General features: G+C 36.3%; 2 protein-coding genes across 3 annotated transcripts; one reads left to right on the forward strand and one right to left on the reverse strand.

The window, feature by feature from the left end:
* Positions 1-14294: 14294 nt before the first annotated feature.
* Positions 14295-50945, reverse strand: NDC80 (NDC80 kinetochore complex component; the record flags this gene model as incomplete). The annotated part of the gene is made up of 16 exons (XM_084252887.1): positions 14295-14432; positions 16938-17040; positions 18829-18959; positions 20395-20487; positions 23929-24018; positions 24558-24710; positions 31658-31863; positions 35171-35315; positions 35966-36072; positions 37585-37678; positions 39125-39214; positions 41738-41840; positions 42470-42642; positions 42737-42860; positions 49862-49939; positions 50845-50945. The coding sequence occupies 16 exons, from the start codon at positions 50943-50945 to the stop codon at positions 14295-14297; spliced, it is 1929 nt and encodes a 642-aa protein (XP_084109013.1).
* A 3570-nt stretch (positions 50946-54515) lies between these two features.
* METTL4 (methyltransferase 4, N6-adenosine) lies at positions 54516-74812 on the forward strand (the record flags this gene model as incomplete). 2 transcript variants are annotated; one of them, XM_084252372.1, is made up of 8 exons in its annotated part: positions 54516-55199; positions 55929-55991; positions 59532-59895; positions 62206-62275; positions 65135-65309; positions 68918-69024; positions 69717-69808; positions 74667-74812. In XM_084252372.1, exons 1-8 carry the CDS (start codon positions 54807-54809, stop codon positions 74810-74812), a joined length of 1410 nt encoding a protein of 469 aa, XP_084108498.1. In that variant the 5' UTR covers positions 54516-54806. The 2 variants fall into 2 exon arrangements, with proteins under 2 accessions (XP_084108498.1, XP_084108499.1); XM_084252373.1 differs by lacking the exon at positions 69717-69808 and having other exon boundaries at positions 74667-74745.
* Positions 74813-144179: the final 69367 nt, after the last annotated feature.

Consider the following 144179-nt stretch of genomic DNA (forward strand, 5'->3'; position numbering starts at 1 on the left):
AACTCAGGTATATGAGACCACACAGCATTTAGGTCAATAACTTCCAACCTTTGACTCAGGCTCCAAATAAGATGTTAGTTTAGAAGACATTGAAGTACTTAATTGGAAGCCTCAGGTTTCATCTGGTAACAAATAGGAGAATAGGCATTTCTAGACTTCTCTCAGAAGAGTCAAAGTCTACAGGAAATCACTATTTCCTGCGTTACAAATAGTCTCCACAGTTGGCAAGAGAAGAATTTGTACACAGATTTTAGAATAGCTAGACTCTGAAGCTCTCATCTTTCCTTTGGGAATGAATCTCTTTCTGTTGCTGCCACCAACAATGGTCTCTAAGATTTATCGTTTTGATGACTATAGATCCCCTCCTAAACCCCTATTGCACAGTTAAGATCTTACTGCAGTGTTCAGACTATAGAACGCATAAAAATAACCCATAAGGGATGTTTGATGTATAGATTTTCTAGGTTACATGTCCAAAAATATTTAATCAGTCAAGTACTGAACTAGAAATTTTAACTTCCAAGTGATCTTGGCAGAGTGCTCCAAATGCCACATTCTGAGAAACACAGCACTTAGGTGGACAAACAGGGTGATAACACAGAAAAGAATATATAGATATTATGATTTATAAAATATAGCTGACTCATTTGCCTTCAAATGTGCAGAAATCATTTCCCCCTAACTACAGGAAGTCCCTGAAACATGCTTACCTTATTCTAAATATAGTCCTAAAACATAATCCAGAAACACAAGTTCCCCATGGACTAAATTTCCACTTGCTATCTAGGTTTCATTTTCTTGTAAGTGACCTAGGCATTTCCCTGAAAACTGGATGCTACATACCCTCCCTTACTGGGCAGTTAATTCATTAAAGTGTGAGAATGCAGCTAACAAGAAAACCCCAAGAGATACAGAGCTATTACAGCAAGTAACTTACAATTTATATAACCATATAAATTATGAAGTTTGTATTTTTCACATTCTTCAAAGTCTACATATTTTTTAGTTATAAGTACACCCATCAATACTTCAAGCTGACCTCTGCTAAGCCCCGGCTATCTCCTCCAGGTGGAGGTGAACATTATACGTATAACTGCCCTCTTGCTGTTTTGAGGAGCTTAGCTACTAATCACTTCTGAAATGTGATCTAGAAAAGAAATACTCTCCAAAGGAAATGATGAGTTTGCAGAGATAAAACTGTAGGCAAATCATGCTGGATATATTGCACAAAGAAAGTCATGCGCCCCCCCTCCCATCTGGCACCCCCTCAATTCCCAATCACACATATATGAAATGGGCTTTTTCAAGAAAGTTGGTTGAAACTCTCACAGAGAGTTTCAATTTTCATGTTTTTGTCCTTTAGCTTTATAGTAGATGTTTCCTGCTTCTACAGCTGTTGGGTGTGTCCCTCCGCTTGTTCCTGTGATATAAACCTAGAAAAGGTTCCACAAAAAAGAAGAAACAAGTACATCAAAGTCTCAAGTACACACACCCACGATGCTTTACAGGGTCCAACTAAATGTTTTAGATGTTTAGATTCATAGTATTCCAACTTAGAACTAGAGAATGTTTTTGGCCTTAAATGTGAAAAATAAAATTTGTCCAATCCTATTGCTTTTTCAGAACGAAAGAGAGTTTATATGGAATATATATTGACTCCAATTTTATGAGCCTAAGAGAAAAATTGTGTACAACTCAAAGCAAAATTCCTCAAGACATTCTAATGAAAAGCAAATCACAAAACTAAAGGGAAGTACATGTATCATACATAACATGATCTTGTTGTCCTCTCCCGGTGTGCCTGAGCCTTCTCACAGCGTGACGTATGCATGAAAGTGCAGGAGCAACTTCTGGGTATACCAGGTAAGGGACATTTTATATATTTCAGCAACTGCTGAACAACCTCCTACTGCCACACGAGACTTTCCCCACGTTTCTCTGCGTTAGTGAAATTTTCCTGGATTGCTGTTCCTGAGCCACAGCATGACTGAGACTTTTTTAAAAAAAGATTTATTTATTTATGCGTACAAGAACTGGGGTACAGGGCAGAGGTGGGGAGGGGATGAGAGGATTCACCAGACAGAATGGGGAACAGCAGGCAGACTGATATTTTGAAATACACTGCTGAGGGGAGGAGCAGGCAAGACAGGAGAGTTCTGCTGCACCGTGTGGGCAGTTCCCCAGCGGGCCAGGGATGGAACTCATGCTACAGTGGCTGCAGATAGCTGCATAGTGCTGTGCTTAAACCCTTGCACCACCAGGGAGGCCCATGACTGAGACTTTTGCATGGCCTTCTAGTCAGCCAAATTGCTTTGACCAGCCAGGACCTTTAACTCCAATTGGGTTTTAGAAGATAGAAAGCAACTCTCTGAGCTATAAGACAGTGACAAAATGTTTTCCACAGGACACAGACAGTCCAACAGAACAATGTTTCTAACCAAACTTGGATCTTTACCCTCCAGGTGCCTAGAAAACAAGTCTCTCAAATAGACTACGTTAATTTTCCCTACTCCAAAGCTGTCAGATATCTAGGCTATCCATTTCCCAAGTACTCCATTCCCCTCCCAGCATATTAATGAGGGGCGTGCATTCGCCATTTTTTTTTTCTTAAAGATTTATTTATTTGTACAAGCACTGGGTACAGTCAGAAGAGTGGGAGAGTGAGGAAATTCACCAGAGCCAGAGAGGGGAGCAGAGCAGCCAGACTGACGAAGTACACTGCTGAGGGGAGCAGCGGGTAGCAGGAGAGATCTGTGCGCCATGTGGGACCCTCCCAGTGGCCGGGGATCGAACTGGCGCTGCAGAGGCTGCGGGTAGCTTTGATGCCCAGCGCTCAGCCGCTGCGCCAGTGGGGAGGCTCTGCAGTCTCTGTTCTTGTGGGCAAAGTATATAAGGTACCTCTCCTGTAACCAGTATATTTTTCACAGAGACTAAGATTTAGTTTTTTCTATCTTTACCACTTTGTTTTCTTTATTTATTTATTTCCCACAAGTAAGTGAAACCATCTGGTACTTATCTTTTTCTGACTTATGTTGCTTAACAGGATCACCTCAAAATGCAGCCATTTTGTCCCCAAAATGTCCCTCTCTCTTAAAATGAATAGACTCCACCCACAACATAGAGGAATAAAGAGGCTGGACTTATACTCATCCTTGAAAATAACTAGAAAAAAAAGCAGATATGTTCTCTTTAGAAAAATCCAGTTGAGGGCCTCCCCAGTGGCGTAGCGGTTGAGCGCTGGGTTGCGAAGCTGCCCGCGGCCTCTGTAGCGCCAATTCGATCCCCGGCTTCTCCCCGGCCAACGGAGGAGGGTCCCACATGGCGCGCAGACCTCTCCTGCCACCCGCTGCTCCCCTCAGCAGTGTACTTCGGTCCTTCTGCCTGCTCTGCTCTCCGCTCTGGCTCTGATGAATTCTCTCACCCTCCCGCGCTTCTGACTGTACCCAGGGCTTGTATAAATAACAAACAAATAAATAAATAAATCTTTTTTTTAATTAATAAATTTTATTTTTATATTCCCCATACAATTGCTATCCCCCCATTCTGACCCCAATCCCTCCCCTCCCGCCCCCCACCCCCCAAAAATTGTCTCTGGTTCATAGTTTTTGTTGATTTTGATTTTCACTTTCTTATAGTTATTCATTTTCCTGGTCCCTTATTTAAGTACTCTAGATTCCTGCTATGAGTGAGACCATCCGGTATTTTTCTTTTTCTTTTTGGCTTATTTCACTGAGCATGATCCCTTCCAGCGCCATCCATGTTGCTGCAAATTGCATGTGTTTATCTTTTTTGAATGCTGAGTAATATTCCATGGTATATATGTACCACATCTTCTTGATCCAGTCATCTATTTTTGGGCATTTGGGCTGTTTCCAAAGCTTAGCTATTGTAAATAGTGCTGCTATAAACATAGGGGTGCAGGTGTTCTTTGGAATTGATGTTTCTGTGTTCTTTGGGTAAATACCTAGGAGTGGAATTGCTGGATCATATGGAAGCTCTATGTTTAGTAGGTCCAGAAATCTCCACACAGCTCTCCATAGTGGTTGGACCAGTTTGCACTCCCACCAACAGTGCAGAAGAGTTCCTTTTTCTCCACACCCTCGCCAACATTTGTTGTTGCTAGTTTTTTTAATATGTGCCATTCTCACTGGTGTAAGATGGTAGCTCATGGTAGTTTTGATTTGCATTTCCCTGATTACAAGTGATGTTGAACATTTTAATCCAGTTGCTTCAAGCCAGTTACACAGTTCCAGGACATCCCCAATGAGTTCAAGAACTAAGGTTGGTGGCCACTGAGGGGAAAAACAGGAAGAGGTAAGGTGGAACATGTGTGGTCTGGGGTGGAGGGTGGTGGGTGTCAAGTTCCCAAGCTACTTTGAAGGAAACTTACTGGAAATTTACAGAGTTTTTCATCCTAAAAGTAATGAATACACTTTCTTCTCCAGTGTACATGGAACATTTTTAAGAATAGATCATTTACTAGGACATAAGACAAGTGTCAGGAAATATATGAAAATAGAAATTATATCCAGTATCTTTACAGACCACAATGCTAGAAAGCTAAAAATTAACTACAAAGGGAATTCTGGAACAAACCAAAATATGTGTAGATGAAATAGAATGTTATTGAAATGCTGGATCAACAAAAAATCAAAGAAGAGATAAAAAAAAAAATCTAGAGACTATGAAAATGGAGAAACAAGATACCAAACATTATAGGATGCTTTAAAAGCATTACTGCCTAGGAAATTCATAGCAAGATAGGCCCACATAAAAAAGCCAGAGTGATTCCCAATTTAACAATCCAGTGCCTCAGTTGAAGAAATTAGAAAAAGAACAACAAAAGTACACCAAAACCAGTAGAAGGCAAGAAATAGAATTAGAGCAGAAATAAATGAAATAGAAAACAAACTAAAAAATTCTTAACATAAAAATTAGAGGAGAAATGGGTCCTCCCTGGTAGCACAAGGGGTTGGGCACCACACGATGAGGCAGTCCACAGCCTCTGCAGCACAAGTTTGATCCCTGGGTGGCTAGGGAGCAACCCACATGGCAAGGCAGACCTCTCCTTTCTCACCCGCTGCTCCCCTAAGAAGTGTGTTTCAGTCAGTCTGCCTGTTCTGTTCCCCACTCTGTCTCTGGTGAATCCTCTCACCCCCTGACCCCTCATCTCTGGCCTGTACCCCAGCTCTTGTATGCATAAATAAATAAATAAATCTTTAAAAAAATTAGAGGAGAAATGACTGAAATAGAATACTACAGAAATGAACAGGATCATAAGAACTTACTATAAAAGTCTCCATTCAAACAAATTGGACAACCTAAAAAAATGGACAAATATTTAGACTCATATAATCTCCCAATTTTGAACCAGGATGAAACAGGCAGCTTACACAGTCCAATCACAAGTGCAGAAATTGAAAGTGTAATAAAATACCTCCCAAGAACAAAAGCCCAGGATTAGATGTCTTCACCAGTGAATTCTACTGAGCCTATAAAGAAAGATTTATGCCTGTCTTACACATATTCTTCAAAAAAAGTGAAGACAGTACAAAAAAAAGAAAATCATAGAATAATGTCTTTGATGAACATAGAGCCAAATATTCTAAACAAAATCCTAGCAAACTGAATATAGCAATATGTCAAGAGAATCATTCACCATGACCAAGTAGGCTTCAGCCCAGGAGTACAAGGCTGTTTCAATGTATGTAATTCAATCAATGTTTTCCATCAGATCAACAAAGTGGAAGAAAAAAAATCACATGATCATCTCAATAGATGCTCAAAAAGCATTTGATGAGATCCTATATCCATTTTTGATAAAGCCCTCCAAAAAGGGAATACATTTAACTTATCAGAATGTCATAAAAGCCATATATGACAAACCTACAGACAATATCATACTCAAAGGTGAAAAAATGAAAGCATTTCCACTATGATTGGGATCAAGACAGGATTGCACACTATCACCATTATTATTCAGCATAGTCCTGGAAGTCCTAGCTGAAGCAATTAAGCAAGAAAAAGGTAAAAGGAATCGAAATTGGAAAAGAAGTGAAATCGTCACTATTCACAGATGACATGCTAATATACTTAGGGAATCAAAAGATTCTACAAAAATCTTCTAGAAATAATAAATGACTATAGTAAGGCGACAGGATACAAAATCAATACACAAAAATCAGTTACATTTCTATATACAAACAATGTATCAGAAGAAAGGGATATTAAGAAATACAGTTCCATTTCTGATCATGACAAAAAGAATGAAATACCTGAGAATAAACCTAATGAAGGAGGTGAAGGATTTGTATAATGAAAACTATAAAACTCTACTAAAGGCAATAAAAGCAGACTCAAAGAGATGGAAAGATATCCTGTGCTCATGAGTAGGAAGAATTATAATTAAAATGACCTTATTACTCAAAGCAATTTACAGGTTTAATGCAATACCTATCAAAATATCAATGATTTTGGGCCTCCCCAGTGGCGCAGCGGTTAAGCACTGGGTTGTGAAGCTGCCTGCAGCCTCTGTAGCGCCGGTTTGAACCCCGGCTGCTCCCCGGCCACCAGAGGAGGGTCCCACATGGCACGCAGACCTCTCCTGCCACCCGCTGCTCCCCTCAGCAGTGTACTTCGGTCCTTCTGCCTGCTCTGCTCCCCGCTCTGGCTCTGGCGAATTCTCTCACCCTCCCGTGCCTCTGACTGTACCCAGTGCTTGTATAAATAAATAAATAAATAAATAAATAAATAAATAAATAAATAAATCATTTAAAAAAAAAAGGAATTATCTAAAAGACAAACATCTTAAAAAAAAATCAATGATTTTTTTGAAAGGAAACAGAACAATTATGAAATTTATATGGAAAAACAAAAGGCCTCAAATAGCTAAAACAATTCTGAGAGAAAAGAAAAATAGATGCATCACACTTTCTGACTTCAAACAATATTGCACAGCAACAGTAAGCAAAGCAGTTTGGTACTGGAAGAAAAACAGAAACTCAGACCAATGCAACAGAGTTGAAAGCCCAAAGACAAATTCATATAAATGGATTTTTTATAATCCATGTAATGGACAGTTAATTTTTGACAAAGGAATTAAGACCACACAGTGGAGAAAAAAATAGCCTTTTTTAATAAATGGTGCTGGGAAACATGGATAGCCACATGCAATAAGAATAAATCAAGGCTCATATTTAATATCAAACATCAAATTTCACTCAAAATGGATTAAAGCCTTGGACATAAGAACTGAAGCCATTAACTATTTGAAAGAAAATATAGGGGACACACTATAAGACATCTACCACAAAAAATGTATTCAGGAATACAACTCCAGCAGCAAGAGAAAAAGCGAAACAAACTAGTGGGACTATATCAAACTTAAAAGCTTTTGTATCTCAACTGAAACCATCACAAAAAACAAACAAAAAGCAACCTACAGATTGGAAAAAATATTTGCATAGCAAATTTACAAAGTACTTACATAATCCAACAACAAGGAAATTAATGACCCAATTAAAAAAATGGATAAGGGGCCTCAATAGATACATCTCTAAAAAAAGAATTCAGATGGCCTATAGAAATATGAAAAAATGTTCAAAAGCACTTATTATAAGAGAAATGCAAGTTAAAACCACACTCTGATACCATCTCACCCTTTTGAGAAAAGGCTGATATAAAAAGAATGCAATTTAACAAATGTTGGCAAGGTTGCAGTGAAAAAGGAACTGTCATCCACTGTTGGTGGGATTGCAAGCTAGGACAGTCCTTGTGGAAAGTGGTATGGAGATGTCCCAAGAAAATAAAAATGTGGGGTGGGGAGGTGCTTCCCTAGTGGCCTAGGAGTTAAGGCTCAGTGCTACTACTGTGAAGGCCCACTGCAAGTGTCTCAGTCAGGGAGCTAACCCACATATGGCACAGCAGACCTTTCCTATCTTGTCTGCTGTTCCCCTTAGCAGTGCATTTCTATAGATTCACCTGTTCTGCTCCCCACTTTGTCTCTGGTGAATCCTCTCACCCCCCGCACCTTTGGCCTATACCCCAGTACTTATATGCATAAATAAATAAAAATAAATCTTTAAAAAAAAAGATGTATTTTATTAACTCATTGCGCCACCAGTGAGGCCCCTAAAAATAAATCTTTAAAATAACTATTTAAAAAAAATGAAAAGAAAAATGGAAATCCTATTTGACCCAGCTATACCACCATTAGTTATCTATCCAAATAGCATGAAAAATTTAACACAAAAAAGATTTATCTACACCTATGTACACAGCAGCACTGTTTACAATTGCCAACTCATGGGACCAAGCCCAGTGCCCTCAACAGATGAATGAGTAGAGAAACTGTGGAGCATATACTCAATGGAATATTACACAGGTTTGAAGAAGGATGAAAAGGTGGGATCTGGGACAAAATAGATGGAACTTAGGGTGATTATGTTGAGTGAAATCAGTCAAAAAAGTGAAAGATAGTATTTCGATGGCTTTACTCATCTGCAAAATATAAGTACCAAAAAAACCCAAAAAACCCAAACACAATTACACACAAACAATAGAAGACCTTAACACTACCCTTCACTGATATTGCTGAAATCAACTTTGGATATCAGGTATGTGAAACTAATTCTCTCTCCTGCATCCACCTCACTGACCCCTTCACCTAACTTAGCAAATCAAATTAGACTTAGTAGTACTGCTGCAAGAAGTACTAAACGGAGGATTTATATAGTCACAAAGAGGGTGAGACAAAGTTTTTCATAAAAGAAATGAAAAATTATTTCAGTTAAAGCCATCCTCCCTCAGGGCCTTCCCTGGTGGCACATGCAGTTGAGCATTGCGCTGTGAAGCTTCTGCAGCCTCTGCAGCGCCAGTTCCATCTTTGCAGGCCAGAGATGGTCCCACATGGCGCAGCAGACCTCTCCTGTCTCGCCCGCTGCTCCTCTCAGCAGTGTATTTTGTCAGTCTGCCTGTTCTGTTCCCCGCTCTGTCTCTGGTGAATCCTCTCACCCGCCCTCAAATCTGGCCTGTACCCTGGTTCTTGTATAAATAAATAAATCTTTAAAAACAAACAAACAAACAAACAAACAAACAAGCCATCCTCCCTCAGAGGAAGGCAGAGGGGTCTTATCATGCAGATTACATCACTAGTGCTGATCAAGAAACTCCAGATTGGGCCTCCCTGGTGGCGCAGCGGTTGAGCGCTGGCTTGCAAAGCTGCCCGCGGCCTCTGCGGCGCTGGTTCGATCCCCGGCTGCTCCCCGGCCACCAGAGGAGGGTCCCACATGGCGCGCAGACCTCTCCTGCCGCCCGCTGTTCCCCTCAGCAGTGTACTTCGGTCCTTCTGCCTGCTCTGCTCCCCACTCTGGCTCTGGTGAATTCTCTCACCCTCCCGAGCTTCTGACTGTATCCAGTGCTTGTATAAATAAATAAATAAATAAATAAATCTTTGAAAAAAAAAAAAAAAAAAGAAACTCCAGATTGATTGGTTTAAGATTTTTGGGAGAGGTTGAACTTAGACAAGGTATTAAGTCTGGGTGGCAGGAACAACTTCATTTTGGTATGTTTTTTAATTTTATTTTTAACAAGTCCCAGATTTTGATCAGATTCTCAGCCTAATTGAGAGATTTGATCAACATTTAAGACATTGGCTCTATTCCCAGCTGTGCTCTCAGTTTTACTGTGTGGTATTTATAGTTCATTTGAATGTAAACTTTGGGTTCACATTATTAATTAATTAATTAATTAATTAACTTATGCATTCAAGGACTGGGGTGTAGGCCACAGGTGTGGGGCATGAGAGGATTCACCAGAGACAGAGTGGGGAGCAGAACAGGCAGATTTACTGAAATATGCTGCTGAGGGGAGAAGTGGGCCAGACAGGAGAGGTCTGCTGTGCCATGTAGGTTAACTCCCTGGCTGGGGGATCGAACTCATGTCATGGTGGCTGGGATAGCTTGATAGTACTGAGACTTAACCCCTGAGCCACCAGGGAGGCCCAGGTTCCCATTGTTTAAGCTGGTCTTTCTCCTTGCTTCTTCTCTGAGGGTTTAGTCTCAGAGAGATCTTTTGTTTGGTGTTAGTGGTTGCAAAAATCCATTTAAAGCTTTTGAAATACTATAACATGTCAGGATGATTATTTTATTATTATTTTATTAGTTCAACTATAAACAGGACAATTCTCAATGTTTGGAGAGCACTTCCAAAAAAGGGTCTACAAGAGCCAAACTAAGGAAAGTGATAAAAAAAAAAAAAAAGAATCGCCATAAAAGTGGGAGGAGCAACACAACACAGAAAGTGAGCACCATTTTCCCACCATCACTTACATGTAGCTGTCTTGGATTACAAGTCCCAGTGTTAGGGGGAAAGGATGTCCTGAGCAAACTCCATACAGGTTTTGCCGACTTCACTCCCACTCCAGACCAAAGCCATCAAGACACTGGAAATGACAAATCCCATCATCACCAAAGGGAGGGTGGCTGGGACCTGAGGGTGGGGTTAAGCAGCCGGGTTTGGTATGAAACCAGACACGTGGGCTTTCGGTCGCACTCTTGGCCTCACGGCTCTTGGCTCTTTGCCAGCTCTCAGTGTGCCATTGGGATTCCAGGTCAGCAGAACAGGTAGGACGCATTCATGAGTTTATCTCCCTTTTTTTCTCCCTGAGTTATTCATTTCTTGACCTTCCCTTTCTTTTGTAAATAAACCTTTTATTTATTTATTTATTTATTTATTTATTTATTTATTTATGCAGCTGAGTATTAATAAGTTCCTTTTAAGTGCGCAGGTGAGGACCCACATTCAGGCAACCAAACGGGGTTGCTCTGTAACACCAGTATGGCATCAACCAGACTTCCTGAGCTGGCGAGCTGCTAGAAATTAGGTGTGGAGCTGGTGAACATGTATAACGTAAAAGAAAGATTGGCCCTTCTTCTTCTTGTTTCTGTGGCCTGACTTGCACTCTAGTACTGCTGGGGAGAATATTTGGAGACAGAAAATGGAGGAGAGACACATATGGACTTGGAAGAGACGTGTGGGTAAGAAACATCACAAAAAGAAAATATGGTTTCCTATCAATTGCTCATGAACACCTAGTGAAAACTATAAGGCCACAGAGAAAAATCACAGCAAAGTACAAACTACAACTAGTAAAGATAACATTCTCTTATCGCAATGCAATACAAATTGATATTTATAAAAATTAGGGGTACAAAACACCTCATATCAGAAAATTTAAAACTGTTTAGAAAAATTCCTAGGGCAAAGAGAAAACACCAGTTGGAGTGAAGGTATGGGAAAGAGTGATGCTTCCTGCCCTTCTAAGTTCTTCTAGACAGGCAAACAATGAAATCCACATAAAATAGATTGACAAGAGAAAAAACCCAATTAATTATGTATATATGGTGAATCAACGCATGTATGAAAGATACCAAAGAAGGTTCGACAAAACAGAGGTTTATGTGTTATTCTAAAATAAGAAGTCGGATTGGAAATTCAAATGGGAGACAATTTATAGGAAGAGAACAGTGGAACTGAGGAATCTTAACTAAATTCAGGATAATATTTAACTAACGGTGACTCTGTTTACGTCACGCATTTCAAATTTTAATGTAATATTAGCAACTTGGGGTTATTTTAAAATTGCAAATTTGGATAATGATATTTATTCAGTAGACAAAAATATAATGCGTATAGAATAAAACAGGTGAAACATCAGGTGGCATTGACAAAAATTTCTTGGGTTTGGTTGAGTTTTAATACTACACATAATACAGAAAGTGAAAAAGGCAATGAAATGGTTTTCATCAAAATTAAAATCTTTTGTTTTTCAAAACGTACTGTTAAGAAAATGAAAAGTCAAGACAGATTGGGAGAAAATATTTACAAAACACATCAGATGAAAGACTTGCATTTAAAATAACAAAAACTTTTGCAAATCAGTAATAAGAAACAATCCAGTAAAAATGTGGGCAAATATTTGAAAAGATACTTCACTAAGAAGATTTATGGGTGATAAATAAGCACATGGAAAGATGTTTAACATTGTTTGTCATTAGAGAAATGCAATTTAATATCATGAGATAGAACTACACATACTTTACGGTGGCTAAAATTAAAAACTCATAAGTGAGGATAAGGATGTGCAAAACCTGGAATTTTCATTCACTACAGGTCGGAATGTATGGTATAACACAGAGATAGAAGTTTCTAAGTCTTTTCAAAGTGAAATATGCCATTTCACTCCTAGTTGTTCACTCCATACAAAAAATCCCCCATATATCCTTACAAATATTCATGACTTTATTTGTAAGAAAGTAGAGCCAACACTAAACCTATCAACAAGTGAATCGATAAACAAGCTCATTTATGTAATATGGCTCAGCAATAAAAATGAACTATGTGTATTTAGTATAGCTGGATCTTACAATCAAAATAACTATTCTGAATAAATCATATGCATGTATTTATGTGATTCTATTTATACAAAATTCTAGAAAAATGTATATTTATCTATAGTAACAGAAAGGAGGTCAGTGCTTATGTGACATGGATGTGGGGTAAGTGTCAGGTATGGGCAAAAGAAAGGATTTCCAAGGGTCCAGGGGAAATTTTCAGTGATGATGGATATATATTCATTAGCTTAATTGTGATGATTTTGCAGGTGTATGTCAAAACTTGTAAGTTAAAATGTCAGTAAACTATAAAAAGTGTATTTTATTCAATAAATTTGGGGTGGGGCCAAGATCTGCATTGTGAATGAGCATCCAGGTAACGCCACTGCTTTCTCCCTCATACACATCTATATATGGGATTACATATGACATTTTTTGTTATGTATGTCATTTGAGTGCACAAACGATACATATGGCTGGTATCTTACTGTTTAGTGCAGATAGAATATTTCCACCACTAAAGAAAACTATGAACCTGTCTTCTTCCCACTCTCAGGCTAAATGCCCTTCCTCATAAAGTTTAGTTGGGATTCCATTCTGTTTTTACATTGTCTTTATTGCTTACATTCCATTTTATTGTTTTTCATTGTGACTTGCATTAGAGCTTGAAAGAACAAAGTTTGAATGGAGGCAGGTAGCAGTTTAATTTAAGAAGCTTCCTAAAAATAAACCTGCTTAAAACCTCAATTCTAACATGCCATCCTTACCACCCAGCATTCATACTTTATGGCACCTGTGGCTTTTACTCAGTTGTGCACCAGTTTAAGTAAGTTCCAGTGCAGCCACTATCACTAAAATGTGACCTGAGGTAAATCAGAACTTCTGGGGGAGTAAATGAGAGGTTGAACTACATTATTTATGATTTGCACATTCTACAATATGCTCCAACTTATTTCAAAGCAAAGACTGCATGAAGTGAAAAGAACATTAGCTACTTGGGTCTGGGTCAGGAGTGGGTTGCACTGTATATGTCCAGTCACTAGGAAAGTTTTTTAGTTACCACCCATCTTTGTGGAGTTTATATTAGGGATTGGCAAACATTTTCTGTCAAAGGCTAGATATTATACATTTTTGGCTTTGTGGGCCATATGGTCTGACACATAGAGTAAACTCTGCTATTGCAGAGTGAAAGCAGTAATAGACAATATATTAATGAATGGGCATGACTGGATTTAGCCCATAGTAAGTTTATTGATTCCTGATTTTTGGATTTTTTTTTTAAGATTTATTTATGCATACAAGAGTTGGGGTACAGGCCAGAGGGGTGTGTGTGTGTGTGGGGTGAGAGGATTCACTAGAGACAGAGTAGGGAGCAGAACAGGCAGACTGACAGAAGCACACTGCTGAGGGGAGGACCGGGGAGAGTCAGGAGAGGTCTGCTGCGCCATGTGGGTTGCTCCCTGGCTGACCAGGAATTGAATTCGTGCTGCAGTGGCTGCGGACAGCTTCATAGGTTGTGTCTTAACCCGTGTACCACCAGGGAGGCCCGGTTTTTGGATGTTAATACCTATTCTCTAATCATCTTAAGTTAGGTAGAGAAATCAGGGAAAAAATACATTTTACCATGCAATTTTATTAACTGCACACATAATATAACTGGTCTTTCATATCTAAAGATAAAAATTCAACAAGTTATCATAATTTCAGGCAATATATATTTTTAGCTAATGAACAGATTTATAAAAAAATATAAAAACATTACACGGGTTTGGGAAGACGTGGCTATGAGACTTGATTTTAAGGAAGGGTACAGGATATGATAGATTTTTTTAAGCCTACAAAGAAAGCATATTTCAAAATTTACACATTCAATAAAGTTCTTGCTTAATCAACATTTAATCTTCATTCATCAGAAGGCTTAAGTAGAGCAGCTTTCTTCTTATATTTGTCTCCAATTTCTCTTATATTTTCCAACAGATCTTCAGACATGTACTCTTCATATTCTCTATCAACTTTAGCAATATGTTCCTCAAGATGTTTCTAGTGGAAATAATTAGCAACTGTTAATGTAAAATTATTACTTCTTAAAAAAGTATGAAATTTATAAATAAGGATGCAACAATTATAAAAATAGCAATAAAAGGAAAACCCCTATCTAGCACCAAGGCCCCTTTTGTGCCCCTTCCTAATCATCTCTCTTCTCCCCCAGGGACAACCATATTCCTGAATGGTTGTTTTACTTTTACTACATACACACAAACACATACATCCACACAAATACAGACACGTCTCTCTTAACAATATACTACTTTAGTGGTACCTGATTTTAACTTTCATATTTACAGAATGATACTAAATGCAATGCTCTATGACATTTTACCCATTAGATTTATTTGTTAATATACAGTTACAGTTATTCAGCATTACTATATATAGTATTCTATTAAATGAATATATCAGAATTTACTTATCCATTTTATTGTAAGAATTTGTGTTTGTTCCTAGGTGTGGTAGGCTGAAAACAGCCTGCCCAAAGATATCCATGTCCTAATCACCAGAACTTGGAATGTTATATGGTAAAAGGAACTTTGCAGATGTGACCCTGAGGGCCTCCCCTGGTGGCGCAGGAGGTTGAGCACAGTGCTGTAAGCGTCTGCAGTCTCTGCAGCATGGGTTCAATCCCAGCCAGCTGGCGAGATACACACATGGCATGGCAGACCTCTCCTGTCTTGCCCACTGCTCCCCTCAGCAGTGTATTTCAGTCTGCCTGTTCGGTTCCCTGCTCTGTCTCTGGTGAATCCTCTCACTCTCCCACACATCTCGACTGTATCCCGGTTCTTGTATGCATGAATAAAATAAATCTTAAAAAAAAAAAAAAAGATAAGAATCTTAAGAAAAGGAGACTATTTTGCACACTCTGCTGGGACCAATGTAATCACATGGCTTCTTGCAAAAGGGAATAAGCAGTGTGGTAGAGAAGAGATTAAGGACAAAAGAGAGGTCTATGCCATATGCGTTGAAGATGAAGGAAGAGTCCACAAGCCAGGGGCTATAGTTGGCCTCTGGAAAGTGGAAAAGGCAGAGCAATGGATTCCAACCTAGAGTCTCTGAAAGGATTACAGCCCTTGGACCCATTTTACATTTCTGATCTCCAGAAATACAAGAAAATAAATTTGTGTTGCTTTACACCATTAAATTAGTGGCAATTTGTTATAGCAGCAATAGGAAATAGCAGGTTATTTAGTTATTACAAATATTATACCATAACTAATTACAATAAACTTAATGGTTTAAAACAACAGAGTTCTGGAGGATAGAAAGCTGAAATCAAGATTCTGGGAGGGACATGCTTTCTGAAGACTCTAGGGAAAAATCCTGCTTTGCTTCTTCCCAACATGTAGCAATTCCCAGTAATTCTTGGTACTCCATAGCTTGTAGCTATGTCACTGTGATTTCTGCACTTCCACCTTCACATGACCTGCTATAAGAATATCAGCAACTGGATTCAGGGGCTTAACTAATAATATCTGCAAAAACCATATTTCCAAATAAGGTGGTAATTGGAGATTCCAGACAGGCATGAATTTTGGGATATACTATTCAACACTGTATAATATACTAGCACACATTATTAAAATTTCTTTAATCAAACACCTCAAGTGGAACAGCATAACTTTTAAGGAATTGTAAAATTATTTTCTAAAATTTACAACTCCAGCAGGATAAATAATTCCCATATCTCCACATTTTTGTTCACATTAACAAACTTTAATTTTTTGCCACTATTTTAAGAGTGGAAATGTATCTTTTTTCTTTTATTTTTAATGTGTTGAGTAGACATTAAATTTTCTGAGTTGAAACATGAAACTTACAGATTTGCTTTTATTCCTTTCTTAGTAGATTATGAGTTTGATTAATTTTCCTTAAAAATTTGTATTTTTGTTATCTTTCTTTATATTTTACCTCAATTTTTTTTTTTTGAAGATTTATTTATTTATGCAAGAACCGGGCTACAGGCCAGAGGTATGGGAAGGCGAGAGGATTCACCAGAGACAGAGTGGGGAACAGAACAAGCAGACTGAATGAAATACACTGCTGAGGGAAGCGGCAGGAGAGGTCTCCCACGCCATGTGGGTATCTCTCTGGCTGGCCAGGAATCGAACCTGCACTGCAGAGGCTTTGGACATAATGACCTCCTATGTAGACCAAAAAAAAAAAAAAAAAAAAAAAAAAAGATTATTTTGTGACCCTTAGGGAGATAGAAATCCAAAAGAGGAGGCAGCAACTTTTTCTGTGAAGATTTAAATATTTCAGACATACTGCTCTTAATGTATAAATATCATTGTATGTTGCTTATGTAACAAAACAGATTACTTTATAAAAGATACAAGTGTCCTCTTACCATACTGCTATACAGGATTCTTCTAGTAAATTTTTACTACATATTTTCCACAGAAATAATATTATTTCTGTAGAAATAAAACACAAATATATCAACATTTCAAAAGTTTTCTTAGACTGCAGGAAACACCTTCACACGCTTACCTCTACAGACCCGACATGTGTAGCGACCATTTCTAAAAGACGCTGCAAGTTATTTCCCACTTTTCGCCTTTCCTCAGTTGTGATCTGTACAACTAGTTGGTATCTGCAGAATAAAAACTCTTGTTTAAGATGTCCAGGAAAAATTCTAATATAACAGGTCTCACTGCCTTATTTCTTTTCACATTCAATAAAAGCAGGCTATGATTCATATGTGCTATTTGCTCTATGTATAATTCATAGAAGCCCAGGTCTCTCTTTTTCTTTCTTTCTTTCTTTTTTTTTTTTTAAACCTAAAACAACAGGAATTTATTGTCTCACAGTTCTGGAACCCAGAAACCCAAAATCAAATTTCAGGCAGGTGACAATCCCTCTGAGGGAGTTTCTTTTGTCTCCTGTTTCATTTGTCTCTCCTAACTTCTCTTAGCCTCAGCCCTTTCTTGATGTTTAAATTCACCATTTCAATCCTCTATTTTCATAAGACACTCTCCCTATGTGTTAGTGTCTTCACATAGCCACTGTCCTATTAGGAAACCAGCCATATTGGATTAATTCCACCTTGGAGTATATTTTAATATAAATGTACGCAGAGCCTATGAATTAATTGTTCACTATACAGATCGACTACAAAGAGATTTATATATACAGATAACAGAATATTCTTTAAGGAAGGACTGTCACCATTATTCAGTTACTACAAATCGCGGCTAGAATTTTCCCTATTGTAAATTTTAAAATTTTATGGAAAACCAGTAAGGAAAACTTGATAATGTATAATTTGATAGCAAGCACCTTAAGTGTCCACAAGCTCCCCCAGTTCCTGATATACGTGATGAACCATATGCACCCACATCTGATGAAACACTTTTCATCCAATTTCAAATAAATCCTTCCTTTACCTCTTTGCAGTAACCCACAAACCACAAGATGGTGAATGTCCATTTCCCTAAGCAAATTTTAGGTCTTTTTAGACTAAAGTATCTTATTTACACAGCATTTATGTATTTCTTAACTTTTTTAAGATGTGTACAACTTTGCCAACATTTTTATTAGGTCTCCAACTTTAGCTTATGTGTGTCACTGAAGGATTTTTTGATTGTTGTATACCAAATTTCAATTTAGCCATAAATTTTGTGATTTTTATTGCATGATTTTGCATAGTGTGATGATTATGAAGGTATGTATTGTGTTACCGATAACTCACTGTTATAGATAACTACAGCATAACTATAGTTTATTATCTAATATACAAAATTTCTAGGAAATGTATCTTAAAAACAGTTTAGTACAGTTTATCAAAACAGTTGAAGCCTCGGGCCTCCCCGGTAGCGCAGCAGTTGAGAGCTGGGCTGTGAAGCTGCCTGCAGCCTCTGCAGCGCCGGTTAGATCCCCAGCCACCAGCGAGGGTCCCACATGGTGCGCAGACCTCTCCTGCCACGCCTGCTGCTCCCCTCAGCAGTGTACTTTGTCAGTCTGCCTGTTCTGCTTCCTGCTCTTGCTCTGGTGAATTCTTTCACCCTCCCGTGCTTCTGACTATAGTCAGTGCTTGTATAAATAAATAAATCTTTAAAAAAAAAAACCAAACAGTTGAAGCCTACTAAAATTTACTAACAAATAGTTATTTGAATTGATTTACAATTTTGCATTGTGTTCATAGATTAAAAGCTACTAATTATTTCTTGGGGGGAGGTGCAAAACCTGTATTACTAACAGAATGTACTTGTCTACGAAAGCATCTTAAATTATAAACTGTCCTGCTTAGTTCTGTGCATCATTCCCTGTCCCCCTCCAGAGCTCTATAACATCAATTAAAAGCAAGTAAATATAGATGTCGTTTTATAGTAATGTTAAATAGTCTGAAAACAAACATAAATTTTGGTGAGATTCAACTTACTCCCGCTGAATAACATCTAATTCATTCATAGCTTCACTGAGGCCCTCATTGACAGCACTCTCCAGGAGGTGCTTGTGTTTCTCCAAGGACTCCAGTTCATTGGCACATTTTTTGTCCTCTTCCTCAGCTTCCTATCGGGATAAAAGTTATTGTTTTTTGATGTGACATATTGTCCAGACGTATTAAAAAAAATCTACATAAAGCATTAAAAATAATCATTAAATAATAATCATTTGTTCTCTCAAGATGTTACCGTTTTACTTGTAAAATGCTCCTTTGTGAATTTCACACTGCAAACATAAATGTGACCTTTTCAACAGGCCTGTATATTTTCAAGCTTGAACTTTTGGAAATTTTAAAATATACTGATTTAATTTCTTTTATGAGTATCAAAGCGGCTTTTTATATAGGTAAAAATATCCATATAGGTGGATGATTCTCATACTAATGTATTTCACATAGGTATCAATTATTGACAGGCAAAATAGCCAAAATCCATCAATTCTTAAGTTTCTCAAGATGAAAAAGGATTAGGGAATAAGCCTTTGAATTAAGTGTGTTAGAAAATAATCAGGCATTATCATGGAGGTCCTATGAAGAAACAAAAATAATTACCAAATGACTCTTTTTACATTATTCTAGAATATTTTATAATAATTTTATACTACTTAAAAAAATACATGGGCCCTAAATATATCACAGGTCAAGGAAAAAGTTTTATAATTCCTGATACTTTGTAACTAAGTAAAAAATATTGGTTAAAATTTTCACATAAATTGTCAAAGTGGTAGTGAACAGTAACCTGAATAAATCCTAAGCAAAATGCTGATCAGAAGGTAGGGTAGAGGTGGTGGGGGATTAATCTTATTTTACTCATTTTAGATTTCAGCATAAATGGGTCACTGGAATTTGAGCAGGATAGTCAATTTGCAGTGGCTCTTTATAGTCAATCACATACACAAAAGGCCTTTTTGGGGTTCAAGTTTTAGGAGTACTTAACACTAAACATTTAAAAAAGGTAGAAGAGATTACACTTAAAACAAAACTTTGAAACTGCAAAGATAATGAATCATTCACAAATTCATGAAACAGTAAACATATTCAAGGTGAAACAGCCTTAATCAAGGAAAAAAAGTCTTTTAAGAAATAAAATAGCTTTGGGGCCTTCCTGGTGGCTCAAAGGGTTAAGTCTCAGTGCTGTGAAGCTATAAGCAGCCACTGCAGCATGAGTTTGATCCTTAGTCAGCTAGGGAGCTACACACACGGCACAGCAGACCTCTCCTGTCTTGCTGGTTGCTCCCCTTAGCAGTGTATTTCAGTCAATCTGCCTGTTCTGTTCCCCACTCAGTCTCTGGTGGATCCTCTTACCCTCCACATCTCTTGCCTGTACCCTACTTCTTGTATGCATAAATAACTAAATCTTAAAAAAAAAAAAAAAAAAAAAAAAACTCCTTATATTAACATTGGAAAAGAATACAGGATATAACTTAAAGATATTAGTTTGATGTCAAATAGGTTACTAAATCCATAGCTTTGGCTAACTTTTCAAACTGGGAAAATTCTTACCTTCATTTTCTGTTGGTAAAGATCTTCCAGCTTTTGAACTTCTTCTTTCAGAGTTCTTACACTTCTCTTGCTTTCTGTTATCATTGTATTTAACTTGGGGAATAAAATTTTGTTGAGAAATCATGACTATATATCAACTTTTATATATTATCAACTAATTGAACCATATTATTTCTTCTAGTCTTTCTGAATGCTCACCTATCATTTGTCCTAAAATTAATTTTTACCTACCATGACTTAATTCCAAGGCAATTTAAATTTTTTTAAAGCAGAATGCTTTAGTAGGGCACTAGTTAGGAATCAAAATGGGTTAATTGTCAGTCAAATAAGGATACTAATGTCCATTTTGCCACTAGAGGCTGTGTGCTGCTTAAGTAATCATGTATATTTTACAGTTATATACTACATATCCTATTAAGAGTTATATTAACATTAATAAACAAATGTTTTTTGCCATTTAGTTTGTTGTTTAGCTTCATTTAGCTCTTTCCTCAGTTAGCTGCCTAGCTTTCCATTTGGGTGCCTACTATTTATACATGTACATACATAAAGAACTATTTATATCAATTTTATTGGGAAATGTTTGCTCATTGGTCACAATCGTGCATTTTTCCAAACAGTAGTAAAATAACCACACTTAATTATGGTAAAACCGAGCTTTAAGATCTATTGAAACCAAAACTGAAGGAAAAAAATGTTTCCTAAATTCATTTCCTGTTGACAAGTGCTGACACCAGTTGATACCGGTAATTAATGCAAAAGATTTTTCAACTAGACCAAACGTTTAAACTATTTCCTGCATGAAACAGAAAATAGCAAAATGTGCAAATAAGCTGACAACTTTCTTTAAAAGGATAATTCTACATATATGCATAAAATTAAAAAAATTATATATGTGCTTTGGTTAGAACTCAGTGAAGATGGGATGGTAAAATGACTACACTTAAAGAAACTTGCAAATATTTCTCATTTAATTACCACAAGTAAAGGACACTGCTTTACTATTTCACAAATGAGAAGAATGGGCTGGAAAGAATACTATGTGTTCAGGATCACACAACATATGCCCAGAACTCAAAACTAGGTGCTCCAATTTCAAGGACCTGCATTTAAAATTATTAAAAAAAATGGAGTTATTGAAGCTATAAACTTTGCTTCCAATCTAGAGATATTTGGGTACTTCGAAAGTCACCTGCAATGAGACCACAAGACACCCAAGAAGCCAGAAGTTCCAGTAGACACTTGTGGTCAAAATCATGTTTAATTATTTGAGTACTTGTATATTCCCTGTCAGCTTTACTAAAGTTTCATCTATTAACTATACATTTCCCCCCAATTATAAAAATATATTTCCATTGTGATAAATGGGGAAAAATTAAAAAATATACCAATTGCCCATAATTCGGCAGCTAAAAAGAACCACTATTCCTTCTTGGCATACTTTGTGCAGTCTCCTCTTCCTCCCCCCTCTTTCCCCTAACTTCCTTCTTTCCTTCCACTTTTAGTTAAGATTGCTCCAGTTGCTTGTAAGAAAAAAATGCGATTAATTAGATGATTTTTTCTTGTATTATTTAGAAAACAGAACCTAATAGATTAGAAATGTATCACTTCTTGACTCTAACCAACCAAAATATTTGGATGAGACTTTTCTTTCCTTCTTCCTTCTAGTCAGTTTAAGATATAGGACTCCCATTTTCTTCATGAAGAAAAGTAACCCCTCCAGGTCTTCTCTGGAAGCCATGATTTCCTATTTCTTCATGGACCACAGTCAATTCATTAATTTATTTTGCTACTCACTTAAAAAAACTTGTACCCTCTTGCCCTTGAAATCCTTCTCTAGTCTACAAAACCAAATTACCCTCTCAACTATTAAAAAAAAAAGAAAACCTCACAAAACACAAAAAAATGTTCCCATACACTTCTCATACACCAGTTTAACCAGAATACCCTACTATCAATATCTGATCAAAATTCCCTTTTTCTACCATGTTCCAGGTGACTCTGATGATGATGGCAGATTGGTTTAGCCAGAGTGACCTGTTACCCCTGATGTTCCTTAGCTATTAAATTTCCATTTTTTGTTGTTATATTCAAAGTTGAGTCCAATCTCTCTAACTTACTACAAAATCCCACTATAATAGCCTTTATCTCATTGCAGGAGAATTGTCATGAACAATTTTTCGTTAACATCATATACCACATGCAAACAACTGTATATTCTTAATTTCTCTCTCATCTTTAATCTTCATGTCCAAATAGACGACAAAACTGTGTTGTTTCAATCTTTTTTCTATCTCTACTGCAACAGTCTTGCTCAAGATGCTGTTAGGTCTCTTAACTGTATCTCCAGCCTCAAGTACCTCTAAGTCCATTCTTCAAAATGTCAACACTACAAGCTTATTAAAGTACACAGGCATTATTTCCTTATAAAATCCTCAAAAGTCCCTCTGCGTAAGCAAGAAGAAGTCAACCAGTAAGCAAGAACAACTAATAAGTCCCTTCATAATTAGGTTTTTGTTTTCTAGGCTTCTCTCTTATCCTACTTAATACACACACGGCAATTCTTTCACACTATGCTCTTTGGTCTGTGTCTTTTGGGCAGAGGTTTATGTTTCTGTGTATCCCCTGGCTAACTCATACTTGTAATTCACAACACAATTTAGCTATCACTTTCTTCAGAGAGAACCCTGTGCTCACATGTTAGGTATATTTTAGAATTCAAAGCATACCATATTTGCATTAGAAAAGTATTATGATGAAAGTAATTGCTTTCATGTTCACCTTTACAATCATAATAAAATAATTACAGTCCTATAACAGGATCTCAAAAAATATCTGGTTAACAAATTGTAGTTGCTAACAGTTAAACTTCACATTTATATTAAAAAGTATGACTGGCTTAATTTTCTTTTGTGATGTCTTTGTCAGGTTGTAATATGAGGGCTACTTAAAGGAAAATTTTAAAAGGTTTCTTATTTACCCTATATTACTTCACAAATCAAATTCAAATAATTTCCCTCTATCTTTATATTAGATTCGTTTCTCATTTTGGATTTTCCTGATATTTTATTTCTTGCAATGATATTTTATTCAATTGAAGTAACAGCATTACATTTGGTAAGTTTCAGGTGTGCATCACTGTAAATCAATGTTTGCAGATACTACATTAAAGTTCACTTAAGTCTAATTTTATCCTTTATCATACAATTGATCGCTTTCACCTGATTCACATATCCTCCCCACTTTTCTTGCTTACTCTGAAGATTCAGTCCTCAGCCAATTTCTCTACTTTAAAACGTAGCCACCTCAAATCTTTTAGTAGACAAAGGCACAATATAAATTATCCCAAGTTGAAGGAAGCAATTTTCTTTTAAAAATGGCAAATATATACTCAGTTTCATACCACATCATTAGCAATGATATATGAAACCCAGGATGTGTAAGTTAGTTAAAAAATTATTTTATGTGTTTCTAAATTAAGGTTTAAGTTTTAAAAATCTTATTTTTGCTTGTAATGACTATTTTGCTACTTACTTGTTCTAAAGTGTCCTCTAACCCCATTTTTTTATTTAGCGCTTTATTAATTTCTTCTTCAGTTTGGTTTAAGAGTTCCTTGAGTGGTACCTATAAAATACATAGGAATATGGGTTACATATGACATTTGTAATTACAAAATTGCTCTCATGAGGCAGCCACACATTAAAATAGGAGAAGCCACTTTTGGAACAAAAAACACAAAACACTGAAGCCATGATGATTACCTAAATTAATATATCATCAATTAGTAACTTGCTTTTAGTTTTGAGTATTTACAAAATTCTAGACTTGGTAATCTATTCTGGAAATTCACTATTACACATTTTATAAATACTTTCAGTTTAATGCAGCATCTTTCTTGAAAACAACTTATATGTATATTGTACCTATTCACTGCAATGCTATTGTAATAGCAAAAGACTGGGAACAGAGTCATTGTCCATTATCAGTAAGGTATAACAGAGACAAGATTTCTACTATGAAGAAAAAAAAATGAAGTTTCAGTGTTTTATTTTTATGTTTAGTCTTGAGTAGACATGCTGAAGTTTAAATTTTTACTTATAAATATACGAACCAGATACCAATCATACCATTAAAAACCCTTTGAGGTACTCATGATTACTTACATAAACTTGAGCTCTGTATTTGACAAGGCAGTTGGCACCAGCTTCAGGATTAAACTTAATTTCAAAGTCATAACCTTTGGAATTCTCAGCACCTTTAGGGATAAGCTTTAATTTTCTAGCCAACTTGTGATACTCTGTTAATTGTGTTTCAATCTATAAGGAGAGAGCACAATAAGAAACATTAAAAAACTGTACCATTCCATTTGGCTTTCCATGGGCATTTCTGTAATTTTATAACGTATCTTTTTTTTGGTAGTTAAATAAAATGGTAGTTTTTAGTAAGAAGGGTAGCAATTTAAAAAAATACAAAGAATTGCCTTTATTGTATTTATTCACACTAACTTTATAGAGTAATAAGAATATAGCTGATTAGTAAGCAATATACTACTGATCTTCTATATGCAAGAAAAAGTTTGCAATGAGTCCATATTTAGTAATTGATTAAAATTTGCTTCTTGAAGTGTCAGATAAATTAAGAAAATGAAGTTTGGTTAGTGTACAAAAAAAATTACCATTTATCTAAAATAAGTGAAATGCAATCATTTAAGTCTGAAAATGTTATTTTAACTGTTTGGATAAAAATATTTTTAGCAACAAATTCCATATTTTCTGGTCTTTTTCTCTTTCTTCAGGGTTTTGTTTAAATGATATCATCAGAAAGGCTTTTTCTCTAATCTAGCCCTTCCATCCTCTTACTTTGTCCTATTCAGAGGTTAGACAATTTATTTTCGATTTGTTCCATTTAATACACATCTAGTTTCTTGTTGCTGTTACCATTCATAAAAATTAATACTTTGAGTGAAAGAATGCAATAGCAAGAACACCAACAGGAACTACTTGCTTAAATAATCTGCAGTTTTCAAAAATTTATCAGCTCTCAAAAGCAATACTACTGAGATTTAAAATTTATGAATGAATCAGGAAATCATTTTAGCTATCTGATTATAATGTAGTAACTCTCTAGGGACTACTAAGGTATATAGGTCTATTTCTCTTTATACTAAATGGTCTGGGGGTAGTTGTGTTTTTTTTTTTTTTTTTTTTTAGTTTATCTAATGAAAACTTTCACAAGCCTGCATTCTTTATCATGTGTAACCATTGGGAGAGCAAATATATGACACACATGTCTCTACTTTCTCTTTCCCACAGTCAATTCAGACATTGACAACTGATCAGATTCTTTCCGTAGGAGTACATATGCACCCTCAATGTTTAGTTCAAAAGAGTTCCAGAGGCTACTACCTGTCGGGATTAATTATGTGGGATATAAATTAATCCAGAAAAAGAAATGGATGAACATGTTTATGCTGTACTTTTGCATTGTCACCATTCATTAATATCTCTCTTATCCAGTAACTTAAGGCTTTCTTTACATGAACCAGGACCCTACTATGGCCTCTTAGTTGGCCATTACTTATTTACCTCCCAGACAATTTTCTTCTTCAGCCTGGTCTATCCTCTGATCAAAAATAGTATTCTTTTTAGTATATCTAATTTTAGCTATTTAAATTTAGAGTTTACCTTGCCCAGATACTCATAACTTTCTCTTTCCCATATAATGCTTGAGAGAGAAGATAGACTGATTAAATCTGAAGATTATATTCATTAATATCTAGAGATATCTAGAGGTATTAATGAATCATTTCAGATTCATTCATCTATTCTAATTAAACATCATTTATACATTAGGAAACTGAGGCTATGAGGTTAGACACGCTGAAGTCACAAAGATGAGTGGTGGAAATCCAGGGACAGATCATAGGCTCACCAAAATCTAGGTTCAAAGACTTCTCAGATCACCACCACAGGCTATTTCTTATGAATGTATATTTTTCTCCTTAATACATGGGGACAGACATTACCCAAAGAGTCAAGAGGATGAGGCAGCTCAGATGGTTAAGGTAAAGCAAAAGTACGGTAAAACATGGTAAAAAAAAGGTATTATTATCGCTCATAGTGAATTGTTTATTCCACATTATGTATGTGAATTTGTAAAATACAGACTCTGAATAAATAACACAAAGTTTAATAATGCAAAACAGTTAACATTTGATTAAGAAACAATTTGCATTATGCCTATAATGTACTTCATAATGTGACCAGCGTTAAAAACCACCATTTTTCTTTAGGCAAACAAGCTGCTTTCTTTGAACTATTTTTTTTTCAACTTAACAATGGTAATAAAAATACAGTTATACCTCATGACATGTTTTGGTAATTCTTGCAATATTTCAAACTTTTTCATTATTATTGTATCTGTTATGGTAATCTGTGATCAGTGATCTTTGTGATGGTACTATTATAATTGTTTTCGGGCACCATACCCATATAATACAGTGATCTTAACCATTAAATGCATGTTTTCTGATTGTTCCATCAATTGGCTGATTGTCCCCCATCTCTCTCCCTCTTGGACCTATTTCCTGAGACACAATATTGAAATTATTAGCCCTACAATGGCCTCTTAAGTCTGTACGAGAATGGTAGCATTGCATATCTCTCACTTTAAATCAAAAACTAGAAATGATTAATCTTAGTAAGTGAAGGCATGTTAAAAGCTGAGACAGGCCAAGAGCCAGGCTTCTTGTGCCAAATATTTAGCCAAGTGTAACTACAAAGGAAAAGTCCTTGAAAGAAATTAAAATGCCACTCCAGTGAATGCATGCATAGTAAAAAAGAGAAACACCCTTAATGCTGATAAAGTTTTAGTGATGTGAACAGAAGATCAAACCAGCCACAGTAATCCTTTAAGCCAAAGCCTAATCTGGAGCAAGGCCCTAACTCTAATTCTATAAAGGTTGAGTGAGGTGAAGAACCTGCTGAAGAAAAGTTTGAAGCTAGCAGAGATTGGTAATATCCATAACACAAAAATATAAGGTGAAGGAGTAAGTTCTGATGTAAAAATTGCATCAAGATCCAGAAGATCCAGCTAAAATAATTGTGAAAATGGCTACATGGAACAACAGATTTTTCTATGCAGATGAAACATTCTTCTATTGAAAGAAGGTGCCATATAGGCTTTCATAGCTAGAGAGGAGAAATCAAAGCTTGGCTCTACGTTATAAAAGACAGGCTGTCTTGTTAGGGGCTAATGCAGCCAAGATCCATTTACTATTCCTAAAATCCCAGAATTATGCTAAATACACTCTGCCTATACTCTTATAATTGGAATAACAAAGTATGGATAACAGCATATCTGTTAACAACATGGTTTACTTGCTATTTTAAGCCCACTCTTGAGACCTACTACTCAGAATAAAAAATTCCTTTCTAATACTATACATTGATAATGTATCTGTCATCCAAGTAAGAGGTCTGATGGAGATGTACAATGTGATTAGTATTGTTCTCATATCTGCTAACACAATAACCATTTTGCAGCCCATGAATGAAAGAGTTGCTTTGACTTTGAAGTCATTTTATTTAAGAAATACATTTCATAAGTTTATTATGGCCATAGCCATTGCTCTGACAGAGCTAGGCAAAGTGAACTGAAAATCTTCCGGAAAGAGTCACCATTCTAGATGCCATTAAGAACACTCATGATTCATGGGAAGAGATAAAAATATCAACATTAACAGAAATTTGGGAGTTGTTTCTAATTCCAATGGATGACTTAGAGGGGCAGTGGTGGAAGTAACTGAAGATGTGGTGAAAATAGCAAGAGCACTAGAATTAGAAGTGGAGCTTGAAGATGGTGACTGCTACTATCTCGTAATACTTTAGTGAATAAAGAAAGTGGTTTCTTGAAATGGAATCTACTCCTGGTGAAGATGCTATGAATTTGTTGAAGATAAAACTGGATTTAGAAAATGACATAAACTTAACTGACAAAACAGTAACAGTGTTTGAGAGGAATGAATACAATTTTAAAAGGTTCACTTTGGGGCCTCCCTGGTGGTGCAAGGGGTTAAGCACTGCACTGTGAAGCAATCCGTAGCCTCTGCAGCACAAGTTCAATCCCGGGCTGGCCAGGGAGCAAAACACATGGCAAAGCAGACCTCTCCTGTCTTGCCCACTGCTCCCCTCAGCAGTGTACTTCAGTCAGTCTACCTCTTTTGTTCCCTGCTCTGTCTCTGGTGGATCCTCTCACCCTCTGCATCTCTGGCCTGTACTCCAGCTCTTGTATGCATAAATAAATAAATCTTTAAAAAAAAAAAAAAAAGGTTAACTTTGAGCAAAACGCTATCAAAGAGCATTGTATGCTCCACAGAAGTCTGTTGTGAAATAAAATTCATTATCCACTGTAGCAAACTTTACTGTTCTCTCATTTTAAGAAAATGTCAGTCACTCCAACCTTCAGCAAGCACTACCTGATCAGTCAGCAGTTATAAACATTGAGGCAAGACTACCAGCAAAAAGATGATTTGCTAAAGGCTCAGAGGAATTTAACATTTTTATTTATATATATTTTAAGATTTATTTATTTATACAAGAACTGGGGTACAAGTCAGAGGCGCGGGAGGGTGAGAGAATTCACCAGAGACAGAACAGGGAGCAGAACAGGCAGACAGACCAAAGACACTGCTGAGGGGAGCAGCGGGCAAGGCAGGAGAGGTCTGCTGCGCCATGTGGCTGGCTGGGAATCGAAACTGTGCTGCTGAGGCTGCGGACAGGGAATCGAAACTGTGCTGCTGAGGCTGTGGACAGCTTCACAGCGTGGCGCTCAACCTGTTGCGCCACCAGGAGGCTGGAATTTAACATTTTTAATGTAAAGTAAGTAACACTGCTTTTTTGGACATAATGCTGTTGCAGAATTAATAAGCTATCACATAGTGCAAACATAACTTTCGTAGGCACTGGAAAACCAAAAAATATCAGTAACTTCTTTGTGATAGTCACTTTAATGTGGTAGTCTGGAACTGAACCTATAATATCTCCAAGGTGTACCTGCATATAAAAAAATATTGTACTAAGGAAAGAAGTGAAAGTATTATTGTTAGAGACTAAATTTTCTGTGAGGTTTAACTTTGGAATTATATCTACCAATAAAAAAAATTATAATTGAAAATACCAGGATGAAAAACTTCAACCCAAAATTAAAATCTGAAACTCTTCAGTCTTTTAAAAAAAGGGCTCTTTAAAAGATTTCTTTCCTTTTCTTAGGAACTCTTCTGCACTGTTGGTGGGAGTGCAAACTGGTCCAACCACTATGGAGAGCTGTGTGGAGATTTCTGGACCTACTAAACATAGAGCTTCCATATGATCCAGCAATTCCACTCCTAGGTATTTACCCAAAGGACACAGAAACATCAATTCCAAAGAGCACCTGCACCCCTATGTTTATAGCAGCACTGTTTACAATAGCTAAGCTTTGGAAACAACCCAAATGCCCAAAAATAGATGACTGGATCAAGAAGATGTGGTACATATATACCATGGAATATTACTCAGCACTCAAAAAAGATAAACACATGCAATTTGCAGCAACATGGATGGCGCTGGAAGGGATCATGCTCAGCGAAATAAGCCAAAAAGAAAAAGAAAAATACCGGATGGTCTCACTCATAGCAGGAATCTAGAGAACTTAAATAAGGGACCAGGAAAATGAATATAAGAAAGTGGAAATCAAAATCAACAGAAAACTATGAACCAGAGACACTTTTTGGGGGGTGGCGGGCGGGAGGGGAAGGATTGGGGTCAGAATGGGGCGTTTGCAATTGTATGGGGGAATATAAAAATAAAATTTATTATTAAAAAAAAGATTTCTTTCCTTTTCTTAGAAAAAGTCTTAACTTTTATTTTTTCTTAGGAATGCAAATTGCATATATAACAATAAAGTTTGCTGTTCAATTATTTGATAGGAAAATTGTCTCTAAAACAGCCTGTTAACTTAAATTCATGCACATTGAGCCATCTTAAAAGTAAGAGTAAACAGTACACAGTATAGTTAAGTAGAACAACATAGTAAATCTACACTGCAAACCCAGATTTTTTTTGTTGAGATCCACATCCATTTATACAATAGTATATCAGATATCTTTATTTGGATGTACCATGGGCATAACAAATCTAGCACACCATTCTCATTCCTGACTGGCAACTTCTTAGTTCAATTCCAAAGTAGTGGTACTTTGGCTTGTCCAAATCCCAAGTCAGACACCATTACTACTACCTCTTCTTTAACCAAGTCTTATTCACTATACTTCCTTAGTAGTAAAAATCCATTCATTTCTTTGAATCTCCACTAGCACTTCAGCTTATAATTTCTCATCACACTCCTGTCATAGTTCCATATGAATTCATTTGTCCCACTACTAAAAACGTGATCTTTCTGAAATGTGATCATATCTGTTTAAAATTCTTGGAGCTTTCAGGATAAAGATCAAAATTCTAAATATTAAATGATCTTTAACCACCTTTTCTATGCTTATTTTGAGTAACATGCCCACCTTGCCCCTTGCTATTAAGCTCTATTTATATTAAAAGTTTATAATACCAGAGTGTATCTCATGCTACTACTTCTTTCATTTTTTCCTCCTGACTCTCCTACCCTTACTATGCTAACCCTTCCATATACTTTCCAATTCAGTTCAGGTGTTACCTCTTCAAGGCAGTTTTCTAAAAGTCACCTCATCTATCTTCCCACATTAAATTTGGGTTAGGTGTATTGTATGCTTCCTCAGTACCCTGTGCACACATTTATGAAGGATCTAATCTCATAGTAGGAACACATCAGTTAGACTGGAAGTTTCTCGAGGGTAGAATATGTCTTTTTTATCTTTATTTCCTCTATGCCCAGTATAGTAAATCACACAGCTATTAAATAAATGTTTGATTAGTGAATCGTTAATAGAAGAGGTGATTCATATCCTCTTCTAGAATAAAAAGGCTTTTATGAAAATTTTCATGACCTTAGAGACTTTATTAGTTATTTCTTGGTTCACTGTTAGAAAATACATACTACCTTAAATTTGAGTGAGAGAAATAGAGATGTTATAAATTGACATAAAGGGAAGTTTTAGTAAAATGTCATTGCTAATTTTTCTTTTTAACCTCTTTAGCAAATTTGTTTCACCCATTGAGGTCCTCATAATTGGGATGAATCTTTACAAAGGTCAGCTCTGATGGGCTGCCATTTTGGAAATGGTATCACATACCGCCTCTTTGCCTCTGGCATACTTTAGCTCTTCATTCCACAGCTGCTGTTGTTCAGCCTCCAGGTCCTTGGATAATTTATTAATGGTCTGCTGCAATTCATTTCTTTCATGATTTATTCTCTCAATGTCTGCAACTGAGTACTTCTGATTATCAACAATATTCTGTAGTCTTGTATTCTCCTGTTTTATTGTTTCACATTCTAGTTCTGCATTGGGAAAAAAATTGTTAAATTCCTACAAAAAAATTGATGTCATTATTTAACAAGAGTTGATAAAGATTTCTAAATTTCCAAGTATATGCATCTTTGTCTTCTTTTTTAGATAATTTTGATTCTACTTTGTTTTTTAAAATGTTTATTGAGGTAATGTTAATTTACAACACTGTAAATTTTAGAGGTATAGGTTCATACCTCAACAAATGTGTATTATCAGACTACACTGAGCTTAATACTACACCTATCACCAAAGTCCCAGTAATCCTCCACCACAGCCCATTGGATTCTCTCCTCATTTTGCTACCATCCTGCCATCCCCTTTCTGTTATTCTCAGTTCTGCAGTCAGATTTTAATGGATTATTTTTGTCTGTTTCTTTGTTTTGTTTCTTTATATTCTTGAAAGACAATGCAATTAAGGTTTTATTTTAAATTTTACATACTGGTTTGCTATGGTTTTCAGAAAGCGCTGTATAAAAAAAGACCCAGTGGGGCCTCCCCTGGTGGCGCAGCGATTGAGCACTGGGCTGTGAAGCTGCCCGCAGCCTCTGCAGCGCAGGTTCGATCCCCAGCCTCCAGCGAGGGTCCCACATGGCGGGACAGACCTCTCCTGCTGTGCCCGCTGCTCCTCTCAGCAGTGTACTTCGTCACTCTGCCTGTTCTGCTCTCCTCTCTGTCTCTGGTGAATTCTCTCACCCTCCCGCACTTCTGACTGTACCCAGTGCTTGTATAAATAAATAAATAAATAAATCTTAAAAAAAAAAAAAAAAACAAAAAAAAACAAAAAAAACAAAACGGCCCAGTGCCTTATGCATAATGAGTATGATTAAAATTTAATACACTTGAGAGGGACAGTCTGCCAAATTTCAGTTCAAATTCTTTTGAAATTCCTTTATGACTTGCTGCAAAAATGAGAAAACTGATCTTTTCCCAAACATAAAAATATTTGTATTAAAATATGGGCCTTCTGGTGGCACATGGTTTAAGTCTCAGCACTATCAAGCTATCACCAGCCACCACGGCATGAGTTTGATCTCCAGCCAGGGAGCTTATCCACATAGCACAGCTGACCTCTCCTGTCTCACCCGCTGTCCCCACAGCAGTGTATTGCAGTAGAGCAGTCTCTTCTGCTCCCCAACCTGTCTCTGGTTAATTCTCTCACCCCCTGTACCTCTGGCCTATACCCCAATTCTTGTATGCATAAATAAATACAATAAATCTTAAAAAAAAATTGTATTAAAATACCTCAGTTTATTCTTATTTCACTGTGAAAACATGTCTGATGTCATGGTGTGAACATTTCATCTAGGTTGAGAGTTTCCTAAGGGGAGAGTATGTATTTTTATATTTATTTTCTCTTTGTCCAGTATGGTGAGTGACACATAACAGATATTAAATATCTGACATTTTCAGTGGTTTCATCAGATACTAAGTAACAACAGTGGGTAGGCTCTTCCTTTGTCTGTTTACCAAAATTTGTAATCAAAATGACTACATTATATCATGAAACTCTGGTACCTACAAATAGCATGCTCATGCAGAGGGAAAAAGCATTATCAAACTCATAGCTTATAAAGAATATGATAATATTTTTAAGTGGGCAAGGATAAATGGATGAGAGCACTTATGACCAAAGAGGCCAAGAGAATCTTCCTGAGGACTGTAAGGATGAAGATGTTGGCTTTGTTATAATCCGCTTGGAGCAATGTAGTTGGGGAAGCTCCATCCCTGAGCCCAAAATAAATTAATGGTTGGTAAGTACAGCTTTATACTGCAGGAATGTGCACCAAAAAAATCCACAAAATATAGTACTTATAATTTTAAATATGTTTCATTCATTTTCGGTCATGAATAGCTTTAAATACTCAAGAAAGTTAAAATACTCCAATTAAAAACATCTTATGTATAAAGTACTGATTCAATGGCACTACAAACATTGCTATAGTAAGAAATTATTCTATAGTTCCATGTCATTATGGAGAGCATTAGGGGATAGGTGTAAACTCTTTAAAGAGCTGGCTTAGAGCAAATCTAATATATGTAATCAGAAAAAATAAAACTGGCTAAGCAAATATTCCAAATAATTATTGATCTTGACTTGACAGATGATCAGTAGTCTATAGACAAAGACTTAAATCAAATATCCTAAGGATAGCCTAAGGATCATCTGTACAACATCTATGTGGGACAGAGTCTATAAAAATTCCGAGAGAATAAAATCAAAGTTACTAAAGACCTGGGAAAATTGTATTGTAAGGTCCATATAGTTATGTTTTGTGAAGTGCCATTTAATGGCTCTACAGTTTATAGACATTTCCCTTTGCTGTCCTGGTATCACAGAGCATCAATTCATGTGTAACAGAATTTCAGAGTTTAATGATTAAGATCAATTTGTATTTATGAAAAAAAGTTTAGGAAGGCACAGGATGTTTACAAGTTTTTTTCAATCAGGCTTTTGCTTCCAAAAAATAATGGTATTTTTTTTTATCTTATTTTCAATCTATTTTAAGCTGTTGAGTAATTTAGGAAGTAGTGATGAAGGATAAGACAATTATAGAAGACTGAGGTCAGCAGAGATTTGTGAATCTGGTTTATTAATTATAAGGTAGAATAGTATATTTATATTTATTGAGCTTATGTTTTTAGGTTAGGTAACTCCTGGCTACAAATAGTCAGGTGTTTGAAAACATAATAGAAGATATAGTAGGTTGAATAATGGCTAGCCAAAGATATGAAGTACTAATTCCTGGAATTTGTGAACATTATTTGGAAAAGAAGTTCCTGCACACAAGATAAAGTGCTTTGAGATAAGATTACTCTGAATTCTCTAACTGGGTCCTAAATCTCATCAATGTCCTTAAAAGAGAGGCAGAGAAAAATGAACACACAGAAGAGGAGAGACAAACACAGGGAAGGCAATATGAGGAAGGAGGTAGAGAACACAGTATCATGGCTACCAGCTCAGGAATGCCATCCGACAGTAGAAGCTGGAAGAACCAAGGAATGGATTCTCTCCCAGAATCTATGGAGGAAATGTGGCCCTACTGGATTCTGGAGTTCTAGTCGCTAGAAATATAACAGAATAAATTCCTGTTGTTTTAAACCACCAAGTTTATGGTAATTTGTTTCCATAATCTCAGGAAACTAATATAGAAGACACTGAAAACTTGGGAGCCCTATATAGGCATTTACCTTAATGGTAATGTTTGTTATATATTACAAAGATGTCTTTTTATATGTGATAAACCATACCAACTTCCCATCCCAGTATGAATGAATTCTTTTAGCAGTTTTACTTACCTATTCTAGAAATATTTTCATCAAGACCATTCAATTTTTGATCAAGAATGGCTGAATGAGATTCCAAGTTGCTCATATATGCCTGATATTTTTGAACATCTGCTTGTAAAGAAGCTTTCAGTTTTCTTAATGACTCTAGGCGGTTCTTTAAAAGAAAAAAGTTATTTTCATTAAGTAAAGCAGTATTATTTAAGTTCATATCAGAGAAAGGTAAATTAGTTTTCCTTCCACTTTTAGAGGGAGTCAACAGAACTAAAGGGGACTTTACTGTTAGAAAAAGTACAAACATTTAAAAATCTAGGCTGTTCACAGATAGCCTAGATGCTTCAGTAATACACATAATGAAATTAGAAATCTGGATATTATCACTTAACTTTTAAAAAGTCCTGAGACTACATTTTAAAAGTTCATTTAATAACACTCCCTTTCCACTAAATGCAAAACTCAGAGCCTCTTCTAAGTAGTGTTCCCCAGAGGTATATAACACAGGGAACTTGTTCAAAAGATTATTTTGGTCTAACGTAAATAAGTAAGACTCTTTCATCATATTCTGAACACCACTAGTTCAAGAGACAGATCACAAGGGAAAACAAAGCTCCAGAGATACCAAACATGTTTTCATTGGGAGTTCTATTCCATGTTAAAATAAAAATTGTTTTTTAAGAAGCTTATTTTGTTAATCTATCTTATATTCTGATAAGGAAATAACTGGTATTTTCTAAGAAGACTCGAGTCTAAAAGATAAAAGAGTTAAGTAAGTATATAAGCCTACTGAAGATAAAAACATTTACTAACCGGTTCTTTTTCTCTTTCTTGCTCCAATCTTGCAATTTGTTCATTTAGTGCTTTGTTTTTTGCTGCTAATGATTCCAGCTTGGAAGTGTCTACATTAAATAAATCCTCTGGAGACAAAACCCAAAAGCTTAATAAGATCTCAAATCTGCCTAGAACATTCTTTCCTAGGTTTTCACTATTGCTCTCTCCCTTGCTTCCTTCTGGTCTCTCCTCAAACAGGTGTCAGTGCAAGACATCCCTCCCAATATAAAACTGCAAGTTCTTCCCTTTCTTCCACTATACTCTCTACCTCCTTACCCAGCTCTGTTATTATCATTAGCATGTATAACCATTTAACTTATAGTTGTTCATTTGATTGTCTCTAATGGAATGTAAATGCTCATAAGGTTTTTTAGCTCTTATTAATTACTATATTCTTGTGCTTAAATGGTGGCTGGCACACAGTAGGCATACAATAAATAAATGTTGAATAAATACATTTATATGCTTGCTTAATTATAAACAGAAATATCAAAGAACCTACTAGCTGCTTTCTGTATTAAATTATGATGAATTTTCCTCTTTCAAAATGAAAATCATTCATAGTGCTCTTTTTCTCATGTGGACAAACTGAAATTGTCCTAGTTATTTTTTTTTTAAATGGGTTTTTAAAAATAATTAATTTTTCACTGAGGTAATTATTATCACCACACAGCAGCCACCACCAACTCACCCATATTCCACTACCATAGACCATTGTGTTCTTCTGTGTTCTTCCTCCTTCCCCAGTGCTGTAGTCAGCTATCAAGAGTCAGATGACTCTCGTTAGCTTGTCTTTCTCTGACTATTAACTTAGATACTGGATGGTGTCACTAATATGTCCTGGTTATTCTTAAGGAAGGTATATACAATGAGAACTGAAGGGAATACGGCTATCTTTTTGCTAACAGTGGCAAAGTGATATTTTCTTGTTTTGAGTGATCCCATTATCTCTGCAAGAACACACCTTAGATTTATTTATTTTACTTACCACTTTGGCACGTTATATACAAGACTATTTCAACAGAAAGTAAAATAATGCAAAATAATGTTTTTGGGGCACTTTAGCCAATAAATATCTAATGTAATTTAGACTATAGTTAAGTGAAAAAAATAAAGAATTTCTTTCTTTGGAAATATAATGCCCCATTAATTTTTTTCCCACAAAATTTGAAAGAAATATTAAATTTTTTTGACTAACTAGTACTTTAACATCTCAAACAGTAAAGAAAGGATATCATAGGGATATTATTCCCCAAGAGGAATAATATTTGCTGACTATCTGCTCTGCTTCTGGTAGTGTGAATTATTTTACATATACTGCTACCTAATCTCATAAAACTTCATTAGACAGGTCATGTATTTTGTAAAAGTTTACATAGCCAATAAAAAAACTATGCCTCAAGTCTGACTCCAACACCAGTATTCCTTCTGCTTAGCTATTATTTCTCTCCACCAAAGAAACTATGATGATAAAAATCAATAAGCATCTAAAGGGAGTAGTTCACATAAACATTGGGTAAGGTAAGATATGCTGAAACTCCATGAGCAATGTTAACTAAATGACGAAACGCAAACACACTAGGAATAAGAATACTTACTCAACTTTGACTGCAATTCTGCATTCATCTCTTCAAAGCTGTCAGCACCAGTCATGAAACTCTCATAGCATTTTATGGTATAGTCCAAAAATAACTGATTGGATTAAACAGATTTGAAAAATAAAACCATGATTTCCTATTTAGTTTGCTTCAATTTTCTAAGTGGAAATTAAAATTTGAATTAAAATAATAAAGGATAGGAATACTAGAGATCTCAAACTATAGTATGCCATTGATAATGCTATAGAACTCAGTCGCTACTTCTAATGTGTGAGGATAAAAAGAACTTAAAATTCCGATAAAGATGATACATAGTTAACAGCAAAAATAACCATACCTTCAGAATTTTGAGAAGGTCAAACAAGGAAGCTTATTAGCAAATATAATTAAACGTAAAATGTACAATTATCTTTAAGGATAATCTACCGTATGAAAACTATAAATGTAATGCTGATTATCTAAGCTCAATTAAACTGACAAGATCTAGTTGTGAAAACCAGAATGTAATTAATGATGGCTCTAATTACATTGTAACTTCAGACTACAAAATGGTATAACTAGTAGAGATGTAAACAGTAGAACACTAGACTTATTAATAATTGTCTGAGAAAGCAACATTGTTTTTTGTAGTTATGAGGTGTTTTGATCAGTGAGGATGCACATTTCATTAGGAGGCAAGAATGGCTGTAAATAATTTTCCATAGTCTAGATGAAATAAATTATCCCTCAAGACAAACCAATTACCTTTGTGCTGATTCTCTGCTTACTAACCAACCTTCTTATTACTTGGTAGATATGGAAGATAAACTCTGAATAGGAAGTATGAATATTCTTGTGACTGAAAAGATGACCTAAACCTTTGTCAATTAAACTAAAATTGAGATTAAAATGAGCTTCTGGAACCACAAAGCTAAAGATCAGAATCTGGTGAAGCTGGATGCTGTATGCTAGAAGATGTTAATGCATAATCTCAAAATTGTAAATGTATTCCTTGAAATTGGTATTTGTTCCATTTGGAGATATGTGTATTTTAGTAAATAGTGTGAGGTTAGTTATATAATTTAGGCTCCAATAAAGTATAATGTGGGAACTAATTTGGACCATTTATTTACTTTTAATCATTTCTGAATCTGAGTGGCAATATAACTGACTGAAAAGGTCAATACAAAACAAACTAAAATATAATATTTAAAACCCAATCTATTATGCTTTGTATTGACAAAGAATTATATGAAAGTAACTTTGCCAGTATTGACATCTTCATTATAAAGATGGGGAAGAAAAAAAATGTTGCATTTATAACATAATAATAACATGTTATGACTTAATTCCAATTTCTTTGTATTTGTTACTTAGTAAACATTTTCAAATTTCTCAGTAGTTTATTTTAGAAAATTATAATATGACTCCAAGAGTAGGTCTAGACATTAAAAAAATCAATTTCTGAAGATTTTTAGAAATTCAAATATATATTAATTTCAATCCTGACACATTTAAATAATAGAAAGATAATTTTAACATTTATGGTAATATAAGATACCTTATTATGCATAATTCCATCTTCGGTTTCTTCTCCCCAAGGCTGTCCATCATCAAATAAAGGTGAGCTTTCTTTCATGGCATTATGTAACTAATTAGTACACACGGAACAGATGAAGTTGATTAAGTTGATGTGAGTCAGATGACTCTCGTTAGCTTGTCTTTCTCTAATATTAACTTAGATACTGGATGGTGTCACTAATACATCCTGGTTATTCTTAAGGAAGGTATATACCATGAGAACTGAAGGGAATACGGCTATCTTTTTGCTAACAGTGGCAAAGTGATATTTTCTTGTTTTGAGTGATCCCATTGGCCTCATGTTTTATCAAATTCCTTTTTAGTGTCATTTTAAGAAGTATTTACATTAGTACACATATTAAAACTTACTAAGAGGTTAATTTATTGACCCCTAAAATATCTATTTGATATTACAATGACTAAATCTCTTTAGATTAGGGAAGGATGGTGTAGGGTAAAGAAAATATCAGGCTTTTCTGCCCTTCCGCCATCAGGATAGATGATGGATCCTTGTCCTGAATGCATGCCTGATGGCGGGCACCTGGAATAGGGTGTGGGCATAGGTAGATGGGATTCAGCTGAGCTAAGACTGTGCTTTTTAAGGGCGGTGTCACGGGGACGCCAGCAGCAGCAGCAGAAGCAGCAGCAGCAGTAGAAGCCGAAGCCGAAGCCGAGAAGCAGCAGAACGAACGCTAGAGAGCCCAGATAGAGTGAAGACTTGCTGGGGGCCTGGGAGGCCTACCAGCCTCCCAGCCCCCCAGCCAGCACCCTTGCCTGCCATATGCCTGGTGAACCCCAAATAAAAAACCTGCAAAACTACTGAGGACTCTGACTCCTCCTTTACCCGGTCTGCATGGGATCAGAAAACCTGCACTGTGCCCAGTCTGGCCCTTACAGATGGGCTCTGTATTCAGTTTTGTTCTACAGAGGAAAAATACGCTGATCCTTATGGTGCTATCAGTCTATTGAGAGCACATATATAGAGTCCAGTGGAACTCTGAGAATCCAAAACAGGGTTACTCCATAGAAGGTGAATCAATAAATGTTATTTATTGATTATTCTCATATGACCTCAATTTCACTGCTCAAATGTTATTTACTAACTCAATGTATAAATATGTATTTTAGACCTGACTCTTTCAGTATGTAATATGAACTTTAGATTTTACTTGATACAAAATCTTCAAAAACACAATTACTTCAACTTAAAAGTTAAATAACATGATGTATTATGACAGATAATATAACAGATATTTTAGCAAAATATTCACGTTTATAATTGATAAGCTAAAAGGAAAATGTGTAAAGGTTTTTTAAGGGACAGAAAGTCCATTTTGGAACATCTTTTTATAACTTAAAAATGTAACTGTTCAACATGAAAAAATTCAGAAAATTTAAATGAAACTGCTATAAAATGTAAAATATAAATGTATTAGTATAACAAATAGTAGGCTTCTATCAAAAGACTAGACATTAGGAGAAAATAAAAGGAGAATATGGTTTTCATTTAAAAGATTTCCTTAGATTTTCCTTATTGTAGGATGCATATATGGACTTTTGAGTGGGAAACGGTGCTCAGCCCAGAGTTGCTTGCATTATCTACCTCTTTCCTATTCTAAAAACACTCATAAGACAATGTAGGACTAGAGTGGATGCTGGCAAACTGTGTCAACTTGTTTTCTATCTTTTCTTCCTTTGATAAGATCTCAAGTGCCAAAGAGATTTAATCAAGTCTGAAAGACACACAATGCAGAACCCAAGAGGAAGAATAGCATCTAATACCTTGTCATCAGGGTAGATAAACAGAGTTTCCGTTGCCTTAGAAAAGGTCCCTGTGAAAACTCTTGCTACTCTGCAAGGTCCAAGGTCCAAGGTCCTATAAATATGTATATTTATAGATACTGGGGAATAACAGATCCCCAGGAGCTATAGGAAAGACTCTCCTGCAAGGACTAAAAAATTTTCTAATCTGAGGAGATTTGATTAAAACAGTTTCAACCTGAAATTGTATACAGATAAGCAGATGTATGAACTTAGTTATCTTTTTTTAGCTATAATTGGTATCTTCTAATATAAGATTACTTCTCATTATTGTGGAATATAAAAGAGTAGAAGAGAACTCAGAGGGATCTGAGATGAGTAAGGCTCTAGTCCATTCTGATCATTAACTAAAAAGGCTATGATGTTGCTCTCAGTATATGCACCCTCTCATTCCTGCTCTCCAGAAAAGGAGACAAGGTAACCGGCAAAGAACCTATTACTCAAACACTATAACAAACACCTATAACATGCCATGCTCCAAGAAGAATAGTGATATGTACATCAATGGAGTACTATTTGGTCATAGAAAAGGAATTCCTGCTATGTGCAACAAAATAGATGGACCTTGAGGGTTTATGCTCCTATTCTAAGAGACGTAAGTCAGACAGAAAAAGACAAAATTCAAAATTGTCTATAAGTCAGACAGAGAAAGACAAAAAAACTGATGTAGACTTTGAGAAAACAGGCAAAAGTAAGACTGGAGGAGAAACAAAATATCTTGGGGGGGGGGATGTTTCCTATGTATATATTTAAAAAACAACAAATCAAATACCTTGATGCAATCTATTAGCCAAACCAAGGCTGCCACTATGTGAGGCCATGTATGAGGGGCCCCCACTGTATACATGGAGCTTTTGGATAGTGCAAAAGGATACCTATGAAAAATTAGAATAAATAATTATCTTAAAGTACATGGATAAATTAAGCAAAAGTTACATTAAAAAATTCACATATCAATCAACAGTCTTACTTACGTAGAAGTTACTGCTGAGATTCTGTCTTAGTCATCTTATTCTATAGTGATTTGTTATTTTTGGTTTCTTCTCTGAAAATTAGTTTGTATATATACTCCATAGATGAATTTGATTTACAACCAGTATGCTAGATTTCTCTAAAAGATCTTGCTTTAAATTCAATGTATCCCAAATAAATAACATATATGTAATCATTTTCCCCTATGCAGTCCTTTTCAACTTTCTCTCACCCCATTTTTAACCAGGCTCCCAATCCTATCTTTTTTGCTTTTATAAAATTTATGTTACCCAGTTCATCCTTTCTATTCTTTGTCACTGTAGCAGCTCAGGGCCTTATAATCTATCATCTGTAGTTTGGTAATAACCTCCAAAAATCAAATTTTTAGACTTTTCAATTTGCCCTAATTATGTTGCACATAATGACCATCTTTAAATATCTCTCTGTAAGACAGTCCTTACAAATTTAATTAACCTAATTATTCTCTGCTTCAACAATATCTCTAGGCTAATGAGAAATATAACATACAAACCCAAGCTCTTTAAAGATTCTTGGAACCTCTTCTTCAAATTTTGTGTCAGGAAGTTCATAGGAAGGGCACAGGAAGCCATAAAGAAAACTGAAGATCTTTAGGAAATCTTTAACAGATGGAGCTTGTAGAGATTTCATGGACACACTATATGCATAACCATTTTCTGTAAGAAACTAAATTTTTGAAATGTCATTTAATAATAGAAAAAATATTGGAAAACACTTAAAAGAACTCCTACAATTTAGACTATTTAAAATAATAAAATACCTCACAAAGTTGTCGAATACACTGCTGAATGAATGCTTTGTCATTAAGAGGTCTTGGGTCCTTGATTTTTTCAGAACTGGAAAATATACCAAGTTGACTATTCCGGGATCCATGTCCACTGGTTCTAGAAATACATTTTTAAAAAGTTAGTCAAAACTATTTCTTTAACTATTTCAAGGTGAGTTTATATTTTAATGCCAGCACAGAACATTAAAATTTAATTCTTTTTTATTTAATTAGTCAGAATTCTTATTCAAAGCAGAGACATGAGCATACATAAAATGAAGAGTAAACTATAAAATGACTATCTAATAAAAATACACATTGGTTCTTGGCATTACTAAGACATACAACATCCTCTAAGTTGTGTATTTTGAGTCCACTAGATCTTCTTAACAACCACTGAGTCTATTCAATAACCGAAGTCCTCTTGCCATCTTCTCTACCTCTCCATTATTGCTCCTTCATGTTTAACGCCTTGCTTTACTGTTATTTCTTGTGGGAAAATGGCCTTTGAGATGTTAAAGTAGGTAGTGCATGCTTTTTCTCATACACATTTTTGTGTCATGCTATATTGTGCATTAGATTGTCATTTGCCATAATTATATGTTGCTACTTTTTAGTCATTAATGGCTACAGCATATACGCTTCATTCCCAGCCCCTGCCCCTGAAATAAAACCTTAATTAAATCTCTATAATAGTTATTTCAGCTGACCTATGAGTTCATCTAAGGTAACCACTGCAGTTTCTTAAATTCCTTGGAACAATAATTTTACTTATTGGACAGATATCACAAAACTGTGTTAACAAACCTTACTATCATATCTGAACTCTAGTTACCAAAATTTCATTTCTCTCTGCAAGTTTGCTTGTTGCTTTCAAGTTCTTTCCTGTCAGGCTTGAAAAATTCCTTAAACTGGACTCTCTCACTCTACTGTCCCAATTAGCAAATTAGCTATTTTTTTCCCTGAGTATTTGATAATTTGAGAACCACTTTTCTACATACTGTTATTGCTTAAACTCTATTTTTTTATCAAATACAAAAAAGAATACAAGTATATACTTAGCTCAGATAAAAGTACACTGACACCTTTTTAAATTACAAGAGAATTTCTGAACAATCATTCAACTTATAGTTTATGAGTATAGGAACTAGAACCAGAATGTGTGGTTTCATTTATTTCTGTATGCTACCTGTTGTATGACTTTGGATAAATTAATTAACCCCTTGTTCTTCCATTTCCTTATCTAATGGAGATAATAGCATTTACTCATCGGGTAGCTCAGATGATTGATGAATTAAGACAGATAAGGCATTTATAACTGGCTTATAAAATTACTCATCAGAAGTAGAATTTTATAATCATTATCATCATCTCTGAAGTTCAGCTCTGTGATAAAAGTTATATGACAAAAATATCTTAATTTTTCATCAAATGAAACAAGTACCAGAAACAATTTAACTTGATTTCATGGCAAAGAGTTTCATTAGGTAACAAATACTTCATCTCTAAATATTTTCAAAACAATTGAACAAACAGGTCTATACAAAATAAAAACTTGTATTTTCTTTTTGTAAGTTAAAAGAGCAGTCTATTTTGTCATTTTTGGGGCTGAACATTTCTTAAAAAATCAACTTTACTAAGGATGGAAAACAATTCTACAAGCAAATGGACCAAAAAAGAAGGCAGGAACTGCTATACTCATATCAGATAAAACAGATTTCAAACTTAAAAAGATAAAAAGAGACCCCAGTGGTCATTACATTATGATCAAGGGGACAATACTTCAAGAAGAAATAACACTCATTAACATATATTCACCAAACGAAGGAGCACCAAAACATATCAGACAACTATTGGCATCTCTGAAAACAGACATCAGAGAAAACACATACGTAGTGGGAGACTTCAACACACCACTATCAACAATGGATAGATCAACAAGACAAAAAATAAGTAAAGACACTAAAGCTCTAAATAAGGATCTAGAGTGCTTGGGCTTAACAGACATATATAGAACACTAACCCCAAAAAAATCTGAGTACACATTTTTCTCAAGCGCACACGGATCATTCTCTAGGATCGATCATATACTGGGGCACAAGACAAACATCAACAGATACACCAAGATTGAAATCATACCAACCATCTTTTCTGACCATGAAGGCATCAAACTAGAAATAAACCATAAAAAGAAGGCAAGGTACTCTCCTACCTCGTGGAGATTGAAACCCACACTACTGGAAGTCCACTGGACTAACGAGGAGATCAAAGAAGAAATTAAAAAATTCTTTGAATTGAATGACAAGGAGGACACCAATTTCCTAAATGTATGGGATGCAGCAAAAGCAGTAATAAGAGGAAAATATATAGCAATAGATGCTCACATCAAGAAACAAGAAAGAACTCAAAGAAACAACCTAATCTCGAAGCTCAAAGATCTAGAAAAAGAACAACAAAAAAACCCCAAAACCAGTAGAAGAAAAGAAATAATAAAAACCAAAGCAGAAATAAATGAAATCGAAACTAAAAAAACAATCCAAAAGATCAATGAAACCAAGAGCTGTTCTTCGAAAAAATAAATAAAATAGATAAACCCCTAGCCAGGCTCACAAGGGCAAAAAGGGAGAAAGCACAAATAAATAGGATCATAAATGAAAGAGGAGAAATCACAACGGACACAGCAGAAATCAAAAGAATAATTAATAACTACTATGAACAGTTATATGGAAACAAGTTCAACAATCTAGAGGAGATGGACAAATTCCTACAACTCTACAATCACCCAAAGCCAGATAAAGAAGAAATAGAACACCTAAACAGACCAATTACAATTAGCGAAATTGAAATGGTAATCAAAAACCTCCCCAAAAACAAAAGCCCAGGACCTGATGGATTTACAAATGAATTCTACCAAACATTCAGAGATGAATTGGTGCCTATCCTTCACAAACTCTTCCAAAAAATTGAGAAGGAAGGTATAATACCTAACGCATTCTATGAAGCCAACATTACACTAATACCAAAACCGAACAAGGACAACACAAAAAAAGAAAACTATAGGCCAATCTCCCTAATGAACACTGATGCAAAAATCCTCAATAAAATTTTAGCTATCAGAATCCAACAGTGTATCCATAAGGTAATTCACCACGACCAAGTAGAATTCATTACAGGGACACAAGGATGGTTTAACATCCGAAAATCAATCGTTATCCAACACATCAACAAAAAGAAATATAAAAACCATATGATAATATCAATAGATGCCAAGAAAGCTTTCGACAAAGTGCAACACCCATTCATGATAAAAGCCCTTGAAATTCTTGGGATACAAGGAACATACCTCAACATCATAAAGTCCATATATGACAAGCCAACAGCCAGTATCATTCTCAATGGTGAAAAGCTGAAAGCATTTCCATTAAGATCTGGAACAAGACAAGGATGCCCACTCTCACCACTGCTTTTCAATATAATACTGGAAGTCCTAGCCAGAGCAATAAGACAAGAGAAAGACATACAAGGAATCCAAATAGGAAAAGAAGTCAAACTATCACTCTTTGCAGATGATATGATAATATACATAGAGAACCCCAAAAACTCCATAGAAAAACTAATTGAACTCATCAATCAGTTCAGCAAAGTGGCAGGATACAAAATCAACATGCAAAAGTCAGAAGCCTTCCTATACACTAACAATAAATCTGAAGAAGAAGAAATGAAAAAAACCATCCCCTTTATTATCGAAACAAAAAAAATCAAATACTTGGGAATAAATCTAACAAAAGAGGTAAAGGACCTTTACAAAGAAAACTATAAAACACTGTTAAAAGAAATAGAAGAAGATACAAAGAAATGGAAAGACATCCCCTGCTCATGGATTGGAAGAATAAACATTATTAAAATTGCCATCCTACCAAAAGCAATATACAGATTCAATGCTATTCCAATCAAAATCTCAATGTCATTCTTCAAAGAAATAGAACAATTATTGATGAAATTCATATGGAATCACAAAAAACCCCGAATAGCCAAAGCTCTCCTGAAAAAAAAAAAGAAGGGAATGGAGGCATCACACTCCCAGACTTCAAACTATACTACAAAGCCATAATCATCAAAACTGCATGGTATTGGAACAAGAACAGACACACAGACCAATGGAACTGAACAGAAAATCCAGAAATAAACCCACAGATTTATGGTCAAATAATCGTTGACAAGGAGCAAAGAATATGCATTGGAGCAAAGAAAGTTTGTTCAATAAATGGTGCTGGGAAAAGTGGGTCACTACATGCAAAAGAATGAAGCTTGACCACTACCTCACACCATACACAAAAATCAACTCAAAATGGATTAAAGAACTAGACATAAGACCTGAAACCATAAAATACATAGAAGGAAATATAGGCAAAACACTACGTGATTTGCACATCAAAGACATCTTTACAGACACATCACCCAAAGCAGTGATAGTGAAGGCAAAGATAAACAGCTGGGACTACATCAAATTAAAGAGTTTCTGCACAGCAAAAGAGACAATAACAAAAACAAAGAGAAACCCCACCGACTGGGAGAACATTTTTGCACCCAACACTAATGATAAAGGACTGATCACAAAAATCTGCAAAGAGCTCATGAGACTCAACAACAACAAAGAAAATAATCCAGTCAAAAAATGGGCAGAAGAGCTAAAAAGAAACTTCTCTGAAGAGGAAATGCAAATGGCCAACAGGCAGATGAAAAAATGTTCAACATCACTTGTCATCAGGGAAATGCAAATCAAAACTACCATGAGATACCATCTTACACCAGTGACAATGGCACATATTAAAAAAACTAGCAACAACAAATGTTGGCGAGGGTGTGGAGAAAAAGGAACTCTTCTGCATTGTTGGTGGGAGTGCAAACTGGTCCAACCACTATGGAGAGCTGTGTGGAGATTTCTGGACCTACTAAACATAGAGCTTCCATATGATCCAGCAATTCCACTCCTAGGTATTTACCCAAAGGACACAGAAACATCAATTCCAAAGAACACCTGCACCCCTATGTTTATAAGCAGCACTATTTACAATAGCTAAGCTTTGGAAACAGCCCAAATGCCCAAAAATAGATGACTGGATCAAGAAGATGTGGTACATATATACCATGGAATATTACTCAGCATTCAAAAAAGATAAACACATGTAATTTGCAGCAACATGGATGGTGCTGGAAGGGATCATGCTCAGCGAAATAAGCCAAAAAGAAAAAGAAAAATACCGGATGGTCTCACTCATAGCAGGAATCTAGAAAACCTAAATAAGGGACCAGGAAAATGAATAACTATAAGAAAGTGAAAATCAGAATCAACAAAAAACTATGAAACAGAGACACTTTTTGGGGGGTGGGGGGCGGGAGGGGAGGGATTGGGGTCACAATGGGGGGGTTGCAATTGTATGGGGAATATAAAAATAAAATTTATTATTTTTTAAAAAAAAGGGCAGTGAAAATACTCTGTATAATAGTATACTGATGGATTTGTATCATTATGTATGCAAAACATCAAGAGTGAACCCTGATGTGTGATTGTGATGTGCAATGTAGGTTTATCCATTGTAAACAGCTCTCTGGTAGGGGATACTGATAATGAATGTGGGTATGCAGATATGAAATCAGGGGATATATGGGAATCTTTTTACCTTCTTGTCAATTATGTGACTTTCAAAAGATAAAGTGTTAAATAACTAAACAAATAAACAAACAAAAAAAAAAGTAAAAAAAAAAAAATCAACTTTACTTAGGTCTAAATTGTACACTGGTGTAACTTAAACCCCTTAATAGTCAGCCCTTGCCTTACCTCCAGCCCAGCAACCACTGATTTACTCTAGACTATGGTTCTCTAAGTGTGATAATCTAGGGGATCTAAGAATTATTTCCATAATAAAATTAAGAGGTTACCTGCTCCTTTCATTTTCATTCTCTCGAGTATAGAGTGGAGCTTTCCAGAGACTGGCCACATAATATGTAATATGTAACCAATAATACATATTATAACACTACATAATATGTGATATGTAACATGCAACACATCTAGCAGTCTTCTATTAAGCCAGATATTTATTGTTATTTTCAAATGAATTTATTGTTTATTGTTATTTTCAAATGAATTAACATAAAATGTTTTAATGTCTAACAAGATTAATTATCAATGCATATAGTACACAAAATAAAAGGTCTTGGAGGTCCTGAACGTTAAAAGTATGGGCCCTCCCTGGGTTGAGCACGACACTGTGAAGCTGTCTGCTGCCTCTGCAGTGTGGGTTTGATCCCGGTGGGCCAGGGAGATACCGACATGGCGCAGCAGACCTCTCATGTCTTGCCTGCTCCTCCCTTCAGCAGTGTATTTCAGTGTCTGCCTGTTCTGGTGCCCCACTCTGTCTCCGGTGAATCCTCTCACCCTCCCACGCCTCTGACTTGTACCCCAGTTCTTGTATAAATAAATAAATCTTTAAAGAAAAAAAAACATTCAGAGGATGAAAAAATCTTGGACTAAAATGCTGCATAGGTGATGATGTTCTTCCTAATTTTAAAATGCTATGATTCCATTAATTATCTGAAAGTTAACTGACTGAATTTTCAATCAACTATTCATTTATAGCAATGAAATAGTGCTCTAACTGCGCTAATACATCTCTTATCACCATCTAAAACATAGGTAACCATTTTATTCACTTAAAAAGAAAAGCTAAATAGTTACAACTTTCTCTTAAAAGAGGTTATACCATCTAAACTTTTTTTTAAAGATTTATTTATTCATGCATATAAGATATGGGGTACAGGCCAGAGATGTGGGGGTGAGAGAACTCACCAGAGACAGTGGGGAACAGAACAAGCAGACCAACTAAAATACACTGCTGAGGGGAGAAGGAGGAGAGATAGGAGCGGTGTGCCTCACTATGTGGTTTTCTCCCTGGCAGGCAGGGATCGAACTCGTGCTGCAGAGGATGCAGACTGCTTCACAGTGCAGTGATTAACCTCTTGAGCCACCAGGGAGGCCCTCTAATCTTTTGTTGTCTGAGAGTACCTAGCTTAATGCATGGTACTGAATCCCTTCATTAGAAGAAAAAATATCATTACCTTTTACCAAATACAGAAACTTTTCTTTCAGATGTGGGTTTGTTTATATTCAACTTTCCAAAGGAGGGTTTCTCTTTGCTTTAAGAAAAGGAGAAATACAAATTCTTAAGTAAACACAAATATTAGTTCAAGAAACTTTTGAAAATGTTAGAACCAATACCTCCTCCCCACTACTTATAAAAATAATTCAAGACCATGAAAATTTTTAGCAGCTATTATAAATGGGAGAGTTTAAGTTATAACAACATAGTTTAAGTTATAATTCTAAAATGTTAAGAAGAAAGCAGAACAAAAACCACATCTACATTATGATCTCAACTATTTTAAAATATGTACACTATGGATAACAACTGTTAAGAAAAAGACAATATAAATATTTCAAATTTCTAGAAATAGCAGAGGCTCGTAGTATGCAAAAATAATTAAAGTACCTTGGTATTAAGAGAAAGAGTGATAAAGAAAACAAATAGTTTTCTTCCAACTGGAAGAAAATCACTTGTAAGAAAAAGCTAGTTTATGACAGGGTGTTTTGGACACCTTTTCCCAGTGAATCTTGAAAAACAGTTTGGGGAAGTCTCTACAGGCGTCTTCTAAACTGTAGCTTATTGTCAGAACAAATAATATCTTTTATAAAACTTTGCTAGTTTTGAAAGCACCTCAAAAATTATAAGTGATAGCAAGGAATCTGCTCAAACAAGCAGATGTAGGACAAAGGAGGAAAGTAAGAGCGAGCTGAAGGGGAAGTAATAAATGGCTTTTTTAGGGATTGCTGGGCAAAGGATGTGGCTGTGAGAATTTAAGGATCAAATCTTAGATAAAACACAACACCTTGAAGAACATGCCTAATTTTGAAATTTAGTCACTCAAAATTAGTTACCACTGGGAACAGAGAAGATTAATCATGACATCACTTATTTTACATCTGTGATTTAGCCATCTTTACAGATTTCTTTGCCCAAGGTGGTAAGGCATGAGGTACTTACGTTTGAGGGGTATAGAGGCATTGTTTATTGAGGTCCTGAGATCTCAACTCTTGCATAGAGAGGCGACCAGCACCGCCAGTGGAAACTGAACTGCGCTTCATGCTTATGGCCTAGATACATGAACTCAGTATTAAAAAAAATCTTTTCAGACATTAATGAAATATCAAACACCAACTATTACCTTCCCCTCATACAGAAAGGTAGTCAAATCTCAGTCTTTCTTCAACAATCTTCTCCCAGGCTCTCTTGTCACATATTTGCAGAGTATCTGTTTAACTTAATTTAAAAATACTCAACACACATAATCACTTACCTACCATATACAAGTGAGTATGCAAGGAAATGCAAAAGGTATGATTCTCGCAATCACAAGGGTGTCTTGTGATAAAGCCCTGAATTGTAACCCAGACATCACAGCTGGTGGCTGTGCCTATTTCAATGGTAAGTGAGAGGCTGCCTGCCAAGAACCATCTTGGGATATTTCCTTTTCTTTGGTCTCTAAAAATGGAGCTTTTTTTTTTTTTTCTCCCTAATGTCCATCTCTCCTGCTCTCCCCTTAATCTACTTTTTTCCTTTTTATACTTTTCAATTGTTGCTCCTCTTTCTTCAACTTGTGCTGCAGGAGGCCTTGTTGCTCCAGCCAGATAGGATACTGACAAGCAGCAAAGAGAAAAGGCCTCACACCATGGGGCTGAAGATCTGGCATCCCTTTGCTTTTTGTTCTTGGTCATAGAGAGAGAAAAATTTATCAGAAAGTATATTAGGCAATAAATTATATGTATCAGCATATTGTAAGTAAATAGCACAGAAAATTGTTTGTTTAAAAATTAGTTGTTGGGCAGTTTGGCCCACTTGACAATGGGAGATGGTTTGTTGAACATGCCTGACAAGCATTACAATTCAATAATTACAGTGGGTCCTTCTTTTGCCTTCTCTTGAAGTTTCTTGGGAAAGTTTTTAAAATGAAGCTATTTGAGTTAAGGAGTTTCTAGGTAAAGGAAGTTCTGATAGCTGAGTAGCAGCTGGCCTCTGGTGTGAAGGCCAAGAGAATAAGAAAAGTTCTTTCTTTGCTTAGGCTTTAGCTGATGGGAATGTTCTGGTGGCTATCAATTGTGTTGGGCTATTGTTTAGCTGAAACAATGAATTTTAGTGTAAGACTTAGTTTTTTTATTAACCTTGAAGGTTGCCTTTTTGCTGAGAGCACGGAAAAGGAGATGCACTAATTGTTTCTGCTTTGTTTCTATGCACATGATAATGTAATCCTACTGCTTGCAAAAAATGTATAAATAAAGAACCTGCTGAGCCTTTCGGGCAGAAGATACTAACACCTCACAAAGTGTTGGTGTCTCCTCATTCCCTTCCCCTCAGTCCCTAAGTTTCAGTCCTTTCGTTTTCGCTGACGGGACCCCTGACACGACATTTTGCCAGAGGCTGGTCCCCCGCAAACCTGCTCAACAAGAACAATCTGGTCCACAAAAGAGTCTACAGGCTGATCCATTTTTTTCTCATCACTTTGTCTCATTTCCGAGTCATCTACTGACACCCTCACCTCCTAAGATACTCATGATCCCATCTAATCTCTATGGCATTCGCCACTGTATACCCAGTCTTCTCAGACCCTGCTGCGGCTTCCAGAAAAGAGGTCGTTTATTGTTATTCTTTTACTTCTCTAGGATCTCCTTACTTGTAAAAACCATTTCTACTCTCCTCTTCTTGATTTTCGCCGCCTACTTCTCCTTCCCTACATGCTTCTGCATCTATTCAGTTTTCCCATTAGTCCACTCCCAATCTCTGCACAAGATGTATAAGATTAAGAGTTCTAGATGTACCTCTAACATGGCAACAGGAGGTTACACTAGTGTCTTAAACACAAAACACCGAATAGTTCCTCAGTTGTCCTTATCTCTGTTCCCATCAATTCTCTTCCTTTTCCCAGCTGTTGTTCTCCCCATCAGTTCCAGCTGACTTTTGGGAAACGAGCCAGTAAAAGTGTACTGGCCCCGGCAAACCCGCGCCTCGCACAGAGTCAGCCCACAGGCCTCTCCACACAGCAGGAACTAAACAAACACTTTCCCTGTAAGAGCGCCACAGCTAAGCTGCTGGCGCCATAGCTTTCTCCTCCAGAGCAGTATCAAAGGCACGAAATTAACTCAAAGTCTTTACTTACCCTTCTTTTAGTTTCCTGGCACAACCCAGGCACCGAATTTCTGTAAACCGTGTAACTGGGCGTTGAACATTTGAGCAGCCGCCAAAACAACAACTCCTCCTCCCACCCGCCCGCGCCGTTCGAATTTTAAATTCTGCGCCGGTGATGACATCATCACGCACGGCGCTCACGGGCGTGCGTAACTCTCACGTGTCACTCGTCGCCGGAACTAGCGTATTGTTCGCGCTGCGCAACGGGTCTCACTGGCGTCTCCCGGCCAGCGTAAGTGTCCCCTGCGAACTGCGGGCCGCTCTCCAAGTTTAGCTCTGAAGACCCGAGTGTTCTGCGCGGCTGAGAAGCGGCAGAACGCGCCAAGTCTTCCTGGACACACCGTTTCCGTACAACAATATGGCCGCGCCCATGACTCTTAGAAAGGGAGCTATTTCCCCCAACCCTCCGCCGGTTCCCTGAAAGAGCGTCTTTTATGACCACTTTGTAGATTGCTGTTGTTTTCCTGATGTGAGTGTGGGGAGGCGGCGTGCACTTTCCTGACAAGGAAAGCGGTGAGGTAGGATAGAATGATTGGTGACCGTGGGTTCGCGGGCTCGGGAAGGCTCAGCCTTTGCTCGCTGGCGCGTCCTGGTCCTCTAGCGGTGCTACGCGGGGAGCGCGAAGGGAGCCTGAGGGCGGGGGGTTGGGGTGTCAGTGGGTGTGAAGCAGAGAAGGGGGAGCAAGTTGGAGAGGTGCCCCTCGCACCGTAGATTGCTTTGTTAAAAAATGAATTCCCCGCTCCTTGGGTTTGAATTCTGATGCAAATAGCGCTTAATGCTTAGAGAGGAGCTTAGACCTAAAGTCGGAATATCGGGGTTTTGTAGGAGTTGTGCTGTTACGACAAGAGTTGTAGTTTTGGGGCCTCCTTGGTGGTGGAAGGGGTTGAGTACCGCCCTGTGAGGCAATCCGCAGCCTCTGCAGCAGCAGGAGTTCTATCGTCGGCTGGCTAGGGAGAAGCCCACATGGCGAGCAGACCTCTCCTGCCGTGCCCGCAGCTCCTCTCATCAGTGTACTTCGTCAGTCTGCCTGTACTGTTCCCTGCTCTGTTTCTGGTGAATCCTCTCACCCACCCCCTGGCCCCCGTATCTCTGGCCTGTATCCCAGCTCTTCTATGCATAAATAAATAAATATTAAAAAAAAAAGAGTTGTAGTTTTGGACAAGTCAACAGAGATCTGGAATTTAAACCTTGCAATTTTGTTCGGATTTAGTGCTATTAATATTGCGTTATTGTCTAAGTCAGAAGGACTGACTTATTTTTGCAAATGTAGTTTGAAAAAACAAGAGTTGACTTGCAAATATTCTCAAAAATATGGACCCTCTCTAGGGTTCCATCTCATTAAAAGGATGAATTCATATAGGTAATGTAGCATTCTTTGCGCTCATACAGTAATCTTACCTTTGTTTACTGTCCTAACTTGGAGAATGTAAATCTCGTGATTAGATCCTGAGACCAAGCAGAAGTTATGTGGCGGTCTGAGGAAAGAAGGGATTCCAGAAATAAGAAGACATTAGCCTCTTTGGCCAAACTGGCTGAAAAAAATTGAATTTCCAGGGTTGAATAATGAATTGAAAATTCATATTAAAACATTACATAACATTTGCTTAGTCTTGCTATAAGGACATCTTGAATGTTAAATTCTCTTCTGTGTACATGTCAAGTATATGTTTGCATATCAAATCTGCCTGTGTGCGTAATATAGTTTTATTGAAATTTTATTTCTCGTTTATAATTTCCGGAGTTGTTTTTTTTTTTTAAGGAAGAGAATGTCTGTGGTGCACCAACTGTCACCAGGATGGTTACTGGATCATCTTTCTTTCATTAACAAGAGTAACTATCAACTTCACAAGCTTTGTGAACCTTGTTACTGTAAAAATGAGCCCATGTCTGTCCACCTTGATTCTCTACACATGGATTCTGTGTCCTCTTTTGGAACTTCTGCTACATTTACTGCTTCTGACTCTACCACAAAACTACCAAACGATGATGGAGGAAATTGTGAAAAACTCAGACAGAAATATGTTTTTCGATCTGAACTGTTTGATGTCACTAAACCTTATATAACTTCACCTACTGACAAAGACTGCCAACAGACTACTGGAAAGGAAGATCTAATGGATGGTGTTAAAAAAGAAATCTCCAGTTCCACAATTCGGAAGGTAGAAAGTTTTAAGAAATTTTAATCGTAAAGAGTTATTAAAAGTACATCGGATTTTATTTTTTGATGACAGTATGTTGATAATTCTTCTCAGAAATGTAAGTTCAGAATATTTATAGTATGTAGCTCAGTTGATAGGTGGCTCTAGTGACTTTATACAGTTGGACAATTGTATTCTATAGATGTCAGTGTCAGTTCTAACTAGGAGCACATAAGGCTGATGTGACTTCTTATCGCCCATTAACTTTATTTATTTATTTTTAAAAAAGATTTATTTTTATTTATTTATACAAGCACTGGGTACAGTCAGACGCGCAGGAGGGTGAGAGAATTCACCAGAGCCAGAGTGGGGAGCAGAGCAGGCAGAAGGACCGAAGTACACTGCTGAGGGGAGCAGCGGATGGCAGGAGAGGTCTGCGCGCCATGTGGGACCCTCCTCCAGTGGCTGGGGAGCAGCCGGGGATCAAACTGGTGCTGCAGAGGCTGCGGGCAGCTTCGCAACCCAGTGCTCAACTGCTGCGCCACCTGGGAGGCCCTCTCCCATTAACTTTAGAGTAGTAGTTGGGAAATAATTATTTGTTTACTTGACCTCAATAGTTAATTATTTGCTCTTAAAGACATGTCTGATACACAAAATATGAAAAATGTGATAAAGAAGAATAATAGAATTCAAAATACCAATACTGTAGTAGTTTGAAATATAAATTTCTCCCTGTAATTTATTCTTTAGAAGCGTAAAAGATGTGTTGTTTTCAATCAAGGTGAATTGGATGCTATGGAATATCATAAAAAGGTAAGATGTACATTGATGACACTGGAAGAGTAATTGTGAAGTTGTGTAGATAAATGGACACCATAAATAATGATGTTCTTAAAAGTCAAGCAATCATTTTGATCAAGGTTAGAATTTAATAGTAGAGTGATTGTTACTTTTATAGTAGTGAGTAGTTAAACTGATTTTTATTGACTTCATATATGTTTATTAGTTTTATATATTTAACAACAGTAGACATTAAGTTTAGAAATGTTATGTTATGAAGACGTATTGTCCATAGAAAAGCAACTTATTAAGATTGTAGCAGAAGAAAGCCTGAATAATGTGATGTATTTATTTCTAGAGCTTCAGATAAAGGAAATCTAGGAGGCAAGGAAATGAGAGGAAACTAAAGGAAGTTTTGAAATGGGAAAATTGGGGTGAGAATTTGGCTTAGGAGAGATGTTAGTACAGTTTTGATTATGTTGAATTAATGTGATGGTAGAACATTAGATTTTTTCTTTTTGTGATAAAAATATAGATAGCATAAAATTTACTATCTTAAGACAATTTGTAACAATTCAGTGGCATTAAGTACATTCACAGTATTGTGCCATCATCACCACTATCCATTTCCAGAACTTTTTCATCATTCCAAAAAGAACCTGTACCCATTAAATAATATGTTGCTGTTTCCCCAACTCTTGGAAACCTCTGTTCAACTTTCTATCATTGTGAATATCCTTATTCTAGGTATGTCATATATATGTCACCATACAATTTATTTCCCTTAGCATATTGTCTTCAAGTTCATACATATTGCAGTGTATATCAGAATTTCATCCTCTTAAGGTTGAATAATACTGTACACATCTACTGCATTTCATTTATCCATTCATTTGTGGACATTTGGGTTGTTTCTACCTTTTAGCTATTGTGAATAATGCTGCTATGAATATTTGTGTACAAGTATGTATTTGAATTCCTACTCTTGGTTCTTTTAGATATGTACCCAGAAGTAGAATTGCTGGGTCATGTAGTAAATTTATGTTAAAGTTTTTGAGAAACTGCCAGATGTTTCCATAGCTGTTGCTTCATTTTACATTTTTATGAGCAATGCACAAGGATTCCAATTTTTGTATATCCTCACTAACTTTTTTTAAAACTAATAACAGTCCTAATGGGTATGAAGTAGTTTCTCATCATGGTTTTCATTAATCAATTTACTTTTAAATGTATTGAAGATAGCTGAATATACAAATGCTGTATCCTTTAATACCAGAAATGTTATTTTGTTGATTTTGGAAATATATCTATTGCCTAGCAATGCCACTTACAAGATTAAACTGCAGAAATATGCACAAATACAGGGTCTGGTATTATACAATAAAGATTAGTAATTTTACTTTGATATTAAATGAAATTAGAGTGTAGAGTTTCTTGAATTCATGTATATTCAGTTTGTTAAATATTTGGGACTGTTAATGATAACTATAAATTATGAAACATTTTGCTTGTGCACTGTGGAGTGCAAAAGAGATTGGTTAGAGATGAAACTGGGGTGATAGGAAGTAACGATTATGTAAGCATTTATACATGCTTTTATTATGAAAGACATTCAGACAATTTGAAGGGTAGCGGGAAACTGTTGAAAGCAGATGAATTGATCGATTTGCTTTTTATTCATTCTTATTTATATTTGGATAGCTAATACATTAATATTGTAAGGATTGACATGCACAAAAAGTGTATGAAGTCTTTCTCTAATTCTGTCTCTGTCACCTGCTTCCTCCTCCCCATGTTTCTGTCCATTGGTGATTTTCATATACAAAAAGGGACATGTATTATAGTTCCTGTTTTCATATTTCACACTTTTGCAACTTGCTTTTCCCCCTTCACCTTAACATATCTTACAAATTGTTTTATATCCCATTTGTTCTTTTGTGCTTTTATGTACTTTGTCTTTAATGCTGACATGTTAGGTATATTATGTACATGCCATTTCTATGTGTATATGTGTATTTGCAGGAGAAATTTCAGGAAGTTGAATTACTGGGTCTGAGGGTTTGAACATTTTGATAAATGATGCCATGTTGCCACTATAGAGATTGTTTCATTTTATTAACATGCCAGAAATTTATAATTTTGCCTGTTTCTACCCATCCATACTGACATGGTATGTTACTGTTTTTGATCTTTGTTAATCTGATCGGTGAAAAATAGTATTGCAATATAGTTTTCATTTGAATGTCTCTTATGAAAGTGTAGTTAAACATTTTTACATATTTAAAAACCATTTGTATTTCTTTTTATGTCAACTTTTGCCTTTGCACATTTAAAAACTGGGCTGTTTTCTTATTGATTTATAGGAGTCTATAGGAGCTTTTTGTATGTGAGGGAAATGAGCTCTTTGTTTATGATAAATAGCAAATACATTTTCCAAATTTGTCATTTTAACTTTAATTATTTTTTTTGTTATTATGCTATGCAGGCAATATTATGGCTTTTTAAAATTAATTACTATAGTTTTAGGATTACATTTTTACTTCTTTATTTGTGCACGTTTCACTTCTCCTCCACCAGACCTCCCATGACAGTGCCCTTTCTAAAACTTTCCTCCCACACCCCCTCTTCCATCCACCCTCTTCACTGTGGTAATCAGTAAACTTTTTCACTAAGTCCTAGATTTGTTCTCATTGTATTTTGCCAGTGTACATCTTTTTTTAAGTTTATATGCCACAGGTAATTGAAATTATCTTATATTTGTCTTTCATTTTCTGACTTTTTTCCACAGCATACATGAGGTCCCAAAAGACACTATTTCACCTTTTTAAATAGCTATATAATATTTCATTGCATTTATATTCCACATTTCTTTATCCATTTGTCTGTTGATGAAAATTGGTTTCATTGTGTTTTTATTTACTTGACTTTATTCAGTTTTTTCTTTATGCCTCCTGAATATTTGAGTAATAATTAGAAAGGTGTTCCTTCTGCAAGACTTTAAAAGGAAATTTCCTTTTTCTTCTAGAGTATGGTATTATCTCACATTTGTATCTTTAATCCTTTTAGATTTCTTCTTGTATAAAGTTTATGAACTATAATTCCGACTTTGTTTTTGTCTAGATGGGTACCTTATTTCTTTTTTTTCAACTCAGTCCGTATTTGATAAAATCAAAGTTATGTTTATTTTAATGCTAAACCATGAGGAAGTTTTTAAGATTAAATGTTGTGATTTAAACTTAATTCTTTTTATAGATTAGAAATTGCATTATCTTATAGAAATGTTCATATTATCACATACAGCTTCTACATTTTCAAGATTTTTTTAATATATACTGTTTGCTTCTTTAATTGTCAGTGAATCTAAGGTTTGTGTATACAATTAAGAAACAGCATTTCAAAGGTACACTATATTCTTACCTTTCCATATTAATATGAAATTATTCTACTGTAAGCATTAAGCATTTTATTTCAATTTCTCAGTTCAAATATTCAAAACATTGTAGAGATTTCTTATGTAGGAAATTGTTTTAATGTCTGTGATGTTTTAATGTACTTAAAAAAATTCTCTTACAGATCAGGAGACTGATTTTGGATGGCTCTTCACAGTTAATCCAAGAAGGTCTCAAAAGTGGCTTTCTTCATCCACTTTCTGAAAAACGGGACAGTGAGCCCATTGCTTTACCACTTGATACCTGCAATTTGTCAGAATTATGTGAAATGGCAAAGCTTTTGCCTTCTCTGAATGAAATGGAACTTCAGACGTTACAATTGATGGAAGATAATATGTCTGTTACAGAGCAGGATTTATTTTCACGGGTTGTTGAAAACAACTCTAGCTTTACAAAACTGATTACTTTAATGGGACAGAAATACCTGTTACCACCAAAAACCAGTTTTCTTTTGTCTGATATTTCTTGTATGCATCCACTTCTGAATTGTAAGTAATTGTTATATATATTATTAGAAAAATAAGTTTTCTGTGGCCTCAAAAGTCAAGAGATAATCTGATGTTGAATGAAGGTCAACATTTTAAGATAGGGAAGACACTTAATTTTCTTAGTGTAGTTTTTCTTTTAATATTCAGTTTCAAAATGCTGTCTTTTGCTTCTTGAAAAATTTGATTTTTTTTTAAATGAAAAAGGGTTAAAACTAGTCTCCAAAAGAGTAAATATAGTTACTGTTGTGTACTTAGAAATTCAAGATACAATTGGGTTTGACTAAATAGTAGTACTTTCTTTATACAAAGTGAACTATTTCAGGGCCTCCCCTGTGGCGCAGCGGTTGAGCACTGGGTTGCGAAGCTGCCCGTGGCCTCTGCAGCACTGGTTCGATTCCCGGCTGCTCTCCGGCCACCGGAGGAGGGTCCCACATGGCGCGCAGACCTCTCCTGCCGCCCGCTGCTCCCCTCAGCAGTGTACTTCGGTCCTTCTGCCTGCTCTGCTCCCCGCTCTGGCTCTGGTGAATTCTCTCACCCTCCCGTGCTTCTGACTGTACCCAGTGCATGTATAAACAAAACAAACAAACAAACAAACAAACAAATAAATAAAACATGCCTCTAAAAAAGAAAAAAAAAGAATTTAAAAAAAAAAGAATGTTCTAAAAAAAAAAAGAAAGTGAACTATTTCAGATACGAATATTAATTCCCAAAACATTCCAAGCCTTTTAGCTACATTTTAATATTCAAGTTTATTATATAAAATTTCTTGAAATACTTTCCTGTATAAAATTAAAATTTTTAAATATTAAATTCCATGGTCATACAGACTTAAGTTTGATTTCCGTTCTGAAGCTTAATTTTGAGACTATAGGCTATGCACTTCACAAAACACAAAACTGAGTCTCATTTTCCCAGGCTATAAAGTGGATATACTTCTGAAGACCATTTTGAGGATTAAATGAGATAATCTGCAAAGGGTGCTCAGCTCAGTGATTTATATATTTTTAATAATTATAGTTGCTGGAATATTCCTTGGGATGAGGAATTTAGGAGAAATTGATCAAGTTGAATTTAATCTGCTATTGTTATTTGGACATTTTTATAGCAGAATTTTAAGTTATTAAAATAGATATAGCTTATTAATGAAAAACATCTTTCTTTGCTATCAACCCATTCCACAGTGTCATAAATTCTTCTGGGTAAATGACAGAATAACATGTTAATGTGAAGATTATGCTATATTTTAACATTTTCTTTCATTCTTATAGCTATTTATTACTGTAATTATTTAAACACTGTTACTTCTTCTAATTCTGTTGATTATCTATGAGATTGTAGATTTATAAAAATATATTTGTGTCTGTAAAAGGAGAAGAGAGAGCTCTTCCTTTTAGTAAAATTGTGATTAATAAATGTAGGTAGAATGATGGACCTAGAAGATTTTCATTTATCAGATGCCATAGTATCTGTAATTAGATGTTAAATTGGTGGGTGAAAAGATGAAAGACAATATCTGCACGCTCTTAAAATCTGCGCCCACAAAGTACTTACTAATTACAAAGCAAGAACTAGAGAAGCCTGACAGATAACCCTTTAACCAAGTGATCAAAGTTAGTATCAGCATGAGACATTTGACATCCTGTACTTTCTAATGTATTGCTATGATAAAGGCATGGCATTACCTCAGTGGTTCTTTTTCCAGAAATAAATAACCCAAATATAATTCTGAAGAAAGACCACGCCCCAGTTGAGGAACATATGAATTGACCAATAGCTTTCATAAATGTCAAAAGAAAAGCTGAAGAATTTACCCAGATTAGAGGAGATTTAAGACATATGGCAACTAAATCCAACGTGTGATCCTGGTTTGGATCCTAGGGCAGTAGTAGACAATTAGAGAAATTTTATCATGGTCAACATTTCAGTTATAAGCCTGAAATTAGTTTAAAATAATACAAAAAAAAGTAAAGCCAAAAGGCCACAGAACCCATGTAAGTTCGAAGGGACCATATTAATATGACTGCCAAGACTTACAGGCATTTACCACTCACTGGTGGCCAGTTCATTATCTGTGGTAGTTTCTGCAAAAATAGGTGAAATTATATTAAAGTCCCAGCAGTACTAAATTATTAGGGTAAGCTCTCAATTTTTTTTTTTTTGCTAAATCATTTGAATAAGTCACAAATCCTTTTGTTGCATTCTATTATATTTGTGTCTGTAGTGAGTGCAGTTCAGTTTTGAAGAACATATTATTTTTAAAGCGGTCACATACAGAAGGTATTCACTCTAATTATGTCTTTTTTTTTTCAGGTAGAAAAACATATGATGTAATTGTGATAGATCCACCATGGCAGAACAAATCAGTTAAAAGGAGTAATAGGTAAGTGCCTATCTATTAGATATGCTTTCTTAAAGTAATTGTTGTTTTTCCATTCCAGTTACATCTTTTGAAAGCCTCACTTTGTGGTTTAGTTTGTCTGAAACTACTAAAACACTTTAATTTTAAAATTTTAATTACCTCAGTTCATTTGAGCTAAAACTATAATTAGGTATAAGAATGGCAAAATTAATATATTTATTAATGACTGAGGTTACCGACGGAACCAGTTCAGGAACTTTTCCTGTAACACAAAAGGGTAACTTTTTGGCCTTCTTTTATACCAAACTCTAAAGTTTAAAAATATGTGGCCAAGCATTTTTCTAAATAATCTTTTATTTAGGAACTTCTCTAACTCACCCTTAAATGTTTGAATTCATGTCACCATTAGCCAAGGAAAGCAGGCAGCCTCTGGAAGCTGGAAAAGACAAGAAAACAGATTTTCCTATAGAGCCTCTGAAAGGGAATGTAATCCTACCCTCACCTTGATTTTAACCTAGTGAGACCCCTGTGAGACCTCTTACAGAACTGTAAGATAATAAAGTTATATTGTTTAAGGCACCAAATATGAAGTAATTTGTTATGATGATAATAGAAAACAAATACAGCATCAATAGATGATTTTTGACTAAATTAGTTATTGTGGTGATTGCCAAATGGTGACTATGTAATACCGTCTTTTATGCTCTCTACTTTGAGAAAGAGTTACAGGAATTTTGAACAATATTTCATGGGTTGATGAACACATTGATGTTTTATTAACCACTCCATCTTCTTTAGCTGTGAAAATAATTGGTAAATTTAAAGGCAGAACAGAAAGCGGATTCAGGGTGGGTAGGTTTGATTGTGAATTCAGAGGTTAAGGGTAGGTTGCAGCAATAATAAAGATGAGGAAAGACTATAAGAATCTTGTTTGGCAATTAACTGTAAATTTCCTTTACCTTTCCGAGTCATTCTTGTGAGTCCTACTGAAATTCCAGACCTTCAGACAAATGTGCTGACTTCCTGATATTTCATAAATTTTCATTTTTTAGTCACAAGGATGAGTGGTCTATTTTATTGGATTGTGAATATTAAATTATAAACTTCTTGAGAGAAGGATGCTGTTATGTATTTTTAAAATTGAGATAAAATTCACTGGTTTAACCACTTTAAAGTGGTTCAGTGGTTTAATGTATTAACAATGTTGTACAAATATCAGCATATCTAATTCTAGACTATTTCCATTATCCCACAAAGAATCCCCATACTTTTCAGTTATCTCCTTTGCCCATTCCCTGGCAATCACTAATCTACTTTCTGTCTCTGTGAACCTGCCTTTTGTGGACACTAATCTTTCTGTCTCTGTGAACCTGCCTTTTGTGGACACTAATCATATAAATAGAATAATACAATGTGTGGTCTTTGTGATAGGCTTCTATCGTTTGACATATGTTTTCAAGGTTACAGATATAGTATGTATCAATACTTCATTCCTTTCTATGAATAATGAAATTCCATTGCATGTATATATACTACTTTAATTTGTGCATTAGATTATTAAAATTTTCTGTGAGTATGTATATTAAAGAATTTGGCTTTGCCCAAAGAGAAGTCTGGGCTTTGCCCAAAGAGAAGTCTGACCTTTGCCTTCAACTTCTGGGAGGTGATCTATGTCATACCAGATAGAATTGTCCTTGTTTATTTTATGTGGTAGAAGGGACTTGGTGGGGAGCTTGGGAGACTGGCCTCATCAGCAATCTCAGGGTGGGGACTGGCCACACCAGAAAGACCAACTATACGATTTAGGGTAGAGCTGTTTTTTCCTCCCAAATAAGATTTTATTTATTTACCATTGATTTCAAATACTATATAAATTTTGAGGGCACATTTTCACCTCTATGTGCATAGATAAGCCTCACCTCACCTGAAGTGGGGGATTTGAAGCACAGTGCTTTCTGTCCACCCTGGAGACTGAGTTTAACCACATGGGCAGTCAGTCACTTATGCCCACATCATGAAACTCCAATAAAAACTCTTGATGCGGAAGTTCTGTATTATTATATGTTGCTGCCAGGAGAGTAACATGACTTGACTCTATGGAGAGGACAGTGGAAACTGTTTGGAATCATCTTCCTTTGACTGATTTTAATCTGTAATAAACCCTAATAACATTTACATAATAAATTGTAATAAACTTTTCCTTGCAATAAACTGTAGCTGTGAGTATACCAGAATGTTACACCTCTCAAAGGGAACAGAAGTTTATGCACAGTGGGTGGTCAGTTATAGCCTGGAAGCAGCAAGGGGAGCTGGGAGAATGCTGACACATCTCTCTCTGTTGTGTGTGTTGGGTGTTAGAAAATGGACCACATTCACTTGACTGGGAAGAGGAACTAGATTTTATACTATGGATGACCAGGAGGATTGTGTGGATCACACACGATGAAAGCATAAGGGTTTCAGACAGCCCAGTGGAATTGATTGGGAAGGAAGAAAGAAGAATAATAGATGTGAGGTTGAAAATGTTGTGGGATATTGAAACAGTAGTCTCAAGACTTACTTTAGTGAGGTCCCTATGTAATGTAAAGATTATTGGACGAAAGCATTAATATTTTGAATAGGAAGAATGAATATTATACATATTAGTAAAATTACTGAAATGTAATACATTTAGAAGTGATAAAAGAAATACAGCTTGACAGTTTTAAACTCACTTGCATGTAACAATATGTCCACTGGGTGTCACCATGACTTCATATTTAGTAATACAAATAAATAGCTATAGCAGCTTTTAGTTTGTGGAGTCAGTGTTATGCAGGTCTCCTGATTTTTTTTTTTTTCATTTATAGTGAATTTTGCAATTTTTTTTTTCTGTTTTAGGTATAATTATTTATCACCACTGCAAATAAAGCAACTGCCTATCCCTAAACTGGCTGCTCCAAACTGTCTTATTGTTACTTGGGTAACCAATAAGCAGAAGAACCTACGTTTTGTAAAGGAAGAACTTTATCCTTCTTGGTCTGTGGATATAGTTGCTGAGTGGCACTGGGTAAAAGTAAGTTCAAAAGTTAACTTCTTTATTCATCTAATATGACATATAAGTGTTGTCTACTTCTTAGTATTTGACATGTCACTGCTATAATCCTCCTCCATAGTCTAAGTAAAATTTTTACTTTGTTGCTAAATACCTTTATACCTTTATTTTCTTATTCTCAGGACTTTTTACCTGTTCTATGTCTTTTTGTAGTAGGGTCCCAAACTTTTAGGAAATCATTTCTTGATTGAAAATCATTCAGGAAGATATCAGGATAACTTTTTTTTTCTTTTAGTGGATTGCAATTTTATTTATTTATTAATTTTTAATTGAGGTGATATTTGGATCAGGTATTACCACTGTAGTGCTCGCACTACCAATTCACTCACAGTCCACCCCCAATGTACTTCCTTCCCTCTTTGTTCTCCCCCTCCCCTCCTTGGTGTTTAAGTTCTATAGTCAGCTATCAAGGGTCAGTTTTTAAGCTATCTTTATCTGACTCTTAATTTAGTTACTTTATATCGCACATATTAGTAATATCTTTTTTTTGGCTTTATTTAAAACTTTATTTTTTATTATAAATTTTTTTATTTTTTACATCATTGTTCATTTTTAAACAATATTTGCTTCCCCCCCACCCCCGCCCCGTCAGTTGTAGTCCCCATAGAGTTTCCTTCACCACTGCACCTGTGCTCCATCACCGCAGTCCCCTGTGCTCCTCCTTCCCTCCCTCTGATCCCTCTCCCTCCTCCTTCCCTGAAGTATGTCTCTGATTTATAATTGTCCGTTTTTGCTTCGCTGTGTATTGTACTGTTATTATTTTTTTACACTGATGTCTTATTTGATTTCCCTATATTCCTGCTATAAGTGAAACCACCTGATATTTTTCTTTTTCCTTCTGGCTTATTTCACTGAGCATAATTCCTTCTAGCTCCATCCAGGTTGCTGCGAATGGCATGAGTTTATCTTTTTTTGACTGCTGAATAATGTTCCATTGTGTGTATGTACCACATCTTCTTGATCCAGTCATCTATTTTTGGGCATTTGGGTTGTTTCCAAGTTTTACCTATTGTAAATAGTGCTGTAATAAACATATGTATACAGGTGTTCTTTTGAATCAATGTTTTTGTGTCCTTTGGGTAGATCCCTAGCAGTGGAATTGCCGGGTTGTATGGTAGTTCCATTTTTAGTGGACTGAGAAACCTCCAGACAGCTTTCCATAGTGGTTGGACCTTATTTGGTATTTATACAGCTTTAAAGTCTGTTTGAAAAACAACTAAAACTTTGGGGAATCTGTCCATCACTGATTATAGAAATAATCTTATCCTTCATCTTCTTCCTCTTTACAAACCCTCAATTTCAGTCAAGCTTTGTTACTTCTTTTTTTTTTCTCCTTATGTTTCCAGGGTTGGGAGGGAGAACAGCAAAGTGTGGAAGAGATGGGCAGATGCTGGAACCAAGAACCTCTTATACTTAAATAAATCTTATCTTTTATTCTCAGTGCCTCAGTAGAACTTTTGAAAGAAATGATGTGCCTACTTTTGAAAGAAATGATGCCAACTCTTGGATTGGTTGAATTATCTTTATTTCTGTTTGCTGTAGAATGCCAAAAAGTACAGAAAAATAAAGCATGAGTTCATAAATTATTGGCCATCCATTGTTTAAAGATATATTGTCTACTTAGGTGCATTCTACCAAACCCTCCTGAATTTTAAAAAGATAAGCCAAGCATTATTTTTTGATAGTGTTTAGTATTTAATGATTAATATTTATATAGTTGGTATATTCATTTTAGTCATAGACTTCTATTTTCATGTGCTTTGTATGTACTTTGTAGCCTATTGAAATATCTTCTAAAAGCTGTATGCATAAATTTGTATCTGTTTAAGGGAGTTGGCAAACAGACATTTACATTTATGTTTATGTTGTTTTTGCAGTTGTTTTTATGATGTACTTTCCATCTTAGCTCTGGCTGCTTTTGTAAAGGACCATGCCAGAAATATAACACCCCATTCCAACCTGTCTATTGTGCTAGCTCTTTTACAGTCAGACTGGAGCCAAAGACAGCAAGAGGTCAACTTCTGAAATCAAAATCAGTAAAATGTTAATACATTAAAATGAAACTCTTCATCTGTTGTATAGTAATTAGTTCTAAGAGATGGTATAAGTCCATATATATAAGACAATATAACACATTGTATAAGACAATATAACAAATACGTTATATTATATGAAATACTTTATTTGTTAATTAAACATATTGTAATAGCAGAAAGAATAACCTGCACTGACTCAAAAGAATAGCCAAAGAATAGAAGTTGCCTTTTGAACACATTCTGGTCAAAAGGTACAAATTTCCAGTTACAAGATAAGTAAGTCCTGGGAATGTAATGTACAGCATGATAGCTGTAATTATTAGTACTTTATTGTAGATTTGAAAGTTGCTGAGAGAGTCCTAAAAGTTCTCATCACAAGAAAAAAATTGTAATTATGTGAGGCTATAGATGTTTACTGGCAATCATTTCATAGTATATACTTACATCAAATCATTATCTTGTACACCTTGGACTAATGTTATATGTCAGTTATATCTCTATAAAATTTGGGGGAAAAAAAAGAATAAGAATTTGCCAGTGTTTATATAAAACTGTGTAGAAGAGAAGCTCTTTCATGGCCCCTAGAGGTGATAAAAGAATGTTATTTTTTTTTTAGTCACCTTAATTATAGGGACAAGGATTCCCAAATATAACAGTTATAAATATTCTGACACTGAAAAAATATATCTACATGGTTAATTAATGAATTGACATTCTTGTTATGTATTGTATTTTGATTTTGACTTGTTTAAGTGAGTCTTTGAAAGTCTGAAGTGTAAAATTGAATTCCTGGATTTATAATGCCAAGGGAGTGGACCAAATATTGTCTCGCTTATTATTTGTCACCTTCCTCTCATTAATTCTAGTTTGACAGTATTTATTGCCACTATTTCCCTATAAGTGAAAAGAAAATACTTTTATTATCATCTGCTTAGTCATGTTGATAGTAATCAGTAAATGTTAATGAAGGCATCACTTCCATGAATAAATTTTAATAAAAAGTAGGGATTTTTGTGTGTAAAATGATAAAGGTGGTATTTAAAATATTTTTTAATACCTTAGAATTACAGTGTTTAGAATGGTAGTCACTGACCATATGTAACTCTTCAGCACTTGAAATGTGGCTAGTCCATGTTGAGCTATGGTGTTAACTGTAAAATATGCATCAAATTTCAGAGACTTAGTATGAAAAAAAGAATGTAATGTACCTCAATAGCTTTTTTGAATTGATCAAACATTGAAATGATAATATTTTGATATCATTTGAAATGATAATGTTAAATTAAATATATAGTTAGAATTAATTTTACCACATTTTATTTTTTTTAATGTTACTACTAGAAAACTTAAATTATATATGTGGTTTGCATTCTACTTTTATTGGACAATACTAGCTTAGAAGTTTAATAGTATCTTTTTCTTTGGTGGAAATTGTATAGACTGTTTAGTGATGGGGGAAAAACCCTTTCCTGGATATTTACAGATGTGTGATTTTTTTTTTTATTATTATATTTTAAAACTCTTTCCTATCAGATTACCAGTTCAGGAGAGTTTGTGTTTCCACTAGATTCTCCACACAAAAAGCCTTATGAAGTTCTTATACTGGGGAGAGTTCGAGAAAAAACTGATTTATCATTAAGGTAGGAAAGGTAACTTTTCTAAAATTGTGTAAATGTATTAGTTTTTTGGCTTTAAAAGTTACTAATATAATGATCATTGATTTGCCTTAATTTTTACATTTTTGAAAATTGAAAATGGCCCAGAGCAGAAAAGCGTGAATGATATATTTACATGAAATTTTATTTTACCTTTTGTTTATCTAGTGTGCAGTGGTTATTATTATAAAAAAGGAGGTTATAAAAGATGCCTCAATATTATATATTTATAAAATTATTAAAATTGTTTCTATTTTTATTTCTATTTATTTATTTATTTTTAATATTTATTTAGTCATACATACAAGAACTGGGGTACAGGCCAGACGTGCAGGAGGGTGAGAAGATTCACCAGAGACAGAGCAGGGAGCAGAACAGGCAGATCTAATGAAATAAACTGCTGAGGGGAGCAGCGGGGGAGACAGGAGAGGTCTGCCATGCCATGTGGGTATCTTCGCCTCCAGCCTGGATCGAACCCACACTGCAGAGGGTTTGGACAGCTTCATAGCACTGTGTTCAACAGCTTGCACCACCAGGGAGGCCCTATTATTTCTATTTTTAACATTTATTTTAAATTCACATAAAATTTGAATGGTGAAAAAATCAAGCTAACTGTGATCTTTACATATAAAAAAATGTCCTTTAGAATATTATTTATTTTGTTCTTTTTTAATTAGGAATGCAGATGTAAAAGTGCTCTCCATTCCAGACCACAAGTTAATTGTCAGTGTGCCCTGTACTCTTCACTCACATAAGCCACCTCTTGCTGGTATGTTTTATGAAATAGAATTGTTATGTCTTCTGTGAGATTGAAAAAAAATGGATTTAGTATTTGAATACTCTAAGGATTTGGAAATTAAATCAGATATTTGGTTTTTTTTTTTGATTACTGTTCTAAATTTTATAGCAGAATTTTTGGAATAGAGAATAGTTTCAGAATACCTCTGGGTGTAGGCCAGAGGTTCAGGGGGTAAGAGGGTTCATCAGAGATAGAGTGGGGAGCACAGCACTCTGTCACCAGAGGCAGAGTGGGGATTGACTGAAATACACTGCTGAGGGGAGCAGGGGGTGAGAGAGGAGAGGTCTGCTGCACCATGTGGGTTAGCTCCCATGTGGGTTAGGGCCAGGGATTGAACTCAGGCCATAACATGATAATATTGACTTAACCCCTGCACCATCAGGGAGGCCCCCTCAGCCATTCTTCTTATACCACTTTTTAAGGTTTCCCTTATTTATCGACTGAAGGGGCATCTGAGTATTATAATTCAGCTTGGAGTTTTTACTACCAGGGCTCTATCTTTTGCTTGCTAAAAACCAGGAACTCAAAATAGCAGTCCAGGATATGGTTCAAATTACTTCCATATTTCATATAAGCTCTCAGTTTATGTTAAAGGTAATGTTTTTCTGAACTGTTGGAAAGGAAGTTGAAACAGCTTTCAATTATTAGTAGACTAATATGTTAGAGTATAGTGGAAAGTTTTGGCTTTGGAGTTTGAACCCTGGCACTGCTTCTTGAGTGAATTACTCTATAATCATTTCACTTTTTCGAAGTTGTGAGGAATTGTTATATTTGAAAATCTGTAGCTGAAGTACAATATGCTAAATGTTTCAAATGACCTGTTTAAAAAAAAATAAGGAATGTAAATCATTGAGAGATACTGATTTTTGATATTCAGGGTTTATTATTTCAAAACTTTCATCAGGAATGCATATTTTATTAATTTGGTGGTTCTTGTTTAAAAAAAACAAAATTTTAAAACTGCCAGTGAAGAAAACTACAGCTGCCTGTCATATCACTTTGCAGAATATATCATATTCTTAAACTAGGATATGAAGGAAAGCGAATACAAATTCCTGAGCATATTTATTGATATACTTTAAGATATCTATTACCTTAAGTTGCTTATGCAGAAGAGTCCTTATTACTGTTATTTCATTTGAGCAATATTAGACTGTCAACCTGATGATCCATTCTCTGATAGAAGGGGTCTCAGTGAATAATTGCCAAAATTTAAGTGTTAGTGTCCTATATTCTTTAATGCATTAAATATGACTTAAATGAAAAAGTGAGATTATATTATTATTTGAGAAAAAAAAATTATCTTTAGAACCAGTTATGCTTGATATAGGAAATCTAATTTCTGTTCTTCCACTTGAATTTTCTTTATTATTCAGCGAATAGTATTTGTCTTAGGACTTAATTTTTACATTAAAAAATCGAATTTTTAAAATTTTTGCTTAAGAATTTTTTACTTTAAGGAATCCAATGGGTAAGACTCACAAACCTTTCATTCTCAAATAATAATAAATAATTACTGACAAATAATATTCATTAATTTCATTTAAACAGAATAAAATTATGTTTAAAGATTAATTTTAGAAGATAAGATTTTAAAATTATAAAAGAATTAGTCTTGTTCTAAAGTATTAGAGCCAGTTCTGCCCTATTTCCAGTAGAGAGCAGCATGAACACATTTTTAGGACGGAGAGCATTTATTTAAAAACAAAAGTTAGATTTGGGGGGAAAAAATCTATATAACTCAATATATATCCTTTTGTTTTGGTTAAATAATGCTAGACTAGAAATATTTGTAATCTTTTATTTTTGTTAATGTATAGTAAGTACTTATGTTTTAGGTACAGATTGTACAAGTTAAAGTTACCAGAAAGCAGCTTTCAGATTTCTACAGTATATTTTAATCTGAAATCATAAATCTAGAGGAAAGTTTTGATTTTGGAGATTCACTAAGATGAATTTGAATCCTGGCACTACTACATGAGTGAGTTACTCTAATCAATGTGCTCACTTAAAGAGGGAATAATGATATTTAATCTTATAAATTGTGAGATTTGGGATAATATGTGTTTTATTTATAATGCTTAAAACTTTTACATGTAAATGTTCTTAAACTGTTTCATATAAATTCATAAAATGAAATGTCTTCTTGGCTTCTTGAAATACCAAGATTAAAAAAATGTTTATGCCTTTGGAAAACAGGCTTAGTGTTGAGAAACAAATCCACATTCTCTCATTAAAAATAAGTTTAGTGCTATTTCTACGGCCCCCCCAAAAAAAAAAAAAGTAATTGGCAGCTATTCCATTTCAGAATATATACACTATTTTTTTTAATGGTTTTTTTTTTTTTAAAGATTTATTTATTTATTTATACAAGCACTGGGTACAGTCAGAAGCACGGGAGGGTGAGAGAATCCACCAGAGCCAGAGCGGGGAGCAGAGCAGGCAGAAGGACCGAAGTACACTGCTGAGGGGAGCAGCGGGCGGCAGGAGAGGTCTGCGCGCCATGTGGGACCCTCCTCTGGTGGCCGGGGAGCAGCCGGGGAGCAGCCGGGGATGGAACCGGCGCTGCAGAGGCTGCGGGCAGCTTCGCAACCCAGCGTTCAACCGCTGCGCCACCGGGGAGGCCCTATTTACACTATTTTTATGTTTTCAAGTTTCCTCCTGTAGATTAAAAGATAAGTCATCAATAGCTATGGCATATAAGCTAATATTATAAACATGTATTCTTAAGTTGAAGGTTTGATATAGGGAAATTATGAAATTTAAAAATTTTAAAATTATAAATTTTACTTTTCATATTTTACTTTTTCTTACTAACTACTGCTTTACTTACTTGCAATTTCTATCTGCAAAGTAAAACATAGTTTGATAAGTATACTGGTGTTTGAGCCACTTCTTCCTCAGGCTTGCCCCTTGCTCCCAGAGTGAAAGGGGAATGACTGGCTATGCATGAACTGTTTCCTCCCCCTTAGTTAGAAGTATATTTTTCTAATGCCAAATGTTAATTTAATTACACAAGTGTACATATATGGTAAATTTATGCATTTATATTAACTTTTTTATGAGACATAATTCATATAGTCTTTTCAGGTGTATGATGTGAAGATTTGAGATATATCTATATTGCAAAATGGTTACCATACTGAGTCGAGTTAACATCCATCACTAGACAGTTACAAGATTTTTTGTGTGTGATGAGAAATTATAAGATCTTGCATTTACTTTTAAATTTATATTTAAAATTAGTAAGATATTTATATTTAAAATTAGTAAGAATAATACAGGTCCATTAATTTGCTTTTATGGTTAACAGAATCATTATACCTTGAATTTCTATTTTTCTCAATTAGGAAAAAAAGCTATGTAGAAATGTTTTACACTGAGAAAAGTAGGAGGTGGCAGATGGGTTTCGGTTCAGTATATTTTGCCACTCCAAGTACCTGACTATCTTTTTCTTTTGATTGTGAACACTTAAGAAACAAGAATATTCCATTTCTTTATAAAATCCCATATCACTGACTATAGTGGGTGCTCAGGATAGAAAACATTTTTGACAGTTTAAATTCTAAAATAGAGTGCTAACATTGTTGTCCTTAAAACTAAACAAACAAACAAAAACAAATCAATAAAATCTTGCTTCCCTAGAACCTTATCCCACATTAAAGTGAATTGAATAAGGCATTGAATTCATGGGGGAGAAATGGAAATGTGATGTAATGTTGTTGTCCTCTAAGGATTGGGGGAAATCTTTCTCTTTCAAATTTTATGGCATTTAATTATATACCTAAGAAAGGACTAGAAGTCTTCACTTGAGTTCAGTTGAGTTATAGACAATGCTATAGTCAAATGATTATTTTGTGGTAGGAGCAATTGAAGAAAATTGTGAAATATTTAAAAGTTTTTGATATATTATTTTTTAAATCTTATGTCAAGTATTTCTAAGAAATCCTAAAGGGAATTTGATAGATTTCTAGCAAAATCAGTCTTTTAGAGCAATTACAAACTGTTTTATTTATTTTTGTGTCCTTTTATCCCTGAATTGTTATTTCACACTCAATTTCTGTGATGTAGATAATACAACCAATCAGCAAACATGTTCAAAGTTAAATTGATTTAAATATTTTTCATATAATATGAGCATGTACTTTAAAAAAAGTTTTTTTCCCCCCTGTTAATGTAGATTACAGTTATTTAGCCAACATATGTTTGAGGTGCCTTTTTTTCAATAAGATATAATTTTAAATAGTTATTACTATTTTGAATGAGGAATGCTTAACTATGGAAATAATATGGTGAGATTTTAGGTAAATAAAATCTATAATTTGAAAGTGAAAGAATGTTCTTAGTACTACCAAGTTTATAACTGCAGAGGCTATATTTGCCTTGAGTATTTCTGTGTCCAATTCCATTTTTATGTTCTAACACTAAAATATACATCTGCAGAGAATCAGATTTTAGCTTAACTTTTAAAGTAGGTTTTTTTGTATTGTTTCTATAGATTCATGTATGGATTACATTTATTAAAAAATAAATTAAGGTAGTACTTAGGAGATATGTCATCAGTATTAGAAACTGAAAAGTCATCTGTGTGGGTATTAAAATCCTCATTTCTCATCTACAAATGAAAACCCATAAATCAAGACTACTGAAATTTCTGATGGTAGTGTTACCAATCTCCAAGGTGCTCATTTTAAACAACTGTCTAATTATTAATAGTAAAGCCTGTGATGAAACCCTTGCAATTAATTTGTTTTTTTCCTACTCTTAACAGCTAAAAGGAAATTGATTAATTTCTTAGTGATAATTTTTTTTTCTATTTTTTGGACAGAGGTTCTAAAAGACTATATCAAGCCAAATGGGGAATGTTTGGAATTGTTTGCTCGAAACTTACAACCAGGCTGGACTAGTTGGGGCAATGAAGTTCTCAAATTTCAGCATGTGGATTATTTTATTGCTCTGGAATCTGGAAGCTGACTGATCTTAATGTAGTAATTTTCTTCTCCCTTCATTATAACTGCTTTTTCCTTTTATTACCAGCCAGTATATGTAGATATTTAAATAGGACATTTTTTTAGCAGAATGACCAGAAGTGACTAGCCTTCTTCTTGTTTTGAGATTGATTTTACTTTAGTTGCACTTGTATTCCATATTATTCTATTTAGACTTAATACAAATAAAGAGAAATTGGCAAGATTGTATTAATGAAGAAATTCAGAAGGCATCCTGCCTATGGATTTTGGTTTTTGGTCTATAGTGGTTGTATGAAAGAAATTTTGAACCATCATTCTAAAAAAATTAGGAAATTCACGTATAAGTCCAGATTTCTATTTTACTTTAAATATCAGGGCTCTGGCTACATTGTAGCCTATGTTCTTTCCTGACATCAAATTGCAGTTCTTTGGGATGGAGTTCACTTGGGAATGACTTTGCTCTCCAGTTTACCGTAGTACCTTTTGTTTCATGCCACTTACATTCTGGAAAAGTATTCAAAGATTTTTCCAAGTACTTTATTACTGTACGGAATCAATGAAAACATTTTTGAAGGGTTTTAAATTGTGGTTAGGGAAACTTGTCAAGTACTTCCTCATTTTTGTTTTTCTGGAAGAAAACTTAAAAGCCATTTCTTATAAAATGTCAGAAAATAAATATTTTGTGTTTGTGAAAATATTATTTATATTATTTACATGTTTTATGCAAATAAATATTTGTTTTCTAAGTAAAATATATTGAGTGAAATGATTCTATAAAAGTATGCTGCTTGTATATAACCTAATTTTTTAATATTTTATTTCATATAATTCTTACATCATTTTTCATTTTGCACAATGTATGCATTTTCATTTTGGTTATATTCCCCATACAATTGCACCCCCCCCTTATTTTGACCCTAATCCTTCCTCTCCTTGGGCCCTCCCCCCCCTAGTGTGTCTCTGGTTTATAGTTGCTTGTTGATTTTGATTTTTACTTTGTATTAATTAGTCTTTTTCCTGGTCCCTAGTTTAGGTTTTCTAAATTCCTGCTATGAGTGAGACCATCTGGTATTTTTCTTTTTCTTTCTGACTTATTTCGCTGAGCATGATCCCTTCTAGCTCCATCCATGTTGCTGCAAACTGCATGTGCTTATCTTTTTTGATTGCTGAGTAATATTCCATTGTATATATTTACCACATGTGGTATATAACCTTTTAAGAAATTTTGGAGGCAGTCTTTCATGTATTAAAGTTATTTGACTTTGGGTTAGTTTTGAAAATGTTTATATATTTGTCTGTATACCACATAATCATGATATAGAACATTTTCTTCACCCCCAGAACTTCTCATGTGTCCTTTCATATTCTCCCCTCTCTGGCTCTTGGTAAAAAGTGATTTCCTTTCTATCATTAGTTTTAATTTTAGAATTTCATAAATGAAATCATATAGTATGTAATCTGTTGTGTCTGCTTCTTTCAGTTATATTTTAAGAAAAATATTTATAATATTTATACTATTTATAGTACAAACATTTATCTACTAAGTAAAATTAGATTGAAATGATTTTTTTGTAAAGCCTACTAATTTATTACTGATTTGCCAAAGAAAAACATTTTATTTTTAAAGTTTGTTCATTCTTTGAGTGTGTGAGCTTAGTATCAAAAGCTTAACTTGGTATTTATAGAGGTATTCTAACTTGTTATTTAAAAGGAAATTACATTAAACTGAAGTGAACTAATAATGTTGTTTGAAACTTTTTAGCTTCTTGAGGTATTCATAGATTTTGTATAGTTTGTGGATGCATTTTATTCTCACCAAGTTTTTAGACTTTTGCTTTGCATATACTGAACAGCAGACAAAAAGATTTTTTGTTTAGTAAGTCTGATCTTCAAATCATGGGAGTCTTAGCTTTGCTCCTAAGTTGCACAGTCTCTGTATTTTTAATACTTACTTAGTTGTTGGGCTGTATTTTGAACAAAGGGTGATTCTGCAAAATAAAATGTGACACACCTTCCTAGTGCAAAGAGGTCAGAGTAAGAGAACTGAACTTTAACTTAATTACCACTGAGTTTTATCCAACTGACCCAATGAACATTAATTTTATATCATATTTTCATTCAGAGATTTTTATATTACCTTATAATTTGTAAGAATGTTTTCTTTTCCTCCTGCTGTATTATTTTGTAGGCATAAGGACTTTTAGTACTCTTGGAAATGCTTGGGCAAAGAGATGGAACTAGTATTTGTTGACTTTGCTATGCTTTTTATGTATTTTATTGTATTTAATCTTTGTACCAGCCTGAGAGATTATCTCCATTTAATAGTCAAGAAAAGTGGGCCCAAGACTATTTTGACCAAAAACATAAGTATTGAAGCTAGAATTAGCTTACATAACTCCATGATTCCAAACGCCGCTCTCTTTTCCATATAAGAACACGAAAAACCAGGCAATTGCTAAGAATTTCTATAGTGATATCACTGCAGTCTAGCCTATTCTCTCTAGCCTTGGAGTTTGGTTTCATTTGAACTTACCCAGAGGCCATGCAACCCCAATTGGCATTCTAGCAGCCCATACAAAAAGTCTCCTAGCCATCTCACTTTTACATGGTTAACAACTGATACCACTCAAGAAACTTTGAGGGTCTTCTAAGGTTATATTCTGAGACTTTATGGACTTTATTTTGACATTTCTCACATTCATTTAGAAACTTAAATGATTGTCTCAAGGTAGAGCATGGTACATGGAACTGGCTGAACTTAGACCCTTACCAGTGTCTTCTTTGCTGTAGTAGGGGTTGGGGAAAAGGAGTTTGCCCCTCTGACTGCTATGGCCATCCCAAAGTCCCAAAGCTAAACTCTGCCCCCCACCCCCCAAGGCCAAACTCCTCACCCTAGTAGCTCTCTAGTAGAGTGCTAAAAAGGGAGAAATCGTCACTGGAGTACTCAATTTTCTTCCAAATTTTTCACCTCCTTAGCATAATTGCCAAGTGATTGCCTGCTGCACCTATTCAGATCTGGGAAGGGGGTGAGTTCAGCATCCATTTTTTTCCTTAATGCTACTTTAGAACCTTTGTTCCCTTTTTCATCTTGGTCCTCTTTTGGGACTAATACCATCTGTCTAGAATACCATTTGCACCATTCTAATTGTGATAGTGTGTGATCAAGGGGTCCCCAGAGACCCCAGACTTTTATGGAGTATACACTCTAAAAGGAATTTGGCCATCTGCATGCACACAAAAGCAACAAAGCAGACTCTTATGTGAAAGATTTTTAATAGAAAGTGGTGTTTGTAGAGAGAGAAGAAAGGATTTCAAACAATTTCCAGTAGAGCTCCCCAAATTACCATCCCCTTGTGGGCAAATGCTCAGTCATACAGGCTTGACCTGAGTGGAACCATTGAAGTCTGAGAACTTGCCATAAGTCTAAGGTAACTACTGTTGGGAAACCAAGGAAGGGAATGAGGCAGGTCTCAGAGAGATGACAGAAGAAAGACTCAAAATTCAAAATATACCACATCAGGATAACACTGACATTGTCTCTGCCAAGGACCAGGAGTAGCCTCTCCATATGTTCCTCACCCATGTGTCTCTTCAAATATCTCTGCCAAGTGTCTCTATATGTCTCTCATCCATAAGTTTCCTCCAAGCATTACAAGGGTGCAAGTCAGCTGAAACATCAAGAGATTGAGCTGCCTTCTGTGTTATATAAGTCCGCCTGGCCACTCAACTCCACCTCTGGTTTCCAGTAGCTCCCCAGTTAAAGAAGTCCTGTTCATGGCATACTGGAACTTGTAGTCCAAGGTAGCTGCCTATAAATGGGAGTGCAGAAAATGGCACCTCCTCTTCACAGAGGTGTATCTTTAATAATTGGATTTTTTATCGACCTACCTCTCCTCCACACTTGTTAAAAATATCTTCACAGTTCCCTACCTGCTCACTGCTGCAGGTTCTGCCTTTTCCCTGAATAGTGATTCTAATATATTTATATACTGATCCTCAAACACCAAGACTTACAATTAAAGTTGGTCTTACAGTTGACTATAGTATGAATTCACCTCCATTTTATTCTGTAAATATAGTGTGTTAAACTGAGTTTATAATTTATTCCTTCCAAACCTGCCACTATTCCTGAATTCTTAGTTTATAGTTACCTATCTTCCAAGTTTACCAAGTCAGAAATCAGAATTATTCTGAATCCATTCCTTTTCTGAGTATTCCTTACATAATCTTGTTACTGTAGATACCACTTCCTTAAAATTTCTTTAGACTTTCATGTTTATATTTGGCTTACCATTGCCTTAGTACAATTTTAATTTCCTTTCATGTGGATAACTGTCATCTATTTCTAACTGCTTTCTATTTTTAAAATGTAATTTTTTGAATCTATCCCCACATGCCAAAGTAATCTTCCTAAAACAAATCTGATCATCTCATTCCACTGATGAAATCCTTTTGTGACCCTACTAGCTCTCAGAATAGAAATCAGATTCATCCCATTAATATAAAGGACTGTCCTTGTTATGACCTTGACTATTTCTATAATTCAGCTACTATATTCACTGTAAGGTCTATTTTGCTGTAGAAATTGAGTTCTCTAGGTTGGTCTTTTACTCTATTTCTTTTCCATGCTCATTCCTATTAATATTTTGAAACCCATTTGAGTATTGACTTTGTATTTGTAAGTATATAATATCTTGATATTTAAAAAATGGGTTTTTGATCCAAGTTAGGGAAATCAGAGTCCTTGAGACTTTTCTTCTGGAAGAACTTACCTTAATTTTGAATTTAATAATATGGCTGTGAATGCAGATATCTATATTAAATAACTCTAAGTTGTCTTACTTAGTTTTATATTTTCTCTTGATAAGAGTTTTCTTTAAGGAAGTGATACTACGATAGTAAAATAGATGTAAGATGAAACTGTTAGAACAATACATTAAAAATACATAACTTATATCATTAGGAGTTTACCATGTAAAACAAAAAGAGTCCATAGATTTAAATGTGCATTTTGATCTATTCATCCCAAGAGCTTGCCAATATTCTCATGCTAAAAAAAGTTTATTGTATAAGATTAAAAAGCATATTTAGTTTTGATGATGTGTCTAAGTAAAAGCAGACTTACTTTTCCCAATTTAAGATACCTCCCATTTGCCTTTAGGTGTTTTTTACACCCACCACCCACCCACACACCCCCCCCCCCCCCACACACACACATGCACGAACACATGTAACAGATATGTGTCTAGCCTTGCTTTAGGGACTGAGAGGGTTACATCTGGAATTTGCAATTTTATCACTGAGACAGGCAAGGCAGAAAAATTTAATAAACTTGCAGAGGGTATGTCATTCAGTGGTAACCTGAATAGTAATAGCAATAAGTACTTAATTTAAGATGAGAAATAAATGAAAAGTTTTTCAAAAGATGTGAAATGAGGAAGACTTGATTTTTTTCTGTGTGTTTTAATACCCTGTGGTAGGTTTTTAGTAGCATGTTTTTCATAGATTCAAATTGGAAGCAAGTTCCCTAGGTGACAAACTTTTATTTTCATAATCCTTTGTATTGTTTTAAAATTTTCATATTGAAGGGGGTGGTGGAAAATGAGATTTTTCAAAGGTTTCCAAGTTTAAAGTGCATAAGTTGCAGTGTTTTGAATTTGGATTGAGTTTTGTTTATTCTTACTTCATGCTCTCAAAATAGTAGGGAGTGTGAAGTTGTTAGAGATGTTTTGGCTCCTGATAGGGAGGACTGGTATAGTGATGGGTCTCAGATCCAGTGAGTATTTGGATAATATTTAAGTCTTTTAACCTGTGGACTCTCATGAGTTTTTTAGCAAGTAGTTGGATACTGTGGCTTTCTCTAGAAATTTTCAGTGGTCTATACTAATTTGTCTTACCTCTACTTGGGTAGGTTAATAACCTGAGGTGTCTACATCATTTGTGAGGTATATTCCAAGTAACAAATAACAAGCTTTTCCTACACTCTAGACTTTATCCCACAAAGATGGCACAGTCAGACATTACAATTCTAAAGTTGAAGAGAGAGGGGTGAAATGTGGTGAAAAGTAGCCCGTATCTAACAACATAGGTTTTTTTTTTTGTGTTTGGAGGGGATGTGTCTTAAAACTTAAATGGAAACATCATTTGTCATGTGTGTCTTGGTGGAAAAAAGGATACAAGACAGTTGTTCCTGTGTAAGGACAGAGCTGTTTCTCTCTGGTCTCATCTTTTTGGGAAAGGAAGTTTTTTTTTTTTTTTTTTTCATCTGGATCTCAAAACCACTTTTTGATAGTTGGTAAAAATTGCTTCCTTTTCAGCCACTTGAACATCAATTCAATTAGATCCTCTCTCCTCAGGGCACCTAACCCTTATTATAAAAAATCACCTAAGATGCCTTCAATGTTTAATAGCACCACCCAATTCTAATAACTTGTTATTTTTGTTTTTTTCTCCTGAAGTTCTCCAGCTTTTCTCCAGTTCTTTGTGACTTTATTTTGGCTCATCTGAGAATCAACTTCTGGTCCATTGTCTCAAATAAATATTAGTGTATCTACCAATTAATTACATTTCTATCCCTCGGGCCTCAGGCAACTTGGGATTTCTTGAATCTCTTTTGATTTTAGGAAAAAATTTTTTTTTTTAAATGTTCCACAGCAATTATTTAATGATTCAACATTCTCAGAAACTTAAACTTCAGAGGAGCAAATAGTCTCAACATAAGTCTAATTAAGCTTCATGTTACCCTAGTGAAGCAGGGAGAATAAGTAAGCAGGGAGGCTGCAATCATTTCCTCTGAAGCCTGATTAAAAACAAAGTTTTAAAATGTTAAACCATTGCTAATCTGCATGACTGCTTCAGGTTTCATTTGAGGAAGAATTGTGGCTGCTAATATTATCACTAAAATATGTGAATCTATTTCCATAATCAGAGCCCTATGGGATAGAGCATAGATTTAATGTGGCTTTGGTGCTTACATGTTTTCTAGTACACTGATTAATACTGTCCTCTCAAGTGGAACCCAGTCAGGGGTAACTTGTCAGAGGACTATTTTCTATAAATTTCAGCTGAACTAGTATCTGTGGAAATCATAAGACTAAAGAAAAGTTGATTAATATACCACAATTAAACTTGCCTTGTGAATTGAAGAATGGTGCGAAGGATAATGAACACACTGAAATGGTTCCACATGTTTTATGCATGACACATTTGTAATTAAAACAGATCCTGAAGGTAAGTTTGTATATACTAATATAATGACTTCAAAAAAACAGAACGTGTTTATTAAATATCTACAGGGCATATTTCCCAAGTGGAGAATGTGAAAATTTGGCTTGTTTTGCTTCCTCAATAGTTGTTTATCAGAAGCTAGAGATTGCTTATACCCATAAACCAAGTTTGTTAGGAAATTTATTTACATTGATCAAATATGTGCATAGTGCATATCATATTAATCTATCAGTTCATTCTTAGTAGAAAATTTCCTAAATAATTTTTTATAAATAACTAATTTCAAATCACTTGACTAAACATTAGCATAAATTCTTCAGTATTCTAAGTATCTTATGAGACCTTTAACGATTCAGCAATTATTATTTATAGCAGCTCAAGATGGCATGACTATTATAGTCAGGACCTTCTTAGGATTTCATAATTATACTTCATATTTTTAAAATATATAAGCCTCCTTATAGTTTATAAAATATTATTACAACCTTTTTTATCATTTGATTCTCAAAATAGTTGTGAAGTACAATTAGAAATTGTTACTTTATATAAATTAGGAAAACAGGCAAATAACATGTAACAATTAGACTTTCATTTTTAGACTATAAGGGCTAGTTACCAATAATCTATTACATGAAATATTAAATTTGACTTTCATAAAGGAAAATTAGCAAGTAACCAGTGGGCTCTAATTTAGTATATTTGTTACTAAAGAATTTAACTATTATATAGTCCTTGGCTAATTTGGAAAACTATTGTACTTATTTCCATGTACGTAGTTGCTGTTCACACAATAACAAAGAGAAACACTTGGCTCTCTCTATCCATGTAGTCTCGAGTATGGCATTGTTTTTACTTGGTACATTTGTGCTTTGTAATTATAAATTGCTCTTAGAGTATTATGAGTTGTTCAGTTAACCTTACAGCATAGAGTTTTGTGTATTTGCAATAACGATATTCTTGGTCCTTACTTTCCCAACCTCACCCCTGTCCCTTGTTCCTTTCCTTCTCCCTCCCTCTTAACCTCAGTGTCCTCAAAATGTGTGTTATGTCTAGTAATTTTTGAAAGTGTGCTATGTAGTCAAATCGTATGTTATATAATTGTCCAATATTTGTTTTGCTGCCTATAATTTCTTTAAATTTCATTTTTATTGAAAATGGCTGCATTTTTGGACTTCTTTGTGGCTGTGTAATATTCCATGACATGTCTGTATCACATATATATTTTTTTAAGATTATGAGGATTCACCAGAGACAGAGCGGGGAGCAGAACAGGTGGATCTACTGAAATACATTGCTGAGGGGAGCAATAGGTGAGACAGGAGAGGTCTGCTGTGCCATGTAGGTTAGCTCCCTGGCTGGGGATCAAATTCAAGCCAGTCATTGGTGATAGCTTGATAGCGCTGAGACTTTAACACCTGCGCCACCAGGGAGGCCCCCTGTGTTACATCTTCTTGATCCATTTGTCCAGTGAGATTTAGGCTGCTTCTGTGTCCTAGCTATTGTAAATAATGCTTCTGTGTGGTTACTTATCATCATAACTTGACTTTAAGGTAAATTCATATATACTACTATACATGTATATACTTACATTATATATATATATATTAGGTACATATATCTAATATTTGCCAACTACTAACCATTAAGTCGTGCATGTACCACTAAATTGTGTATATGCACAAATATAAACCAGAATGTTTCTATATGGAATGAAGTGAATATACAATATGGTGAGAATGGGTGGATGGAAACACCTTGGAGTCTTCAGCATTCCTTAAGTGGGCTTCATTAAAAAGTAAGAACCTTTATTATACTTAGTCTTTTTCCTGGTCCCTTATTTAGGTTTTCTAAATTCCTGCTATGAGTGAGGCAATCCGGGATTTTTCTTTTTCTTTCTGACTTATTTCACTGAGCATGATCCTTTCCAGCTCCATCCATGTTGCTGCAAATTGCACGAGTTCATATTTCTTGATTGCTGAGTAATAGTCCATGGTGTATATGTACCACATCTTCTTGATCCAGTCATCTATTTTTGGGCATTTGTGTTGTTTCCATAGCTTAGCTATTATAAATAGTGCTGCTATAAACATAGCGGTGCAGGTGCCCTTTTCAATTAATGTTTCTGTGTCCTTTGGGTAAATACCTAGGAATGGAATTGCTGGATCATATGGAAGCTCCATTTTTAGCAGACTGAGGAACCTCCACATAGCTTTGCATAGTGGTTGGACTAGTTTGCACTCCCACCAGCAGTGCAGGAGAGTGCCTTTTTCTCCACATCCTTTCCAACATTTGTTGTTGCTGATTTTTTAGTATATGTCATTCTCATAGGTGTAAGATGGTATCTCATTGTAGTTTTGATTTGCATGTCCCTGATTACAAGTGATGGTGCACATTTTTTCATATGCCTGTTGGCCATTTGCATTTCCTCCTAGGAGAAGTTTCTTTTTAGCTTTTCCGTCCATTTTTTGACTGGGTTATTTACTTTGTTTTTGTTGAGTCTCATCAGCTCTTTGTGATTTTTGTGATCTGACTAATTATAATAAAGTAAAAATCAAAATCAACAAGCAACTATAAACCAGAGACACACTACAGGGGGTGGGAGGGAAAGGGAGTAGGATCAAAACAAGGGGGTGGGAATTGTATGGGGGCTATAACCAACATGAAAATGCATATTGTACAAAAACAAAAAATGATGTAAAAATATATAAAATAAAATTAAAAAAAATAGTCCAAAGGTTTTTTTAAAAATAATTTCTCCCAAGTATATGCCAATTGATTAATATATAAGAATTATTACCCCAAAAATCTTTGTAATACTATGTTCTGTTACTCATACTTCAGTTTATATGGACTACTCTTGGAAGTAAATTTCATTTCTTAAAAAAAAAATAAGAACCACCTATTTTTAGGAGTTCCTGAGTTGGAGACTGTCGGGTACCTGTCTCCTTGGCATGTAGTTGCAGGGACTCTACATGTATTCTTCAGTTTCCTTAAAGACTATGTTGATGTCATGTATTTGTAAGGCTGGAGTGAGACTGCGTAGAATTCAGGCTTGTGCCAAACTATTATGACGAAATGAATCACATTTTTGTTGGCCAAAACCACCATTAAACTCTATATGTGAAATGCATAAAAATATTCTACTTTTTCTCTGAAGCTATATTCTTACATATGTCTCAAACTCTATAATTAAAGAGAACCTTAGTGATTTGCCAATTCAACCTCCTTACTTTTTGAAGGGAAAAATGAGCCACAGGGAAGTGAGGTGATTTGTTTGAGACTAAGTGTCTGAGATAGAAGCAGTGATCAGAACTCTTGTCCTCAGTTTTGGGGGGTCTTTCTTTTTTTAATCTAAATTTTATGTTCAGTATAAAATATTTAAATATTTAAAAATCACAAAAGGATTATGCTGAAAATCTCCCTTCCATTCCAGTCCTCAGCCATTCCCTTCCTTTCTTTGGAAGTAAACAATGCTATCTGTTTTGTAAATACATTCCCAGGTTTTTTTTTAGTGCATGTGCAAGTAAATATATATATTTCTCTCCTCTCTTTTCATACTCTTCATATGGTTTTGCACCTATTTTTTTTTTTTTTTATTGTTTCCTTCCTTCTACGGACTTTTGGTTTCATTTTTTCTTTTTCTGTTTCCTTCCAATGTAAGGATAGATTGTTTATTTGAGTCTTTTCTTATTTATTTTTGTGAGTCTGTATTGCTGTGAAACACCCTTTATTTATTTATTTATTTATTTTAGAGAATTAACTTTATTTATTTTTTATTATAAATTTTATTTTTATATTCCCCATACAATTGTGACCCCCTTATTTTGACCCCAATCCCTCCCCTCCCCACCCCTACACCCAATAGAGTGTCTCTGGTTCATAGTTGTTTGTTGATTTTGATTTTTACTTTCTTATAGTTATTCTTTTTCCTGGTCCCTTATTTAAGTTTTTAGATTCCTGCTATGAGTGAGACCATCCGGTATTTTTCTTTTTCTTTCTGGCTTATTTCGCTGAGCATGATCCCTTCCAGTGCCATCCATGTTGCAGCAAATTGCATGTGTTTATCTTTTTTGAATGCTGAGTAATATTCCATGGTATATATGTACCACATCTTCTTGATCCAGTCATCTATTTTTGGGCATTTGGGTTGTTTCCAAAGCTTAGCTACTGTAAATAGTGCTGCTATAAACATAGGGGTGCAGGTGCTCTTTTGGAATTGATGTTTCTGTGTCCTTTGGGTAAATACCTAGGAGTGGAATTGCTGGATCATATGGAAGCTCTATATTTAGTTGGTCAAGAAATCTCCACACAGCTCTCCATAATGGTTGGACCAGTTTGCACCAACAGTGCAGGAGAGTTCCTTTTTCTCCACATCCTCGCCAACATTTGTTGTTGCAAGTTTTTTAATATGTGCCATTCTCACTGGTGTGAGATGGTATCTCATGGTAGTTTTGATTTGCATTTCCCTGATGACAAGTGATGTTGAACATTTTTCGTATGCCTTTTGGCCATTTGCATTTCCTCTTCAGAGAAGTTTCTTTTTTTTTTTTTATTGTTATATTCCCCATACAATTGCAGCCCCCCCATTCTGACCCCAGTCCCTCCGCTCCCGACCCCGCCCCCCTAAAAGTGTCTCTGGTTCATAGTTTTTTGTTGATTTTGATTTTCACTTTCTTATATTCATTTTCCTGGTCCCTTATTTAAGTTTTCTAGATTCCTGCTATGAGTGAGACCATCCGGTATTTTTCTTTTTCTTTCTGGCTTATTTCGCTGAGCATGATCCCTTCCAGCGCCATCCATGTTGCTGCAAATTGCATGTGTTTATCTTTTTTGAATGCTGAGTAATATTCCATGGTGTATATATATACCACATCTTCTTGATCCAGTCATCTATTTTTGGGCATTTGGGTTGTTTCCAAAGCTTAGCTATTGTAAACAGTGCTGCTATAAACATAGGGGTGCAGGTGTTCTTTGGAATTGATGTTTCTGTGTCCTTTGGGTAAATACCTAGGAGTGGAATTGCTGGATCATATGGAAGCTCTATGTTTAGTAGGTCCAGAAATCTCCACACAGCTTTCCACAGTGGTTGGACCAGTTTGCACTCCCACCAACAGTGCAGAAGAGTTCCTTTTTCTCCACACCCTCGCCAACATTTGTTGTTGCTAGTTTTTTTAATATGTGCCATTCTCACTGGTGTAAGATGGTATCTCATGGTAGTTTTGATTTGCATTTCCCTGATGACAAGTGATGTTGAACATTTTTTCATATGCCTGTTGGCCATGTGCATTTCCTCTTCAGAGAAGTTTCTTTTTAGCTCTTCTGCCCATTTTTTGACTGGATTATTTTCTTTGTTGTTGTTGAGTCTCATCAGCTCTTTGCAGATTTTTGTGATCAGTCCTTTATCATTAGTGTTGGGTGCAAAAATGTTCTCCCAGTTGGTGGGGTTTCTCTTTGTTTTTGTTATTGTCTCTTTTGCTGTGCAAAAGCTCTTTAATTTGATGTAGTCCCAGCTGTTTATCTTTGCCTTCACTATCACTGCTTTGGGTGATGTGTCTGTAAAGATGTCTTTGATGTGCAAATCACGTAGTGTTTTGCCTATATTTCCTTCTATATATTTTATGGTTTCAGGTCTTATGTCTAGTTCTTTAATCTATTTTGAGTTGATTTTTGTGTATGGTGTGAGGTAGTGATCAAGCTTCATTCTTTTGCATGTAGCGACCCAGTTTTCCCAGCACCATTTATTGAACAAACTTTCTTTGCTCCAATGCATATTCTTTGCTCCTTTGTCAAAGATTAGTTGACCATAAATCTGTGGGTTTATTTCTGGATTTTCTATTCTATTCCATTGGTCTGTATGTCTGTTCTTGTTCCAATACCATGCAGTTTTGATGATTATGGCTTTGTAGTATAGTTTGAAGTCTGTATGTGTAATGCCTCCATTCCCTTCTTTTTTTTTCAGGAGAGCTTTGGCTATTCGGGGTTTTTGGTGATTCCATATGAATTTCATCAATAATTGTTCTATTTCTTTGAAGAATGACATTGAAATTTTGATTGGAATAGCATTGAATCTGTATATTGCTTTTGGAAGGATGGCAATTTTAATAATGTTTATTCTTCCAATCCATGAGCAAGGGATGTCTCTCCATTTCTTTGTGTCTTCTTCTATTTCTTTTAACAGTGTTTTATAGTTTTCTTTGTATAGGTCCTTTACCTCTTTTGTTAGATTTATTCCCAAATATTTGATTTTTTTTTGTTTCAATAACAAAAGGGATGGTTTTTTTGATTCCTTCTTCTTCAGATTTATTGTTTGTATATAGGAAGGCTACTGACTTTTGCGTGTTGATTTTGTATCCTGCCACTTTACTGAACTGATTGATGAGTTGAATTAGCTTTTCTGTGGAGTTTTTGGGGTTCTCTATATATAATATCATATCGTCTGCAAATAGTGATAGTTTGACTTCTTTTCCTATTTGGATTCCTTGGATGTCTTTCTCTTGTCTTATTGCCCTGGCTAGGACTTCCAGTATTATATTGAAAAGCAGTGGTGAGAGTGGACATCCTTGTCTTGTTCCAGATCTTAATGGAATTGCTTTCAGCTTTTCACCATTGAGAATGATACTGGCTGTTGGCTTGTCATAGATGGCCTTTATGATGTTGAGGTATGTTCCTTGTATCCCAAGAATCTCAAGGGCTTTTATCATGAATGGGTGTTGCACTTTGTCGAAAGCTTTCTCAGCATCTATTGATATTATCATATGGTTTTTATATTTCTTTTTGTTGATGTGTTGCATAACGTTGATTGATTTTCAGATGTTAAACCATCCTTGTGTCCCTGGAATGAATCCTACTTGGTCGTGGTGAATTATCTTATGGATACATTGTTGGATTCTGATAGCTAAAATTTTATTGAGGATTTTTGCATCAGTGTTCATTAAGGAGATTGGCCTGTAGTTTTCCTTTTTTGTGTTGTCCTTGTTCGGTTTTGGTATTAGTGTAATGTTGGCTTCATAAAACGTGTTTGGTATTGTCCCTTCCTTCTCAATTATTTGGAAGAGTTTGTGAAGGCTAGGCACTAATTCGTCTCTGAATGTTTGGTAGAATTCATTTGTAAATCCATCAGGTCCTGGGCTTTTGTTTTTGGGGAGGTTTTTGATTACCATTTCAATTTCGCTAATTGTAATTGGTCTGTTTAGGTGTTCTATTTCTTCTTTATCTAGCTTTGGGTGATTGTAGAGTTGTAGGAATTTGTCCATCTCCTCTAGATTGTTAAACTTGTTTCCATATAACTGTTCATAGTAGTTACTGATTATTCTTTTGATTTCTGCTGTGTCCGTTGTGATTTCTCCTCTTTCATTGATGATCCTGTTTATTTGTGCTTTCTCCCTTTTTTCCTTTGTGAGCCTGGCTAGGGGTTTGTCTATTTTATTGATTTTTTCAAAGAACCAGCTCTTGGTTTCATTGATCTTTTGGATTGATTTTTAGTTTTGATTTCATTCATTTCTGCTTTGGTTTTTATTATTTCTTTTCTTCTACTGGTTTTGGGGTTTTTTGTTGTTCTTTTTCTAGATCTTTGAGCTTCGAGATTAGGTTGTTTCTTTGCGTTCTTTCTTGTTTCTTGATGTGAGCTTCTATTGCTATATATTTTCCTCTTATTACTGCTTTTGCTGCATCCCATACATTTAGGATATTGGTGTCCTCCTTGTCGTTCAATTCAAAAAATTTTTTAATTTCTTCTTTGATCTCCTCATTAGTCCAATGGTCTTCCGGTACTGTGGTTTTTAATCTCCATGAGGTAGGAATGTTCCTTGCCTTCTTTTTATGGTTTATTTCTAGTTTGATGCCTTCATGGTCAGAAAAGATGGTTGATATGATTTCAATCTTGGTGTATCTGTTAATGTTTGTCTTGTGCCCCAGTATGTGATCGATCCTGGAGAATGATCCGTGTGTGCTTGAGAAAAATGTGTACTCCGTTTTTTTGGGGGTTTAGTGTTCTATAGATGTCTGTTAAGCCCAATTGCTCTAGGTCCTTATTTAGAGCTTTGGTTTCTTTACTTATTTTTTGTCTTGTTGATCTATCCATTGTTGATAGTGGTGTGTTGAAGTCTCCCACTACGTATGTGTTTTCTCTGATATCTGTTTTCAGAGAGGACAACAGTTGTCTGATATATTTTGGTGCTCCTTCGTTTGGTGAGTATATGTTAATGAGTGTTATTTCTTCTTGAAGTATTGTCCCCTTGATCATAATGTAGTGACCATTGGGGTCTCTTTTTATCTTTTTGAGTTTGAAATCTGTTTTATCTGATATAAGTATAGTTGTTCCTGCTTTCTTTTTTGGTCCATTTGCTTGTAGGATTGTTTTCCATCCTTTAACTTTGAGCCTATTTTTATCTTTTGTAGCTAAATGTGTTTCCTGGAGACAGCAAAAGGTTGGGTTTTGTTTCTTAATCCAGGCTGCAACTCTGTGTCTTTTTATTGAAGAGTTTAGTCCATTTACATTAGAGTTAATATTGATATGTTAACATCTGTATTTGCCATTGTGTTTGTCTTTCCTTTGATTTTATTTATTTATTCTTTTAATAACTTTTTTTTTTTTTTGGCCTTCTTTCATTGTTATTCGTCCCTCTGAGGTTCTGGCTTTAGGACTCCTTGTAGTATTTTTTGGAGTGGGGGTTTAGTTGCAATGAAATTCCGGAGTTTCTGTTTGTCTGGGAAGGTCCATATTCTTTCTTCAAAGAGGAAGGAGAGCTTTGCGGGATAGAGTATTCTTGGTTGGCATCTGTTTTCTTGGAGTCTGTTGACTATGTCCCTCCACTCTCTCCTTGCCCGTAGTGTTTCTTCGGAGAAGTCTGATGTCAGCCTGATTGGTTTTCCTTTGACTGTTATCTGTTTCTTCCCTCTTGCCAGCTTCATTATTTTTTCCTTGTCCTGGATTCTTGGGAGCTTTACTATTATGTGTCTTGCTGTGTTTTTCCTTTCGTCGTGGAAGTTTGGTGTTCTTCTTGCTTCTTGTATATCAATTTTCAGCTCCTTCTTCACATTTGGGAATTTCTCTCAATTATCTCTTTGAATATTTTCTCTGTTCCTACATCTCTCTCCTCTCCTTCTGGTATTCCTATAACTCTTATATTTCCTTTCCTCATGGAGTCAGATAGTTCCCGAAGTCTTTCCTCATTCTTTTTCCTTCGTACTTCTCTTTCCTTTTCTGTTTTGGTTCTTTTTATTTCTGTGTCTTCAAGATTACTTATTCGTTCTTCCATTTCATCTATTCTGCTTTCATTGCTTTTCCCAGAATTCTTTAGTTCTTCCATTAATTCTTTGATCTCCTGCATTTCTTTTACTTCCCTCTTTAGGGACTCAATTTCTTTCTTCTGACCATTGTTTTCCCTCTCTAGGGACTCAATTGCATTCTTCTGATCGTTGATTATTTTTCCCTTATCATTGTTTTCCTTTATGACTTCTGTCAGTTTTTTAATCACGGCAATTTTAAATTCTCTTTCTGGAAGGCTCAGAAATTCTTCCAAGTTATTGTCGTTGCAATCTGGGGGCTGGTTTTCTTTTTGTGGTGTGCTTTTTCTCTGGAGAGTTGCTAGGTTGCGTGTGGTTCTTCTCCTCCCTACTGTCTGTTTTCTAATTTGCCGTATGCGTTGGGACACTGTGTTGTTGGGACTGGCCGGCATCTTGGGTGGGCTTCTCTGCTCCCCTCTGGTTCCTCCAGGAGTCATTTGTCAGTTTCAAGCAGTCTTTACTGGAGAAAGGTCCCTGTTCTAAAATGCTGATGTGGGGACACACTCCCCTGTGCGCCTGGTCTGCCCCGGTGGTGGGTTCCTGCTCCCCCTCTGGGCTTGGACTGCAGGCCAGTGGGGGTCTGGCGTGGGCGAACTTCCCCCGCTCACCTCTGGCTCCTGAGGAAGCCTTCTGCAGGTAGTCTTTACTGAAGAAATGTCCCTGTTCTAAAATGGTGATGTGGGACACACTCCCTGCATGTCTGGTCTCAGGCACACTCTTCTGCGCGCCTGGTCTGCCCCGGCTGTGGGTGCTCGCTCTCCCTGTGGGCTCAGACTACTTGTTCGGAAGGGGCCCGGTGTGGGCTAACTCCCCAGCTGGCCACTAGCTCCTTCAGGAGCCTCTTCTGGCTTCAAGTCGCTAGGTGGCGCCAGAGATATCTCCTAGAGCCCTTGGGGAGCTGATTTTCCACCCCGTGGGACAGGGAGCAGAGCGGGGATGGTAGGGTACACCTCAACGGCTTTGGGGTGCTGTGTCTGCCTTGTGCCCCACCGTCGTGGGGAACCCACGCCCCTAATTTCGTGCCCCGGGTCTCAGTTCCAAAGCCCTCAGTTCCAGGACGCGGGCTGTAGCCCAGATCAGTGGCGCGGGAATGGCGCCTTTTGAATCTCGCTTCCCTGCCTGGGCGCCTGGTTCCTGCTCACTCAGGGAGGGCCTCCGTGGTCTCCCCGAAGCCTAGGTAGCAGGTGCGGGGACCTGGGCAGCTGCGATCCGATCCGGATCAGCGCGCCGCTTTCTGCGCAAGCTTACCGGGCGGCCGGGGCTGTGTGCTGGTGCTGGCCTCCTCCTGGGGGGCGGGGCTCTCTTTAATGGCGCCTGGAGCTCACCTCCGCGGCGGGTCCTGCAGGGTTCTCCACAGCTCCCGTTCACGGTGTGTGGTGGCTGAAATAGTTCCTTTCCACTCACAGTCCCACTTGCTGTGTCCGTTTTTCTTGTTGGCCGTTTTGGTTTGTTGTTTCCCTCCTCTCTGCTGGTCGGAGAGTGCCGACTTTGTGGGCGGGGGAGGGGAGCAGGTTTCTGCGCTTCCCTCCCTTCTGGTCCTCTTTTATGGCAACTTTCTTCTTTGGGCAGTTTGCTGGAGTCGTCCGTTTATCTTCCGTGTCCCAGTTCTCACTGGGACCTGCCGCTTTTCCTCCCTATTAACTTTTTTTAATGGGAGATCTTACTCGCAGCGTCTCCTCGCCGCCATGTTGCTCCGCCCCTCCTCCTTTGCACCTATTTTTTACTCAACATTTGCAATAATTTTATAGCTGTACAAAAAGTACATCCTCATTTGTGTTTATGGTTGCAGAGTATTTCATCAATGGGTGTATCATTATTTACTGGTTACTTAATAAACATGTAGGTTATTTCCAGTCTCTTGAGATTTCAAACAAAGTGACAGTGAAATATCTTGTATACTTGTCATTTTCATATGTTTGAATAAACCTATAAGATGTATTTCTAGAAAAGCAATTGTACTTCAGAGGTTGAATCAATTTACATTCCCACAAGCAACATATAGTATTGCCAATTTCCCAAACATTTATCAACAGTGTGCTATTAAACTTTTTGATCATTGTTTACCTAATAGTTGAAAAATGGTGGCTGAATATTGTTTTAATTTATACTTTTCTTATTTTGAACAGTGATTTCATATGCTCCAGACTCATCTGTTTTTCCTTTTCTTTAAACTGTTCATATAGTTGCCATTTTCCTACTAGTTTGCTGGTCTTTTCCTTAGCACTGTTTTGAAGTTTTTTTTATGAATTAGTGAACTTGATAGTCTGATTTTTTTCTCATTTAATTCTATTATGTGACTAGCATTGGATTAGGACATGGTCTTTATGTTTGGGATAGTAGAAACTTAGTTTTGAATTTAGGAATTTGTTTTCCTTGGCTATATCTGAAAACGTTGAGGAATCATCCAATGGAAATCTATGTAATATAGCACACTGTAGTAAGATCATGTATCTGGTTGATTTGTTGATTGAAGCTGCAGTGGGTCCACATCAGAAGCCTTTGGTTATGCTACAATGAATGGGGAAAAAAGAATGCTGAAAAGTCTGCAGTATTATGTAAAAAAAATCTCTTCTTGAAAACTGCAAATTTCTTAAATACCCTTATAAAAGCATTTAGTTTGGGAGGGTTCATATTGTTTAATTAAATATTATGATTTTGACCATTGTGTTGATAATATGACATGCTTTTCTAATAAAAGAGTAATAGATGAGCCTATGAAGAGAAAACAAAATTACAATTTGGGGTTTTTCTATATTCTGTGTTATATCTTTATCTGAAACAATGATCTCTCCTCTATTAACATTAAGCCCTTTTCATTTGTTAGGAATATAAAGTAGGCATTACTTTTCCACTGAACAGATGAGGAAAGCAAGACTTGGAGAAGGTAAATAAAACAAAAACTAAAAAATGTGTCATTCTGTAGTGTATAGATCTAATATATTTAGGTTTTAATAAAAGATTATTAGAAAATAAGCTATCAATAGTTAATCCTTATGTTCAGTTTTTTTTTTTTAAACTAACTGTTAAACTCTGTAGTTATAGACTACAGTGGTAAATAGCTGAAATGAGATCAACAAGGTCCTCCCTGGTGGCATGGGTGGTTGAGTGCAGCACTGTGAAGCTGTCTGCAGCCTCTGCAGTGCGGGTTCCATCCCAGCCGGTGGCGGAGACACCCACATGGTGTGGCAGACCTCTCCTGTCTTTCCTGCTACTCCCCTCAGCATTGTATTTCAGTCAGTCTGCCTGTTTTGTTCCCCACTCTGTCTCTGGTGGATCTTCTCACCTCTCGCACATCTGGCCTATTCCCAGTTTCTTGTATGTATAAATTAATAAAAATCTTAAAAAAAATGAGAACAAGATTTTTTTTTAATATTTTATATAATTCTTACATTATTTTTCATTTTTGCACAATGTATGCATTTTCATTTTGGTTATATTCCCCATACAATTACACCCCCCCCCTTATTTTGACCTTAATCCTTTCTCTACCCCCACTACCCCACCGGTAGTGTGTCTCTGGTTTATAGTTGCTTGTTGATTTTGATTTTTGCTTTGTATTAATTAGTCTTTTTCCTGGTCACTTATTTAGGTTTTCTAAATTCCTTCTATGAGTGAAACCACCCGGTACTTTTCTTTTTCTTTCTGACTTATTTTGCTGAGCATGAGCCCTTCTAGCTCCATCCATGTTGCTGCAAACTGCATGTGTTTATCTTTTTTGATTGCTGAGTAATATTCCACTGTATGTATGTACCACATATTCCAACAGTGCACCAACTCTTCTGCACTGTTTGTGGGAGTGCAAACTGGTCCAACCACTATGGAGAGCTGTGTGGAGATTTCTGGACCTACTAAACATAGAGCTTCCACACCCTCGTCAACATTTGTTGTTGCTAGTTTTTTTAATATGTGCCATTCTCACTGGTGTAAGATGGTATCTCATGGTAGTTTTGATTTGCATTTCCCTGATTACAAGTGATGTTGAACATTTTTTCATATGCCTGTTGGCCATTTGCATTTCCTCTTCAGAGAAGTTTCTTTTTAGCTCTTCTGCCCATTTTTTGACTGGGTTATTTTCTTTTGTTGCTGAGTCTCATCAGCTCTTTGCAGATTTTTGTGATCAGTCCTTTATCATTAGTGTTGGGTGCAAAAATGTTCTCCCAGTTGGTGGGGTTTCTCTTTGTTTTTGTTATTGTCTCTTTTGCTGTGCAGAAGCTCTTTAATTTGATGTAGTCCCAGCTGTTGATCTTTGCCTTCACTATCACTGCTTTGGGTGATGTGTCTGTAAAGATGTCTTTGATGTGCAAATCATGTAGTGTTTCACCTATGTTTCCTTCTATGTATTTTATGCTTTCAGGTCTAATGTCTAGTTCTTTAATCCATTTTGATTTGGTTTTTGTGCATGATGTGAGGTAGTAGTCAAGCTTCCTTCTTTTGCATGTAGCGACCCAGTTTTCCTAGCACCATTTATTGAACAAACTTTCTTTGCTCCAGTGCATATTCTTTGCTCCTTTGTCAAAGACTAGTTAACCATAAATCTGTGGGTTTATTTCTGGATTTTCTATTTTTTGGTTCCATTGGTCCATGTGTCTGTTCTTGTTCCAATATCATGCAGTTTTGATGATTATGGCTTTGTAGTATACTTTGAAGTCTGAGAGTGTGATGCCTCCATTCCATTTTTTTTTTTTTTTTTAGGAGAGCTTTGGCTATTCAGGGTTTTTGGTAATTCCTCATGAATTTCATCAATAATTTTTGTATTTCTTAGAAGAATGTCATTGAAATTTTGATTGGAATAGCATTGAATCTGTAAATTGCTTTTGGTAGGATGGCCATTTTAATAAAAAATTAATTCTTCCAATCCATGAGCAGTGGATGTCTTTCCATTTCTTTGTGTCTTCTTCTATTTCTTTTAACAGTGTTTTACAGTTTTCTTTATATAGGTCCTTTACCTGTTTTGTTAGGTTTATTCCCAAGTATTTGATTTTTTTGTTTCAATAATAAAAGGAATGGCTTTTTTTATTTCTTCTTCAGATTTATTGTTTGTGTATAGGAAGGCTACTAACTGTTGCGTGTTGATTTTGTATTCTGCTACTTTACTGAACTGATTGTTTAGTTGAATTAGTTTTTCTGTGGAGTTTTTGGGGTTCTCTATATATATTGTCATATCATCTGCGAATAATGATGGTTTAACTTCTTCCTTCCCTATTTGGATTCCTTGTATGTCTTTTTCTTGTCTTATTGCTCTGGCTAGGACTTCCAGTATTATATTGAAAAGCAGCGGTAAGAGTGGATATCCTTGTCTTTTTCCAGATTTTAATGGAAATGCTTTCAGCTTTTCACCATTGAGAATGATACTGGCTATAGGCTTGTCAAATATAGCCTTTATGATGTTGAGGTATGAAGAACAACAGGATTATCTGATGGTACCTCAAACGGAACATAATAAAAGCATATGTAAGCAGGAAATTAAATTTGGTATTTCAGTATTAGTTGAAATATACTACAATGAGAAAAAGACCAATTATTATCATTGTCTAAGAGGTATTAATAAAAATATTATTCAAACTGTTACTGAAAGAGTACATCTTCCTAGAGTTAACAAAGCACATATTAAGTATAGTTAGTTAATAGTTAATAGTTTATATAAGAAATAGTTAGTTAATAGTTTATATAAGAAAAAGCGCAGAACTTCTTTAGTATCAGTTAAAGTTATGATTTAGTTGTCAAAGAGGGAAGGAAACTCTCTTTTTGACAAGTGGTGGAAGGTCATTGAGGAATTGGAACAATCAGTGCATCAACATGTCCACACATAGTGGCATCAGTGCATTAACATATCAGTACATCCATGGTGCATCCACCCTATCAGTGGAGCACCGATAGCATGAAGGAAAATTTTGAGTTAATCTCTATAAAGTATTTTTATTCACATTGAGGAACACAAAGCATTTACTTTGTCAGTTAATATGGTCAATGAAACTTATTTCAGTTTCTCAAAGAATGTATCTTGCTTTCTTGCTTCTAGGTCTTTGGATCTTTTAGCTTTTCTGCCTTAAATCTCCATCTCTGTCTTCTCCCATGTTTGACCAACCCCATCCTCATTTCACAAGTCTCAACTTAATTGCCTCTTCTTCCTGGAAGTTTCTGTGACCACCTTGCTCTTCCCCTAGTTTGGGTAACTGCTTCTCATAGGCACAGCTAAAGCATGTTTGACCTCCCTATAATGACACACAGTGATCTGTGTTCTAATCGTCTCCTGTGTGCATGTTTTCCTGACTAGAGTGCAAGTTCCCAGAAATTGGAATCCATTTCTCTTTCATGTACTTTCTTTTTTATCTTCAGGCACATAACAGTCTTCAAGAAATATTTATTGACTGAGTAAATGTGTGGACACATCCTTTTAAGTCATAATTACTCTAAATAGTATGTTATGATTTGGTGAAAAAAAACATGGTGTAAGTTATAGATGAAATAATATTTAAATGAAGATGTTATATAGCCAAATTCCTGCACTTCATTATCTACTAATGTATTTGTGAAACACTGGGAAGAATCAAATTATTATTTATGCTCATTATGTTATTTGCAGGTATTGACTAATATTGTCAGTGTGACTGAGAATAGTCATTGTATTCAGTAGTTTCTAGAATATGCTCTTATTATGTTGGTTTCGTCCAGTACTATGTTTCTGTAATAAAATATTAAAATGTTATATTACAGATTTGATGATGAAAATTAAAATATGGTTTGGTATCTATGGTGTCAGCAGTATAATACTCAGTAATGTAGAAAAATCCAATACTCCTGATACAGTATATCAGCCTGGTTCCTCTCGTGTTATTGGGCTTTTACAGAATTTACCATCTAGTAGGTGGGTAGAACCACAATAGAGGGTTGATTAATCTGGTCAGTCAAGGTCATTTTACTATTTTATACAGTTACTCTGTTCTGATATGGCTCCTTGGAGAGGTTGTTGAATAACTTTGCTGATGAATAAAAGATTTGAAGAAAGGACATTATTTTGGGGGAACAAAGTACAATGCTATTACCATATGATATAAAACAAGTAAAATATATATATATATTTTTAGTTATCAGAACATGGTTCTTAGCTGGGCAAGAATACAGTCATCATTTATTCTTTTAAAATGGTGTCTTGAGAGTACTTTATTGCCTTTAAATTAGTTTATTGTATTGGTAAAATTGTGAATTTTGTTTTCCTTCCTCATTCAGAGCTTTAGTCAAGGGCATGTTGGTTTTTTTTTTTTCCCCAGTAACATCATTACAGGGCCAAAGCCAAATGAATATCAGGAAAAACAGAACTTCAATAAACGGAATTTCTAGAATCTTGTATGAAGGAGTAACCAGATGAATTTTTAAACAAAATATGAGTCTATGATATTGAGTCAAAGAAGGGTGTATGGATGGGGAGAGGGTGAACTGAAAACATGGAAGAATAGAATGAGTATAAAGTTCTTTTTTTTATTTTCTTCTTCTGGACTATAGTCAGAATTTGATTCTCACTTCTCTTTTCTGGTCATTGACTCTTGCAACTGAAGAGAGGGAGATCATTAGTGAGACAGAATTTTACATGGTGTTTAACCAAAAGTATGCCTTTATCTAAGACTGAGAACAGAATCTTAGACAAGAAGTTGTGGGTTTATAGCCTTAGGCATCTCTGAGCATGTAGCCTTACAGCACTGCCGCTCAAGAAGAGGGAGAATCCTCTATCATGGATTCAGTTAGAAAATTCCAGGTAAGAATGGGAACCTGGTGAGGGCCATATGTCCATTTCCTTAGAACAGTCATTTAGACCAGGTAGTGTGGTGACTCACCATAAGGCCTCTGCTCTTGGAGGTGAGGCAAGCAGAGTTGTTAACAGAGGAGTGGTATAGTACAGGCATGTGGAGTCTGTATTGAGGATCTGCCAGGGACTCAGGAAAGCCTGACTGTGTATGAGTTACAAATCAAATAGAGAGAGCTGAAGATCTCCCCGCTCAGGTTTTTGTCACAGGTTTCTGCTTCCATCAGCAACCTTTGGAAGACTTCTGAGGAAATTCTCTCACCTCTTTTACTATTGAAGACACAGCAAGAAGGCACAGACTATGAGCCAGGAAGAGGACCCACACCATGTTTCATCTCAGACTTCCAGCCTTGGGAACTGTGAGAAATAAATTTCTGTTATTTATAAGCCTCATAGTCTGTGGTATTTTGTTATAGCAGCCCAAATGGACTAAGGCAATACTCTCTGAGGATATTGCTCTTGAAATGACTAACACAAATTCTTCAGCACTCTGGAAGAAAGATTCTGGCTGGAGGGTCCATGACATCTGGATTCTTAACCACATCTCTGAGGTTGGTCATCTCCTTGGCATTTCTCACAGAGATCCAATCCTAAAGTCATAGCTAAAGGAAACTCAAACTACTAAAATTTCACAAAAAAAGTAATGTGTCGCCTTCAAGACAGTATAGAAGAATTGGAAGCAGAATTGTAAATGTAAACACTTAGGCTAATTATGAACTTACTCATGAAAAGCAAGCCATGTTCTTCAGGTACTAACATTTTTTTTTCATTTATAGGGATATCCTAATAGCAAGCAGGTCAGATATCATATTCAAGGAAAGCTTTCTAAAGTTACACCTTCAAAAATCTTTAGGAACAAAATTGAGTGGACTGAATTAAAAAGTGACATTTATATTGTTATTCAAACAGATGTGAATTAAATTTTGATTTCTGGAAATTTAGTGTTACATGGGCAATAAAACCAGATAACAGATCCTATCTAGATGCCCTAGTAGTTTTATTAATGGGTTGTGTCTATGAATTAGTGAAGGAAAACAAGCCAGAAAGACTCAGAGGAAAGAAGTAAAATTTTTTCAGCAATGACACAGACTAGAAATAAAAACTATGATTTATAAATGACAATCTATCCTAGCCTCAGCATTTTATTTGAACAATGGGTAGTACCTGGTACATAGATTGTTTTAAGAGTAAATTGTTTTGTAAAGTGCTTACCCATTTTAAGCACTCTAGTAGTAACTGCTGATCTCAGTACGAGCTGAAATATTCATAGAAGAGGGACGTTCAGCTAAAGTTTGGTGAAGGCTAGATTTGAGGTATCTTTACAGAATTAAATAGATAGAACCCTACAGGGACAATCTCATTTGGGGTGCAGGTAGGGATAAAGAAGTTGGACTTGATATGAGTTGTTGGAATCACCATCTTTTAAACAAGTAATTCATGTTAGGGCATAGAGAGAAAGTTGCAAGGGATTGGGAAGCAGATAGGGGAGGTTTAACTCCCTTCTTTACCAATATAAAGCAGACACCCAATTTTCTTAACAGTAGGGGCCAGCCAGATTTAGACTTTTAAATGTCCTAGACTTCAAAAACATTGTGGTGTACCATCCTCCAAACCCCATGTAGTTCAAAATAAATACTAAACTGCACTTACAATACTAACTTGTAAAATAAGTGTATCAAAGTCCAATAACTTTTTCTCATGAAGAAAAAAACAACTATGCCTTGTATATACATAGAGTGTTGTCCATTTCTTTTTGAAATGAAGAATCCCAAAATTCTGAAAATGTAAAATTTACTTAGAGAAAAAAAGGAATTCTTATATTTCTCCTGCTATTAAAAAGATTTGCAATAAAATCATTGCTTCCAAATGTACTTTCTTTTGAAGATACTATTTTTATTTTGAAATTCAGGTCTTTAGCATTTTTTGGTTTCTTCAATTATTCTTAGAAATAATGTGTGTAAGTGGCAGTCATGATAACCTACTATGTGAATCAGTAAAGACATGATGAGGACTAATGCCTACATTTTCCTACCTGCTGGGTGGTTAGGTGAACCACTACTGTTGCTGAACCACTACTCTGACTTTACAGAGACATTTAATGTGATCTTTAAAAAGGAAGCTCACAAAAAATGGCCCAAAAGTTGAAAATGAATGAACCGTACACATTATCGATTGTTTATTGTAATATACGAGCATTTTCATTAGTCAAAACACTGAGGGATCAGACAACTAACTTTTCTGAATTGTTCTAGAGCTTTTAAATTTGGGGAGATAAACAGAGCTGTGTACTGTTAGAGACAGAACACCAACCTAATCATACTTTGCCTTACTCAGTAGGCATCTTCCCAAAGAACCGTGTCTAAGTTGAATCACAAAAATGCTAAATTTAGTTCATTACAAGTATTGGATACATAAGTGTTTGTTATATTATTTTCAGTACTTTCCTGAACTTTAAAATATTTCAAACTAAAAAAGGGAAAACTCCAAGGAACTCACTGTTTAATAGTTATTTCTTAAGCAAAAATTACTTAATTTTTACTTTATGAATTAGCATGTTAATCCAGGTCTTCCCCAAACTAGATACTAAAATGGGATTAATTGTGTTGGGCTTTCACAAGAAAGTAGGAAACAAGGGAAGACTGGAAGAACTGTCAGGTTATGATGGAAGTGTATTCTGCACAAATTTTTAAGAAAATCTGGTCTAATCATCTTGAAGGTGAGGGTCACATTGAAGAGGTCAAGCTGAGATCATTTTGGCTCTTTAAGTTGTTTTTGCTATCTGATGGCTAATTCAGAAGTGACTTAGGTCACACAGTAGAAGACTGCCCAGCTAGCCCATGAAATTCTGAGAAATAGTAAGTCGTTGTTTTAAGCCACAGAGTTCTAGGTGCCTGTTATGCTGTGGTAGATAACCAGTGCACAGAGTCAGGGTGAGATGAACAAGAGTTTTGTTTTTGCCCTTTGAGGGTCCTGGCTTGATGTGAAGGTCTCAGTTTTGACATCTTGCCTTGTCCTAGCCAAGTCTTACTCTGTCTCCATAAGGTCATTAAAACTTGTGATCTTAAATTTACTGAGAGATACAGTTCCACTCCAGAGTAGATAGAACTTTACTGCACTTGAATGCCTTGATATTTTTAATTAGGGGATTATTTCGCATTTCTTTTTTTTTTTTCTTAGGAATGCATTTAAGTATTATAGTATCTTGAGGTCAACATTTGTTGTTTTTCAGGTTGATTAGTATACTACTTTGTTAGATAAGGAATTTTCCATCTGGCATTTTAAGTTGAGGGATAGTGTTTTTATTTTTCCCTCCCAAAAGTCACTTGACTGTCCTGGTAGGGGTTTAGAGAAGGAACTTTAAACTTTACCTTGTTATGGAAGGAGTGGGTTATAGCAGAGGGGCTCCATTGCTCTGTTCCACTTTTTAATATACTGGAACTCTATTGGCAATACATATTTGTAAATTACTGTACATGGCAATGTGTGCTTGTAAATGAATGAAATTATGTGTTAGAGTAGCAGTTCAGTTTTGCCTAATAAGCCTACAATGTGGTTTGTAAATTAAATAATTTCAAAATTTAGAGAGACTAGAAATGGTTTTCTGACAAGTGAATGTATGGTCTGTTCTTTAAGTGAAACTTAGAGTGAACACATTTGTAAAATAAAAAAGATTTCCCTAACTAACAGTTTTGTAAGTTTTTAATGTATTCATTAGTGGGTCTGAACATCAACAACAAACATGAAGTGTGGACATATTTGACAGGAAAAAATCCTAATGTGATTTTTATTAGTCTAGAAATTATTTATTCTTGCCAGAGGTGGAAGGGTAGCCAGTTCCCAGAGGTGCCCAGAGGCCGTGGGGAAAGGTGGCTTTGTAGGGGCTGAGGTGCTCAGGCCTCAGTCCACTACCTGTGGTCATTTTCCCCTGCCCCAGCCCCAGAGAGGTTGCCTCTGGTCATGACTTCTGGGAGCCAAAAGGCCTACAAGGCTGCCCTAAACTGAGTGCAGGCCAGGCTGAGCTATCCCCCTTTTTATATCTGGCTCTAGGATTCTAAAATGGACCAATCAGATGTGAACTAAATGGATCAATTAGGATCAAGCTCACTTCATTAGTTAATTATTCAGGTTGAAAAAAATTGGAAGATGAGCTGATTGGTACTAACAGTCCAATCAGACACTTAGGATTGAAAATAGTTAAATCAGGCTCCTAGGATGGAGGACTCTGAGATGGATATAAAGTAGAGCAGCAGACCTCTCCTGTTGCGCCCGCTGCTCCCCTCAGCAGTGTGTTTCGTCAGTCTTCCTGTTCTGTTCCCTGCTGTCTCTGGTGAATCCTCTCACCCCCCACACCCCTGGCCTGTACCCCAGTTCTTGTATGCATAAATAAACAAATCTTAAAAAAAAAAAAAGTAGAGCAAGAGCCAGCTTGAGTCAGTCTGTAGCTCGCCTCCAAAGAGAGAAGATGGATTCGCTAGACCACCTTTGAAGGCAGTCTGCAGCCAGCCCCTGAAGAGGGAAGGCTTCGTTGGACCACTTTGGAAGGATTCTGCTTGCAGCCCCATAAGAGAGAAGGATTGGTTGGAAGAAGCCAGCAGCTGGCCTTAGAAGCAGCATTCATTGGACCACCTTTGAAGAGGAAGAAGGATTCGGCAGACCGGTCTGAAGAGAGCGAACAACCAGCACCAACTTGGACTTCCGCGGACTTCCGGGCTTCCAGAGCGCCACAGACCTGCGCGGAGACTTGGCGGCTGCCCCAGCTCCCAGCCCTGGCTCCGAACTTGACAGCGAAGAGACCCCTTGGGCTCCACCCAGGCTTCGAAGAGCTGACCACACCTCTGGTTCTCCGGCACCACGTCCTGCTGCTGTGAGTCCATTGCTGTCTGGCCCAGCCTTCAGACGACTGGTGCAGTGTCACCTTATCTTCCACCGGCAGTCTTTGTTTGGGACTTCTGGACACTGCGGACACTACCAGGTGAGATAGCTGGTCACCTGTGGCCTTAGAAACTCTTTTTTGCTCCGACCTCCTGTTTGTTGCTGCCTGACCCTGAGCATGAGTGGTTTTGCAATTGTGCATGTGGGTGAGAGCCCACTGACAGTGACCTGTTCCCATTGTGGCCACTGGCCAAGCTATTTGAACACTTTTTAAAAAAATTTTTTTTTGAAGATTGATTTATTTATTTATACAAGCACTGGGTACAGTCAGAAGCATGGGAAGGTGAGAGAATTCACCAGAGCCAGAGCAGGGAGCAGAACAGAGAGACTGACGAAATACACTGCTGAGGGTCAGTGGGCGGCAGGAGAGGTCTGCATGCCATGTGGGACCCTCACAGGTGGCGGGGGATCGAACCGGCGCTGTAGAGGCTACAGGCAGCTTCACAGCCCAGCGCTCAACCTCTGCGCCACCGGGGAGGCCCTGAACACTTTTTTTTTAAAGACTTATTTGATTATGCATACAAGAGCTGGGGTTTAGGAGGGGGGCTGTGGTGGTGGTGGTGGTAGGGGTGAGAGAATTCACCAGAGACAGAGTGGGGAGCAGAACAGGCTGATTGACTGAAATACACTGCTGAGGGGAGCAGCAGGTGACACAGGAGAGGTCTGCTGTGCCATGTGGGTCAGCTCCCTGGCTGGGGATCTAACTCAGGCCACAGTGGCTGGTGATAGCTTGATAATGCTGAGACTTAATCCCTGTGCCACCAGGGAGACCTTGTTTAAACACTTTAATAGTATTTTAGTAGTGTTTCAGTAGCAGTAGTGGTCCTTAAGATTACTTACAAAGAGGGCACAAAAAAAAGCTGTGTTAAGTCATTCTCAGTGACCTTTCAGTTGAATTTAGTTGTATTTTTGTGACACTGCGACAACAAACCAATAAACCAAATACCAAGCAATCAGACCAAAACCCCCAAGTCTTTGATGTTATTTAGGAGAAATACCCAGATTGGACTAACTCATCTGGATGACATTTATGGTTCTCCAGGTAGGCAGAGCCAGGTATGTAGCTCCCTTTAGGGTAAAATTTTATTTAGGCCTGTCTCATGTACTGGATCCACAATGTGAGTGTTTCTATAACAAGAACAATATATGTGACTAGAATACAAAGGTCTGGTCATTTAACTGTGGATAGGACTCTATTTTAGGCAGCACATCTTTTGTTTAAAATCTCCAGACAACTACCACTTGAATGTTAGGAAAAAAGTGGCAGGCTTATCTGAAGCAATCATCCCCTTGAATGGGATAAGAAAAGATACTCTGGGTATGATAACAACAGCTCAAAACGTACCTACACCTACCTAAATAGTGTCTTTTTTTTTATTTGCTGTAAGTTCTTGTTTCCTCTATGGTCTCCTGTGTTATTGTCCTGTATAGACATCTAACAAGTGATGGAAAAAGGATCTTTTTTTGACAAAGAGGGCATAAAAGAAAGTAGCTTCATGATCTCTGTCCTTTCTGTAATTTACCAGCAATGAAAACCTTAAAGCAATGACCACATTGCCTCTGCTCCTAAGCGGTGACATCTTCCTGGTCACAAACTTCCCAGAAGTTGTACCTCAGTCTTTCTTTTTTTTAAAAAAATTATTTATTAATTTTTGCATAGAAGAACTAGGGTGCAGGGTAGAGGTGTGTGTGTGTGGCGGGGGCGCAGAGGGTGAGAGGATTCCCAGGTGGATCTACTGAAATACACTGCTGGGGGAGCAGCAGAAGAGACAGAGAAGTCTGCTGGGCCATGTGTGGGCTAGTTCCCTGACTGGGCATTGAAATCAGGCCATAGCGGTGATAGCGCTGAGACTTAACCTCTCGGCCCCCAAGGAGCCCCCTGTAGCTCACTCTTTCTTCCCTTCCTGGAAAGCATGACTTGTGGTGGTGAAGCTGCTTCCTGATAAGTGAATGCCCTGTGATATGTAGTATGTGTATTAATACAAGGTAGAGGATTACTTTAATATTATGTATGTAATATTATGACAATTATTGTTACGTAAGTATCACCATTTAGGTGAGGACTGATAGGTTGTGCTTCCTTTTCATATTTAGCTGCCCCACCCAAACTATCATGACTTTCTATTTTAAGATCAAAAAAAGCATATATTGTGCAAAAATGAAAAATGATGTAAAAAATATATAAAATAAAATATAAAAAATATTAGTAACAAAAATATTAGTAATAAATATAATTCAGCAATTATAAAAAAGATTTATGTAACAGGAAAAAAAGTAAGCAAGAACGAGTTAGAGTCAGTAACTTAGATAAAGCCTAGAGGGTTTGATTTCATACCACTATTTCTTAAATGAAAAGTAATTCAGTCTTGGGCTTTGTAGCACTAAATGTTTTTTGACTATTTCTCACCCCCACACTAATTGGTGTACAGACCTAGATGCCTCAGTATTCTACACATAAAGTCTGGAGTGGACATTTGCTGTTTTCTGTGCCCAAACTCCTCTCTTTGCTTTTAAACATTGTCAAACATTCTAAGTTGTCATCTTTTTGGCCACAGTGATTGACACAGATGCTAGGGGTGACCCATTCTGGGTCAGAAACAGGATTCCCTCTTGCCTGAGGGACCTGAAGGATGTAAGGATCACGTTTCTGCCAGAGGCAAGGTGAGGGGGTGAGAGAGGAGAGACAGTTGAAATGAGACCTGGAGACAGTGGATGTGTTGCTCTTCCAAGTTCCTCTTCTACCCTCATTTCTACTCCCACCTATTTTCATTTTTTTCTCCTAAACTAGTTAGAGCTATTTTGCACATGCAACCTAAAGAGTCTATAAAGAGTCTTTCATATGCAGCATTTTATAATTTTTGGTTAGGCTGTGCTGGATTTTTTTGGAGTATTACATTCATCATGTCCCTTAAAATACCTCTATTCAGCCTTTTATTGCACCAAAATTTTTCCTTCCTGTGAGCTTATTTCTTCATCTAGATTCCCCTGCCCGATCAGGATTGGGCAGTCCTGCATTTTCTTTTCTTCCCCTCACTCAAACAAAGCATTTCTCTTCCTCCCTTGCAAATGCAGGCTAGTATCTCTCTTTCTTCAAGGAACTGAAACCCAAGGAATTTATTTCTCTTGCAATGGATCTTATCAGAGCATCTTCTTAATAAAGGCCATGCTCTCCTTAAAAAAGAATATTTATCATGGCCTCTGTGGTAGCCTAGGGGTTAAGTCTTAGCACTGCCACCACTTAAGGCCTGAGTTCAGTCCTGGGTCAGGGAGCTAACCCACTCATGGCGAAACAGACCACTCCTGTCCTGCCTGCTGCTCCCCCTTAGCAGTGTATTTCAGTAGCTCTGCCTATTCTGTTCCCAACTTTGTCTCTGGTGAATCCTCTCACCCCCTGCACTTCTGGCCTGCACTCCAGTTCTACATAAAAATAAATAAAAGTTAAAGGTTAAAACCTATAAAAATAATATTTGTTTGATTGTCAAGAAAATACAATTTTCTTCATCTTAGAATACCCAGAGTATTTTTACATTGTTCTCCTCATTAACTAAGCTCTTTCTGTCATTTTTAAGAATGTGTATCAGCAATTCCAAGAGTTATTTTATATCTATTATTTCTCTTTCCACCCAAAGTATGAAATATGATCTTGAGAGAATTAGTTAAATTTACTGATTTGTATAGTTAGGGGTTGTACTACAATAAACTCTGAAGATTTCTTTGCATCTCTAACAATCTGTTTTTCTATAATTCCAGGTAAAAGTAGCATACAATATATGTAGCATTTTCTGAATATTCATGTTTATTTATTTACATAAGTACTTATATTTATAAAAAGATGTCAATGAGAAACAGATGCAGTTGTGTAAAAAAAGATACTGGCAAACCTCTGCTAAAATTTCTTAAGACACCTTGAGGCTAATTAGCTCTTTAATTATTTCCCTCACTTATTATTGCATTCTTTTGGATGGTTGCTGCACAGGTTAGTATTTTTGGAATAGGTATTAGGAGATATAATGGGGAGTGTCTAAAATCACTGGAATTATGGGATAGTGGACATGTGGAAGATGTTTTGTATAAATCATATACTTTTTTTTTAAAAGATTTATTTATTTATACAAGCACTGGGTACAGTCAGAAGCACGTGGGAGGGTGAGAGAGTTCACCAGAGCCAGAGTGGGGAACAGAACAGGCAGACTGACAGAAATACACTGCTAAGGGGAGCAGTGGGCACGACAGGAGAGGTCTGTGCGCCATGTGGGACCCTCGCTGGCGGCCGGGGATCGAATCGGTGCTGCAGAGGCTGCGGGCAGCTTCGCAGGCCAGAGCTCAACTGCTGTGCCACCAGGGGAGGCCCTATACATTGCCATTTTGTGTTGGTTTGTTAAAAGTTCTGAGAGACTCTGTGATTTGTGCTTTACTTAAATATTTAACCAAATCAGCTGGACGCAGGAGTCCTGCAATGGAAGAGGTATGATTGTACTTCTACTTTTCACTTTTCTCTTAGAAGCTGGACTATATAATAGCAGTCAAGATGGCATTTTGGGAGCTATGAAAGCTATGACTTGGAATATTGCATTTTCCTCAAACTTGTCTTCCTTCTCCCTTTGTTTCCTCTGCTAGTTTTTATTCTTCGTGTGAAAGTCAGGAGTGATCTTTTGAAGTTGTTAGAAATGCAAATTCTCAAAAAGGATGGACTTAATTATTTTTGAAAATATGGTAATTTTCACATTGTCTTTTATGTTGTATTTATAGAAAATTCTTTTACACATTTCAATAAAAGTGTGGAACCATTTAATGAAATGTTATAATACTTAAATGTTGCTGAACTTCTGCCATCCTGCAATAGAATTTGAATTTAAATGTTAAAAAAAACTAAGTCAGGTCAATTTATTTCCCTCTTTTGTAACATTCCTTCTACTTCCCACTAGATTTTGAATAGAATCTGTTGTAGAGCAACCCCGATACAAAACGGGGTGCCTGACTGTGGGTCCTCACCCGCGCGCTTAAAAGGACTTATCAATGCTCTACTGCAGGCACACGTGAAAGGTTAATAAAAGGTTTATTTACAAGGGAAGGGGAAATGAGGAAATATACAGCTCTGGGAGAAAAGCGGGAGACAAAGTTTTAAATGAGTCCTACCCGATCCGCTGATCAGGAACCCCAAAATGGCGCTCTGAGAGCTGGCCGCCAGCCAGGAGCGGTGAAGCCGGGAGGCGAGCGATCGCGAGCCAGAGAGAGCCCTCGGCCCACGTGTTTGGTTTTTTATATCCAACCTGGCTGCCCAACTCCACCCTCAGGTCCCAGCCACCCTCCCCTTGGTGGTGATGGGATTTGTCTTCCCCAATGTCCTGATGGTTTTAGTCTGGAGTGGGGGTGGAGTCCACAAAGCCTGTATGGGATTAACTCAGGACATCACTTCCCCCTAACAAATCAAGACTCCTCCTCACATTTATCTCATGATCTGTAAGGACTTGGCCTGTACTTTTCTCTCTGTCTTCATCCTGAGCCAATTTCCTCCTCATTCACTATGCTCCAGATATACTAGCTTTTTATGGTTCCGAGAATCACAGATTTCTTTTTTGTCTCAGGACTTAGCACCAGTGGGTTCCTCTACTAGAGAGCTTTTGTGTACTTCTGGGATGGAATTATCTGTTTTGTTTTCTGTCTCCCCTCGTACTTCTCTATGTCTTTGACTGGTTTAGCTCCTGTATCTAGGGAAAAAAAAAAACAAAAAAACAAACAAACCAAGTAGATATTCAACAACATTTATTTTTATAAATTAATTTTATTAATTAACTTTTTTTTATTTAAGGGAAAAAAGAACTCAAAAGTAGATGGAATAGAATGTAGTTTGTTATTTGATGGGCTGTGAGTCTGGGCTACTCTAGTTCAAATTACTAGTCATATTATCTGTTCTCTGACAATTAAAGCTTTATTTCTTTGAAAGCTTTGTAGCCTTCAAGATTCTTTTCTTACAATGCAAATAAACTTGTGAATTCATTTAGCAAATCTATACCAACTAATATTTTGGTTCTAGTGATAATCTATGGAGAAACAGAATATAGGATATGCAAATGACAGTATCAGGATTATGGTGAATAAAAAAACAGAGCCAAAGGGCAAAGGATCAATGGGGAGAATAAAATAAATATCCCTTAGAAAGGAAACAAAGGAATGAATAGGTGGTAGAAGAATTACATCAGAATTTTGTCAAGAGTGGGAATATTTATGTTTTCTTATCACAAGATAGTGTGTCACACTCTCTGCTGGCAAGTACTGCATATTTCCACATGTCAGAAAGTTCTTTCTAAATCATATTCATGATAGTTTTTCATGTTTTCAAATTAATTGAGGAAGAAGGAAAAGCTATGTGTTCTCAGTTAAAGGAAAGTAGAAGCAACCATTACATAAGACAGTATATGCTGCTCAGCATGAGTAGTTCAGGAAAGGACTTGGTGTCATAATGTTGCCGTTACTATGGTGACAGTGCATTTTTAATGGCACCATTAATGGTAGTATAACTTGTAACTAAGGAGTGCTGAATAGTCACAGCTGTGTTGTTTGGAGTTTACCTGTCTTTTCTCTAGGATAAATGACTTCAAAATAAAAATGTTATATAACAGATCATCACTTTGGTATATAATACAGGCACTCTTTAGTAGTAGAAAGGACTTTGGAGAATGTTGTTTCTCCCTGTGTAACCCCCCCCCACACACACACATGAGTGAATACACACATATGTTTATGGATGAATATATAGAGACAAAGATTAAATAGCTTTTCCCAACTCATTTAGCCAGTTACAGAATTAGAATGAGAGCTTATGTATTCAAATACCCAAAACAGTTTCTTTCTGCTATTGCATAATGCCTCTCCCCAACACACTGCTACACTCAATGTGCTCTACATTCTTTTTAATTTTGTATTATTATTGAGGTATAATTGCTATATAACATTATATTAGCTTCAGGTGTGCAATGTAATGATTCAATAATTGTATGTTTTATGAAATCATTGACACAATAAATCTAGTTAACATAAGTCACCATACAGAATTAGAATTTTTTTCTTGTGATTTGAACTCTTAAGGTCTACCCTCTTACCAGGAACAAATATACAATACATTATTTACTGTTGTCTTCATGCTATACTTTACATTCCCATGATCTATCTATCTATCTATCTATCTACCTACCTATCTATCTATGAGTAGTATTCCTATGTATGAGTATGTATATATCACATCTTTTTTATCCATTCATCCACCAGTGGCCAATTAGGTTTCTTTCTTTTTTTTTAGATAATACCCCGAAATGCAATTTAGGATAATATGATATTTTTAATGTGTTGAGGAACTTACATTCTGTTTCCTGTAGTGGCTACACTAATTTACATTCCAACCAATAAGAATACATGGGTTCTCTACATCCTCACCAATATTTGTTATTTCAAATATATATATTTGACTACATGATAAGAAGATTCATTCTACATATTTGAGGTGATATTTTGATTTACATTTCTCTAATGATTAATGATGTTGAGCACCTTTTAATGTACCTGGTGGTCTTATAGTTCTTCTTTGGGAAAATGTCTATTTTGAATCTCTGCCCATTTTTTAATCAAATGGTTTGACATTTTTGATTAACCCAAGTTGGTTCTCTGAGATTTAGTTGATGAACTGCTGTTTTAGAGAGATCTTGATATTAGAAGAAGAATTCAGGAAAGAGTTTGAAAAATGGGAGTAATTTATGGAAGATAATATAGAAAGACAGCAAGATGTGAAATTCAGGAATGTCCATGAGAATTAGAGACATCTAAGAAAATCCAGGGGCCAAGAGAACATGAGCTTAATTTTATTGAAGGAAAGTAGTGAGGATCATCTAAAAATAAGTAAATAAATAAAAGGATAAATGTCAAATAGGAAAGTACTTTAAAATAGCTGTTTTAGAGAGCTCTGGAGAGAGACATAAAGAAGTTATTCAGTGAAGTAACTGATGGGGAATATTTTGCAGAAAATAGGCCAGGATGAATCATGCATGATAGACTAACTTAGCTTATTTACTTGGAGTCTGAGAAAACAGCTTAGGGCTGTTTACTGAAAAACATCCTTGGAAAAATTACATGTAGGTACCACTTTCTTTGATTATCAATACTCTACTTTGGCTCTGAGACTTTCAATATCAGAGCAGAGCAGTGTTTGTTCAGAGATTTAGAGATTTTTTTATAGACTTAATTTTTTTTAGGGCTGTTTATGGTTTACAGAAAAATTGTTCAGATATCACAGAGCTCCCATATAATCCCTCTTCTGCCACAGTTTCCACTATTATTAACATCTTGTGTTAGTGTGGTATGTTTGTTACAATTAATAAACCAACATTGATGGGAATATTATTAACTAATATCCATAGATTTCTATGGATTTTATCAAATAAAAAATGACTTATATCTACCATTGAAGTATCAAACAGAACATTTTCGCCACTCTAAAAATCCCCGGTGCTCCATTTGTTCTTTTCTCCCTCTTGCCTTCCCTCCATAGTCTGCACATATTACTGTCTCTTATTTTGTCTTTTCCAGAATGTTGTACATTTGGAATCAGCAGTATATGAAGATATGGCTTTTCAGATAAGTTTCTTATATTAACAATATGCATCCAAGTTTCCGCCATGACTTTTGGTGGTGTAATAGCTCATTTATTTTAATTGTGAATAAAATTCCATTTAATAGATGAATCATAGCTTACTTCTTCCAAGTTTGGGAAATTGTGGACATCTTTGCTCCTTCCAAATTTTGGAAATTATGAATACATTTACCATAAACAATTGTGTGTAGGTTTTTGTGCAGACATGTTTTCAACTCATGAGTAAATACTAAGTAGTATAATTGTTATGTTTTGTTTAATAAATACTAAGCAGTATAATTGCTATGTTTAGTTTTGTAAGAAATTGCAAATTGTCTTCTAAAGTGGTTATGTAATTTTTCCTTACCTGTGATGATTGAGTTCCTGTTGCTCCATACCCTCACATGGTACCAATGTTTGGATTTTAGTCATCCTGCAAGATTATAGTGGTATATCTCAATACATTACAGTTTCCCAATGCAAAATAAAATTCATGTTTTCTTGCACATATTTATGACAGTGAAGGGACTTATTGTTGAGATCTGTTAGTTTTCTTGGTAATAATGCTAGCAAATGACAATAGCAAAACAATTCATATTTGTTGGGTACACGATCATTTGCCAGGTACTGTGAGGAATAGATATTAGAGGTCTTGACCTTAATTAATATATTTTATTTTGATCAAAGACCTTATAAACAACAGAAAAAAACATGACTAATACATTTTTAGTATAAAAATGATTTGGTCGTTCATAAAATCACTGGCAGGACTGAAGAAACCAACTTGGGGTCTATGCACAGAATAGGTTCACAATATATCACTGCCTTCCTCCTCTCCCCATCTCCCATCTCCATATACTTGCACTTCCAACATCTATGGCTCAGGAATATGGATGTCTCCAGCACCACCATTGTCCTTGTAGTCCCAGGAACTTGATCTGGCAGCAAGCTCTCTCATTCAGCAAAGACAATTCTTTCCAATCTCTGCTTTGCATCTCTAGCACCCAGTTCAAAGCCTGAGGTGGGTTCATCAGATCAGTAGAGGCTGTCAGTTAACTGGAAAGTGTATTCCAAATAGTAGCAACATCACTGTCAGTTGACAGCTTGCTAGCATTGCAAATTATGTGGCTGCACCATCCTACTGAGTCAGAATATTAGGGGAGGGGTATTTAAGCTCTCTTTGTGACATTCTCATAGGTAGTATACCTGTGCACGACAAAGTTTGAGAAGTGCTTCTTTATTTATTTATTTTTTTAATTAATAAATTTTATTTTTATATTCCCCATACAATTGCATCCCCCCATTCTGACCCCAATCCCTCCCCTCCCGCCCCCCCCACCCCCCAAAAAGTGTCTCTGGTTCATAGTTTTTGTTGATTTTGATTTTCACTTTCTTATAGTTATTCATTTTCCTGGTCCCTTATTTAAGTTTTCTAGATTCCTGCTATGAGTGAGACCATCCGGTATTTTTCTTTCTCTTTCTGGCTTATTTCGCTGAGCATGATCCGTTCCATCGCCATCCATGTTGCTGCAAATTGCATGTGTTTATCTTTTTTGAATGCTGAGTAATATTCCATGGTATATATATATGTACCACATCTTCTTGATCCAGTCATCTATTTTTGGGCATTTGGGCTGTTTCCAAAGCTTAGCTATTGTAAATAGTGCTGCTATAAACATAGGTGTGCAGGTGCTCTTTGGAATGGATGTTTCTGTGTCCTTTGGGTAAATACCTAGGAGTGGAATTCTGGATCATATGGAAGCTCTATGTTTAGTAGGTCCAGAAATCTCCACACAGCTCTCCATAGTGGTTGGACCAGTTTGCACTCCCACCAACAGTGCAGAAGAGTTCCTTTTTCTCCACACCCTCGCCAACATTTGTTGTTGCTAGTTTTTTTAATATGTGCCATTCTCACTGGTGTAAGATGGTATCTCATTGTAGTTTTGATTTGCATTTCCCTGATTGCAAGTGATGTTGAACATTTTTTCATATGCCTGTTGGCCATTTGCATTTCCTCTTCAGAGAAGTTTCTTTTTAGCTCCTCTGTCCATTTTTTGACTGGATTATTTTCTTTGTTGTTGTTGAGTCTCATCAGTCTTTGCAGATTTTTGTGATCAGTCCTTTATCATTAGTGTTGTGTGCAAAAATTTTCTCCCAGTTGGTGGGGTTGCTCTTTGTTTTTGTTATTGTCTCTTTTGCTGTGCAGAAGCTCTTTAATTTGATGTAGTCCCAGCTGTTGATCTTTGCCTTCACTATCACTGCTTTGGGTGATGTGTCTGTAAAGATGTCTTTGATGTGCAAATCACATAGTGTTTCGCCTATATTTCCTTCTATGTATTTTATGGTTTCAGGTCTCATGTCTAGTTCTTTAATCCATTTTTTTTTTTAAGTTTTTTTTATTTTTTTTTATTTTTATTTTTTTTATTTTTATTTTTTTATAAATTTTATTGTTATATTCCCCATACAATTGCAGCCCCCCATTCTGACCCCAATCCCTCCCCTCCCACCCCCGCCCCCCTAAAAGTGTCTCTGGTTCATAGTTTTTTGTTGATTTTGATTTTCACTTTCTTATAGTTATTCATTTTCCTGGTCCCTTATTTAAGTTTTCTAGATTCCTGCTATGAGTGAGACCATCCGGTATTTTTCTTTTTCTTTTTGGCTTATTTCGCTGAGCATGATCCCTTCCAGCGCCATCCATGTTGCAGCAAATTGCATGTGTTTATCTTTTTTGAATGCTGAGTAATATTCCATGGTATATATGTACCACATCTTCTTGATCCAGTCATCTATTTTTGGGCATTTGGGTTGTTTCCAAAGCTTAGCTATTGTAAACAGTGCTGCTATAAACATAGGGGTGCAGGTGTTCTTTGGAATTGATGTTTCTGTGTCCTTTGGGTAAATACCTAGGAGTGGAATTGCTGGATCATATGGAAGCTCTATGTTTAGTAGGTCCAGAAATCTCCACACAGCTTTCCACAGTGGTTGGACCAGTTTGCACTCCCACCAACAGTGCAGAAGAGTTCCTTTTTCTCCACACCCTCGCCAACATTTGTTGTTGCTAGTTTTTTTAATATGTGCCATTCTCACTGGTGTAAGATGGTATCTCATGGTAGTTTTGATTTGCATTTCCCTGATGACAAGTGATGTTGAACATTTTTTCATATGCCTGTTGGCCATTTGCATTTCCTCTTCAGAGAAGTTTCTTTTAAGCTCTTCTGCCCATTTTTTGACTGGATTATTTTCTTTGTTGTTGTTGAGTCTCATGAGCTCTTTGCAGATTTTTGTGATCAGTCCTTTATCATTAGTGTTGGGTGCAAAAATGTTCTCCCAGTTGGTGGGGTTTCTCTTTGTTTTTGTTATTGTCTCTTTTGCTGTGCAAAAGCTCTTTAATTTGATGTAGTCCCAGCTGTTTATCTTTGCCTTCACTATCACTGCTTTGGGTGATGTGTCTGTAAAGATGTCTTTGATGTGCAAATCACGTAGTGTTTCGCCTATATTTCCTTCTATATATTTTATGGTTTCAGGTCTTATGTCTAGTTCTTTAATCCATTTTGAGTTGATTTTTGTGTATGGTGTGAGGTGGTGGTCAAGCTTCATTCTTTTGCATGTAGCGACCCAGTTTTCCCAGCACCATTTATTGAACAAACTTTCTTTGCTCCAATGCATAGTCTTTGCTCCTTTGTCAAAGATTAGTTGACCATAAATCTGTGGGTTTATTTCTGGATTTTCTATTCGATTCCATTGGTCTGTATGTCTGTTCTTGTTCCAATACCATGCAGTTTTGATGATTATGGCTTTGTAGTATAGTTTGAAGTCTGGGAGTCTGATGCCTCCATTCCCTTCTTTTTTTTTCAGGAGAGCTTTGGCTATTCGGGGTTTTTTATGATTCCATATGAATTTCATCAATAATTGTTCTATTTCTTTGAAGAATGACATTGAAATTTTGATTGGAATAGCATTGAATCTGTATATTGCTTTTGGAAGGATGGCCATTTTAATAATGTTTATTCTTCCAATCCATGAGCAGGGGATGTCTCTCCATTTCTTTGTGTCTCTCTCCATTTCTTTGTGTCTTCTTCTATTTCTTTTAACAGTGTTTTATAATTTTCTTTGTATAGGTCCTTTACCTCTTTTGTTAGATTTATTCCCAAATATTTGATTTTTGTTGTTTCAATAACAAAAGGGATGGTCTTTTTGATTTCTTCTTCTTCAGATTTATTGTTTGTGTATAGGAAGGCTACTGACTTTTGCGTGTTGATTTTGTATCCTGCCACTTTACTGAACTGATTGATGAGTTGAATTAGCTTTTCTGTGGAGTTTTTGGGGTTCTCTGTGTATAATATCATATCGTCTGCAAATAGTGATAGTTTGACTTCTTCTTTTCCTATTTGGATTCCTTGGATGTCTTTCTCTTGTCTTATTGCCCTGGCTAGGACTTCCAGTATTATATTGAAAAGCAATGGTGAGAGTGGACATCCTTGTCTTGTTCCAGATCTTAATGGAATTGCTTTCAGCTTTTCACCATTGAGAATGATACTGGCTGTTGGCTTGTCATAGATGGCCTTTATGATGTTGAGGTACGTTCCTTGTATCCCAAGAATCTCAAGGGCTTTTATCATGAATGGGTGTTGCACTTTGTCGAAAGCTTTCTCAGCATCTATTGATATTATCATATGGTTTTTATATTTCTTTTTGTTGATGTGTTGGATAACGTTGATTGATTTTCGGATGTTAAACCATCCTTGTGCCCCTGGAATGAATCCAACTTGGTCATGGTGAATTATCTTATGGATACATTGTTGGATTCTGATAGCTAAAATTTTATTGAGGATTTTTGCATCAGTGTTCATTAGGGAGATTGGCCTGTAGTTTTCCTTTTTTGTGTTGTCCTTGTTCGGTTTTGGTATTAGTGTAATGTTGGCTTCATAAAACGTGTTTGGTATTGTCCCTTCCTTCTCAATTTTTTGGAAGAGTTTGTGAAGGATAGGCACTAATTAGTCTCTGAATGTTTGGTAGAATTCATTTGTAAATCCATCAGGTCCTGGGCTTTTGTTTTTGGGGAGGTTTTTGATTACCATTTCAATTTTGCTGCTTGTAATTGGTCTGTTTAGGTGTTCTATTTCTTCTTTATCTAGCTTTGGGTGATTGTAGAGTTGTAGGAATTTGTCCATCTCCTCTAGATTGTTAAACTTGTTTCCATATAACTGTTCATAGTAGTTACTGATTATTCTTTTGATTTCTGCTGTGTCTGTTGTGATTTCCCTCTTTCATTGATGATCCTGTTTATTTGTGCTTTCTCCCTTTTTTCCTTTGTGAGCCTGGCTAGGGGTTTGTCTATTTTATTTATTTTTTCGAAGAACCAGCTCTTGGTTTCATTGATCTTTTGGATTGTTTTTTTAGTTTCGATTTCATTTATTTCTGCTTTGGTTTTTATTATTTCTTTTCTTCTACTGGTTTTGGGGCTTTTTGTTGTTCTTTTTCTAGATCTTTGAGCTTCAAGTTTAGGTTGTTTCTTTGAGTTCTTTCTTGTTTCTTGATGTGAGCATCTATTGCTATATATTTTCCTCTTATTACTGCTTTTGCTGCATCCCATACATTTAGGAAATTGGTGTCCTCCTTGTCATTCAATTCAAAGAATTTTTTAATTTCTTCTTTTATCTCCTCGTTAGTTCAGTGGACTTCCAGTAGTGTGGGTTTCAATCTCCACGAGGTAGGAGAGTACCTTGCCTTCTTTTTATGGTTTATTTCTAGTTTGATGCCTTCATGGTCAGAAAAGATGGTTGGTATGATTTCAATCTTGGTGTATCTGTTGATGTTTGTCTTGTGCCCCAGTATATGATCGATCCTAGAGAATGATCCGTGTGCGCTTGAGAAAAATGTATACTCAGATTTTTTTGGGTTTAGTGTTCTATATATGTCTGTTAAGCCCAAGCACTCTGGATCCTTATTTAGAGCTTTAGTGTCTTTACTTATTTTTTGTCTTGTTGATCTATCCATTGTTGATAGTGGTGTGTTGAAGTCTCCCACTACATATGTGTTTTCTCTGATGTCTGTTTTCAGAGATGCCAATAGTTGTCTGATATATTTTTGTGCTCCTTCGTTTGGTGAATATATGTTAATGAGTGTTATTTCTTCTTGAAGTATTATCCCCTTGATCATAATGTAATGACCACTGGGGTCTCTTTTTATATTTTTAAGTTTGAAATCTGTTTTATCTGATATGAGTATAGCAGTTCCTGCCTTCTTTTTTGGTCCATTTGCTTGTAGAATTGTTTTCCATCCTTTAACTTTGAGTCTATTTTTATCTTTTGCAGCTAAATGTGTTTCCTGGAGACAGCAAAAGGTTGGGTTTTGTTTCTTAATCCAGCCTGCAACTCTGTGTCTTTTTATTGGAGAGTTTAGTCCATTTACATTTAGAGTTAGTATTGATATGTTAGCATCTGTATTTGCCATTGTGTTTGTCTTTCCTTTGATTTTATTTATTTATTCTTTTAATAACACTCTTTGGCCTTCTTTTGTTGTTATTTGTCCCTCTGAGGTTCTGGCTTTAGGACTCCTTGTAGTATTTTTTGGAGTGGGGGTTTAGTTTTAATGAAATTCCGGAGTTTCTGTTTGTCTGGGAAGGTCCATATTCTTTCTTCAAAGAGGAAGGAGAGCTTTGCGGGATAGAGTATTCTTGGTTGGCATCTGTTTTCTTGGAGTCTGTTGACTATGTCCCTCCACTCTCTCCTTGCCCGTAGTGTTTCTTCGGAGAAGTCTGATGTCAGTCTGATTGGTTTCCCTTTGAATGTTATCTGTTTCTTCCCTCTTGTTAGTTTCATTATTTTTTCCTTGTCCTGGATTCTTGGGAGCTTTACTATTATGTGTCTTGCTGTATTTTTCCTTTCGTCATGGAAGTTTGGTGTTCTTCTTGCTTCTTGTATATCAATTTTCAGGTCCTTCTTCGCGTTTGGGAAGTTCTCTTCAATTATATCCATGAATATTTTCTCTGTTCCTACATCTCTCTCCTCTCCTTCTGGGATTCCTATAACTCTTATATTTCCTTTCCTCATGGAGTCAGATATTTCCCGAAGTCTTTCTTCGGTCTTTTTCCTTCGTACTTCTCCTTCCTTTTCTGTTTTAGTTCTTTTTATTTCTGTGTCTTCAAGAGTACTTATTCGTTCTTCCATTTCATCTATTCTGCTTTCATTGCTTTTCCCAGAGTTCTTTAGCGTCTCCATTAATTCTTTGATCTCCTGCATTTCTTTTACTTCCCTCTTTAGGGACTCAATTTCATTCTTCTGGTCATTAATTATTTTCCCCCTATCATTGTTTTCCTTTATGACTTCTGTCAGTTTTTTTTTTTTTTTTATAAATTTTATTGTTATATTCCCCATACAATTGCAGCCCCCCATTCTGACCCCAATCCCTCCCCTCCCTCCCCCGCCCCCCTAAAAGTGTCTCTGGTTCATAGTTTTTTGTTGATTTTGATTTTCACTTTCTTATAGTTATTCATTTTCCTGGTCCATTATTTAAGTTTTCTAGATTCCTGCTATGAGTGAGACCATCCGGTATTTTTCTTTTTCTTTTTGGCTTATTTCGCTGAGCATGATCCCTTCCAGCGCCATCCATGTTGCAGCAAATTGCATGTGTTTATCTTTTTTGAATGCTGAGTAATATTCCATGGTATATATGTACCACATCTTCTTGATCCAGTCATCTATTTTTGGGCATTTGGGTTGTTTCCAAAGCTTAGCTATTGTAAACAGTGCTGCTATAAACATAGGGGTGCAGGTGTTCTTTGGAATGGATGTTTCTGTGTCCTTTGGGTAAATACCTAGGAGTGGAATTGCTGGATCATATGGAAGCTCTATGTTTAGTAGGTCCAGAAATCTCCACAAAGCTTTCCACAGTGGTTGGACCAGTTTGCACTCCCACCAACAGTGCAGAAGAGTTCCTTTTTCTCCACACCCTCGCCAACATTTGTTGTTGCTAGTTTTTTTAATATGTGCCATTCTCACTGGTGTAAGATGGTATCTCGTGGTAGTTTTGATTTGCATTTCCCTGATGACAAGTGATGTTGAACATTTTTTCATATGCCTGTTGGCCATTTGCATTTCCTCTTCAGAGAAGTTTCTTTTAAGCTCTTCTGCCCATTTTTTGACTGGATTATTTTCTTTGTTGTTGTTGAGTCTCATGAGCTCTTTGCAGATTTTTGTGATCAGTCCTTTATCATTAGTGTTGGGTGCAAAAATGTTCTCCCAGTTGGTGGGGTTTCTCTTTGTTTTTGTTATTGTCTCTTTTGCTGTGCAAAAGCTCTTTAATTTGATGTAGTCCCAGCTGTTTATCTTTGCCTTCACTATCACTGCTTTGGGTGATGTGTCTGTAAAGATGTCTTTGATGTGCAAATCCCGTAGTGTTTCGCCTATATTTCCTTCTATATATTTTATGGTTTCAGGTCTTATGTCTAGTTCTTTAATCCATTTTGAGTTGATTTTTGTGTATGGTGTGAGGTGGTGGTCAAGCTTCATTCTTTTGCATGTAGCGACCCAGTTTTCCCAGCACCATTTATTGAACAAACTTTCTTTGCTCCAATGCATAGTCTTTGCTCCTTTGTCAAAGATTAGTTGACCATAAATCTGTGGGTTTATTTCTGGATTTTCTATTCGATTCCATTGGTCTGTATGTCTGTTCTTGTTCCAATACCATGCAGTTTTGATGATTATGGCTTTGTAGTATAGTTTGAAGTCTGGGAGTCTGATGCCTCCATTCCCTTCTTTTTTTTTCAGGAGAGCTTTGGCTATTCGGGGTTTTTTGTGATTCCATATGAATTTCATCAATAATTGTTCTATTTCTTTGAAGAATGACATTGAAATTTTGATTGGAATAGCATTGAATCTGTATATTGCTTTTGGAAGGATGGCCATTTTAATAATGTTTATTCTTCCAATCCATGAGCAGGGGATGTCTCTCCATTTCTTTGTGTCTTCTTCTATTTCTTTTAACAGTGTTTTATAGTTTTCTTTGTATAGGTCCTTTACCTCTTTTGTTAGATTTATTCCCAAATATTTGATTTTTTTTGTTTCAATAACAAAAGGGATGGTCTTTTTGATTTCTTCTTCTTCAGATTTATTGTTTGTGTATAGGAAGGCTACTGACTTTTGCGTGTTGATTTTGTATCCTGCCACTTTACTGAACTGATTGATGAGTTGAATTAGCTTTTCTGTGGAGTTTTTGGGGTTCTCTATGTATAATATCATATCGTCTGCAAATAGTGATAGTTTGACTTCTTCTTTTCCTATTTGGATTCCTTGGATGTCTTTCTCTTGTCTTATTGCCCTGGCTAGGACTTCCAGTATTATATTGAAAAGCAATGGTGAGAGTGGACATCCTTGTCTTGTTCCAGATCTTAATGGAATTGCTTTCAGCTTTTCACCATTGAGAATGATACTGGCTGTTGGCTTGTCATAGATGGCCTTTATGATGTTGAGGTACGTTCCTTGTATCCCAAGAATCTCAAGGGCTTTTATCATGAATGGGTGTTGCACTTTGTCGAAAGCTTTCTCAGCATCTATTGATATTATCATATGGTTTTTATATTTCTTTTTGTTGATGTGTTGGATAACGTTGATTGATTTTCGGATGTTAAACCATCCTTGTGCCCCTGGAATGAATCCAACTTGGTCGTGGTGAATTATCTTATGGATACATTGTTGGATTCTGATAGCTAAAATTTTATTGAGGATCTTTGCATCAGTGTTCATTAGGGAGATTAGCCTGTAGTTTTCCTTTTTTGTGTTGTCCTTGTTCGGTTTTGGTATTAGTGTAATGTTGGCTTCATAAAACGTGTTTGGTATTGTCCCTTCCTTCTCAATTTTTTGGAAGAGTTTGTGAAGGATAGGCACTAATTCGTCTCTGAATGTTTGGTAGAATTCATTTGTAAATCCATCAGGTCCTGGGCTTTTGTTTTTGGGGAGGTTTTTGATTACCATTTCAATTTCGCTAATTGTAATTGGTCTGTTTAGGTGTTCTATTTCTTCTTTATCTAGCTTTGGGTGATTGTAGAGTTGTAGGAATTTGTCCATCTCCTCTAGATTGTTAAACTTGTTTCCATATAACTGTTCATAGTAGTTACTGATTATTCTTTTGATTTCTGCTGTGTCCGTTGTGATTTCTCCTCTTTCATTGATGATCCTGTTTATTTGTGCTTTCTCCCTATTTTCCTTTGTGAGCCTGGCTAGGGGTTTGTCTATTTTATTGATTTTTTCAAAGAACCAGCTCTTGGTTTCATTGATCTTTTGGATTGTTTTTTTAGTTTCAATTTCATTTATTTCTGCTTTGGTTTTTATTATTTCTTTTCTTCTACTGGTTTTGGGGTTTTCTTGTTGTTCTTTTTCTAGATCTTTGAGCTTCGAGATTAGGTTGTTTCTTTGCGTTCTTTCTTGTTTCTTGATGTGAGCTTCTATTGCTATATATTTTCCTCTTATTACTGCTTTTGCTGCCTCCCATACATTTAGGATATTGGTGTCCTCCTTGTCGTTCAATTCAAAAAATTTTTTAATTTCTTCTTTGATCTCCTCATTAGTCCAATGGTCTTCCAATAGTGTGGTTTTTAATCTCCATGAGGTAGGAAAGTTCCTTGCCTTCTTTTTATGGTTTATTTCTAGTTTGATGCCTTCATGGTCAGAAAAGATGGTTGATATGATTTCAATCTTGGTGTATCTGTTGATGTTTGTCTTGTGCCCCAGTATGTGATCGATCCTGGAGAATGATCCGTGTGCGCTTGAGAAAAATGTGTACTCCGTTTTTTTGGGGTTTAGTGTTCTATAGATGTCTGTTAAGCCCAGTTGCTCTAGGTCTTTATTTGACTTCTGTCAGTTTTTTAATCACAGCAATTTTAAATTCTCTATCTGGAAGGCTCAGAAGTTCTTCGAAGTTACTGTCATTGCAATCTGGTAGATGGTTTTCTTTTTGCGGTGTGCTTTTTTGCTGAGGAGTTGCTGGGTTGCATGTGGTTTTTCTGCTCCCTACTGCCTGTTCTCTAATTTGCCGTATTCCTTGTGACACTGTGTTGCTGGTACTGGCCGGCATCTTGGGCGACCTTCCCAGCTCACCACTGGCTCCTCTGGGGAACTTCTGCTGGGTTCACAAGTCTCCAGCAAAGAAAGGTCCCTGCTCTGTCTCCTCTGTGAGCCTTCTGCTGGGTTCACACAGTCTCCAGCAAGAAAGGTCCCTGCTGCAAAATGCCAGTGCAGGGGACGCGCTCCCCTGCACGCCTGGTCTGTTCCAGCGGTGGGTGCTGCTCTCCTCTGGGCTGGAATTGCATGCTAGAAGGTGCCCGGCGTGGGCAAGCCTCCCAGCTTACCTCTGTCTCCTAGGTGAGCCTTCTGCTGGGTTCACACAGTCTCCAGCAAGAAAGGTCCCTGCTGCAAAATGCCGGTGCCAGGGACGCGCTCCCCTGCACGCCCGGTCTGCCCCAGCGGTGGGTGCTGCTCCCCTCTGGGCTGGAACTGCAGGCTAGAAGGCGCCCAGCATGGGCAAGCCTCCCAGCTTACCTCTGTCTCCTTGGTGAGCCTTCTGCTGGGTTCACACAGTCTCCAGCAAGAAAGGTCCCTGCTGTAAAATGCCGGTGCCGGGGACGCGCTCCCCTGCATGCCCGGTCTGCCCCAGCGGTGGGTGCTGCTCCCCTCTGGGCTGGAACTGCAGGCTAGAAGGCGCCCAGCATGGGCAAGCCTCCCAGCTTACCTCTGTCTCCTCGGTGAGCCTTCTGCTGGGTTCACACGGTCTCCAGCAAGAAAGGTCCCTGCTGCAAAAATCAAATACTTGAGAAGAGCTTCTTTAGATAACATATCCATGCCTACTGGGAAGCACAGTCGCAAGCATTTTCAGCTTTTATAGCAGGAGGTGGCTCAGTCTGTCTTTAAGCTGGCAACATGGGGAGTCCCAAGATATAAGAAGGAGATTCAACTAGTAGCCAAAAGTAATGACACCTGTTCAGTACTGCTGTCATTCGTGTAAGGTCATAGCTAGACTACCATTACCTGCAACAAATAATGGTTAACCAGTGTAGTTTAATCTAAACCACTGTCATTTAAGTGTCTAACTTTCCTGTTCAGTGACTTGTATCATGATCACCTTCCCTCTACCCTCTTTCTTCCTTTTCCTTTCTCGTCCGCTTTTCGTCTCAGCTTCCTTTCTGCTTCTCTTCATTTCTTCTCCCCCAACTATTTCTAAAGTTGATTTGAAATGTCTTTCCTTAATATTTCAGTTAAAAGGAAAGTTGTTCTATTAAAGGCTGCAGTAACCATTGCTTTATGTTTTTCAGGGAAGTTTATTTTCATTTTTTAGGCAGACTGAAAAATCATGCACTCAAGATTCTCTTTAGGCATAGTATTAAAACTGAGAAGTTGATATTCAGTGACTCCAGTCTTTTTCTGTTTCTCACCCCTCTACCCTAGTTCCCCTTCTTATTTTACTTTTAATCTGCCTTCTCTCTTTCCACCTCCTAATCAAAACTTGCTCCTAGAAAGAAAGACATCCTTAAGGATTCTATCAGTCAACAATATACAGAATCACCTCTTCAGAGTATTTATATTAAAAGATTTTCTTTTTTGCTCCAGGGGAAAAGTGAAAGGTTTTATTCTAGGTAAAAACAAATCTCAAAAATATCAGTTAATGGTGATGTTATGTTTTGTAGCCACTCGCTTGGTGAATTGAGAGGTCCTGCACATGACTTTCTTCCATTGTTTTCCCTACAGATTTTAGTTTTCTACTTCCTATTGTAATAGTTGGAGAATGTGTATCAACACTTTCTCCACTTTACCTATGTCTCCCAATAGGTGAGAGACCCTTGAAGTGATGGGTTGCAGGAATGCTCAGGCTCTTGAGTCAACATAGAAAACTGCTCTTAAAAATATCATTGTTTGATAGTCATATTCTGTTGGGGAGGTTGGCCATAAATAGGCACTCTGCTATACTAATAGTGGGATGCAAAGTTGTATGCTTCCTTTGGGGGGTATGTGTATTAATATATAGTGAAATTATCTATGCAATTTCTTTTTGACCCCGTAATCCTATTTCTGGGTATAAGATTCTCTGTGACAAAAACAGAAAATGACTGATGTACAGGTCTGAGGGAGAAAATGTACAAAGCAATTTTGAAACATCTATTATATATATCTTGTGTTACAAACCGAGGAAACAAGCAAAAACACCCGGAGTCAAGTCAAAAGGACTCAAGAACTCATTTGAAGGATTCACATTTACCAATGATGGGCTGATTTGAATATCAAAAAGAAAAAGTACTATGATGGATTGAAATATATAACATGTCTAAAAATCCATAAGTACATAAGGATAATAATTTAAAAAACACTCATTAGTCATGATATTATTATTCCGAAAACTGGTGAATTCAGGGAAAGAATCAAACTCTTGAACACACTCTAATTCTTGACCAAACTCTATTTCAGAGTAACCAGATAGTTCACATGGGAAATTCTTTTTCAAAAATATCAGCCAACCAGGATATGGAGAAAAAGGAACTCTCTTACACTGCTGGTGGGAGTGCAAACTGGTCCAACCATTATGGAAAGCATGTGGAGGTTTCTCAATCTGTTAAAAATGGAGCTTCCTTATGATCCAGCAATTCCATTCCTAGGTATCTACCCAAAGGACATAAAAAAACATTAATTCAAAAGGACACCTGCACCCCTATGTTTATAGCAGCACTGTTTATAATAGCTAAGCTATGGAAACAACCCAAATGCCCAAAAATAGATGACTGGATCAAGAAGATGTGGCATATATACACAATGGAATATTATTCAGCAATCAAAAAAGATAAACTCATGCCATTTGCAGCAACATGGATAGAGCTGGAAGGGATCATGCTCAGTGAAATAAGCCAGAAAGAAAAAGAAAAATACCGGCTGGTCTCACTCATGGTAGGAATTTAGAAAGCCCAAATAGGGGATCAGGAAAAATACTAATTATAATAAAGTAAAAATCAAAATCAACAGGCAACTATTACCTAGAGACACACTACAGGAGGAGGGGGTAGAAGGGAGTAGGATCAAAACAAATGTGGTGGGAATTTTATGGGGACTATAACCAAGATGAAAATGCATACATTGTACAAAAATGAAAAATGATGTAAAAAACATATAAAATAAAAAAAAATTAGAGAAAAAATATCAGTCAACCAGTGAAAAAAGGAACAATATACTTAGACTATCTTCATTTTGCACCCCTAATTTAATTATATAATGGATCAAGGCAATGGTGATTATTGGCTGCCAAAATTATTAGTATTAGAGAAAGGCTGAGGGCAAGTATTCTGAAATCCATGCTGCTTCCTCTTGGACCACCCCTGATTTTATCCTCAGCTGTGGTAGAATCTGGTTGCACTCAGATTCCTCCCACACTGCCAGTACTCGTCATGCACAGGGAGTATGTTTTGGTCCAGAGCTTTCTGTGTTACCACTTATGTTCCTGCTTTCAAAGTTAACCCTGATTGTGGAAGAGCCAATGTGTCCCTAAGAGCAACCCTCAACCAAGAGTAGGACAAATGCTTAAAGATAAACGATCCTGCTTTTTATTTTCGAGGTTGACAATTTTTAAAGGTCTTCTACAAGCTTTTTAGGAAGTCTCGTTAGGATTGCTTATGCATACTTACATTGCCTTTCTTCCTTTTTCATATCACTGACCCTATTCCTTCACTTTTGCTTCCTAGGACCACCTTCCAAATAAGCCTTCTTGTTTCAGAATTTATTTGGGGAAACAAAACTAGGAAAAAAGTTATAATGACTAGATCAGGGTGATAAGACGTGAGCTCACTGTGTCTTTGTCACAGAAAAAGAGACAACCAGACATTGTGTCTCTAGCTTTATGTAAAGTGTTCCTTTGAAAACTGAGTTTGAATCTGATCATGTCTCTAAATCTAACTACCAATTCATAGGAACGTGTTCAACTCTTCCCTGGGAGTACAATCAACAATTAGTAATCCAGAAGGTGGGACATTCTTTTTTTTTGATTTAAGTTTTTCTTTCTCTCTCTCTCTCTTTTTTTTTTTTTACAACATTATTCATTCTTTAACAATATTTGCTTCCCCCCGACTCCAGGTGTAGTCCTCATAGAAGTTCCTTCACCAATGTACCCATGCACAATCAAGAAGGTGGGAAATTCTGCAGGACAAGTGAACCAATTTCTTTTATAACTGAATGGTACAAGAAAAAGAGGGAAGAGAAACTTATGGGTTTAGAACTAACTATGTAAAAATGACAAATTATAAAAGTTACAAAACAATTTTTGTGGAAGTTTATTGATATTGAGGAACTGTAATTAATTTTTAAGTGTGCTATCTGATTATGTCTTACCTTTCTTGTAGAGATATTTACTGAAATATTTGTGGGTGAAATGGTATGTTTGGGACTTGCTTTAAAATAATCTAGTGGCTGGAGAAATTTGTGGTGTCTGATAAAATGAAATAATTTCATGAAAATGAAATGAAGGTGAGTGATGGATACACAGCTTGGTGGAGTGTCCATACTCTTCTTTCTACTATGGAATATACTGAAAATATATATAATGAAAGGTTTTTTTTTCAATGAAATATATTTCTCAGGAAACAGAAATGAAAAACTAATGTGCTAGAACTTTCAAAACAGACATATGCTGTGATCTTATGCTGAGCTGTTTGGCTTCTTTGTCCCTCTGGGATTATTATTTGTGAAACACAAAACATGCAGATTAACACCTGCTTTGTTGCAGGAAGTGCTGCTGCTCTTGTCAAGCAGGGATGCTCTCTGAGTAATCTTTTTGGTGATGATTGGAAGCTGTAAGCGATCTTTTGGTAAAGTATTGCACATATTCAATGTATGATAATGAATCTACAGATTCATTTGCCCAGATGGTCTCTATTTTGATATTTCTTAATTTATACACCTTAGGCAATGAATTGATTTAAATAATTATGTCTATCCTAAATACCGACCCAATGTTTCCATTACACGGCATTTCATCCATTATATCTGATGATATGAAAGTCTTGGATGTTTTCTCACCTGAGAGGGTGGTGGTGTTAAGGAAGGGTGACCTGTGCTGACCTGTGAAATCAGTCTTGGGTCCCCTCTGTGCTAGTTATTCACCTCACAGGACATTAAGAGTAGAGTGTGTGCCCACTGTAAGGGAGCAAAAATTTACCACTCTACAATATGTCTTTTTCACAAAAAGGCTTATTTCATAGGAGGAACTCTGAAGGCTGGGTCGAAGCTTTTAAAAAAGACATTTGTGGGCCTCCCCGGTGGCGCAGCGGTTGAGCGCTGGGTTGCGAAGCTGCCCGCAGCCTCTGCAGCGCCGGTTCGATCCCCGGCTGCTCCCCGGCCACTGGAGGAGGGTCCCACATGGCGCACAGACCTCTCCTGCCGCCCGCTGCTCCCCTCAGCAGTGTATCTCGGTCCTTCTGCCTGCTCTGCTCCCCGCTCTGGCTCTGGTGAATTCTCTCACCCTCCCACGCTTCTGACTGTACCCAGTGCTTGTATAAATAAATAAATAAATAAATAAATAAATAAATCTTAAAAAAAAAATAAAAAAGACATTTGTATGTATAATGGAGAAGCTCTCTTCTTTAAGGGCCTCTTCTTCACTGTACCTGGAAGATCTAAGCTCCTTATTTCTTTTCAATGGAGAAGAGAGAACTTGAATCTGAATACCTTTGCTTATTGTTCCTTTCTTGGTAATTTCCCGACTTTTACTTTTGTTCCCCCTCACTGCTCTTGTTTTGATTGATTGATTAAGCTATTTTTTTTAAAGATTTATTTATTTATAAATCTTTGACAAAGGAGCAAAGATTTATTTATTTATAGAGGAACTGAGGTACAGGCCAGTTGCGCCGGAGGGTGAGAGGATTCACCAGAGACGGAGCAGGGAACAGAACAGGCAGACCAACGAAATACACTGCTGAGGGGAGCAGCGGGCAAGACAGGAGAGGTCTGCCGTGCATTGTGGGACCCTCGACAGCTGGCCAGGATGGAACCGGCGCTGCAGAGGCTGTGGACAGCTTCATAGCACTGCGCTCAACCACCGGAGCCACCAGGGGAGGCCCTGATTAAACTGTTGTTTAAGCTATTGATTGATTGATTGTATTATTTTTTTTAATTTTTTTTTTATATAAAGAGGCATGTGTTTTTATTTATTTATTCGTTTGTTTTTTTGTTTATACATGCACTGGGTACAGTCAGAAGCGCGGGAGGGTGAGAGAATTCACCAGAGCCAGAGTGGGGAGCAGAGCAGGCAGAAGGACCGAAGTACACTGCTGAGGGGAGCAGCGGGCGGCAGGAGAGGTCTGCGCGCCATGTGGGACCCTCATCCGGTGGCCGGGGAGCAGCCGGGGATCGAACCGGCGCCTCAGAGGCTGCGGGCAGCTTCGCAACCCAGCGCTCAACGGCTGCGCCACCGGGGAGGCCCTGATTGTATTATTTTTTATTAAGGTAACATTGATTTATAACACTGTATGATTTAGAGGATTAGATTTCACATCTCTTCAGATATATTTTACTACACCCTACCCATCACCAATGCAGTACATATGATGGTGTCTGAAGCCATATTGGTGAGTTACTCAGTTTTACTTGCTCTCTGCCATATATACAGAACGTATAAATTGTTCACTGAAATAAAAGTCTCAATGATGGGCAAAGAGCTTATTAGATAATCAAAGTGAAGAGTTGAACCTGGGAAACAGACAGATTTTATCGTGACATGAGAAATGTTGATGCTATCTATGTATAGAGGAGGGAAATGCTAAGGTTTTATCATTTTTATGACTTCTTTTTTTTTTTTTTTTGAGAAAAATTCTTTTTATTGTGAAAAAATATACATAACATAAAATTTACCATTGTTAAGTGTATACAGTTCAGTGCATTAAGTACCTTCACATTGTTGTGCAACCATCACTACCACCCATCTCCAGAACATTTTCATAAATTCATACTGAAACTCTGTACCCATCAAACAGTAACTCCCCACTTAACCCAATAATTTATGCTTAAATATGAAAAAAAAACTTTCTTAGAGTAAAATATTAACTTGTAAAATGCTTTACATCAAATTTTTTAATTTTTAAAGTTTTTGAACAAAATTGTTAGTCAGGGCCTCCCTGGTGGCACAAGGGGTTAAAATGCAACCTATGAAGTTATCCGTAGCCACACAGCACGAGTTCAATCCCCGGCCAGGAAGCTACCCACATGGCTCAGCAGACCTCTTCTGACTCGCCCGCTGCTCCCCTTAGCAGTGTATTTCAGTCATTCTGCCTGTTCTGTTCCCTACTCTGTCTCTGGTGAATCCTCTCACCCCCCACATCTCTGGCCTATACCCCAATTCTGTATGCATAAATAAATAAATCTTTTTTAAAAATTCTTAATCATAAAACAAATCTACAGGGTATACCTATTCTTGTTGCATTTTCACATAGATATAAGGAAAATAATTATTTTTTGAATGATAATGAGTTTTTATTTTTTTTATTTATTTTTTTTTTTTAACTTTCTTTTTTTTTTTTTTTTTTTATAAATTTTATTGTTATATTCCCCATACAATTGCAGCCCCTCATTCTGACCCCAATCCCTCCCCTCCCGCCCCCGCCCCCCTAAAAGTGTCTCTGGTTCATAGTTTTTTGTTGATTTTGATTTTCACTTTCTTATAGTTATTCATTTTCCTGGTCCCTTATTTAAGTTTTCTAGATTCCTGCTATGAGTGAGACCATCCGGTATTTTTCTTTTTCTTTTTGGCTTATTTCGCTGAGCATGATCCCTTCCAGCGCCATCCATGTTGCAGCAAATTGCATGTGTTTATCTTTTTTGAATGCTGAGTAATATTCCATGGTATATATGTACCACATCTTCTTGATCCAGTCATCTATTTTTGGGCATTTGGGTTGTTTCCAAAGCTTAGCTATTGTAAACAGTGCTGCTATAAACATAGGGGTGCAGGTGTTCTTTGGAATTGATGTTTCTGTGTCCTTTGGGTAAATACCTAGGAGTGGAATTGCTGGATCATATGGAAGCTCTATGTTTAGTAGGTCCAGAAATCTCCACACAGCTTTCCACAGTGGTTGGACCAGTTTGCACTCCCAAGGAATCCAAATAGGAAAAGAAGAAGTCAAACTATCACTATTTGCAGACGATATGATATTATACATAGAGAACCCCAAAAACTCCACAGAAAAGCTAATTCAACTCATCAATCAGTTCAGTAAAGTGGCAGGATACAAAATCAACACGCAAAAGTCAGTAGCCTTCCTATACACAAACAATAAATCTGAAGAAGAAGAAATCAAAAAGACCATCCCTTTTGTTATTGAAACAAAAAAAATCAAATATTTGGGAATAAATCTAACAAAAGAGGTAAAGGACCTATACAAAGAAAACTATAAAACACTGTTAAAAGAAATAGAAGAAGACACAAAGAAATGGAGAGACATCCCCTGCTCATGGATTGGAAGAATAAACATTATTAAAATGGCCATCCTTCCAAAAGCAATATACAGATTCAATGCTATTCCAATCAAAATTTCAATGTCATTCTTCAAAGAAATAGAACAATTATTGATGAAATTCATATGGAATCACAAAAAACCCCGAATAGCCAAAGCTCTCCTGAAAAAAAAAGAAGGGAATGGAGGCATCAGACTCCCAGACTTCAAACTATACTACAAAGCCATAATCATCAAAACTGCATGGTATTGGAACAAGAACAGACATACAGACCAATGGAATCGAATAGAAAATCCAGAAATAAACCCACATATTTGTGGTCAACTAATCTTTGACAAAGGAGCAAAGAATATGCATTGGAGCAAAGAAAGTTTGTTCAATAAATGGTGCTGGGAAAACTGGGTCGCTACATGCAAAAGAATGAAGCTTGACCACCACCTCACACCATACACAAAAATCAACTCAAAATGGATTAAAGAACTAGACATAAGACCTGAAACCATAAAATATATAGAAGGAAATATAGGCGAAACACTACGTGATTTGCACATCAAAGACATCTTTACAGACACATCACCCAAAGCAGTGATAGTGAAGGCAAAGATAAACAGCTGGGACTACATCAAATTAAAGAGCTTTTGCACAGCAAAAGAGACAATAACAAAAACAAAGAGAAACCCCACCAACTGGGAGAACATTTTTGCACCCAACACTAATGATAAAGGACTGATCACAAAAATCTGCAAAGAGCTGATGAGACTCAACAACAACAAAGAAAATAATCCAGTCCAAAAATGGGCAGAAGAGCTAAAAAGAAACTTCTCTGAAGAGGAAATGCAAATGGCCAACAGGCATATGAAAAAATGTTCAACATCACTTGTCATCAGGGAAATGCAAATCAAAACTACCATTTTTATGACTTCTAAAGAATGCACTATGGAGATGCAAAGGCAATATACCTATTGTTAAAATCTTCTTTAGCTGGCTCTTGGTCATTAGTGGAAGCTGAAAGGTTGGTTTATTTGCAGGCATCAGATTCTTTTTCACTTCACTGAACAGTACAGGGCCTCTTCTGACTTTGGACTTATGCAGATGATTTTGCTCTCCTGCCTGCTAGACTAGGGAAGGAGTTCCAGAACATAATATGTTCACAGTATGTTCTTAATTGTATCTTTTTACTTCTTTTCTCTTATCAACCTGTTTGATGCTCATATGATTATTTTCTAGTGTAGTGGAGCCAGAGGGGTGTGGGATGATTTCCTTGGCATCCTGAAACTCTAACTCCAGAAGTATGGTGAAAACCCATTCATTTTGAGTGCTTTGTACACATGATCTCACTTTTTTATCTTCCACTGGTCATGAAATGTTCCAGAGAGTCCACCCTACTTATCAGCTCTTTCAGATATGATTTTGGACATCTCTGTATTTATTTTCTAGGGCTCAGATAACAAAGTACCTGTAACTTAAACAGAAATTTGTTGTTTTGCAGTAGGCTAGAACTCCAAAACTGAGGATTTGGCAGAGTTTCCTCCTTCTCAAGACTAAGGGAGGGATCTGTTTCAGGCTTCTTTCCTTAGCTGGTAGAAAGCTGTCTTCTCCCGGTCTCTTACACATCATCTTCCCATATTGTATGTCTGTCTTTGTGTTCAAATGTCCTCTTTTTTTTTTTTTAAGATTTATTTATTTATACAAACACTGGGTACAGTCAGAAGCACGGGAGGGTGAGAGAACTCACCAGAGCCAGAGGGGAGAGCAGAACAGGCAGACTGACGAAGTACACTGCTGAGGGGAGCAGCGGGCGGCAGGAGAGGTCTGTGCGCCATGTGGGACCCTCGCTGGTGGTCGGGGATCGAACCGGCACTGCAGAGGCTGCCGGCAGCCTCGCAACCCAGTGCTCAACCGCTGTGCCACCAGGGAGGCCCCAAATGTCCTCTTTTTAAAAGGAAACCAATTATATTGGACTAACGACCATGATCTCATGTTCTCATTTCAACTTATTTACCTCTGTGAAGAATGTATTTCCAAATAAAGTTACATGCTTGTTGCAGCTGTTACCAGTTTTGTGGGTGACAAAGTTCAACTCATATGTGTCCAAAGGGAAAATTTCTTATGCTTTCTGAATAGTTTATGACTTTTCTGAAGATTTGATTTAGTCTTTGGTTCGAAGTGGACACCAGGAAGGAAATTTTAGGGGTAGAGAAAGATGAGAATTTTGCAGTTGCTATTTTGGGAATTCTTACATATAGACAAGCATGATACTGCTGGCAAACCATGTCGTACTTGATATTCCATGTATATATTTTTAAAATTAATTAGAAATTACCATGCTTAGGACTTAACTATTAATCTCATAGTTCACAGTAATTAGAACTGATAAATAGTTTTTCATTAGTTTTATCTCAGGCTAAACAAACAAAGAGGGTTGAAAGTTTCTATTGATGAACACTAGGATGTAAGGGATGTAGTAAATGGCCACAAAAGAATTCCACGTTCTGCTGATGAAAGTCTAGCTATGTGACCTGGAAAGGAGCAATGGTTTTCACAGGAAGGCAATGAGATGATTTGGGGGCCAGACAATCGAAGTTCAGAATATGACTACACATTCCCAATTTCATTCATGCCCTTCCACCAGCACCACCACCTGCAGTAGAAGGACAACTTTCTTAAGGACTCTCTATAATGTTGTGAACTATGGTTTCTACCATAAAAGCACAATATTTTCCTTTTCTTGATTCAACTATATATATCTTAAGAAAACTTTAGTAGCCACGAATGTGAAATTCAATAAATATTGAGCCCACAAAAGAAATCTAGCTATAGAGGTAAAGGGGAAATAATTCCTTGAAAAAGAAAAAGAATCAGAAAGAAGAGAGCTGAGATGTAAGTAGAGACATTTATGTTTGCAAATTCAGTAACATTTCCAAAATGGTGATCACCCCATAAAAAAATGTTATGACTGTTCACTCTTGAGTTACAAAAATTAAAAATGATCTGGTAACATTGATGCACAGAGTAGTCTAAAAAATGAGTAGATAGAATGTTTTGTTTTATCAAGAATTTTAAGTTAATTTATGTAAAATGCCAAAGAGAAATAGTGTTACTGAATTGCATTTAATTGAATAACACCACACATAACAGAGTGATTGGCCATTTAACAACTAATCTAGAAGTGATAGAAATCAGAAGAAAGGCTTAGAGACAAATTAACCAAATTTGTTTTTACCCCAAAGGTAATGCTTTCTTCAAATAGCCATGGATGGCTGGGATTTCATTATTGGCTAATATAAATTTGGGCCTTATTTGTGATACATAATTCCTCTAATTATATCAGAGATAACTAGGAGTTTCTTGCATTGCTAGAGAAAATAATGTTCTCTCCTCTGAAACAAAGTGTCATATCCATCCCCAAACCCAACTCTTTACTATTAAGCCTGCAAACAAAGGATGGTATATTTACTCCTGACATATGTTTGAGTTGACCTTATGATACAGTTGTATTTAGTTGTCAGTTGTTTTGCCAGAAAAATATTGTGAAAAAATTCAGTGGATTTAAGAATGTGATGCTAAGTTTCAGATATAGTTGCTTATCAGAAAATTTTGGTAGTATCCTGGCATTCCGTGTAGAATTCTATAATAGCTTAAGTGTCATGCAAAGCATCTTGCCATTTATCATTTTAATGTAATAGAGAGCTACCTTATGGGGATGAGGCTAGGAAATGCTTTTATGTGATTACATCATATGGTGATAGATGCTAACAATTTGCACTTATTATTAGAACACTTTTCAGAACAGGATTCTTGATAAATGTTGCAATTGCTTTTCACTAGATATATATAGATATAGCTTATATCATAAGCAAAAATAACAAAGTTAAAGAAATAGGCAAGAGGGATTTAAAGTTTGTCTAGATAGAACAAATGAGAATCTGTGCATGTTGGCTCAGGCCTCATTTTGATTCAAGGATAACTGTGAAGAATGGGGGAAGAGAACAATTTTAAGAAAATATTTACTAGAACTATCCATGTCCATGAGCTCTGGAATAAATTATTTGACCACACACAAACTGTCACAAAGAATATTCCTTAAATTTCTGCATTGAAATAATATCTAAATAACCTGAAATATACTGAGAATTATTAACTCTCTAGATCTTGCTGTCTCTGTATTCTTAAAACTCAGACCACAAAATAAATAGCAGGTCTTGTACTATACCTAAGAATTCATTTAAGATCTACTGAGCTGAGAATATGTGCAGTAAGAATTGTGTTAACTTCTTTTTGAATCCAGTCACTTTAGGACTATGCTCATCTAGCAAGTGCTCAAAGGTCCTGCTAGAACCTGCCTGTTATAGTAGGAAGGAAAATAAAGACACATGTACACATTTACATTTTACTTGATTGGCTAGCAAGTCAATGTTGGTCAAGAAAAATTTAATGAAGTCTCACTAAATATTTAGCATTGTAAAAAATACTATGAGATATTGAAAGGTAAAATATTTGGCTCCTACTCACTAAATGCTATAATCAGGGTTTATAAGCAAGGCTACCTGACTCCAAATCCTATATATTTTACTATACTATAACATTAGCTAGGGATTTCTCTTTCATCATTTCACTTAATAAGTGGGAAAGAAATTACTCTTATTTATAAGAATCAGCAGCCATTTCAGCAAGAGGAAACCAGTTAGACATATAAGAAATGGAAAACTTTTTTTTTTTTAAGTCAAAGTAACTAAAGTCAATTACCCTCTACAGGCAGGTTCTTGCTTATACCATTTTGAACGTTTTATCATTCTCATTTTACATGAGGAAAGACAGGTTCAAGAAGGTAAATCCTCTTCTTAAATTGGTACTATTGGAGAAGTATATAGAGAACGTGTATGTAAAACCAAGTCTGTTGATTTTTTCCCCCCAATCTCATGCTGCCTTCCCCTAGATTGGGGATTTCAGTCTGCCCTTGACAAACACGACTTTTATGGACAGAAAGGAGGAGAAGATGTAGGAATGATAACCACTCATCCCTTAAGGTGTGTTAAAGAGATGCAGGATCAAAAATCCAGCTCTTGTGATTAGAGATGTCCATTAGACAGAGTGCTGAACCCTAACCACTAGATCCTCAGGGAGGTTGAGAGATGCCCCTGAGAATCTAAATAAAACTAACCCTCCTTGGAGGCCTTTGCTTATAATAGGTGCTTAATACCCCTTCGTTGAGTGAGTGAATGGCTGGATATCCTAATCCATATTCTAAAATGAACCCTTAGATTTTTTCATGAACCAACAAAATTTTTCTTGAAAGGGAACACATTGACTAGTCCATTGTTCTTCTGACAAATACTTGGTGATCACTACTTTAAAAGCTACTGGAAGTGAATGATAATCTTAATTGGAACCCTAGTAGAGTGCTCAGTGATTGTGGGAATAGGCGCCCTTGTCCCATCTGCTTCTAGAGGACACAAAAGCCATAGGGCAGCAGTAAGCACCTTCACATCATTGCTACTTCATCATTTATCAGGGCTCACTGGTGCTCACCAGATGGGCTTTTATGAGCCAGTAGAGCTGTTTCTCTTTTTAGATAGCTTACTTATGCCCTTTTTAATTGTAATTCAACACTGAAGTACCAGGAAAATGAACTGCTTGCCATAATTATTAGTTTGAAAAGTTTAAATATCACCCATTTTATGCATGTTGTATTTCAAGATTTAAAAAATTTCACCTAAAAGGTGAAACAAAGTAGTGACAGCACTCTTTTCCAAGAAACATCAGATTTTCCATCGTTAATTAGTTAATACAGTACTTGTAAAATGCTTAGAGGATGAAAAGCATGGTGTAATTAAGTGTTACCTTCTTAACACACCAGTAGACTTTAATCACATAAGATCATAGTTTTATCTATCTTGCTACACTGAAAGAAATTATTTTTTTTATATTGTAGGTTTTCCTTTAGAAGAAAATATAGAAAGAAGTTACTTTCCCTGGATTTTTCTCAATGTTTCCTGTGCTTACACTAGTTGAGATTTTTGTCGTTTCTGTGGGTTTTGTGATGTTGTAATGGGTTCATAGGGCCAAGAGTTGTGGATGAGGGGTGACTGTAGGGAATATGACACAACAATGAAATACAAATTCATGAAATATAAATTCTAATCCTACCACCTCTATTCCACCAATATTCTCCTTGTTGTCTGCAGAATAGCTGTCCTCAGATGTCTACTGACTCCCAGAAACAAAATGATTTGAACCAAGTTTTCCATTTAGACCATTGCTCCTGACTTTATTCTGATTTAAGTGCTGCCATCCTTTTTACTCTCAGGATTATAAATTTGTAGTTACCATTTACCATTCCTTTCTTCAATATCAGTCATCTAGCCAGTTATTAAATTTCACACTTACAAGATTTATCTTCTCTTTACCAAGACCCCACTAACAGTTTTGATTTAGGTCTTCTGGCTACTTGTCACTATTTTCTTCCCCTTTTTTATGAGCTTATTTTTTTTTTTTTTTAAGATTTATTTATTTAGAAATACAAGCACTGGGTACAGTCAGAAGTGCAGGAGGGTGAGAGAATTCACCAGAGCCAGAGAAGGGAGCAGAACAGGCATAAGGACCAAAGTACACTGCTGAGGGGAGCAGTGGGCAGCAGGAGAGGTCTGCGCGCCATGTGGGACCCTCGCCCTTCGGCAGGGGATCGAACTGGCGCTGCAGAGGCTGCAGGCAGCTTCGCAACCCAGCACTCAACCGCTGCGCCACGGGGGAGGCCCATGAGCTTATTCTTAAAACACAACACATAAAAAACATTGGTGCAAAACATTGTGTTTTAGAGGTATAGGATCTCCCTCTCTAGATGGTGTTACTCATATTTTGAAATGGTCCTTGATCATCACAGAATGAAAAATTTCCCCCTTTTCAAGCAAGGAATTTCATTTAAACTATTTGCATTGTGTGAGGTGAAGACAGCACAGTTTGCTTCCTCCATCTTTCAATAGAATTGGAAATAAAGTCTCTAAACCTCCATTCCAGGATGGAGCAGCTTTAAACATGGTTTTAACCTCTAATTTCTGTGGAGATCTTTGACTTTTTATATTGAGAAGTAAGCTAAGTGCAATAGGAAAGTCAGTGACCTTCCTCTCCTCCATCCCCCATTACTGTTATTTTTGTTTTTCAGAATAAAGTTGAGAAAGTAAATTGCATTTGTTGTTGGTTTCTAAGTAGCATGGAAAAAAATTGTCTGTGGCAGAGTAGATAATAAAGAACCCAGTCTGCCTTTGAAATGTTAATCAAAGTACTCTTGGTGGGCACTATTCCTCTTAATGACTTGCTGGTAATTATCCCAAACAGAACCCCAATTCTGTTTAAGCACACAATTATTTCCAAATTCTTGATTTGAACTATTTCTTTCAATAAGGAAGCTCATTTTCTTTATACTGTTTATACTGGTTTATACTCTTGACTCACACTGATTTTATCTTTAAACAAATTAGCAGGTAATTTTCATTAAAAATGTAGTTAAACAAATCTTTTCATGCTATATTTGTGCAATTAAAAAAGCTCCAAATTTAAATGTGGGATTTTACATTTATTCTTGTCTAATTTTTTTGGTGTTGTTTGAAATCACCAAGATAATTTTGAATATTAGGCCCATTAGTCATCACACCAACACTTTGCAGAGGATCTGATAAAAATATCCTCATGTGTCTTCATTTAGGTAGAAAAAAAGGTTGAATGAGGCAGGAGCAAGGTCTAATCCCTGTTGCATGGCCCAAAAATACTTCCTCTAGGTGGATATTTAGCCACTAGTCAATTTGCATTAATGCAGATCAGCCAGCCATGAATCCATGCAACTTTGCTCTTACCCAAAACTTCAGTGGTTTTTTTTTTTAAAGTTTTTTTTTTTTTTTTTAAAGATTTATTTATTTATTTATATAAGCACTGGGTACAGTCAGAAGCGTGGAAGGGTGAGAGAATTCACCAGAGCCAGAGAGGGGAGCCAAGCAGGCAGAAGAACCGAAGTACACTGCTGAGGGGATCAGTGGGTGGCAGGAGAGGTCTGTGCGCCATGTGGGACCCTCACTGGTGGCCAGGGATTGAACCGGTGTTGCAGAGGCTGCGGGAAGCTTCGCAGCCCAGAGCTCAACCGCTGCACCACCGGGGAGGCCCAAAACGTCAGTGTTTTGAACCAATAAGTTAATATGAACCAATAAGTTCATATTTTAATGGAAATATATAGAGACCAACTTTAAAATCAACCCTTAAAAACTGGCCATTGATATTCAGCTTTCAGACGAATAGGGGTAGGGAGAGAGATGAAAACAGGGGTGGGGGGAGAATACAATGGACTATGGCAGAGAATTGTGAGTGTTTCAGTGATGGGAGGGCTATGGTGACTACACCAAGGGAGGGGGAATTCCCATATTGTTAAAAAAATACTGGGAAGAATGTAAAATAATGGTATTTTGATAACAATAAAAAAATAAAAAGTTCTTGATTTTGATGTAAACATAGTGAATAATGTACTTTTTTATATTTATTTATTTATTTTTTGTAGTGTTTTTCAGAGACAACTTTTTATTTTTTAATTATTTTTTAAAATACTATATATTTTTCACATCATTTTTCATTTTTGCACAATGTATGCATTTTCATCTTGGTTATAGTCCCCATACAATTCCCACTCCCTTGTTTTGATCCTACTCCCTTCCCTCGCCCTCTCCCGCCCCCACCCCCTTAGTGTGTCTCTGTTTTGTAGTTGCTTGTTGATTTTGATTTTTACTTTATTATAATTAACCTTTTTACTAGTCTCTTATTTAGGTTTTCTAAATTTCTGCAATGGGTGAGACCATAGCAGGTGAGATCTTTTTCTTTCTGGCTTATTTTGCTGAGCATGATCCCTTCCAGCTCCATCCATGTTGCTGCAAATTAATTGCATGAGTTTATCTTTTTTGTTTGCTGAGTAATATTCCATTGTGTATATGTACCACATCTTCTTGATCCAGTCATCTGTTTTTGGGCATTTGAGTTGTTTCCATAGCTTAGGTATTGTAACTAGTGCTGCTATAAACATAGGGGTGCAGGTGTCCTTTTGAATTAATGTTTTTTATGTCCTTTGGGTAGATACCTAGGAATGGAATTGCTGGATTATATGGAAGCTCCATCTTTAGCAGGTTGAGGAATCTGCACACAGCTTTCCATAGTGGTTGGACCAGTTTGCACTCCCATCAGCAGTGCAGGAGAGTTCCTTTTTCTCCACACCCTCGCCAACATTTGTTGTTGCTAGTTTTTTTAATATGTGCCATTCTCACTGTGTAAGATGGTATCTCATTGTATTTTTGATTTGCATTTCCCTGATTAAAAGTGACTTGAACATTTTTTCATATGCCTTTTGGCCATTTGCATTTCCTCTTTGGAGAAGTTTCTTTGTAGCTCTTCTGGCCATTTTTTGACAGGATTATTTACTTTGTTTTTGTTGAGTCTCATCAGCTCTTCCTAGATTTTTGTGATCAGTCCTTTATCATTAGTGTTGTGTGCAAAAATTTTCTCCCAATTGGTGTGGTGTCTCTTTGTTTTGTACAGAAGCTGTACAGAAGCTCTTTAATTTGATGTAGTCCCAGCTGTTTATCTTTGTCTTCACTATCACTGCTTTGGGTGATGTGTCTTTAAAGATGTTACTGAGGGGACCTCCCTGGAGGTGCAAGGGGTTAAGATGCAACTGTGAAGCTATCTGCAGTCACTGCAGCGCGAGTTCAACACCAGCCAGCCAGGGAACAACCCACGTGGCGCAGCAGAACCCACGTGGCGTGGCAGACCTCTTCTGAGTCGCCCACTGCTCCCCTCAGCAGTGTATTTCAGTCTGCCTGTTCTGTTCCCCACTCTGTCTCTCGTGAATCCTCCCACCCTGCACACCTCTGGCCTGTACCCCAGTTCTTGTATGCATAAATAAATAAATCTTTAAAAAAATAAAGATGTTACTGAGGTGTATGTCATGTAGTGTTTTGCCTGTATTTCCTTCTATATATTTTATGGTTTCAGGTCTTATGTCTAGTTCTTTAATCCATTTTAGGTTGGTTTTTGTGCATGGTGTGAGGTAGTAGTCAAGCTTCATTTTTTTGCATGTAGTGACCCAGTTTTTCCAGCACCATTTATTGATCAAACTGTCTTTGCCCCAATGCATATTCTTTACTCCTTTGTCAAAGATTAGTTGACTAAATCTGTGGGTTTATTTCTGGATTTTCTATTCAGTTCCATTGTTCCATGTGTCTGTTCTTGTTCCAATACCATGCAGTTTTGTTAAAGGGAGACACCCTTTTAAAGTCGTCAAGTACTGGAACTTTGTACTTGTATAGATCAGAATTTGAAATCCAACTGTATTCACACTAGCTTTGTGACCTAAGGCTATTAGTCAAAATCTCTAAGCTTTAGCTGCTTTATTTATAGAATTCGGTAACTATACCTACTACCTGATTGTTATAAGAATGTAGTTAACTTATATGACTTGCTCAATACCAATTTCATCTGTATACATTAATACATAGTAGACATTAAGATTTGGTAGTTGAAGTGGGGCATTTTCACAGAGCCTAGAAAATGCATTGCTCCAAGCAGGAAAACAATTCTACACATGCATTCAACAAATATTTACTGAATTTTTGCTTTGAGCCATGTACAATTGCAATAGAATAGTGAACATAGCATTCAAAATCAATGCCTTTATGGAGCTTATGTAGACAAAGAACAAACACATGAGATACATGTATAAAATCTAAATTGTTAAGATAGTAACAAATGCCAAAAGAGGAAATAAGAGAAGGGGGATAGACAATATTGAGCAGAACTTGCAATTTTAGATAGTTTGACCAGGGAAAACTTCACTATAAAAATTAACATTTAGCAAAGAGAGAGGCATAAATATATTTAAGAAATAATTCTTGAAAGATTCTGAGGCAAGGAAAGCTGGGGTATTTTGGCTGGTGTAAAAGGGGCCCAGTTTTGCAAGTCATTGAAAGAACTTTGGCCATGGCAGAATTTTTGAACAAAGGAGTGACATATCAGACTTAAATTTTGAAAGGATCACTGGAGACTGTCCTGTTGAATATAGTATAAAGACATAAAGTGGGGGAGATAAGCAAGAAGGAGCATATGTAAGAAAGAGAGATGGTGACCTTAAACAAAGTGAGAGCAGTAGAGAAGATAAAAAGAAGCTAGATTCTCGATAGAGTTTGTGTGTAGATAGACTAGATTTGCTGATGGATCAGATAGATAGATGTAGTATGTGAGATAAAGAGAGGAATCCAAATAGGGACCAAGAAATTTGACTTTTGAAACTAGAATGATAGAAATGTTATTTAGTGAGATGAGGTAATCTACAGGGAGAGCACATTCAGACAGAAAAATCAGGAGTTCATTATTGTACATGTTAAATTTGAATTCTATTGGATAGCCAACTGGAGACAGCTTAAGGAACAGAGATCTAGGCTGGTAAAGTACATTTTGAAATCATTTGGGCATCCATAGTATTTGAAGCCATATGACTAGATAAGATTACTTAGGGAGTGAGGGTAGAAAGAATAAAAAATGGCCCAAGGACTTGGCCCTCAGTTACTCCAAAGTTTGGAGGATAAGAATAAGAGGAGGAACTAGCAAACTGACTGACGAGGAGGCAACAGAAAAAAGGAAGAAATGCAAGAATGAATAAAAGAAAATATTTCGTGCATCAGTGGTGTAAAATCCTGATAGGACAAATAAGATGAGGAGTGAGAATTCACTCCTGGGTATTTGATGTGGCCGTTGGATTTATTCCCATGAAAGTAAGCAGGAAAAAATGATGACTCAGCAAGAGAACACATTCTGGTTAGATAGAAAGCTGTATCAAATATAAATTTGTTGCCAAAATTTTGTAGAGAAATTGGCATAAAGCAAAGACTTTCTGAGCAATAGGCTAGAAAAGATTGTTATTGAAGACCAGACTTTAAATAAGTGTCTTGGTAGGGCCAATACTTGGTTGTCAGCTAGTAGTCAACCCTGCAATGCAGACCAGGTGAATAGGACG

This window comes from Talpa europaea, assembly GCF_964194135.1.
Source record: "Talpa europaea genome assembly, chromosome: 13".
NCBI lineage: Eukaryota > Metazoa > Chordata > Mammalia > Eulipotyphla > Talpidae > Talpa > Talpa europaea.